The 144,179-nt window shown below is 39.2% G+C and overlaps 1 protein-coding gene across 1 annotated transcript; it reads right to left on the bottom strand.

Moving 5' to 3' along the window:
• Window positions 1-38,220: 38,220 nt before the first annotated feature.
• MCTP2 (multiple C2 and transmembrane domain containing 2) lies at window positions 38,221-142,268 on the bottom strand. Its single transcript, XM_032194522.1, has 22 exons — window positions 141,780-142,268; window positions 137,205-137,267; window positions 136,082-136,190; window positions 125,433-125,575; window positions 124,588-124,664; window positions 123,299-123,413; window positions 121,288-121,323; window positions 112,586-112,750; window positions 110,771-110,901; window positions 103,878-104,064; window positions 103,023-103,116; window positions 98,778-98,880; window positions 96,324-96,426; window positions 86,178-86,279; window positions 85,083-85,157; window positions 84,170-84,289; window positions 60,792-60,914; window positions 57,834-57,875; window positions 47,175-47,284; window positions 44,746-44,855; window positions 42,407-42,504; window positions 38,221-40,123 (listed from the first exon to the last, which is right to left on the bottom strand). Exons 1-22 carry the CDS (start codon window positions 142,251-142,253, stop codon window positions 40,055-40,057), a joined length of 2,649 nt encoding a protein of 882 aa, XP_032050413.1. The 5' UTR covers window positions 142,254-142,268; the 3' UTR covers window positions 38,221-40,054.
• Window positions 142,269-144,179: the final 1,911 nt, after the last annotated feature.

The following is a 144,179-nucleotide window of genomic DNA, read 5'->3' as shown; positions in this document are numbered from 1 at the left end:
AGGAGGGTGAACATGGTACATGCCTGACATTTTTGCCATTACTACTCTATCACATGAAGACTATCCATACTTGTAAAAGAAGGTATTACAAACTATATATCCAAGTTTTCCATGATGCCAGCAATTGTTTTAAGCCTGTTTCTTGTGCCTTTTATCTCTCTTACAAATCTTGAAGGGAATAGGATTCATCAGTACACAAATGGCCTTTATTTCTGGCTGTTAAAAACCTGATGATGAGCAACATTTCCAAGGAAGAAAAAGAAGTCAATTTCCGAAGCATGTGCAGAGTTAATGTCTACAGTAATTGCGACTAAGTACGGTAGAGCAGAGATGTACTGCCAGCTGGAGCCAGGGATTAAAAAGGAAACATCTGTGCTGAGATTATAGGAACAGAGGAAGCTGTGGGAAGGAAGGAAGCGAGAATGCCCATGTAGGTCCACCTACCTCATTTGAACTTCTCCTTTTCCCCATGAATTTTTGTTTTCCTCTAGCAAAATTCTACATATTTACCATCCTGTGTGAAAAAAAAAAAAAAAAAAAAAAAAGCCTGTCCTATTTCTCTGCTAATTGACCTTTGCCTTAGACTAACCTCATGACCACACATTAGCAAGATGAATCCTGAGCATTGAAATTTAGGTACACACTCACAACAGAGCAGGCTTTTAGGTAATTTGCTGAGCAAAGATGACTTCAAGTGTAATGACTTGAGGTGAAACTTTTGGCTTCAACCAACTTACACTGAGTCTAACTTTAGACATACAAGAAATTCCCTTAGTGGTACTATATGCAAACTTAAATTTACACATGTTGAATTATTTAGTTAGTCTAGGAGCAAAATAAACAAGATTGCAGACCAAAAGCAATATACTGCCCATTTTATCAGAACCTGAAAACATTTTAGATATTGATAACAGGATATATTCTACATTCAGCAAAATGTGCTGAAGATATGTGACCTTCAGATCTTTTTTTCTCCCCCCCCAAAAAATCAGAATCTTGTCCTTTCTTTATGAGCCCTCTTACCAAAGTTCCTACTAAAATAATTGTGCAAGTCCACAGGAGATGCATTCTAATAAAATAATTAAAACTTTATTTTTTATTTTTATTATTTTTTTTATCCCTCCCAGTCTTCCCAAACTGAAGTTTCAGAAGTGCATGTTAGATTTGCAGAAACTGACTGTTGCGCAAGACAGTTCAAAAAGAAATTAAAGATCTCTTTGCATTTGTGTTATTTATATATTTTCTTTTTCCTTTTTCCCTTCTCCTCCCTACTCCACTTGGCTTTGCACTCCTGTTCCTCAGGAGCTTTGGTGAGGTGAAAAGGCAGGGATGAATGCATTGAACATGGGGAGTAGCAGGGAGGAGAGGAGGGGAAAAAAAGCAAGAAGGAAATTACTCTTTTCAAAAATAAATAAATCAATACAAAAAAGCACAGAAGTATTACTTTAAAAAAAAAAAAAAATCCCAGAGCCGGCACACACACTCCATTTCTACTAATCGGATTGTGATGTGTTTGCCTTTAATATGTGCAGCCAGCCCCTATGCCCGGCCTTGTGCACATGTCATGTCCTTTTAACATCAGCAGCCACTGGCCTGATTCTCAGACCCTGATAACATGTTCCCAAGTAGTATCGTGTAACGGGGGAGGAGGGGGAGAAGCTGGGGAGAGGAGCCAAGGCTGGCACAAGCTATCAGCGGCTTTGTTGAAATGCTACAGACAATTCTCTTCTAATTGCCAAACCTTTCACTTAATTTCAATTCTTTTTGTTGTTATTGTTGTTGATACATCAAACAGAGGCTACGCTGACCATAAAACAAAAGCATGGATTTGAGGTAGTTCTTATCCTTAATCCTCTCTGCTCTTTGCTCACTTGTTCATCCTGCTTTCAGCAGATTTCCAATACCATCAGTTTCTCTGAGTGTGTGTAGTTTTCTGCTCCTTTTTGGAAAGGGAAGAGGTGACAGGCTCCAGAACATAAAAAGCTTTAATGGGTTTAGAACAGAGAATTTTGGAAAGTTGTGATGGTATAGGTCAAATCCTAAAAAAATGGTAGCAAGGCAAGGAAGCTTGGAATCAGCAGAGGGGACATCTGCTTGCTCCATCCTGTCCCAGGCCAAGTTCCCATTTAATACAAGACTTTTGAACTAAGTCTTTCCACTTATTTATTTTAAGTAATTTTTAAAATAACTTTTTTTTTTTTTTTTTAAGAATAATTATTTTAATAGTAGTGGCAAGCTAGCTGACGTGGATGAAACCCAAAGTATGTTCTACAGACCGTGCTCTTGTAGCATTCATTTGCTTTTTACAGACAAGAAGATACCCAAATACAGTCTATCTCTGAATTGTGACACAATCCTGATCATCCTCCAAGAAGCTCCACAAGGTTTGGGCTCCTTGGATACATGGTATGAAGTAACATGCCACAAAAAGAAATGAAACTTAAAAGAAGGGTGCAGTGGTCTTTAAAAAGTCTTCCTCTTCTCAAAAAATTCCAACCTCACTCTTAAATTACACATGAACAATATTCACCTTATTTTTAAACACGTAGATGCCTCTACGCAGGTTAAATATCAAACTAAAACATATATTGACTTCCTGAGTGGTGTATGAGCAGGAGTCAAACAAGACCTGGACACCACAGAACAGATTGCACACTTATTCTGGAGCCACCTCCAGCTGATCATTTTGCCTCTTTTTTTTTCCCCCTCTCCCATTTGATTTGTAGAAAGCGAGCAGAGAAGTTTGATTGGGATACATCAGCCTGCAAATTACACTGGACTTTGAGGTCTCACTGGTTGAATCTCCAGGGCTTATCTGAACTAAGTGCACATTGGGTTTGCTCTATGGAACTTTCTAAATGTAGTTTCTTACAGTGTTCCTGGTGTGTCCATATCAGTGTGAATAAGAGAAACCTTCTGGTTCAGTGAAGATACAAGTTTCACTGCAAAGTTACTCTGTCAAAATCCACAATGTTTCTGCTTAAAAATGAATGACAGGACTTGCTGGACTTTGACAAGTCAGAACCAATAAACTCACCAATGGTGGCTTTTCTTGAAATCTGTGCTCCTGAATGACGCTCAGAGATCAGTTCTTGAATGTCCTGAAAAACAGTGAATAAAACCACAGTTCCATCCAGAAGAGACCGAAGAGGAGATCAGATTCATGAATCCAAGCTAGAGAAGAGAGCTTATGATTTTCCTCATTTCAGTGATAACAAGCACCAATGCCTATTCCTTTCTCTTGTAGAAACCTTCATGGCACTTTTCTCTAATTCACAGGAGGAGGCACTTATGGAGGTAGCCTACATCTTTTGTTTTGGGTCCCCAAGGAGCCCGGATGACCAGTTAGGTGTCAGGCAGGCACCTACCTTTACCGTTTCTCATTGTGCTCCTGGTTAAAGACAATTTTAAAGACAAAGCAGCAGCTTTAAAGGTGCAAGAGGAAATATTTGACGGCTGGTCCTGCATTTTTGGGGCTGGTGTTGTAGCCTGCATAGCTTTTGTCATTTCATACACCTGAGACAACAGTTTTTAAACTGCTCTGACCATCTCGCAGGCAAAACAAGGTAATCCAATGCATACAACTAACTAGATAAGAGACACCACAGAGAATAGAAGTGCACCAGCATGAACTATTTCACAGACAACCCACAAATGTAAATTTATAAATATCCTTGGGAGTGGAGAAATCGACTAACACATGGGAGCTGAGCACTCAACTTGCTTTCCTCGGGAAAAGTACTAATAGCAATAAAAATATCAAACCACTGAGAACTACTGAAGAAGAAAAAAGAAAAAAAGAAAAAAAAAAGAAAAAAAAAAAAAGAAAAAAAAAAATCCTTAAAAGAGTAAGGACCCCTTGACTGATGCAACTTGAACCATCAATTAGGTCCACCCTTGACCCACGTGTGATTGGCAGATGTGCACATCCTGAATTCCTAAACCTCTTTTGCAGCCTACTTGTGTGGTGCTCACTGATACCCACAGGTTCTGCTGCTGTGAATTCGCATGGCATTGCCACCAGCCACCAATGCTCCCCAAATCTGTGAGCTGAGTCTCTGCAGCACCACATACCAGGCATAAGAACAGCTACCAGTGTGCTCCTGCCAGCAAAGCCCTGCAATTCCCTTGGCAAGGGAATAGTTTCCCTTTTATCTCTCATTAAAGGGGATCAGGTGTTTGCCCATGAGAAATGCACTCTGAGCTACAAGATTTTTTTTTTTTCTGCTGAAATATGCCCATAAACTAGATATGTGTCTGTTTAAATAAGCATAAAATTATGAGTATCCTGCAGCAAAATGAGACAGCAGCATTCAGGGTAGTGCAGATGAAAAAGCCCATTCTTCTCTCCTTCCCTGACTTTGCTGGTGAACTTTGGGCCTATTGAGACTTTTCAAGGATACACAAGAAGGGGCTCTACAGCTGCCAAAGACTTTTTAGAATAACCTTTTAGATGCATTTAGTCAGAAAGCAGCTGTGTAAGTGATGTGATTTGTATTTACATGCACACATAATGTCCCTAGCTACTGTGTGAAGGCAGAGCATTTCTCCCCAGGTCTGAGAATACGTCCTGCACTTTTCCAGACAACAGAAAGGACTTTGCTATTCTCTGAGACGAGGCTGAAGAGCATCATTATTGCACTGGCTGCAGGATCCTCCTGTTCTCCAGCCTTCTCATTTCAAAGCCTTTCATTTCCCGAGACAGCTGCAAGGTGTCCCTTCAAGGATTTTGCTTTTTTGATTTATGCTTTTATACGCTCGAATCTCAATTGAGATATCCCAGCCTCATTCCATTTCTGACCTTACACCATCAAACCGGACTGACCCTCCATCTCTCAGGCCTGGGCTGGCTTCCAGCCCAAGTTAGAGAAGAGCAGGGGCAGAGCTGCAATGCAACCCATCAGCCGGGTCCTGAGGAGGTGCTTCGCATAAAGCCACCGCAGAGCCCAACCGCTTGCTGCTGGCCACACGAGCTCTCCATCCTCCAAACTTCCGACATTTTGACACACTGCTTGCTTTGCATTCTTTTTGTTCTGAGAAAATCCTGTCCAGACCAAGCCAAACGCCCCAACGGATGGCATGGAAGTGGATGACATGGGATTGAGATCTGCAAACAATACTGAAAATTGCCTTTTAAAATAATAATAATTATTATTTCGGCTATAAGCAAGCTTTTTGGCAACAAATTAGAGTTCCTGAGGGCCAGGCACCTGCTTCTGGTCATTGTTCTGCCTCTACCACACCTGTAAGCACGTGAGCACGCAGTGAGGATATCCAGGTATTTGATCCCCTCCAAATGCAGCCAAGAACACCCAGACAGCAGTGAGACAACGCCCAGAGATTGCCACTTTTGTGCTGATGATTCTGCAAGTGAAACACACCCCAGTGGGATAAATAAATAAATAAACTCTCATTACAGCATCACTTCCTTTTCTTTTCTTTGTTCAAAAAAAAAAAAAAAAAAAAAAAAAGACCTTTACTGGAATAGCTTCACTGTCACACACTGATTAAAAAAAAAAAAAAAAAAAAAAAAAAAAAAAGACAAGAAAAGAAAAGAAAAAAACTTCCTAAAACTTCCTAACAAAAATCCTTTCACTGTCAGAGAACCCCTGTTCTGCTCTACATATGATGCTTCCATCAAACAGATACCTTTAAAAAATCAGCTGAAAGGAAAAGCAACTCTCATTCAGGAGAAACTGAGGCAATTTGAGACCATACACGCTGCATTAGCTTCCAGCTTTGAAGCCAGTTAAATACACCTCTAAACAGTCCTTAGTACTTGCTTAAATAATAAAGGAGAGAGGGGGGGAAAAAAAAGGTTTTGAAGCTGGAGGTCTATAAAATCTCTATTCCTGTCCTATTCAAGAGCCACCCTTAGCTGCTGATGATGAGAGCAAAATTGGGAGCAAATAATACTACCATCCTCCTTCTTCAGTAATGCCTTTAAAACATATAAGTGCCAGTTGAATTAGCCTATTTATAAGACTTCTTTTTTCCCCTGACTGTAAACTCCTAATGACTCTCCGTTACACAATGCAATTCAATATGACTCAAGCTTCCAGGGGTCTTGATCCCCTCTAGATAGTGTACCACAAAAGTGATTTATAAACTACAGTCTGAGAAAGTCAGAGACTGAAGTGATTTGAGAAAATAGTTCAGGCTTGTAAGTGAATACAAGTGCCATGAATTCCAATGACAGAATACACCCCCAACCCCCAAATCTTTTCCTATATTCTCATTTCATACAGCAGAGGGAAAGGTGGTGTTGAAGGAAAGGGGTGGGGGGCAGAATAAGAAAGCCCAAAGGGAATAAGAAAAATAAGAGCTGTATGGCAAGAGCTAAGTCATACACCAAAGTAAGCCTTTTTGGGTATGAAAAAGTGTAACAGGAGCCTTTGCATGGCAGATCATATCGATCTTATCTGTGAAGCTGAGCGGTTTTGAATGGGGCACTCTGTGGCTGAAGAAGTGTTAGAGAGGAGGTGGCAGGGAAGGAGGTAATAAAAGCAGAGACCACTGATAAGCTGAACTCAGATATCAGGCATATCACTAGAGAAGAAACAAATTTGTCATTCCTCCCCAATAAAAAAATGAGCAGTAAATCTATATGTGTGTGTGTGTATATATATATATATATATTTTATTTTTTTTTTGAGAAGGACCCTATGTCTCAAAAAGTTATTTTGGATGGAAATAATCCCAAAGGACAGTTTCTTCTTGCAAGACAGATTTTCCCATCCAAATTTCAGCATGGGTTTGTTATTTTGGAACCTGTTCCCTTCCCCCTCTCCCCTTATCGCCTCTCCCTGTCTTTCACACTGAGGCGCTTGGTCTAAAGACAGCCAGGGAGCTAAATATATATTAATTAGAACTCTTGAGGCTGCCATCAATGAGATACAATTATCCCAAACTGTTGCTATTACAGGCTCTGATAGCTTCATTTAAATTCCTGAATAAAACATGAAATATCTTTAATGAGAAATGAATATAGTTGTCAGGAGGGAGTAGTTGTGATATTGTTACTAGTTGAGATATAGAAGATGAAGACATAATATGAATACCTTCGATTTTATACAAAAATGACGGCTGTTAGGAAAAGACAGATCCCCCTTCAGAGATTTCATTTAGGCTGCATATCAAGAAAACATATAAAACAGCAAGATCTCTCTTGCAAGGAAACTCTGCTGTCCCAGAGGCAGCTGGCAGTCCTTCCTCTGTGCAAAGTGTAGCTGGTACAAGGTGTAGTGGCAGCAAAAAGAAATGCTCTACCATCAAAGTGAGATTAAACAAAGCATGCCATGCTCAGCAAAACACTCCTGTTGTTACCCAGTGGATAGGCAGGGTGCTCAGCATGGAAAACTCTCTCCCACACTCTCTCATGCACTCCCTTCTTTGTCTTTTTTCTCCCTCTTTTTTTTTTTTTTTTTTTTCCTTTCTCATTTTTATTATTTTTAAGACAAATGCCAGTGAGGGAGCAGAGACGTGGTTCTCTCTCCCTTTCAAGGCGACTGAAAGACACAAGGCCAGGCCAGTGAAGAGCAGTTCTTTAAATCACGCTGTCAGGCAGATGGGAGCTGCAGCACCTCCTAATTCCTCTGCAGTTGCTTGATGGACTGCACCACTCGCACTAAAAATTTACCCTTGAGCTGCAGCAGAGGTCTCCTCACCTGCTGTTTGACTGAATTTACTATGACTCCCCCCTTTCCGTGCAGTTCATTTATTTGTCCCTCCTTTGGTTAAAGTGAGCTCTTGGATTTTCCATCCAGAAGTGTTTCCAAAATAGCTCACAAACAAGGGGCAGCTGTGAGTCCCTGATGGAGCCCCAGGTCCCTGCTCCCATCAGACCGGGCATGCCAAAGCTCTCAGCTCTGGCACCGCCGCTGGAAAGCAGCTCTTTCCAGGGTGGAGCACAGCAGCTATGTAACAGTATGTACCATCACTTGCACTTGAGTTTAGGTCGCAAAGTGGAGATGATTATCATACTAATTGAAAGGGCATGGGAAATATTAAGGAGGCAGAACATAATTATCCAAACTGGAAATTGCCAGGTCATTCCCATTCTTGGAGGATCCTCTAGTGACCACAGAGTATGGTCAGGACCTCAATTTAAAGTCTCAGTACAAGTGGAAGTTTGCATCAAGCATTTTTACATTAAATCAATTAAAATGTATGTCCCGAATATTAGTTTTGAGATACTTGGAGTGTAGCAGCTCAGTTTCTTCTACAAGCATTGGCTTGCATTTATTCTCTAGACGCAGAGATAGAAAATTATCTCAGGGATACAATTCAATTTCTCTTAATCAACACCTCTTTGCTTCATCGAGTAAAGCATGTTTAATCCATTTAGAGTTAGTTGTCAAGGAATACACACTCTAATTAATATTTTCCTGAAGATGTTTATACATGACAGTATAATAAATTAAACAAAGAAATAACAAGAGTAAAGAGTTTAAGCATCCCTGCCAGACTGGACCAGAAGAGATACCTCTGTGGATTCAGTTTCTGTTCCACCTGACCATCCAGCAGCATTGTCAGCTTCAAGACAGAACTTATGAGAGGTAAAGGAAATACATACACCTAAACTGTCTCCTATTCTTGGCAGCTCATGGTAAGGACACTACAGTCAGAGCAATGAATTGCCATGTCTCAAAAGTTGCCCTTCAGAGAAGAAGTGAATCAAAACTTACTGGCTGGTGTCTAAGATGCAAAAAAAAATGTTGCCTAATGCACCTGAAAGCTTATTCTGTCAAAGAGCCTTTGCTCGCAAGCTGAAATACATGTATTATCCCCCCAGGATGTGAAAACAGTCACAACTCTCCAAAACCAGTCACAAAAGACCTCAGAAGATGTAGAGATGTGCAGTCACTGGGCCAAGAGAACAATACAACCTCAGCCACAGTGGAACCAGGAGTACAGAAGAATTACTCTTCAAGCAATACCTGAACATCAGCCTAAATATTTATGCCACAATCACATGCCTCGGATTTATATGAATAATAACACTTCCTGGGATCAAAAGCCAGCTTTAAGGTGAAATATCGCAGCTCAAAAGCAAAGAGGTTTTATTAACAAGCAAGTCCTTTTCTTTTAAAGCAATTTTGGGATTCCCTTGAGGTACTCAAAATTGCTGAAGCAAACACTCGCCCCTCACTGCATAAGTCATCTTTGAGGAACAGAATTAAAGACCTCAGAGCCTGACACTGGAAACATCAAGTGCAATTTACTGCCTTTGAATCAGTGTAACCAGAGCAATATCCAATTATACTCATTTTATTTATGTAGTTTATTCCCCACATCCCCCCCAAATTAATTTTATTTTCCTAAAAAAAATATACCGGATTAATAGCTCTAGAAACCAAATCCATCCATCATCAAAAAATATACCACACAAATAGTGACTCCGCAGATTTCTCTCTCTACCACTTGTTTTAATGCGGGACTCAAAGATAGCATGTCAGGAGAGTGATGAGATTCCCCAGAGCCCCCACGCAATATTTTTACCCTTTTCAGAGATGGCGTCTTTGGTGTCAGCTGGCCATGACCAGCAGTGGCAGGGATGCTCTGATGGGAGCAGGCATTTTTCCATGGGCAGTTGACAGAAGTGACTTTTTGACTGGCCCCTTCCAGCTGCTCGAATCTGAAACTGCATTTAAAGGGCAGAAAAGGGAAGAAAAAAAATACAATATTACCCAAAAGATGGATGTTTACTTCAAAATCATGAGTTTTCAGCTTTCACTAGGCTTGACCCAAACTCTTCCTTTTCCCCCTTGTGTCAACTCTTTTCCCAAGGAGGATGCCTCACAGCACTGCTGTGTTCAGACCCTGCTGGGTTTGGGGTATATTCTTGCTGTACCCTGGCAAGGCAGGAAAGTTTTGGGGAGATAGCTGCAACCACAGGCATGAAAAACTGACCCAGCTTCTTTCACTCCCCATGCAACTTTTCCCAAATTCATCCCTAACTCCTGATATGCTGGAATGAGAGGGATTTGGGCAGAGTAACCAACTTGTGCTCAGATAAAACTCTCACATTTTCCTCATTTCAACCAGATGCTGAATTTATTCTCTTTTACACTGCTTTCTTCATTATTTTTTTTTTTTTTTAGAAGGCCCTTCTGACTGAATATACTTGTTTGTTCCTATGTCCTGGGAAACCGAACAAAACACTTTGAATTACTTATTGTTATGGCTTGGGGACAAGATTGCATCTCTAGGTTTATAAATCAGCCACTACATTTGCACCACTAAATAAAAATGATTTTAATAATCAGTGTTGTATTTGCTTCTTTCAGCAGGGTGCCTTGTCATTACTTTAACAATAATAATACCTGCTTTTCATTTGCTAAATGTTATTATGATTATTATTCAGAAGCTTTACTATAATTAACTAACTGAGCCTCACAACACCCCTGTGAATCAGGTAAAGAATTACAACTCCCCTATTTTTCACCTGGAAACACAGTGATGGGAAAGCTAAGTATCATAACACATAGGGGGCTTGGATTAAACCCAAGTGCTTCAAGCTTCAAAATCCTATGAAGAAGCCCCACCTTGAGCTGTCTGCCTCCAACTCAGCACCTAGTGCTGCTGTCAGTTCAAATGCATTGAGATGACATTTTAGAAATTCAAAAATAATAATAGTAATACAAAGAAAGAAAAAAAAAAAAAAAGAAGAAAAAGAAGAGAGAAAGAGAGAGAGAGAAATTAGAAGAGAATGAAGAAAAGAGACACAGAAATACTTAATGCCAAGATGCCTTGCTCTCTGCAGTTTAACAACCTCTTTTGGCAGCTCCAACTCCCGACTGGTGTCGGTGCCTGAATCCTGAGCACTCACGTTCAGTGCCTGCATCGTGCACATCTGTATCTATACAGGCGACAGCTTCTGTCTATAATAGCCACCTGTGAGACCAGGGGAGAGGCATTAAAAATTAAAGAACTGCAGAGTAGATTGGAAGCCAATCTTGGGTTTATAGACAGGGAAGTGTTTGACAGGTGGTCTCAGCGAAAGAAGTGGCCTTAGAGACACATTTCTCTTGATTTTATTTTTTAATTAACTTTTATTCTCAATATTACCATGTACTTCCCCCCCCCCCCCCCCTTTTACTTTGTTCCTCACTTCCAACCTGGAACTCTGTTTAGCACACCGCTCTCACCACAGTGCTGTTATAGGTACATTTGGTATTACAGTCCAGCAGGTAGACTTCCATCTCTACCCTGATGCCAACCATCAACCCAACAAGTTTTTTCACAGAGCTTAACATAAACCACAGTCACAGCGTAGAGCTCATCATCGCTTCAGGTGGGTTATCATACACCCTAGGGAAGCATCCAGCAAAGCCTATATTCATGGGGGCCACTCGGTGGCGAGTAGCAGCCCAGGCCCTGGGTCAAGCATATCCTGCTAAGCTCTTCCTCATGTGCCATTCAGGCCCCTTCTGTCTGGGTTTCTTGTACCGGTTTTACACCCCTCGCCTCACATAAAAACAGATGGCCTTGGAGGGATGAGGAGGGTCATCTCCATCACTGTCTAAAGCCTAAGCTTCACCTCCTGCCATAAAAACGCTTCCTCACCTTCCCCTCCTGCTCACCCCTTGCATTCCCACTTTCAAGTTAATTGGAATAACACATCTGCAGCCAAACAACAGAAACCACTGCATCCCCTCCAGGCTCCCCTGCCCTCTTCCCACCCCCCGGCTCTGCTTCATTGACTCCTCCAAACCCACCGCGCTTGGACGGGAGCACTTAACCTTCTGCAGAATATCTTTATGCTCCATTTTCCTTTCCATTAGGAAGGAGATGAAAGCAAGAAGGGGATGCTTTTGTACAGCTGCTGCCAGCAGATGTGCTCTCCCAAGTTTATGTGTGTTTTAAGCATAGACTTGAACACTTCTGTGTGTGAGGGGTTTTGGTGCAGGAGGGACATATGGATGAAGCTTAAGTGATGCTGTGTTTAAGCATGATGCAATGGTTTATATCCAAATTGGAGCGATTCATTCTTGAGCTACCCTCCAGCTTCCACATGAAGACTGTGCTAACCAAACCTGCTGCACCTGTAATATTTTGAGTGCCATTTTCCAATTTCTTTATAGGCATAACAGTCAAAATTCAGCCTGAGTCTACCAGGTCTTCTTCACATGAGGAAAAGATCCATGATTGACTTAAGCTTTTTCATGGTACTCATTGCTTTTCTCACAGTTTGAAATTTATTTCTGTATTTTCCTAAGAAAAATCCCTTTGCAGTAAGGGTGGGGAAAATATATATATATTTATTAAATCCACTTTCTAAATGCATAATAATGAATGCATAAATAATAATAATGAGTAAAAAAAAAAAAAAAAAAAAAAAAAAACCTAGAAGTATCTATGTGAAGAGCAGAAGTTCGTGCCCAGGTAACTGATGAGTACCAGGAATTTGTCTGTCTGTGTATATTCCTTCAAGACCAGACTGTGTCCCAGTGACAGTCATTGCCAAAGCAAATCTTGTGAATCTCCAAGTGCACAAAAAATGACTCTAATAAAAGCTTTCTGCACTGTGACCTCCCAGGAGGCTTTTCACCCACCACAGAGACATAGACACATCTGGGGTAGGCAGCAGCTAAGCATAATAGAGAGGGAAATGAAGACTTTTCTGCAGCTGAGCAGCCGGATGTATTTTAGGTAGAAAGATCCTGTTTGGAAGCCATTCAGTCTCGTGATTACTCTTGCTTATATGCTGTGCTTTAAAGTGTGCCTGGTCATGACCTCTGTTTTCCATCTCAGGTCAGAGGAAGGAAAGTGGTGTTGGGACGGGACGGGACAAGCAGGGAGGATGGTGTTGGGGTTCCCAGGGTGCCCCCAGCTCAGCACCTGGCTCTGTGCTGACTTCTTGCATGACTCAAGGCAAGTCACTTAATCTCATTTTCCCATCACAAATACTGAAGGGGCAGGGAGGTGCTCAAGCCACATCAGTGCACGGCAAGGAGGAGTGCACCAGGACAGGAGTGGCAGGACATACCACCAGTTCTTAGCATAGAGAGAAAAGAGAGCTCCAGTCCCAAAAACTGAACCCCAAGAAGCTCAGGGTGATGTTAATGGAGCTGTAGCATATCAAGGCAATCACTCGTCCTTCCTTAGTGCCATCAGGACCACATCAAAGCTGCCTGCATCTTTCTCCCTCTCCCTTCCTTTATTGCACCAGGGGCTCAGAGATGCTGGCTCTGGCTCACCAGTCTCATTATATTAGCTTGATAAACCACCCATTTACCTATAATTCAACAGACTGTAAAAACCCTTGCGGCTATTGCATAATAACAAAAATAAATAATAATACGCCTTAACAAGCATCAGTCGAAATAGCCAGGATCTGATGGACCCGGCGATAAACAGCAGATTTGCTTTCCTGGGAACGCAGACAAACTAATCAGATTTAGTTGGCAGCTACAAAAACAAGGCCAATAGGAGGCTAAGTGCCGGCTCGCACAATCCCCCAGCCCTGCTCATGCAGGGAGGGGGACACAAAGAGAAGAAAGGGCATCCAAACGAGATGGTGTGTACGCATCCCTGTGCTGGATGCATTGCCCTGGCAGGCTGACAGCAGGCTGGCAGCTTTCCATCCCTTGGAAGGGGGCTCCTGGTCTGCGCAGCCCAGACAGCAGTTTAACCCGAGGGTCAGAGGGCAGTCAGGCGTTATCTACCGGCTGGGCGCATTTCCTCTGCATCTGCGACTCCGATATTCCCGAAAAGACACTGACAGGAGGGCGAGAGCTAATGGGAGCTCCTCTGGTATTTAGAAATGTAAAGGCCTGCATTCATTTTTAATGACATTGGGAACTCACTTTAAAAAAATAAAATAAAATAACAGCAACAAAAACAAAAGCAGTCAACAGCAATTTACATAGTGTGAGAGAAAGGAAAACACTTTTAACCTTCCCTACCTGATTTCTGGGGACTCGCAGCTAGCTGCTGGACAAGGAGAGGATTGTTGTGTGCTTTAACTACAATGCAGTATTCAGTATAACATTCTGACAATGGGCTGGCTTGTACAGTCATGCTTCGGATATACCATATTACATTTTTATTGTACAGGACTAAAATAATTCCTACCTTCAGGTAAAAGCCATCATTAACTCCTTCCCTATTGCTCAGCACAGATGGTGTTTGACAGACCCTTACCAGCTTGCATGAGACATAGGGCTGGCTTTTGAGCTAAGTGCTTATTTGGTGCATCCCTGAGATGCTTTAAAGCCACTTCTGGTTTCCAGCTGTCTTGGAGGTGCCAATGCCGACCAAACTGGAGCATCTCTAAATCCGACTGCATTGACGTTGTCTGCAAAACCAACGGGGGCTTCTGCAACACCCCATGGTCAGGCAGGCAGATGGGGGCCCTGATTACCTCCCATCTGCCAGAAACCAAGGAAGAAAGAGCATAAATGCCACTATGGGGCTCATTCGCTACAAGCAACTCTCTGCTGGTGGGTGAAGCCCCCAGGTGATCATCCTCCTCACCTGCATAGCTGCTCTACATCAAAAAGGGCTACTGAGATGCAATCATTGTTGCAAAACACAGGGCCAAGGTCTGCCATAAGGCAAAAGTAAAGCCAGGTGCAATTACCCTTGTACAGTTGAGCTTCTTTTATTGATTATGCTACAGCATTAATTCTGGGGTAATGCAGCCATGGATGGAGCCAGGATGACTGTCTCCAGCATAGGGCACTCCAACGTTTTTAGGTACTCTGCATTTTATTTTATTTTTTCTTTTGCTACATTTTGTTTATAATGATGAAATCTAACCATTCAGAATCCAAACACTAACTGGTTGGGCACTATTAACAGGCCAAACGGGTTTTCACATGTGCTAAGCTAATACAGACCTCACAAAAAAATAGTAACTAGAGGACACCTCCTAATGACTTTTTGCCAGTTCTTATGAGTCACGTTGGTATTTACTGATTCCTTTCTACCCATATCACAAAACCATCCCTATGATTAACATCTTCACTAGCATCCTCTGTGGAAGGGTTGCCAATACCAACAAAACCTCTGCATTTTAAAGGTGACAGAGATTGATGAAGTCATTTTCCCATGCCCCATGTCATTTCCCTCCCCAGCTACAAGGCAGGTCCTTAGGAGAATATCCTTGTGGGTTTTTGTCTAGACTACCCTCTAATTGACTTGAACGACAGGACTTCCGACATTTCTCCAGGGAGATCATCCCATAGCCTGACAGACCTTGCTGCCAGGAAACATTTCCTGATGTTCCCCCTACAGTGTCCTTGCCCACTGTCATCCCAAAGCTACACTCAGATAATGTCTTCTACCAAGAGAGATGTATATCCCAGGCTTCCCACCGATGACTTTGCACAGAGACAATGTTTTCACCAGTCCTGTTAACTTCCAACTGACAAGTGGTCAACTTTTCTTCTTTCAAAACCCTAGATGAATATAATTATTTTAATTTAACTTCCCTGCCTGCACATTAACTCGATTAGTTTACGGAGCTTACTAGTAAACTTACAGCTTATGGGAAACCATTAAAACCAATGAGTCATGTATTTTTTAATTTATTAAAAGGACAAAAAATACTTATGTTTTATCTTTAATAAAATCAAAATTCAGCATCTAGAAAAATGGCTTTGCCAAATTATTTTTTTTTTCCAAAAGAAATAATTTTACAATCATTTACTGTTAGGGTAATCTCATAGTGAACAACAAGTTAATAAGGTAGTAATAGATATATTAATAATGAGTAAATCAATTGTTATGGGCTGTTCAATAGTGTATTATTAGTCAGGTTTATTCATCTACACCACTAGAATTGATGTGCTTTTAATAATCTATAACATGTTATTTATGACTTGAGTATTCTTCTCTATTAATAATTTACTAATGCTTTATAAACTATTTATAATTGTGTTCTTTATATTAAAAATATGATCTTTGATCTAGAAGTGAATGATAACTTGGGACAGTCCCTACTGGACTAAGCTGATGATGCAGAGGAAACTACAATGGAGCTGCTGAAGCACCATCTGTGCAATCCACAGTTCCCAGCATTTGCTTTGACTGATTTTGTGGCTCTTCAGAAACCTGATAGGCAACATGAATTGATTTTTAATTTTGCACAACTCAGTTGCAAAAGGTTCTTTAGAGAACAACCAATACTCCCATTCAGTGTTTGAAAATATTTTTTTCATCTCTATATTTGAGAACACATTAGGAACACAGGCTAAGAGGGGATCACCTGGCATATTGTTACAGAATTAGTATGACAGAATTGTGACTTCTCTTTATCTTACCAGTCTCATCCAGGCACAGAGACATCCCTGCTTTGAGTACAAGTCATGATGAAAATGACCGGAGAGATGCCAAGAAGAAAAGAAGTAATATTTCATCAACAGTGTAGGGTCCTCTGGCTTCATTGAACTGAAGTTGCCACAGCTGTACTCTTCCCAAGATCCACCAAACCCTGGAAAAGGGAAAGTTACAGTCCTGAACAATTTAATCCATTAAGTGCCACAGAGGGGAAAAAAAAAAAAAAAAAAAAAAAAAAAAAAAAAAAAAAACTAGCAATTATTATTTTTTTTTTTTTACCTGAGGAGTGGTGGGAATACATTAGTAGAGGAGATTTTACTAAAAACATAAATAATGGTATCTGTGTTGAAAGGTAAAAACCTGTGCGAGTATTTCATTTAGTTCTGGTACCTGTATTTAATGACAAAGTTACTGTTACAAGTATAAAGAAGGGTACCAATACATTACAGGAATGCAATGGCTCACTTATGAAGAGATTAAGTGAGTTTGTCCTGTTTCACCAGCTGAAGATTAAAAGAGGTTATGATGACTCTTCTTAAATGTATTCAAGAGGGTGGGGCCAGGGGAACGGTGAAGAAAGAGATTATTTATGTTAAAGGACATTCTGGGTTCAGTTTTGGCCTTTCGTTGAGGTATTGCCATCAGCCATTGCTAGGAACAAGATGCAGAAAGATGCACTGACATATTTATAGATCCACATCCCAAGTTTAGATGGAGGCTGGAACTGATGGATGAACGCTTGGGAGCAGAATAAAGTTTGTTGAATATACCTAGATAACATAAACATGCTTTATTTCTTTAGATAACTCAATAGTACAATATATGAGTGATGGTGCAAAATAGAAAATGGAAAGAAAATTCTTCTGGGTATTTGTACTACCTAGATTTGATTTTGAACTCAATCCCCATATGCTTGCAAGATGGTCTGTCTTAGTTTGTGTCTGAATGACCTTTGAAGGCTTGAATATCCTGGACCTTTCTGAATCAAGTTTGGGGCTTCTATTCTCCCTCTCTGGAGGAAAAATTACTTCAGAAAGAGCTGGAACAGAAGAAGGATTTGTTATGGCTTATAGATTGGGTGATTTATCCAGTTCGGAAACAGTGATAAAAACCACTACCTCCTCTTCCCCCAGAATAAAGCTGAATGGTGTAGAAAATTAGTCAACTTTTTTCAATAAAGTTTTTTTCTTAATTACTATTATTGCCAGCTCAGCCCCATCATTCAACTACGCATAGGAGATTAACTTTGTTTTTCCCTGCAAAGTACTTTCTAACAATACTTATTAAATTTGCTGGAGGAGTGGCCCAAGTAACTGGAGTGTTCTCCTGTTCTGTCCTCCCACGCACAACTCAATCTTCCTCCACGCTCACACAGGAACAGCATCCTCCTCTTTCATGCATCTGTGCTATAAGTGGAAAGAGGATTTGGCTTAAAGGGACACTGACAACTGGTTTTAAATCTCTAGTTAATTTGTTGTGAAAGTCATTTTTTAACATAATTTGGGTGTTTCTTTCAAGTGATGAGAGAGCAAGGGATCTGTTAAATGAAGGAGAATTAATTATTCCCAGCCATTACTGAAAATACAAACACAACCAGGTTGTGATAGAGCAAATGAAATTGATTTTAAACAAAAGTGAACCTGACCGCTCGCATTTCATCGTTCCCTTTGTGGCGCTGATGGCAGCCCTTCTCCGAGGCGGGCTGCTTTCTCCAGGCTTCACTTCTTGTTCGACAGAATTAAGTATTAATCTGGCCACTCTTAGAGAGAGCTGCAAGATAACCCTATTTGCTCAGACCGTCTCAACTGATTAAGTCTTGTTTCCCAACTGATTGGGAAGATGTATGAGGGTGACAAGCATTTGTCTTACAGAGATCTTCATGTCTGAAGTCAGTAAATTTTCAGTTCTCTCTTACCCACCCCTGTTTCTCCCTGTAAGTGACACCAACACCAAATCTATGACTTAGAAGCTGAAGAGGAGGTTCCAGTGTTCCTCTTCCAAAAATTCTTTCTGGCTCCTTCCTCTTTCTGTTGCTTGACATCATTCCTTTCCTGCTAAAAGGTGTTAGGATGCAAGTTCTGTTGTGTTTGTTTGTTTTTAATGAAAAACATACTGTTAGATAAGCTTGCATTGAAAAAATAAATAAATAAACAACAACAACAAAGCAGTAAAGACAGGGTAGGGGGTTGCTAAATGCTGATAAGAGCTGAGATATATTAACCAGCTATAAATGTGCTGCTCTACTCTCTGGCTTTGAAATCCCAGCTAAAAGGCTTCAAACCCTTTCTCTTACGGCCTATAATGTACACAGAGCAGAGCAGAGGAACACAATTAACTCTTCCCTGCCTCTACAGCTGCATTAAAAAGGATTTCCCAAGATGGATTTAGAGTTGCACTATTAACAGAAACCTCTCCTGGTGTGTTTCCAGCTCCAGAGTGTCTTCAGATGACACCAAGACAACGGCCTTGCTCTTGGAGATCAGCTGAGGGCCATGGCCAATGCTGCAAGATGATGAGCTGGGAAGCAGTGGGGCATGAGCCAGCAGTGGAGTGGGACACACAGGGTACAAGCCCCTGGCTCGTTGGCCCTAGCAGCACATTAACCATCTCTCCCCAGCTTCCTCCTGCCTAAAAATAATTGGGAGAAAAGACAGAGCAGTCAAGAAAGATTACCCACAGCCACTGAAATAGCAGTGGAGCAATTTAGAAGAACTCTGGGGATGGTCTAATTAGGCCATTGCACATTAGCTCATGGCACACTGCTGGCATAACACCAAATTTGATGGCCATTGCATCAAAACATCTTAAAGCCATCTTGGAGCCTACCCTCCGGGCAGCATCAAGACCAGGCTTACCCCACAGACAGAAAGGGCAGCAAGGCTGCCCACGTACAACACTACTCACAAGCAGAAACAATCAGCTTTGATGGAGTATTTCATGAAAAGGTTTCCATCAGGCGCCAGCAGCTTTTTAAATATTAACCAGCAAGATCTGCTGGCTGCCACTCTGGGATTACTGTCTCTGACACTGGTGATCCCAGCGTGTCAGCATAATTTAGCAGCCAAATCCTGGCTCCTAGCAAGTGGCTTGCAGATGTGGATTTTAATTAAAAATATTTAATTTTCAGCTCCAAGTTCCATTTGCTCTACCTGGCAGTATGGTCGCTGGTGCTCATCATGCAAACCGCCGCAATGCTACTCTGAGGAAACCTCAAACAGCTTCCTCCGCCTGTGGCAGCTCCACCAAATGGCCCCACAGAGCCCCGTTCTGCATTCAGCCACAACAACTGAAACAGAGTTAAAAATAAATCATCTGTGGCTCAGAACCTACCTGATATCAGAGCAATTCACTCGGAGATTGGAAATATGGAAAGTGCACCTTTCTAGCTCCACCAAGATGCATCCCTTGAGAGTCTGTTTATCGTTATTCACCCACAGGAGACTGACGACTCTAGGTGTTGCTCAAATCTGGGGAAGAAAAGAAAAAAAATAAAAGCCAAGTTTAAATTGGCACCTCAGGGCTGTAAGCACGCACTGTTTGAAAGCTAGCTCCCAAGCCCAGCTGATACTGCACTCCATTTGGTTGGGATGAGAAGTTGTACTCCCAGAGCTCCTCCAGCCTCACGGGCTGGGATTTCACGTGGTCCAGTGGGACCTTACACAGCACTTTCAGTGTCTTGTTTTCCTACCTAAAAAGAGAATACAGCTCTCTAATGAAATCTTGCCATTTCAGTTTTTACTCACCATCATTTAAATTACCTTTTTTCAGTATTTATATCATGAGTAGCTTTATATAATAATTTTTCACTGATAGGTTTCTACATCTGCAGACATCTACTTAGTGAATCCCTAATTAAGCATGGCTGGAAATGTGTTTAGTGCAGGTCCTGTTCATAAACAAGGTTCTGCCTTTGTCTTCTGATTGCAGACTGCAAGCAGCATACAGAGCTTTTTTACAGACACTTATTTTGAATATGGCAGAGAATGTGAGTATTATGGAAGTTGTGTATTTACGTTGATAAATATCTGAAAAAATATATTGAGATTATCATTTAGGGCCCACATTTTTAGGGAGTAAGTGGGAAGAACATTTTCCTTATGTGAGAGAAGGGAGTAGACATGAAGAAAAGAAGCCAGGAACAAACAGAATTCACTATACTAATATCCAGACCATTCAATATTCAGATGTTGATAATTACTATGAATAGATGCAAATTTTAATTGTTGAAAATACTTCAAAATGTCAGTTGTTTGTTTTTATATATATATATATATTTATTATTATTATTTTTAAATCCCATTTTATTTCCAACAAGGACATTCATAACTCTTCATTGCTTTTGAGAAGAGAAGTAGTCCTAGATCCTCTAGCAAACTGCTGTTAAAGGGCATGCACAATTCAGTGCCAGCGAAAAGCTATCCACACAGAAATACTTTGTAAACTATTTGGGGGAAGGACAGTACATTGTTGTATAGTACCTGATGCAATGGAGGCATGACATATGACCCTTATCACAAACGGAAAAATAAACATCAAGAAGACAGATTGAAGAACACATCAGAAACAGTAAAAATAACGTTAGAAATAATCATTGCTAACATTTAGCCTGGAGTGCTTTTTGCTTTGTTATTTTATATTGACAATCCCACCTAGAAATGGGTCTCAGACTTTTTGACTTGTTGACAACCCATTTTGCTCTGCAGACCCCAGTGTATCCATTGTCACCCACGGGAGGGCCCCAGGCCCTCTGCTACACCGCGTCTTTGGGGACGGATCAAATGGCTCCTAGACGAGAACAGAACCAGACATTTTCCAACCAAATACATCTCAGGTCACTGAGCAATGGTCTGGTGGCTCTGCCTCTCCTGCAAATGCCCAATCTAAGGCATTTCAATAAATAGCTTTGCCTGAGGAACCTTCCTCCTCCAGGGTTTTCATGCTGCTGGCAAGAGGAAATGCATGCCCCTGCCTCAGCCAGTACCACGCATGGTCCAGCAAGCTGACCGAAGTCACTGACAGGGACTGGATGTGTTGATGATGTCCCTAACTTCAAATTAGGGTGCTGGAGATGTGCACATAGGCTGTGCTCCACCAGCACTGCTAGTGAGGAAGGTGGTGATGGCAGAGGCCTAGCTAACTAAGGGATAGAAACCCCTCCTTCTAATTGCCACGGCTCCATGTTCTCTGCTGCAAAGACAGCCAGGTACTGCCATAGGTGATTGCCACAGCAAGGACATTTGGGGAATCTCTCAAGATCACCTGGTGCATGCTGGCATAGGGTCCAGAGCACAGCTGCATCATCACGCCCTGCCTTGCTCTCACATGGAAGTATAGGGAAATCTCATGTATTTGTTCACACTCCATGAAGATAAGCTGTGTTAGCTGTACAGGGGGACAAATCTCTTCTGCAACTAAATCAACATGAACACATGTTGAGGAGCTCCTAGATCTCCTCAGGAAAGAACAGCCAGGTTTTACAGGCCTCTAAACCCTCACCTCAGGCCACCTCATCTGACATACTGGACAGTGGAAATTATGCCATTCTCAAGGTCTACACTACAGGATCCCAAATAGAAGCTCTAAGAACCACTGATGAGTTTTCTTTATGTGTGTCCTGGAAAATCCACCAATAGTGGCTGGTGGATTGAAATTGGTTATAGCATTGCCTTTCCCCTTCATAGCCCCACCACAGTTATTGATTTCAGCATCTCTTCTTCCTCCCTGTCCATGGCATGAGTAGCAGACAACCTAAACAGAAAGCTCGGAAAAAGGGCAGCTCCAAATCTTTGTCCAAAGCCAGGCAGTTTCTTCTTCCCAGTCAGAAATGGCACAACTTTAATATGGTAATGATGTTCCACATTAACTTGTTCTCCAAACAAGGACCAGTTTGTTGTCAGACAGAAATGGAAAAGGGTCAACCTTTTCTGCCCCTTCTACTTACAACAATTCCTCCTTTCAAGGGGGGAACAGCTTGAAAGTTCCAGTTATCTAAGTCTGTTTTCCACAAAGAGTGACACCTCCAAAACCAGACTCCTCCTCTCCCTTTTATAGGCTATGAACAAGTCCTTGGTGTTTTGGCCAGGCCACTTCTCCAATGCAGCTTCTGTCATTAGAAGGGAAAAAAGAAAAGGGGGAAAAAATAATTTAAAAAGTAATTTTAAAAAAGCTCTGCCTTTTTGGAAAGTTCCACAAATATTTTATGCCCCCTTTCTTTTTTTTCCTTGCTTTCCCCCCCCCCTTCTTACATTCGCACAAGCAAAACAACAAGAGGGTCCTCTGATGAATGTGGCGGATCGCCATGGTTACGGTTCAGAGATGCAGCAAAAAGCAATTATGGTGGGACATAGTGGAGGAAAAAAAAAAAAAAAAAAAGAGAAATGCACCTCTTTGTCAGAATTTCAGAACAGCTGTAATAACACTTCTGCACCCCAACCAGCGCAAAGTAACTGAAATATTGTGGCATGTTAAATGCCAACGCATTAAATACCGGGATTTCAATGTCACATTATTTAAAAAGACAGGAAGCATTAATTTCCAGCTGCACTTTCAGCTTGTTAAGTCATCTAGGGGGAATAGGGAAAAAGGAGCAAGTCCATGGCACAGGGGCTCACATTTTGAGGTGTGAAATAAAACACTGTTCAGCGAGGCAGTGGAATGCACTTGTAACAGATTTAATCTGACAGCTGCTGCGGTTTCCTATTTAAGGTTTTGTGTGATTTATTTTTCCCCTTGGTGTTGGAGCTCCTGAAAGAGACGGCGATGCTCTCCTGACCTTTCCCAGTCTGACGATCTCAAAGCACTTTACCCCTGCATGTTCATTCCCACAGCCTCCGATGGGTGAGGTAGGTGGGTCGTCACTGTTCTCACGCAGTAGGTGAGACTTGCTCAGGTCTGATCTTCCTAACCCAAGGGTCACAGACGGGATGTCTTTGACCTTGGTTTAGGCCTCTGCGAGGACTGAGAGAAGCAGGAAATTCTCATTTTACAAGTTGTTATTCTAAGATCATATTTAAAATAAAATCTGCATATTGCAGTCTGGGATTATCTGTGAAGTGCGTGTGTGCCCATAACACATTTATACCTCTGTGGCTAGCAAAAAAAAAAAAGAAAAAAATTTGGTTCTACTCTTTCTTATTTGTACTTACTCTTGAGGATTTCTACAGATCTATTTTTAGTGACAAGAGCAGCATAAAGCATTTCCCTTCCTTCTCATACCTGTTGCATATTGCAGCCCCCAACTGTGTTCTTCTCTTCCAGGCTATGAATCAAACCGGGAATGAGACCTTGCTGAATTTTAACCCAGGGAAAGAGGTGGGAGGTGTGAAATGATTGAAATGGATCTCTGATTCTGTTCACTAAGTAGTTCTGCAAAACGTAGTGCCAAAGGATGCAGAAACCCTGAAAGGTCCATGGCACATCTTGATCACAACAGAAAAGAAAGATGGGTGGAGTAACGCAAAGATGAGGAGACAAAACAGCCCAAATGGGATAAAGATTACCCACTTCAGAGATTCTTTACCTCTTTTCTGAGTGCTCCCCTCCAGTTACGTTCCCTGGCTCTTCACAGAGGAGACCATTCAAGATAACACACCTCAGCACCAACCTGGCTCCATCTGGTCACGAGAGTAAGCTCCTTCATCCATCCATCACTGACTCACTTGATAGACTAAGGGAAGGACTAGGTTCCCCAATCACAGCAGTGGCCCACTGTTTCTCTCTTCTTTTATCTTCTATTACGCCCAGCAAAAACAAAGCTCCAGAGTCCTTCCTCAAGCAAAAGAAATCCGAGAAAACCTGTATATGAAAAGATGATGCTAATTTTAAAGGAAAAATGATATATTGCCAAGTTCTTGTGGTTATATATTTCAAGATTTTTTTATTTTTTTAATATTTTTTTTTAGCACTGGTTTCTAAAAGCAAGAAACAGTACAAGCATCTCAGCAAGAGAACAGTGGAGAAATCATGAAAAATAGAAAGAAGGGACTGCTGCAAGTTCAGCAGTGAGAAGGAGCCTAAAAAAAAGCCTCAAAGAGCTTTAAATTTTTTTTGCTTTCTTAAAGCAATCCATGATTTAAACAAGCCTGTTGTGACTTCTGAGTACATGAGACACAACATTTTAGATGAGGTACTTGAAGAAGGACAAAATAGTGGGATTTTAGAAAAAAATGTCATAGTAACAAAGCTCTGTGTACTAGAACTGTGATCTAACATTGCAGGTTGTACTTTTATTGACAGAAGCAGCAGAAGTCTCAAGATCTAAACCAAGCTTCTCTGAAATGAAGTCTTGTCCAAATCCAATAGATGGATGCACAGGGAAGTTGTGGTATTGCAGAGTAGTCCCCTACTAGCACACCTTCAAGGTTTGTACTCTATCAACAATGGAAAAGTAAATTAGAAATTAAACAATAAAATTTACCTGCAGATTTACATTGTTATAGAAAAGATGAAAAGTCAGCCTCAGTTTCCCCCTAGGCAGCAGAATGAGGTTGGGTTAAAACACCTGAAAAAGTTTTCCTTTATGGCTGCATATCAAAAATTGAAAGATCAGCAAAATGTCATTCCCTAATGTTTTCCAATACCATTAAATTCTTGCCTGAAGCCACAGATTCTGATAAACTCCTAGAGGAAATATCAGCACCTCATATCCCAGGGAGGTGGTACTATTTCCTTTAACCTTTCTCTTAATATTTTATACCTTTGGAGATTTGGTTTCCACACCATTTCTCCCCTTTCTTCTGAGCAGTTCTCAATCGAAGATACCTAGCCTGATCATCAGTGGGGCAGGCTGGATGACTTTCTCTCCCAGAAAGAGGCTTCACTGAAAACATGGTACTTTGTCAGCAAACACTGGAGTCCAAGTCAGCTGCCAAGGTATCAAGCAAAAAGGGTGGCACAGTAGGTAGAAGAAACTGCTCCTCGGTGAGGCTCCAGCTGGGTGAAAGCACAGGTTATTTGCAAAACAGGATAAATACCAGAGAAAATGCTGAAGGTATAAACTGTTTTAAAGGTTTTAAAATCCAGCCCTTCTCCTGACTCAAGACACCACAAATAAGTAACTTAGGAATCTGTGGTTTTGAACATGGTTGTGCTTCAGCACAGACCCTGAACCAGCCATGCTGGGCTCCAAAGTGAAAGTACAATTAAACTGAATTAACTCCCAGTTGCATCAGGGTCCCAGCTAGGTGCTGACCTACCCCAAATCCCATGTAAATCAACAGGATCTGGAAGCACTCAGAGCCATTTCTGATCAAATGCTTGGTGTCCAAGTGTGTAACTCCCTAGAGAAGGGTCTGGAGATGGAAAGCAGATCAGAACAACCAAAAGTGCCACAAGCCTCTGCAGCCGCGGATACCATTGTCAAGGCATCCTTTGTGCTACAGGCACATGGCATTTATATGAGGGAGAGATAAAAGAAGGAATTTAAAACAAAGGTTTCATTGCAGATTTCTGGTTTCTCACTGCTTTATTATTTGCTCTTTGCACATGTCAGATAAGTAGACTTGCGAATAGCCTTAATTAGAAATGCAGATTACACAGGGCTAGAACACACTGGACACTGTTTCTCTCCATCAGTCCTGCTGGGAATACACACAGCTGATTTGCTAAGAAACAAAATGAAAGTCAAAGTTAGCTTCATTTTTAGGCTATACAGAGCATGCAGTTGCTGTGTCCAGTTCATAAATCCAGCAGCTGTGAATAATTCCTCATTCTTAAAAAACTCCATGGAAGAAAAGAACTGTTGCATTTCCAGCAGAAAGGCCTGCTAAGAGAGACATGCAGCTTCTGGTAGTTGTTTTATCTGCTGAAATAAGAAAAGCTCAGATACAATTGGTGATAAATTGCAACCAGAACACCAATGTGCCATCTCAGAGTGGACAACAGGCTTGAAAACATGAATGCCTTAACAAAGAGGCTGTAGAAATGGCGTATCTAAAACCAAAGGTTGCTTGGAATGACTGGCTGTAGATGCTGATTTGGGGGTATTTCTCTATTTGATATTTATTAATTGTTGTATTCAAAGAAACATATCCTTAAAGGCAAAAACAAATAGCAAACACCCAGTTCCAAATAAGCCATTAAGCATTTCAAACTGAATAGAATTGTATATGTGCATCCAAAAAGACTGCAAAGGTGGTTGTGAAAATCAAGCCCATTTTCAGAGGCTGATGTTTATACTGGAATCCTCCTCTTTGCTGGTGGTATTTTAGGGGTCCATAAGTGGAAGGGAAAGATCAGCAATCTGCTCAGAAGGATGATTACAGCACTGGACTGAATGTCTACGGCTCAATTCCCAGACACTGGCTACTTGGATAAACTCACGATACCAGGTTTCATCTAATTTGCGCTTGGGTCTATATAATTTTGCAATCATAAATCAGAGAACTCTTAAATTGTTAGATATAGAGGACTAAATTTCAGACCTAAACCTAGTCAACCCCAGTTTGCAAGCACTTCAACTTATACAACCTCTGTAAGCAGACCTGGCAAGTGCAGAGAAGATAAGAAGGGCTTTAGTGAATTATTTTAGAAAAAGCCAAAGTACTAACTTTTCAAAGTAGAAAGGAGAGCTGCTCAAGAGAGCTCAGTGGGTCATAACACTCTTCATGCTCCAAAATATATCTCTTTTACAAGGTTTGGAAGGAGATTTCTGGCTTTGACACTTTCCTCATTTATTTACTTACTACATTTTTGTCCAGGAAAGTCTGTTGAGAGGATGCATATGCTAGAAATGGGCATGAAAAGGAAACGGAGCAGGAGAAGAGAATGCAATGAGCACTGTAGATGCACAGACATGTTATTGAAATTCTGACCTTTCTGACAGCTCCTGGCTTCCCGTCGGCATTGTGTCAGGACCATGACTATCACTTTTCAGGCTGTGCATTGCCTGCAGCAGACTGTAGCAATTTCTTTATAATCATTGGACTTTTTTTTTTTTTTTTTTACATTGCATCATGATGACACCTTGACAGTGACTTTTCAGGGAATTGCAGGCAGAGAATGAGAACTTAAACTGGGTGAACTGGGATCACCTCAGTTTGGGTTAAGTGTAACCGGGCTTATTTGCAACAGCTATGGTTAAGTCCAAAATCCACTAACTATTGAACTGTTCCTCTCTGCTAATGCAAAAATTAAAGGGTTAAACTATGCTTCCCTTTAGGTCAATGATAAAACTCTCTTTGGCAGCAGTGGGAGTAAAATGCCATTAAACATTTCTAATAGGGCTTCTAAGAAAAGGTTTGGGTGGGAAGGATAATTGTTAAGATTTTTTTTTTTTCTGTAATAACTTTGGTTCCCTTATTATCAGAACTATTGCCTTGTTACAAAATATTTTCCCAAGGCTTGTAATGAAACATAGCTGGAAATTTAAATAAAATGTACAAAATGTGATTAGAAGTTTAAACTGTTTGCCACTTTCTGTTTTGGAAATGGAAAAAGTCTTGGAGTTTCAGAGCAACATTTACATTTCTATTTGTGGCACAGTACTTACTATCAGGTTATGAACTGATTTACTTCTCAGACATAACTGACTGGACATCTGCAAAGCTAACAGTAAAAGAAAAAAAAGAAAAAAAAAAAAAGGAGTTTTAAATAGGAGTTTTAAATAATGTTTTACAGATATTTAAATACAATTATGTTGCTTCACTGGATGCTTATTTTATTTATTTATTTATTTATTTATTTTTGGTAGGTCTAATGTTACAGAGAATTAATTTTATATGAAGTTTATGTGAAGTAAGGAAATTTATTGGAACAGACAATAAGTGAGCATAAGTGCAGACATAAGTGAACCTCAGCATCAGAAGCATGACTTCAAAAACATCCTTACCAAGCTCAAGAAGCTGAAAATTTCCTTAGGTGAGTCCACTGGAGATGATGTGATGTGCAGGTGGAACCAGCTATGACCTTCTGCAGAAGGTCATCATCTTGGAGCCCAGTGCCACAACCTTCGTGCAGGCTGCTAGAGGTCGCTGTGTGGCATCATGAAGCATTTTCAAATGTTCAACAATTTTTCCAAGCTTTATGAACAGAAAACGTAAAAGAGAAACTAAACTATATATCATTAGAACTAACCATTTCTATGGACCATGCGAGCAAATCTTCAGCATTCTGTCTCTCTTGACAGTAACACAACCTCTCCCCAAGCTGATGCTCAGCAATTCTATTGTCCTTCCATCTGTGAGCATCCAGTCCCCTCTCCTTTCATGGACCTGTTCATATCTCTGGGGTCTATCTCCGCTGCCATCCTCTGCTCACAATGTGACCTTGCAGATGAGCACCTAACTACCATGTGTGTTACTACTAATACCTAACTCCTGGATGTTTACTAGTTCTTTAAATGTCACATCATTTTAGACATCTAACTGTCTCTAACACATATTTTCTTCTATTCTGCGATTTTGGTGGTTCAATAGTTCAGGAGAAAACTTGCAGTAAATCTGAAGTTTTATTATTAACTTAATGATCTAAGTAAATATTTCTTTTGAGCTAGACAAACAAACATTTTTCCCCAGGTCTCATCTGCAAAGCAGGAAAGAGTGAGTTTATAATAATGAAACATTTCTATTTTAGTGGTGTTTTTGTCACTTTTCCAAAACTCCAACCCCTAATACAAGGCACATGGCTATGGACTGCCAAAGGTATTAAAATTTTACTTCTGAAAGATGCCATTAAACTTCAAAGCCACTCAAACAGGCAAGCTTTCTCTATTTTTCAGTTTAATCTTTTGACTCTAGAATTAAGAACCCAAACTTACATAGATTTGGTCCCTAAACATTAGGACCCCAACAGGTGTCCAGTTCTCTTTCTAGAAAGGTGGCCTCACTTGGGTGAGTGTGTGTTGAAGCATAATTCCAAGTTCATAATTCAAATATCCATGGACTAGCGCTTTGCTGTAAACTGTAGAGGCAAATGAACTTGAAAGTTTCATGTTCCTTTATGTTCCCCACCGTCACCACCACCCCCTCCCCCCAAAAAAAGGATAATTAATTAATTAATTAATTAAAATATTAATAATATCAGGCTCTGGTGTGGATCAGAAAATATCATTCTAACCCTATCACACAAGGCCAGGTATGAATGTATCATGGACTTGGCACAAGAAGCACTGGGTGACGACCTGCCTAGGTAGGAAGCTTGAATATTTCCCACTTGCAAAACTAGGGCAGAAAAATGGTTTGGATCTATTTTGGCAGCACCTCAGGACTCTGCCTTCCCAAAGTTTTCTGTCGCCAGCTCTGCACCTTCACAGAGGTTTTCACCTGCTTGGAAAGGAGAGGTAAAGCAAAGACCTCGATGCCGTGGGGTCCAGCAAACTGGTGACCATTTCAATGCAATCAGCTGCAGTTTGGTGGCAGTGCGTGTGGGGGGGAAACCATTGCAGCCCTCCCAAACCAAGTCACCTCCTTTCTCAAGTCCGAACCCTTTGATGCCCCAGCTCCAAAGGACAGAAGCTCTTTTCTCAGCAGTATCACTTGAGACAAAGTTTTGTCCCATGAGCTCAGTCGCAGGATTTCCAGATGTAGACTCCCACTAGGGGCTCAGCTGCTCTTTGCACCAGTGTTTTACCTTATGGAGGGTGGAAAACTTGCTAGTGGAGAGTTTGTTTTGGACCCACAATACAGGGCCAGTGGCGATCAGCACCCACCAGAAGATCGTTGTTCCAACAATGGAAAACAGAAGGGGGGAAGAGACGGACTCAGAGCACAGAAGCCAAAACACACATTGCAGGCATTTCTGCTACAGAGGGAAATGCAGAGTAAGCCAAGTCAACAGTCTGCAAGTCCAAAAACTCACACTTGGGCAAGCAGCAGCCTTCAACAGCCCCCAACAGAGCAAATACTTGCTTCCCTGGCAAAGCAACCAGGTCAGGGAAATCTTGAGGATTTTAACAAGTTGCTCCAAATAACCCTGAATATTATCTCATTCTCCGGTGTGCTCTATTCCTACAGCGTATTCCTAGAGGATTAAAGCAGAACAGGTGTTTTGTTGTTTTGTTTTGTATTTTATTTTTTTCCTTTTTAGTCTTCTAGGCAAAAAGCATGAACTGGGGTGGGCAGACAGAAACCCCTTCTCAAACACCGAGGACAGGTTTGTACATGTGCTTTAGTGTAGCATACCCTGCATTTTATACCACGCCCCCTTCTTTGCTTTTGTGATCACTCCACTTTCTTCACTGCCTTTGTCCCCCATGCTCTCCCCAAGCCCAATGCGATATCCCAGCTTCAGACAAATCTGAGCTAAAGCATTCAAGCACACCATTTTGGATGCAAACCTGAGCTGGGGAATTTTGCACATCCTCCATGCATTCAGCTTGTACAAACAGCGGTAGATATTTCTGTCCCTCCTACCCAAGCGCACACACGCTCCTGCTGCTCCCAATCCTACAGGCATTCCCCAAAAGCTATCTAAAGATTATTGTAAATGCAACACTGCATTATGCCTCCTAAAAAATAAAAATAAAATAAAATAGTCAAACCCTGGCGTATCTCCAGAGAGGAAAGCGTCAGATCTCAGCTAGTAAATAAGATGTTACTGTGAAGCTTGTAAAGCCAACGTTATTTCTCCTTTGTAAAGGTTCTACCTGCATAACATGAAAGGGGCTCAGTGACAGACACATTAAAACACCATTAAACTGTGAAATAGAACACAGTGTGAAAATAGATTTAACCTTCACAGCATATTGATCTCTACCCCGCGCCGTGCCTAAGTTCTTGGACAACTGTTTTATAATAGGTTTTACTTATTTTCCTGTTGCTATTCTGACTTCCTCAGAGGAGGGTGTTATTTCTAAAAGCTCCTGACAGCTAAGGGAAAAGTGGGCTTGTTTCTTAGTCATCGCTCAGCGCTCGAGCGGCGCTGCTGCCAGCTGCTCCATAAACAGAAATCAGTTTTGTGCGAGTGAAGGATGGGTCTGGGCAGCAGTGATTGTGGTGGGATGGGAGGAGGAGGAAGGGGAAGCGGAAAGGGAAGAGGAGACAGGCTGTTTGCAAGGACTCTGCTGAACAAAACCACGCAGGATGCAGACAACCAGGCTGAACCCAAAATGCCTTTTGAAAGGGACAGCGCCAAGATTTATTTAAGCGTGCAGGGACACGGACAGTGTTTGGGCAGATAGGTAAAATAATTGTGTGCACATCTGCATATTCAGACAGGAAATCCTTCTGGTGAGGTGACAGCAAAGGATCACACTGCTGCCAGCCAGCTCTGATACTTTCACTGCGAGACCATGACTCCTTGCAGCCGTGACTTATGCCACGGGACCTCTGAACCCCCGTAACCTCTTCCCTGACCGCTCATCCATCTTCCAAAGCCTTATGCTAAGAGTTCAAACCCTTCCAAACAGCCAGGTATTTTTCTTTTTTTACATCACTTCAACAACAACCACCACCAAAAAAAAAAAGTTCCACCTACCTCCACACTGGGATTTCCTTTCTGACCACCCCAAAATAAACCCAGGCAGAACACAGGACAGATAAGGTCCAGCCACGTCCTGTAGCCATGAAATAAGATTTTGCAACACCCGTGGATGAACGAGATAAATTTTGGGGGATGTGTGGGGTTCTTTTTACAGAAACCTCCCTGATACCTTGCCCACTACAGTCTTCTGGTAGATCCTGGGCTGGTTGGAGGCCTGTAGACATGCATGAAGGGGAGGCTAAGCCTTTCCTTCAGATATTGCCTTATGCATTGCATGGAAACTAAACCTCTACACCTAATTCCTAGAAGGAATTAAATTCCTAGAAGGAATTTAACTTTTCCCTGAGCCTTATAGAGAGGAAAAACTCTCTCCTCAGCAGAGCTGAAGAATGTTTCCATTTTTAATGATGCTGGATGAGAAGAAGATGGCATTGGCAAGGATGACAATCTCCACATTCCCTATACCTCATTCATGGGCAGCACCACTCTGCTTTTAGAAACTTCTGTCTCACTATACAACATCCTACACAGATGGTCCACAGTCTCCATTCACACACCCAGTCAATACTACATAATTTCAAACCTGTACTTCTAGTTTAGCTTGCTACCAGACAAACACTATAATTCATTCTACATCGTTTATCTTCTTTTTAAGAACCCTATAAAATAATCCATTACAACCCATCAGGACTTTTACCTGCTCTTACCTCTACAGAAAATGATGGGACTCAAGGGGCTTCCTTGGGGTCGGTACACACCACTTTCAGCAGAAATCCAGCATGGAGCTTGCTGCTAATCCTGGACTTCCCTGTGGATAGGAGAGGTCAGCAGGCATAGACAAGCAGCAGAAGGTCCTCGAGCTGCATCAATACCCCATGGAAGATGATGAAACCAGTTTGGCACATAAGCAGGAGAAAATTTAAAGACAAGGCTAAGGAAAGCAGATAGATGAGGATAGGAAAGCAGGAACCAAAGTAATCCAGTGTACTTGGCTGTTACTATTTTAGATGATGTACACGGTTTAGGCAACAAAACTAGATTTTTTAATATTTGCTTTGCAGGCAAACCATGCACAAGGAGCAGGTATTTTAAGTTGTAAAGGGTAGACAGAACACATTACATTCCAAAAGACATCAATCTTCCAAGGTAAAGCTGGTTTCAAATTTGGGGCTCTCTCCATTTCCCAGACACTAAGGATATAAGAATAACACAAATTTACAGAACTTCCCAATTCTAATACAATTTTGAAGAAAATTACAGCATTGCCATCCTTAAGTCAGTACATTTCCAGCACCCTGGAAATCCACAGACTCAAATCTGATCTTTCTCCACAATTTTCACTGGGCTACCCCTTGACACATACACAGAAGAAAAAAAAAAAATCAGAATTCATTTTTCTTCCAAAATCAGCTCCCAAATGTCTCAGCACAGTTATTTATCTATCTACACCAAATATATTTCTGTACAAACTCCTAAAAGACATTAAAAGAGCTAGTTCTACCCCAGAAAACAAGCTCCAGAACCATCTGAAAATGGGAGATCTCTGTGCTAGTCCTTTTTCTGCCAGCCGTGCTCTGTGACCTTGTGCAAATACTTCCTCAATAAACTGCCCAAGTCACTCTGCTTGTCCCCTTGTCTTGTCTGATCAAAATGCCAAATCTTCAGGAGAGGGCCTGAAGGTTGCAGATTGCATTTGGTTAAAGCCCACCACTTAATGAACCCATTTAATTGTAATCTCAGGTGCAAAGCCTGAGATGCAAATATCACATTCAGAAATGTATTTTGAAGCAATAGTCACATATGACTATGGAAAGATGATGATAATAGTGAGTGCTTACAGCAAATGGTATTGCCCCAATTGATATCATATCACATATTCAAAAGGTCTGAACAGAAGCATCTGGGCATCATGGTGGAGTTAAAAACAAGCCCATCGAAAATGGATAAACAATTAAAAATGTATTGAAAGAAGAAAGAAAAAGAGAAATCATTCCTAATTAATTCCAGTGCCCTGTACAACCCCAGACTATTTGTAATCCTACAGGGAACATCTTTATTGATCTGGGGGACGCTGCAGCAGACTTCTGATGCTTATCTCAGCATAAAAATAGGCTCTTGTGATGAGCAGTGATTTAATTACATGACAATCACCGCTAACAATGCATGGCGAATACCAAAAATATGCAGAGCAAGAGTGGCAGTGATAAATGCAAGGGAATGGCATTGACTTTCAGTAAAGTCGTCTAATGCCAGAGACAGAGGGAGACTTTTTTCCCCTTCCTCTTCTTCTAAGGTAGTGGCTGCTGTGCTCTGCAGAGCCCACCACAGGCAGACAGAAGGTGGAGGGAGAAATCAGCCAGCCATGATTAAACTAAAATTTAGCACACAAGTCCATGAAACTAAGTACTTTTTTTTTTTTTTTTTTTTTTTTTTCCTCCTCTGTAGGAACATATGTTCCTTCCACTGCTCAACTCCACCTGGAAATGAAGACAAGATATTTTACTCTACTTTGGGAGGTGGCCGTACTGAGCAAGTCAGCATTAAATGGTTTTGCTGTGCACAGACTTAGGCCTCAGAAGCAGTTGCCCTACAAGACAGGGAACAAAGGTCAGATCCCATCTTCCACATACAAATGCTAGAATAGAGGCAGCAGGAAGGGTTTGCTCAAAAAATAAAACTAATGCATTTTGCTTTGCTTCTTTTCAGGTGATCTCCTTAAAGAAGTATCCACGGCAGAAATAAAGGGGTAGCATCACTAAGACAAAACCCTTTTTATTCACTTGCTGCTGCTGAGAATGCAACTGTAGTACTTACCAGTTAACGTTGAAGTCACCATAGCAATACTGGGGAGCAGACTTTGGACTGAACATGTTTTGATCCAGCATTATTTTATCTTCATAACCCTTTTGGACTGAAGGGAAATCTAGGCCAACAGTGCATTTTAAAGTATAAGTCCCAAATCTTTAGGTTTTATAATCTCCACTTCATACATGACTGTTAAACATTATTTAAAATTCTTCTCGGTGATAGAAGCAACTTACCACAAATGCAGAGATCAAGAGCAGAATATTTTTTTTTTTGTCTGCTAGAAATCTGATCACAACAATGTGGTGTAGATGAGAAATCCCTAACTAAGGTGTCACCAGCGCACAGGTAACCCACTCATTCCCATCCATCTACCCATTATTTCACTGAAGCCCACTACTTCACTGAAGACCTATCTTTTCCATGGGCTGAAGGCCACTTTGTAAACATGCCAGCTGAGCAGAGGGCTTCAGATAGTCATTCCAGCAGTCAGTGATCAGTGATGTGAAGGACACCATCTAATCTGAACATGTTCCACCCTGGAAGACCCAGAACCAGATGCATGTACACGTAATCTAGGAGTTTCCTACCTCTTTGTATAAAGACATCCTCGAGATCTTAGAAGGCTTGTTGTGCTAGGAAATCAGCTTAAATGAAGTTTAAACCAGCATATCTTCCAGCTTTTACTTTTTTTCATCTATAAGAGGCATATCATCTTGTTCAGCCAAGAGGGAAATTGCAGGTGTTCAATCCAACACACAGGAACTGATTGGCAACGTTCCTCCACGTAAAATTTAACAAGAATCACCAGCCCTCAGGTTAGAGCCACGCTGAGAACTTGAACTTGTGCCCGCCCAGGTGCTGCTGCTGTTGCAGACACCGAGACCTGAACACCACCTCCTGCTTCCCTGTGCTCAATTTCATGATTCATGTCAGAAGAGCACATTATTTATTCAAACAAAATAACCTTCTACAGTCTTCTGAAATGCTGCTCTGTTTTAAGTCAAAGAAATACAGAGAAAAGTAGATTAAAAACTGTATAAACTTGAGAGGCAAGGTATTTTCACTCCATCATTGTTTCTACATGCTTGTGAATATTCACACTAAGCTAAACATCTTATCTTTGCATATACTTTCAAAGTATGTAATTGATGTTGCTGCTGATGGTCTTCCCCACTGATAATTGCCTGGCAGACATTTTGTCCAGAAATGCTGGAATTTCACCTGGCTTAACTTACCCCAGGTTTGAGAATGATTAAAACACTCAGTCTGCAGTACAGCAGATTAACAATCATTTGCAGTATCTCAGCTTCCTTCTGAGTTGGTAACTTTAAGGATGCTAAACAGCAGATATTCTTATCATGTCCCTGTGTGATTTGAAGGGATAGAGGCACCAGGGCACTGACACATGTAGCTTTACAGATAAAACACAAGTACAGTATTAAGTTAGAAGAGGATTCACTTCTAACACATGCCATGGTCTCTAAAGTCAAAGCTAACATTTCCCAAGTAGCCTATCAGTTTAGTTTAAAGGACAGAGAATCTAAAGGTTAAGGTTTGATTAGTGTGTATTTTGTCACTTTTTTCTTAACATGTCAGAACTACCAAATTCCTTCCTGGTGTGAACCTACTGGTCTGACGGGAAAATAACTCCTTTTCTACTTGCGGCAACGCCTGCAGGATCAGCCCCTCCAATAAATAAATAAATAAATAAAAATGTAGCCCTATGTAGAGTACAGGAAATTAAATGGCAACTCTCTGTTTTCTGGTGGGACAACCTAGTTCTGGGAAGCAGAAAAGGTGCTTGTGACATTTCCATCGACTTTGCTTTATTCAGTTGTTGCTTGCTTTCCATGATGTGTGTTTCAGTGACTGGGTTTTCCTGACTGATCCATAAGGGAGCTGGGTCCTCATTCCTGTTCATGATTAGTCAAGGAACCAACCTTCAGCAACAGCTTATGTTTGAGCAAACATGAGTACATATCGCATCTTCACATATATGTTAAATCCAGTTATTTACACATTATATGGGTAGTAGACACATTTAGTCATATTCTATCAACGAATTTCTGTGATTCCATAATCTACAGTCAGCCAAGAGACCCACAGATTTTCTAAATGCCTTCTGGTCTTAGAGACATTAGAATGCAAATGTACATATTGTTGCACAGAAATGACTACCTCATATAAAAAAAAATGTTCATAACTTCCATGCTATACACTGAACAGATTAACAATGTAAAAAATAGCAATTTCCATGCGTAAACGGACACATAGACATGTATCAGTTGATATTCTTGCTTCGAGAATCAAATGAAAATTCTGAATAAAGAGCTTGATTACTGGGGTGTACAGCAAATCCATATAACCCTCCTTTCCCTTACGCAGGGGCTAGGAAATCCTGCCAAAGAGTTTAAAGCAGGTGGACTACTACCCCTTTACCTCATTCTCCTACAGCCACACAGCCTCCATTTCAAGTGACCTCCAGTGTTAGCTCTAACACTGCACTGTCAAGTGATGTACTTGCTTACCTAGTCAAATACTTATTATAGCGCAGTAAGCATTTTGTAAGGAATGGGAAACATATATCCTAATCCAGATAAATTAAAAGCATCAGCTTAACCTCAAATGTTTATTGCATTTCAAACAGCATTTATCAAAACAAAGAGCTCATTACAACATACGTAACTACTGGACCATCCAAAACCCTTCATTTGGTGTGTCTCCAGCATAAGAATTCATACAAATTATTCTGAAACGCACATATCTACATTAAAAAACAACAACAACAAAAAAAAGGACTTCACCCTGTCTTCTGAACAGAAATCAGTTCAATGTGGAAAAATCTATAGAAAAAAATAACACTTAAAATATCAGTCTTAACTTCTGAATAAATAAACAACATTTCTGCAGTTGAATGTTTTCACTCAAATCAATGATCAGATCTCACATGCCTGCTTAAATATGTCTGACTTCGGTACTTACAAAATAACAAAGATTACAGGATGATAAGCTGGATGATAGTCTAAAGTGAGACAATGAGGCATTGTTTATACAGAAGACTGAGAAACTGGTTTAGCCAAAAGGATCCGTGGACATCTATTGTATGTACAAGAAGGAGATTTACTGGAGATTTTATAATTTCTACAAGGCTCTTTCCAACTGACTTCATTAACTTGAAGTAAATCAAATCATGCAGAGATCTGGCTCAGCCAGAGAGACATGCCGGGAAAGAAATAAAATGAAGAAGAACAGATGCAAGATAAGCTTTTGAATCTTTGGCATTTTTCATAAACATTTTCAAGGTTTTAAAATCTGTATATTCACCCAGTTTTCCCCACACATTCAACTATAAATACATTATACATGTACGCTTCTTTATATACAACTATGTACATGCATGGGTACACAAGCACACGCGCACACAAAGAGGCGTTTTTGTAGCATTTTAAATTGGGATACTCTTTTCCCTATCTTTTCACATGCAGCTGCACACAGCTTTACATGATCAAAACATGTTCTTTATCAAAGGGAGGCACCGATCTCTTCTCCTTGAGAGCCAATGATAGGACAAGCAGGAACGGCAAAAATCTGCACCAGGGATAGTTCAGATTGGATATTAGAAAAATTTTCTTTACCATGAGATTAGTCAAACACTGGAACAGGCTTCCTAGAGAAGCGTTTGATGTCCCATGCCTGTCAGTGCTCAGGAAGCATTTGGATAATGCCCTCAGTAACATGTTTTAACTTTTGGTTGGCCCTGAAGTGGTCACACAGTTAGACTTGATGACCTTTGAAGGCCCCTTCCAACTGAACTATTCTATTCTAAATCAAGTCTATGAAAATATGCCCCTCCTAATTCAAAGACACAGAGGGACTTGTTACTTTGTAAAATAAACTTTTTTAAAACTCACTGAATCTGGTTAATAATCCAGTGGAAGATAATCTGGTGTTAGTTCTCCCCCAGATTCATGCAACAGGCCCACAAGATTGCATTATTGAACAGCATGACTCCATTTGGATCACCAATCCATAAACAAGGCTTTACACGTTTTACCTTTAATTAATAAGACTTCCAAAGTCTTACTTTGTTAAAATGTAACCTGTCTCCCAGGATTCCCTATTTCTTTGTACTATGAACCACGCCAGTGGATGCTGGTGTAAACACCTGCCAGGGAACCAAGCTCCAGCTCTCGTGCTACCAATGACTCGTGGAGGCAAGTCAATCCCACCATGTCCTACAGCATCTGAAAGACCAAGGGCTACATTCTCAATAAAACTGAGCAGGTTTACACATCATTCTGCATCAGTGTCCTCAGTCAAACAATATGAATAATGCTGATTGTGTCATTTCTACAAAGCAAAAACACAAGAGCTAAAAGATCAGTAAGCAATAAATCATTCTCCCTGGAAGAGAAAACTCTGTCCTTTTTCCTGTCTCTTCATTGTTCATTTCCCATAGAGTTTCACTTTCTGATCCATTTCTTGTGAATTACCAGGAAGGACTCCAACGAGAATCAGTGGTGGAACAAAGCCTGCCCACTATTGCACAACCACGTCTTCGGGCACCATGCACTTTTTCTGCACAAGCACTTGTTTCTTTAAGGCTATAAAAGTGTTTTTCTCTTGTATCTGTAGTGTTGACCCCTCTGGATTTAGACAAAAAAACAAGAGCTACGCTGAAAATACCTGATGAGATGGAATTATAAAAGGCAAGTCAACAGAGTCTTTTCAGGTCAGTGAGTTAGGATTTTCTGAGGTCTTTTAATCCTTTCACAGCAGAAGGTTATCATGCATCCATTGCCAGCAATGGATCTCCGATGAATCCAGTGTCCAAACAGTTAAGCTTAGGGTCGACTTCTCTTCTTGGAGGAAAAAAAAATAGAAAAGGAAAAAAAAAAAAAGGAAAATCCCACAAGTGCCGAATGAAATATTGAGATACTACTGGAGCTCTTCACTCTTTCTGCTAATTATGATAAAAAACTTTTAAAAAATGTACACTGCTTGAACAGAAGATGGGTATCAAAGACTTGTTAATTCAGAGCTTAAACCTTTCTAGGCACAGTGATTTAACTCAGAAAAGAATAGCTTTCATATCTTAATGTAAATCTGTTGGATATGTTAAAAACTGGTTCAGAGCATCTCCTCACATCAGCTCAGCTGATCTGCAACACTAAGCAGAATTATTTCTTTCTACATAAAACAGGGAGTGCTACCACATCCAGCTTTGCCTCTGCAATCAAAGACACACACAAAAAAAAAAAGGGAACGCAGTGGCAATATTCCCTCCCATACTCTTCCCCATCCTATGAACTAATTCATATGTTCCATCCTGCACTTTTGGGGCTACATCTCAGTGCCTAAAAGGCAGCCCATAAAGACAACTCAAGATAGGTGTTTATCAAAAACCATGTCTTCCATGAAAAAAAAGTCTGTGCAGTGATTATAGTGTTGTTCCGAACCAAGAGGAGGAGAAGGGGGGAAGCGCGTGAGCACATGTGGGGGGTACGGAGGGAGATGCTGCATTCCAAAATCTCACTGCATCCTATAGCGCACTTCGTTTCTTCCTAATGGGACTGGAGCTGCTGTATGGTTTCAATTCAGCATGCTGCACCTGTAAAAACAAATAGACATGACGTTTGCAGTTAGGTAACTTTAGCTCACTACAGTGTGTGTTAATGGCTCCCCAAGGACAAACCAAGGGAAACTAAGGAAGGTTCAAAAGTAATGAATCATTTTCTAAACACAGGAACATGGGGGATTAATTGCAGGAAGGATTTGAGAAGTCATGCATCATTTCTTGAAACGAAAATATTAAAAGCAGATTTTTCTAATGAGATACATGGGGTTCTACCTGATTTCAGCAACATAGGATCGATCTTTGGGTTTGTTTTGGTTTGGGAGTTGTTTTTCTTCTTCTGAAATTAACCTATAAGTTTAATAAACTTCTCTCAGGAGTTACAACTCAAGTGGATCCCAATATGCAGTAAAATGACAATCGTCAAAATGTACACAGGCCTTGGGATGCTGGAATATTTAATCATTTCAAAAAGGAAAATATTTTCTCAAAGTAACCTGGACAAAGCTGCCTCCAGCTTTCAAAACAATTTCATTTACAATGTAATACTTAAAACATGTGTGATAAACTGATGAGGATCAGGTAATCCCAACAGCAAATTGTCTGTTGTGTTACAGAAAAGTATTCCCACTGGAACCACAGGAACGTTTTGCTGAACATGCCATCTTTTCCACTCCTCCTCTGTCTTTTGTCCAGCACATGTGGGTTGTAAATGGCTAACATACAGAGGTATTTTCCAACTCGTTGCAGTACCACAGTGAAATGATGATGCATCAACAGCACACAGGAGGAAACAGACAGAAGGGATTTGGAGCTGCCATGGATGACTTTTCGCTGGAGGAGTGCGTGGCTGTCACACAGGCTCGCTATTTTTAGCACTAGTGGAAAACTCCTCAGAGAAGGTCTGTCCCATTGTAGGAACTTTTATCAGTCCTCCCTCATAGCAAGTGATTATCATTTTCTTCAGAGAGCTCAAAGGTTTCCAAAATGATAGAAACCACTCAAGGAAATGTTATAAATGTAAATGTTAAATAAAGCATAAATAGAAAAGCAGCTTATCTTTAAACATAAACATTAAAAGGGCATATGCAAACCATCACTGTAAATCCAGTGCACTCTACAAGAGCAATGACCAAAAAAAAAAAAAATACACTCAAGCTTAATGTCTCTGTGATTATTCCTGTTTAGCTTTTTTCCTCCCACCAGTCTACAGAGAGATTTCTCTCAAGTTATTAGTGCTGCCATCAACCAATCTGGTGGCCTCTTGAGATAAATGTCACCACAAACCTTTCCAACCCTGTTTCTACCAGATGCCTCAACACTGCATGGAGGCAATTATTTTTCAGTCTCCAGCAGAGTAAAATCACTACAGGCGAGATTGTGATCCCCTTATTCACAGTAAGCAGCACCTCACTGTGAAAGTACCACAATTCACAGAGAAAGGTACAATGTCAGTGGGATCCAGGGCATCAGGATCATGGCCTGAGGACACAGATTCCAGTTGATTAAAACAAAAGAAAGAATTCTTTATGTCATGTGCTTCATTACCCAGCAAGACTATTTTCCTTCCTCCAAGAGAAATAAACAGATCTTGACATTCTAAAGGACTTATTGTTCAAATAATTTCCAGGAAGATAGGCAAGATTACTGAAGACAGTGTTGTTGTTTCAAAGAAATATGAAAAGAGACAACTGAAAATGAGGGAGGACAGATTCTGGCTAGATTAAAAGTTATAATTCCATAATGGTAGAAGATTGATCTCATCAACCACAGAGTATTTTAAACACATCTCAAGGCTTTCTCTAATGAAAAAGATGAGCTGAGCATTGTCCAAGGACAGCCTGGAGTTCAAGGTGGGTGGGGAGGAAGAATTCTGAGGGACGGCTGATGTGAAAAAGCGTAGCAAGCACAAAGTCATGGAAATAATGCTCCCCACACTCCATTTTGAGGAAAGGAAGAATTCAGCAAAGCCTTTTGGATGGTTATCTCTATCAAAGAGACTATTTTTCTCTTCCCTCCGTACAAATATCGGAGCAAAAAGGTGACGGAAACCATAGTTCAGTAACCACGCTGGGTGATTTTTCAGATCATTTTTAAGTAGGTCTTTTCAGGATAATTTTTCTGCAATCATGCTTCTGACAAAGGATTTTGGCTCCCCTCTCTTTTAACATCCCTCTCACCCCCCACCCTTTGTGGATTTTCCCAATTCCTTATCTCACTTATTCAAAAGTGCAGTGGCATTGTATTCCCCAAGCAGAGCACCCAGCCGCTCTCAGTACTGCTTGCTGCCTCTGTTGGTGCTGGCCATTCATTACGTACCTTTTGAACATCAGATGGTACCCTGGAGAGGAAATCTAGTAGCTCATTATTATCGATGGCATAGGGATTTCTAAGCTTCTTAGTAAATTTATTTATGCCTAGAAAAAGAAAAAAGCAAACAAAATAATGCAACTCCATTCTATTCCTTCCCTTCTAAACTGTTCAGGCAAGGTGAAAAAGGAAAGAAAAATTCACAAGTAAAAATTAGTGTGAAAACAGTGCCTCAGACTTCAAGTCATGCACACGTTGCCTGTCATGTGGAATCATTCACAAATGCTTTCTGGAGAAAATAAGGGGCATTATTTAAAAATACATTTCTCTATTTTGGAGGTGATCCATTGTCAATACTGGAGAAAAAAAATAAAAAAGATTGTAGCATGCATTTATTCCAGAGGATAACATGGGGAGAGTACACCAATTTGCAACTGAGACTACTGTTAAATCTGTTGTCCTACATGAGCAAAGACATTCCCTTCTGCTGATACCCAGGGAGCTAGAAGGCTCTGAAAAGAATTGGACAGGATAAGTTTTCTTTTCTTCTACTTCTAAAAATAAAAGTTTCCTTTGTCACCATGTCTCAGAGCTTATCCTCTCTTTTCAGAACCAAATTTGACAAGCTGACCATATTCTGATGCTGTGTCAAACTGTGAAAACTTATCATGAGATTTATTTCATTTTAATCTTAAGGTGAATAATTTGGCTTTTTAACTGCAGCAACAGCACTCCCAGTGTTCTCCATGGGGTTGGATATACTTCAGCTGTCAGAGGAGATCACCAGTCTGTAAAGAAGATCCACAGGAGTGTAATGTTCATTTTATTGTGGAGCTCATAAGGTTTTCCCTCTCCTCTCTATGAGGAAAGGGAGGGATGAGCTGCCTCCAGCCAGCATCACCTCCATTGCATGGACCAGGATGAAAAAATGATAAACCTGATCACCCTTCCCAGCACTCCCCCTGCACCAGTGCACACTTTTAACACCCTGCTGCCACCACTTCCCCACTGAGAGACTGCAGCTAGTAACGTGGCTACCTAAAGTTGCAGTAGAAGAACAAAGTATCATGAAGCAGAATAAAACAACTAGCCCACTTTAAAGAAAGAACACACACACGCAAAAAAAAACATACATCTGTTGCCTCTGAAAATCACAATAGAGCACTCAATCCTATCACACTCCTATCCAAAATCCCACACTAGTTTCCTTGAAAGTAGTTTAAAACGTGATGGCTGCTCCAGCCTTCTCCTCTCTCTGACATGTACCTGCTTCACATTTGAGATTCAGCTTTTAAGCCATATGCTTGTAGCAAAATGCCAACACAATTTTCTGTGTACCTGATTTTTAAAAAACAGAAAATACCATAAGGTCTTTTGAGGCCTTGCCACAGGGTAGTTGTTTAACACGTATCATATTTGAAGGCCCTGTCAGTCTAGATGATGTTGAACGGATGTAGAGTTCTCATGTACTCACCATGTCCTCCATACCAGAACAAATATATTTTGCTACTGAACTTTTTTACTCCCAGCAATTTTTCTCCTTTCCTTTTGCTCTTTTTGTTTGATTTAATCCTTCACTTAATCCCCTGCTCTCCCCCGCTCCAGTAGCTTTTCACACTGGCACCTTCTCATTCCCTTTTTCTGCATCCAGGAGAACCAAGACAGCAGCACATGGCTGAGTCCAGGAAGGTGATGGGAGCTCCCTACAGCCCAGCACTGTGCCAGGGCAGAGCTCCATGGTTCAGTGAGGATTACCTGCACTGTTTCTGCTGTTTGACCTCAAGTCTGAGATAAAACATATCACCATAAATGAGACAGAAGGCCATTTGGAGATAAGGAAGGATTTCAGCAGCTGAAATACCATCTTCTTTTGTGAAAGACCACCTTACCCTTCTTCAGAATGCTGCTAGGCATTTTTTCATATTTGAAAGCTCCTCTTTTACATCATCCCCAGAAGGTGATGAATTTTCGTACAATTCCTTTCTGTCCCCTGCTCCAGATTGATGTTCAGTGCCTCCTGCTGGACCACGGGCACACTGCTCCTCCTGACTGAAGGGGAATTAAGAACCAAAAGGCTGCATGATCAAGCCTCCATGGTGAAGCTCTTTAAATACTCCTTGCCCACTCCCTACCATTTCCTGTCTGTGTGCTCCAGCACCAGGAAGCTAATTACTTCCCTGCATAATAATAATAGCTATATTGCAAATAGCTTATCTACACTAACATGTCTCTTGTGGTGCTGCTGGAAAATTATAAAGAACCCTAAGAAAAGCTTAAAGCTTGCTTGATGTCATTCTGTAGATATATACTGCATTTATTGCATGCATGAGACACAGTGGAGTACTTACCCCAGATTAAAATAATGTACCTCAGTGGTATAAAGTACAAAATAACCGTTGCTGCTGCAAGGACCAAGCAGGCCAGAACAGAGAGGAAAGGCACCGTCCAGTTGAACGTGCTGTAAAGAACAACAATAATCTTACTCAATGTTTCTGCTCTGTACTCTGCTACCCAACAATAATTTAATGATTGCATTTCAGTGCTCAGCGTATTCAAATACACTGTACATTGCAGACCCTTCGGAAGGCAGATAAGCTGAGTCCTGCATCTGGGTGCTGTAATAGATTAAAGGTGGTATCTGAGAGGCAGGTATCATGATAAGGAGAGAGGATAGTCTCTGGAGGGCTCAGTGAAGTTGTTAGCCATGTAGCGAGTTGTTTTTCATTTCTTCTTATACACGTTGCACTTGGTTACACATCTCTGCTCACCGGTCAGCTCTCCATTATTCATGAGCAGATTATCTGATTTGGAGACAAAGCCATGCCACAGGTGCAAGTCATCTGAGCTGGCTCTGCTGGGCACAGTGGTGATGACATGAGATGTATGTCGATGCACAACTTGAGTGTAGCAGGTAGTCAGAATCAACCTCACTAATAATTTGAATGGTTTAATTACAACTGACAGTAAACCTTAAAAGAGCGGAGACATTTCTTTGCATAGCATTAGGAAATAATGTTCTATATAAATATATCTTAATAGTTATACATTTGCTTCCATTTCCTCACATCTTCATCAATTCCTTACTACACTGTCCGAAGGAGGCTGTCTTAGATTGGTGGTAGTGTGTTAGCATCAGTCTAAGCCTTTACACACCACCATTTCTCCCAACGGGAGCACTTTCCAAAGGCTCAGCCACCATGATCATTCAGACTTCTGAAGCACAAAACAAGATTTCTTTTCACCCAGACCATTCATATATAAGCCCAGAAGGTACTTTGTCAACTTGTTCCCTTGCAATATGCATCTCCATGGTACCACCAAACATTGAGATACCTGGACTACATGAATGCCAATTAGTTTGTAGGTGGATTTACAGATCTGGGCATCTGTTTCACGCAATCTGCCTGCTAACTTCACATCATGATGACGGGGAGTAGGAAGAAGAGAGAATGAATGTGGACCACTCATCAGGCTATAAAATAATATGAACTTCCCTTGACAGATAAAATTAATAGGACGGGAAAAAGAATTACTTTTAAGCTTCAATAGATGTATTAAATATTAAGTAAAGATAGGTGGGAGAGGACCCATCATTATCAATCAACGTAGCTTAAGTTAAAAAAAAAAAAAAAAAAGAAAAAGCAAAACAGCTCAATTCAGTTAAACTATTAAAACTCCCTATGATTGCATAACTAGAGTGACAGACGGAAACTGTAGCACAATTCAGTCTGTCACTTACAGAAAACTTTGGTGGCAATTTTTTAATGGTACATTACTGTTGAGTTACAATGGAATTCTTCTGAAATTACATCGGGCCTCCACATTAATACCCAATGTGTTCTCTAAGACCATTGTTACCAAAATGAATACAAGAATTAATAGTGCTTAAACACTCTGAGTCTTCCTGCCATGCAGCTGGATAGAACAGTGCCCTGTTCATAGACTGGAATACATCTCTGGGCCACTTCCACCCCAGCTGGGGTGCACGGAGTGGAATCACACCACATGGGTTTGCTGTATTTTTAGTCTGAACCCAGCTCCTCATTAAAGTGTCGTTCAATCACAAACCATCACTTTGTGTTCAAAACAGAAAACAATGTGGGTCAATTAAGTGCCAATAAAGATTGGGTTATAAAAGTTTGTGTGTGTTTGCATGCAGAGGTTTTTTTCTTTCTTTCTTTCTTTTTTTCTTTTTTGGCTCTTCACCCTCTTTCCCTTGCAGGGTCAGGAATACCCTATGTGCCTTCCATGGTGACAAGACCCAGAAAACTGCCTTTGGGCTTCCTCATGGCATCAGCAGGAAGTAGGGAGCAGACAAAGTGGTAGAAAAGAATATCGATGTACTAGAAAAGGAAATCAGTGACTAGTAACCTCTGTAACCAGGGCTGGGATGGCGTGGGAAAGGCAATGCCAAACATCAATGCCTACCTACTTTCTTTGGGGGAAATGCAAAGAAAAGCCTGATACTTTTGAGCCCACACCTTCAAGAAGTATTCTCCTAGCATGACTCTGAACCTTATCACAGATAGACAAGATCAAACATCTGGGCAAACGGGTGAAGGTGAGAGCTACACCAGCACAGCACATGGTTTCTTCTCTTTATGTTTTGGAAATGTTTTTGGAGTAAAAGACACCCTAAGAAGAAGAAATGATAGTACTGGCCAGGTTCTCCTGCTCTACCTTGGTCATTTTTGGATCAAGAAATTCACCCCACCTTAACTGTCCTCACTCTTCTTCATTGCAAATCATAGTTAAGCAAGAAAAATCCATCACTTACTTTTTAATCCTCTCTCCAAATGATGCAATTTCTTCTAGGATGCTTTGAACAGCTATGATGACCTTTTGGACCATTTGGATTCTTTCAATTAATCCTTTTTTTTCAGATTCCTTTTTAAAAAGGAAAAAAAAAAATTACTCAGTATATGCTAATTTGCTAATATGATCACAGACATGTGGGGAAAGTAAGAGATTCCCAGTATCATCGATGTATCCATGAACCCGATCGTGAAGGAGAGAAAACCTACCCTGGATTTGTTACATACAAAGAACATAGAGGCATACAGTTCCTCAGTACATGTGCTGAGGTTTCTTCATCTTCTAATACAAATCAAGAGCAAGATTTCAAACCAGGCTTTCAAAGAAGAACCCAGTTGCACATCAAACCAGAAGAGGTGCTGAGCACCCCTGAGTCCAGCCGACCTCAAGGGGGAGTGCTGGGTGCTGACTGGGTGCTTAGTGCTCCTTGAGAAAAAGGATATTCTTATGCAGAACTTTTGAATATCACTTTTCTGAGCTTTGTAGACTCCCAACAGCCATGCTGTTTTCTGTATATAAATTAACAGAAAGATACTGATACAACTTTTTTTTTTTTTTTTTTTTTTTTAAAATTCTGTATACACAGACATTCTTTTACTGGAAAAAGAAAAGAATCAAAGGGAAAAAATGACATTTTCCTTTTACAGCAACCATCTCACAACTTCATTTCTTACTGCTTATTTTAGGCAACAACATTACAGGACATTACTACACATGTGCAGAAATAAAAAGGAAGCACAGAATGAATTAAAAATCAAAATGACTTAAATCAGCCTTGGAAATCAGTATACAATTATCAGCATTCAGCATTTCTTTGCCAGCAATCTAACACACATACAGGCATGCAAATTGGTGTGGTTGCAGATATTCTAGCAAGAAATCAGCAAAACATTCACTTATTACAAAATGCAGAGCCCTGGACACTGATTTTACATCACTTTTAGACTCTACAAAACCAGCTCAATTTAGAAGAAAAGAAAAAAAGAGAGAGAAAGAAAATTTAAGTTGTGTTTTAACCCCTCAGTGTCCAGGGAGGGGAGATGCTGGTACAATGCAAGTCACACCCATGTTCTCCATGGTCCCCATTGGGCAGGGCAGAGGAAGGGGTGGGTGAGAGTAAAAAGGACCAGAGATGTTCAGATCAACACTGGCTGAAATTTTGCCTTTGCATTGTGAGCCCATGATATTTTGCTGTGCAGGAGAGAGGATCAGAGGCTAGTTACAGTTGCAACAGGCCACAGAGGTGAAGCCTCATAGCTACAGACTTTTTTGCATTACCATGCTGTGAGAGGGTCTACATGCATCTGAGACAGGGCACGGCACTATATCTATGTGTGCTAAAATAACATATGAACCATCCTTGGATGCTAAGAGCCAGACATGACAGCATGGCCCCTGTAACCCTTAAAAGCAAAGGTTTGAATTACTTACTGCACATTTATCTTCACAGTAATTTTTGAGCTTAAAAAGCCAGCCAAAACCACCATGGAGTTATCAAGCTCCAGACATTTGAATATTTGCCTTTAGGTTGTGAGTGCGTGCACAATGAATAGAAGCAAGATTTTTAAATAATCACACATTCGGGTGTGAAAATGAGTATTTTTACATTAATAAAACAACCAACAAAAATGAAACCCTTCGGGTGTGAAATAACCCCAGAACAAAATAAATAAATAAATAGTTAGTTTACGTGAAAATAGCACCAAAAAGTCATTTTCACACAACTCCAGTTATAACCTTGTTAGGCTTAAATGTAAATGACACATTAGGATTATTTTTAACTATTCCTTCACTAGAATGGTGCAACAGTCGCTTAGTCATAGTTGGCTTTTATGCAGCAAACTTGCAAGTAGAAGTTTAGAACAGTTCATGGAGAAGCAGCCAGTGGGAATTTCATTCTATCCAAATTCAGACAGAGGGGTAAAGGAACTGTTTCAGACAGTGATATTCCAGGGCAAGCCTACTCTTGCTACCCAGAGCTACAAGGAAGATCATCTAACAACTCTATCTGCATCATGCTGACTTCATTTACACGTCTTTGACTGAGCTTGGAAACATAGTGATAATGCACTTTAATCAATACAACATAACTTCTGCTGCAGCCACCAAGCTGACTAAAAAAAAAAAAAAAAAAAAAAAAAAAAACAGAAACCACCATTTCACAGGATACAACGACAATTGTATGCATATCTTTACCTAGCATGCACAATAAAATCACTTTTTTTTTTCTTCAAATTATAATAGAAAATATGCCTAACCAAGGAAAAGGCAGTCTAGGACTAGACAGTCTTATAACTGAAATCAGTAATTGGGCAATAAAATGGGCTACCACTGCCCATGCACTAAGCATAGCACTGTCTGTGCAAAATGATTTCAAAATTAGTCAATGTCTTTTCTTTGTTATTTTTGTTTTGTTCTGGAAGCCTGAAGTCTAAACACATCCACATGATGATTAGGTCACCAGTCAAGCAGTAGAGAAGCAGAGAAATGAAGTACGATTAATGGGATTTTCCAAATTATTTAGGTTTTTGGGTTTTTGAGTGCCGCAGATGCTTTCTGAAGTCAGTACCTCACACAACACTGTCAGAAGCAGTAAGAGTGTTCGTAGTCCACAAAAAAGTCATTGCTCCATTTATTACCAAATGGGCAATGCCACGCAGAAGTCTATTTTTGAGCATTACCATACTTGTGGAAGATGTAAAAAATAATCGTAAATTCATCTTCCACTAAAAACACTTTTCCTATCTGTGCAAGGTCCCCCTCAACCCAGACAATTTTTCTCCATCCTCCTGAGAAATCATTCTTTCCTGATTTCATTTGGACTCAAAATATTATGCTGCTTAAAAACAGGTTTTGGATACCCATGGTTCAAAACCACAGCTCAGTATATTTTCCTTGAATTAAAAATAAAATATCCTGCCTGTTTCTGGCATTTTTTTCTACAGCCAGTCATGAAACTTCCTTTCCTTCAAGGCCTTTTTCTTCTTTATTTCTTAGCTGATTACAGCACTGTGGGTGGACCAAAACTAGCCTGGAGCCTCTGGGAAAGAATTAACTCCATCAAAATGAACTTACAACTGAGAATTAATTATATAATCAGTGTGCTACTTCAAATCTTCCTTGCATATCCTGATTTAAGAAACCTTCATTTCTACATTAATTGCCTGAACAAAAACACAAAAGGGGTCTTACAAAAGATTAAGCTTGTCAGGAGAAGAAGGAAAAAAAAAAAAAAAGCCAAAAAGCAGCAAATTCAGAAATTAAGTCTTTTGTGTCCACTTAATGCACATCAGCTTGAACTTTTACATGAAGACACAAAATTGCTCTGCAAAAACTGCTTCTAGATTTTTCTTTCTGAAATACGTAACAGTTAACAAACAGAACATGTAAATGCACACAAAGAGTTACTACAGTTCTGTGATATCTTTTCCCTTTCCAACAATGCTGTCCTGCTCCCAGATGTTCAGGGACAGTTGCAAAGAAAACTCTCACATGAGTGCAAAATTGATGCACATTCAGTGATGGAGACTTTGAAAGTGTGTGATACGTGGCCAGGAGAGGACACCTCCAGCAATTCATGACTGGTGAGCTACAGACTACAAGACCTACAGAGGAAGAGACTGTATTTTAGTAAATTACCAATTATTTGCTCTGCCCTGCAACAGAGACCAAATAATGCTAGTTATTGAATCTACTCTGGGGTGAAGTATTCAGTACTGAATTAAAAACATGGATGGTGGAGCTCTACTACTTCTTGTGAACATTTGTTTCCAGGATTAATAGCTGTCATCTATACAAAAGCTAAAAGCTGTTCCCTTTTTTTTTTTTTTTAATTCATCCTCCAGATTTTCATTTTTTTATTCTGGATATATCCAGAACAGTAAGCAACAAATGCAAGAGAAAAAAAAATAAAATTGTCCTAAGTGCATTTTTGATGTATACTGCAAATATCATATGCACATAACTAACATTTCAGGTTTGAAGTTACGAAGTTACTTAAAACTTCTAAATACTTCACTTGGATTTCATATAAAACACTCTCACAAAAAGAAATCTAGCATGCAATTTTCAAACAAGTGGTATTCATCAGCAAATTTTTGGCATGCCAAGGGAAACTCAATATATAAAGTTGAAAAACACTGGGGGCAAGGACAAGGAATAAGGGGAGGAGAAAGAACAAACAAGGATACAGGGATTATTGTAAAAGGAGGAAGAAGGACACAGGCAAACAAATCAGGATTGAAAATTTAGAATATTTTCAGGAATAGGAAGAATTACTCCGCCTAGCTTGGGCTGGCCTAGCTTTCAGGATTAGCTCTTTTACAGTAGCTATTCCACTATGTTACCACTGCTAAAAGCACATTAGGGCAATGTTTTGCCAGGATTTATCCCTTGTACTGGATATGAACTCCTCAGTGTGTTACCAAGGAACAAGACTGACAGAAAGGGGAAAAGAAAAAAACTCAGGCGTGCATGCTTTTTTGCTCCACTATTCCTCTGGGTTTTGAAAACCATGCTGTAGTTATTTAGAGAAAAGGAGACCTAACTGAAATTGGATTTCACTTGCAACTTGCTCTGTGCTCGACTGCAGAACTCCAAACTTGCCACTGTCTGGCAAAACCCATGCCAAACATCTTAAGGCCAAAATACTTGTAGATGAAGAACTTCTGAAACCAGAAAGATTTTATTGGCTATAAACAGCAGACCACTGTCCTCTATTGTCTGCAGGGAACCGTTCACTAACAGCTTCAGTCTAGCAGCAGAATGAAGCTCTTGTGGGAGGTGGCAGCCATGGAGTGACAGACAGTCTCTTGGTAGCTAAAATGAATTCCAGGCAGAGCTTTGAAAATAGACACCACAGCAACCTTGAACTGGATCCTGCCTTCGGTGGGAGCCAAGGGTGGCTGAAACAATCCCAGCAATCTGCCTTGCTGAGTCACTGTCTTGCCCTGTGTTGTGATGTCTGCTGCGTGTCAAGGAGGGCTTCTCGGCTCCTACAGGGGGAACGGGCACACAGAGAGGATGGCTGCCAAACTCTGAGCGATTGCCTCGTGCAGTCCCAAAACTGTGCATCACAGGATCGTTTTGTTTATTAACACCATACTGCAAATGTGCCTGCCTGGCTGTGGAAATTTAGCGAATCTGAGTGTACTTGAAATAATTACCAAATAGAGGAAATGCAACACATACAGGTCAATTTATGCTCTCAGTTAAAAAGGTGTGAAATCTGGAATAATTCCACCAGAGCTAATAGAATTACTTCAGACTGATATGAAGGAGAGCACCATCAGCCTTAAAAGAACATATTCCAAATGCAGGGCACATCATCCTACAGCTCAGTCTGGGGGGCCACTGGCAAAACAGCCAAAGACAACCATCTCATGCCTTATTAACAAATGCTCATGGAAAACATAGCGCCACACTTCCTTTGCTCACGTTAAACAAATTTCATATATGTGCAAAGGACCAGAGAGTCTCCTAAGCCAAACAGAGTTTAAGATTCTGTGGAGAGGCTTAAATCATGGCTCTGTTGCTTTCCCACAAGACAGACGTGAAATACAGAGGGTTTAAGATGCATTTTCTGTACTCGTACACATTTGCATAGAGATATAAACCCAGAGTCTGGCGATACAAGTCTTAAAGCAATATCAACAGTCACAACAGAATAAAACACCATTTATGTGCACAATGACTAAAGAAAAAAGTCATCATTCACCGTTTATCTAAAAAAAAAAAAAAAAAAAAAAAAAAAAAAGGAAGAGGAAAAGAGAGGAAAAGAAAACAACTTTAAGGAAAATTTTTAAAAAAGTGCTTTCTCCTGGAAATACATGAGACATAAGAACAATCGCACAGTGGTTAGACTTAAACTACTGGATAATCATCTATAATCTAGGTAATGATCTTTAGCAATTTGGGGTACAAGAGGAAGATAGACCTATTCATACATCTGCCAATTCAAAAGAAATTTTAAAAACATTTTAAATAGTCAGAATTTTTAAGGGACAAGAACTCCCTAAAGCTTATGAGCTCAGCCCAGAAGCCTGATTGGTGCTATTTAATATTCCTCCAGAGATTTAGAGAAGTTAGAGTGTTAGTTTATCTACCTGCAGGGAAAGCAGAAGAATTTTAGACTGCCTAGGGCTGCTAAAGTTTATATTTGAGGAGAGCTATGCAACAGTGCCTAGGATATATGGAAATCTCCCTGGCCCCCTCCCTGCCTTGAATTTCTCTATCTTATCACTCCTATACCTATGGATGGTTTGACTGCTGGTGGGCCATGATGATGAGACAAGGATGTGCCAAGGTATAGGGTGCCTACAGATCACAAAAAACGCCACAATGTAAAAGAGAAATAACAGACCCTATTTCTCCCAGTTTCTGGTACAAAGGAGACTTTGCAAAGATGAAAGCATAACCAGAGCAATCCCTGCACTCTGGCGTAACCAGAAGTTGATTAGGTTAATAAGAAGCTTGGAGAAAGCTCACAGAAGCCATAATTGTGTCTTAAGTGATATCTGGGAACTTTAGCTGATATAGCTGCAAGACAGGACAATTGTGTGTGCTTAGAAGTGCGTCCTCCAGCGTACCTCATGCAAGCAGCAGAATCTGTCCCATAGCATTTATTATAGCTGATGGAGAAGCCTAACTTATTCATGGTCTGTACGATGACTTGTTAGGAAACAGTAAGAGAAGAACCACAAAGAGTCCACTGAACAGAAATCAGCAACTTAAGAGAATCCACACCTACACAAAAACACACCTTGTTTTGTTTTTTAATGATGCCATCTTGGCCACAATTTTGTGAAGAAGGTGGGTCAGCCTTGTTAGTCTGAATGTAACCTTTGTATTATGGGGTATTTTCAAGCCTTTACCATCATTTTTCTTCAGTAATCTCAATGGGAGATGTTGAAATATTATATTGCAATTGTGGTATTGAAGAGAAAAGAAAAAAAAACTAATGAAATTATTTATACTTTCAGGGAAGAAAACAATGAGATGATATTGTCTTGTATGACCTTTCCTAAGTATGGGGATATAGCATCTTACACAATAGACTCTTGGTTCATGTTTCAATTACTGACCTTTACTGTGGAGAAAATTAATGCAATTTTCATCGTAATCCACCCATGCAAATAAGATCCATACGGAAGGTTTCCACATGCTGAATCTAACACAAATGGAAAATGTCAGCTGTTTGCTACTGGATGAATTTGATTTTAATTTGTTCAGCTGGAGTCTTTTTGAACTGTGCTGATAAAAGTTTGTAAATTTTTGTACCTATTTTTGACAGAGAATTTCGTGTATTAAAAATACTGAGTTTTTCTTCTTTGGGGATCCCACACGCCAAAAAAATAGCCATGAGGTACTAAAAATTTCTTGTAAGTTGCCAGCTGACTTGGTTTGAAGTCACAGTGTCATCTAATCCTTCCCTATTACACCCCATTATACAAGCATGGCTCTTTTGGCTCATCACTGGATGGAGACCCTCCAAAACAAAACAGGAAGTGCTGTTGATTTATTTTTGTCTCTGATTTTCTTTTAAGTCAGTTACCAAATCTGGAAATAGTAGTAACTGTTCCACCACACTATCACCTCCTATTTCAGAGGAAATGCAAACTTTTATCAACAACTTAAGATCACAAGAAGACTCCAAAACTCCTTCCAGTCCGGTGCTATGCTACACTCATTCAACAAGGTGACCACCTGCTCTTGAAACTTTACAGTTGTTGTCAAAAAAAGAAACAACAACAATCAAAAAAAAGTAACATAAAGTAAATAAAGTAAAATAAATAGAAATGCTCTACAAACAGATGACTCACGATTTAAGCTGCAAGCAACTATACCTTTCTACTGGCGGGCAAAAGATATTTCAGTGATGTAATTTTAAAACAATCCTTATTCAGACAGTCTGACAGACCCCAGAGCTGACAGGACACAGCCTGAACTCTACATCCAAGATGGCACAAATCCGAGAAGGCATTCATCTATCCAGCAGCTTATGCCAAAGGGACACATCTCTCTTATCTTTTACAGTCCTCCATGATGGTATTCAGAAAGGACAGAGAGGGAACGAATGGAGGAGTAGGCAATTAAGCCTTGTCATTTAAGACAGATAGTTTAGGTGGAGGGAGTTAATCTGCTCTTGGGTTTTTTGAACTAAGCATCTGTGTATTTATAATTTGTAAACAGTTCGTCTCTTAGAGGGTGTGTTACAATTCCCAGAAGCATGGTCTGTTATGTCTAACTTGCAGCAGAACCCAGAAAGGCTATGTGTGCGACTATTTTCGTACAACACGATGATAGGAAACAGAAACAGTGACCTTGTATACTACAACCCAACTAACAGATTTCAACTTTAGGAGTTCTTGTATTAGGGAGGAAAAAAATACACAGACTTCTTTTTAAAGTATAGTTGTCTGTTTAAACGTTGTCATTGCAATGAGATAATGTCATAAAATTACATTTTTCTTACACTCCCTAGTGAGCATTGGCCACCCTCAGACTTGGAAAAGTCACTTAGAGTAACCTAACGTACTTAAAGATGCAAGTCAGAGTGCACACAGGGTCTAGCAGTGGTGCAAAGGGAACGTACCCAAGACAGTATGAAGACATTAAGGCAGTGCTACAAAGCGTATGACATGGGATACACATAATGGCTGGCAATTCTCTAATAATTCTATGTCTGAATCTCATAGACACATAACACTAGTACACAACAAATACAAGTTATGAATTATCATTGCTGTCATATTGGGATATAAAGCATTATCTTGATCAGAAAGCCTGATGGAGGTGTCCACTGTGAGTTGCTTTAATTAATTCTTTCAGCTCTCTATTTCTAAGGGCCTTTACTGCATGAAAGGGGCAATGTTGATTACAGCAAAAACGGCTGAGCCAAACCATCGACAGTTCAACATTGACTCTCAGGATTTTTCCCAGACTACAACACTTGGTCAAAATAAACTAAAAAAAAGAAAACGATAGTGGAGTTGTTTAGCAGGGGGCAAAAATGCAAAGTGATTAGATCCATACTTAAGTGTCCCAAATGAATTTATAGAGAGAACCAAAGTCACAAAAGTAATAGCCAGGGTAAATCTGACCTAGAATATTTTGGTTTACATCAATTAGTCTGTTGCACATCACAGGCAGAGGACTGTGTATGTTTTTAATACATTTTTACATGTTTTTCCACCTCAGCACTTGAAAGTAAAAATACTGGAAAACTAAAAAAGAAAAAATGTAAATAGGATTGGTTCCAGAGGATAAAGATTCACATTTAAGCATCACACAGAAAATACAGGCTCAATATATACTGGCATCTAACACTGAGTACCCACAAAATAGAAATTATCAAGTTTTAGAGGGATAACATTCCTTTGAAAATAATTCAACTTTCATTTATCAACTTCTGCTTAATTTCAGATATTGATCCATTTAGTTGACCAATTTTACAATGCAAAGAATTAAATATAAATAAGAGCATTTAAATCATTATTGTGCATTGCCAGAAACCTGTAATTTAACTGGCTTGTCTAAACTTCAGTTTATAACTTTGATGGGTTTCTGGTTGTTCATCAAAATATAACAACCGCAGAAGAGCAGGTTAAATTCAAATAACTATTTCCATCAATTAGTCTGCTGAGCTTCAATTCAAGCGTCTTTGACTGAGAGTTAAGGTGCACTTGCTAACTGTGGTATTGATTTCCTTCTCAACAATCAACAATTTCACTTTAACACTCTTAAAACAGAATATTCAAGAAGATTTTATTAACTTAGTATGCAATTTGAAAGTTTCACATTGCCTTGTGAACATTTTCTTCCTAACAGCTAATGTTTCTTTGCATGCTGTTGCTCGTTAAATAATTCCTCACCTTTTAGCTCTGAAGTATTTATAGATTATCAGATCCTCCTTCACTTACTTATGTTTTTTCAAGCTGTATACATTAAATTCTCTTAATCTTTCTTCATATGTCATGCCCTCTAATCCTTTTATCATTTGTCACTGTGGTTTGATAAGGTTGAAAAAAATCCAATGAATTTTTCATAGTGAGAAGAATGAGTAAGTATGCTCTAATAAAACGAGGAACAGGCCTTGCCAATTCCTATTCTTTCTACATTTCAGCCAACAAACTAAAACCATTTTTTCCCAGGCTTTAACAGAAATATTGAGAAAACTCTAAGCTGTCCTCCAGAAATCACAGCAATTCTGGCCTACAAGAATGGAAATACTAAATAATTTGCAGTAAGCCATCAGTGCAGACTGCATATCAAACACTCACAATGGAAGCGATGAGGGATTTTATGTACTTACCTTGTCCACCCATAAGCATACAGACACATACGTGAACATGTGTTTTATGATTTCAAGCACACAGCAGATTCAAATGCTCAGACTAAAATGAAGTTCACAGGTCTCATACAGCTAATGCCATTATTGAATGTTATACAAACCAACCAACCTTCTCAATCTTTAAAGTTTGCTCAGCAGCAAACTGGAAACAATTATTTTCCCAGTTAATACAGACAATGAATGGAGATCTCACAGAGATAGGGCGATGGGTTTGTGCTCTCCCACTTTCCTTCTGATTCTAGCTAACATACCATCATAAAATATGCTTACCTTATCATCCTCATCGTCATCTTCATCCAAGCCCATAAGATCCTGCAAAAGCAGATGCCCACATTAGAAAACATTACACTTAATTCTCAGTGGCAGGCAACATTCAAAAAGCTTATGATACTCCCACAACGTTTCATTACACAGTTTTCTCTCACTTCTATTACAAGTCATTAACAAACCCACCACTTTCACCTTTCAGAAATAATGTTTTGTATTCAAGGACTTTTTTTGTGATGGCTTGAACAAAGCATGCAATGCCCTATACAAATTTTAAGTCTACATAAAGCATTAGTGGTTGTGTCCAGTAGTTTGAAGGCAACAGGCTTTCAAATTCATTGCCAACTTTAACTATCTGTAAACAGCTTTGTTCTTAGTCTGACAAATGAACCAGTCGGCATGTCAAGGCTGAGGACTCTATACTCAACTTGTTCCATCCTCACTGCTACAATGACTGCTCCCTCTCTTTAGGGCCATTACTGAAGCATTAGATGGTAGAAAATACATTAGTATAAACATAATCAATCTCATGAATCACATTCAGATTTCTATGCCACATTATTTTCTCCCTTTAACTTCTGTGCTGACAGGTAGAGGAGAAAACAAAAGACTTGGCTATGGCTTGAAATTAGGAGCACTTGGCTTTCAATTCAGGTATTTTATAAGCTGAGCCTCCAGGTTTTTCTTAGTTATTTAATAGGTGTATTTGAATCAGCGTATTACAAGTTTAAATACAGATAACTATAAAAGAATGTGAAGAATCAGAATAAAAGATGTTTGGGATTTGGTTTTTATTCTTTTCCAGAAAAAGAGTTTCATCTAGTACACACAAGATACCAAGAACTCAGATATCCAGACTTACTCCTTGGCTCTCTCCAATACCCAGAGTAGTTGAATTAACAGTGATCATGGTTTACATTTCTATAGAAGCTCCCATCTGTAAATCATAAAGCATTTTTACCAATATTCATGACTTTAGCCTCCTGGCAATTGGATCATGCCTACAAGGTTAATACTGTTATCCCCGTTTTATAGCACAGAAATCAGGGAGAGAATATGATGTCCTCTTTTCCAAAAACTCTTGTTTTCTTTCTTCTATATACATAAAATGTGCATGCTGGCAAACAGAAAACAAAAGTAGTGCCAAGATCTGAAGAAGCAAAAAATAAATAAATGAATGTGCAAAAAAACATTGGTATTTTGAAGAAAACCTTTTGTCATCTGCAGGACAGATGTGACTAGAAGTAGCACCTGATTGTCTATTTTTGACCTACAGATGGTTAGAATCACAGGCACACATAAAAAAGAAATCAGGTAATATTAAAGGCACTTTGACTACTTGTTCCATATGATCCCAATCCTACAAAGCACTTAGGCAGATGTGTGATTTTGCTTATGCAAAATACACCCCTGAATTCCACAGTATCTCATTCCTTGCAGGATGTGTGTGACAGAAAAAGGGCAATCCTTTTGCTGGACCTTTCTTCAGTACTGCTACAATTAACTTGCATTTTCAGACACAAGCTTTTTGTAGCATCTATCCCAATGATATGCTCCTCAATCTTGCTGACTTATGTGAGACAACTCATTTGAATATGCAACAAATTCACCATAGGAAGAATAGTAGGTGCTGAGAGGTAGTGTTCATGTATTTTTTCCTGGGTAACCTAGCATTATTTTATATTGCCTTTTGTATAAAAAATAAAATAAAATAAAATAAAATAAAATAAAATAAAATAAAATAAAATAAAATAAAATAAAATAAAATAAAATAAAATAAAATAAAATAAAATAAAATAAAATAAAAGTTTGGCTGGGATTCTCCCACATGGGAAGTTCTCATTTTCTTGATGAAATAAAGTAGTCACTGGAGACACACAATATCTTTCTATGTTATTCTGGACTTAGATGGAATTGAAGAAAAGCACTTCTTTTACCATTTATCTTCAAATCAAGTCTACATCCTGGTCCCTATATGGAACACACTAGCCCTGTGTTCCAACAATCTTTCCATATGGGGACTGATCAAAACTGAACTAGAAGCAACTTTTGTTGCTAATACAATAGCAATTGACCTTTTTTAATCCTAGGATAGTATTTGTCTATTTAAAATCCGTGAAATCGATTTGTGTAAAGGTAGGCTTCAGGGGTACAAATGTCAATCATATTTTTATCAGAAATTAGAATATTTAGTTCAGCTTATATTTTGTTCTTGTACTTGTTACACATTCTAAAATGGAACATTATGGAAATCCCTGAATTTAATTTATCCTCTCCTTTAACTATAATTACTTTTGTTATGTAAAGACAGTGGGCAACAACAGTCTCATATCTCAACAGCTGTAATTTGCAGCATGTAAATATATGTGTGTTATAATCTTTTTTTTTTTTTTTTTTTTTTTTTTTTTTTTTTTCTCCTAGGTCAAGTTAAAGAACTGAAGGTTAACTTAAAAAAAAAAAAAAAAAAAAAGGAAAAAGAAAACATCATTTAAAATTGGGGGACAGGTAGGAGGAGTAAGTTTTTCTTCTTGAAGTCTCAGATAATCCAACAAGGTTTAAAATACAACTAACTTCACTTTCAGCCTGTATTGACTTTCCTCTTCTGTGAATCATGAATCATCAGAGTGATGCAAAGTGTAAGAGCAGTGGGGGCATGGATCTGGGGGTCTTGTCATTTTGTAAGTCTTTCTTAATTCAACTTAGTTACAAAATCACTGCAAACATTTTTAAGTGAAATCCCCCTCCTCCTACACACTCTTGTCTTCTTCCCCCTACTACACTGAATGGTTTATTGCCTGAATTGAATCAGAAAAAATGAGAGGGTGGAGGTTTCTTTTCAGTAACTTTGAAATAAAAATGTTTAGCTACACAACTAGCTTGATACCATTAAAATGTATGACAACTTGCTCAAGGGCAAATTCAAGCGGGGTCTGCCAGAAACGTTACTGCAATTTTACTTGCCTGGGCATCTTGGGTGTTGTTGACCTTCCCTGTTTTGACGAGGGAGAAGTTGTATGCAAAGAGCACAAGCAGAGCCAGGGGCACCATGTACAGTTCCACGCTCCACACGGTGACCACAAATACCTGGGAGAAATAAAGCAATAGAAGGGAGCATACAAGTATGTAAGTAGAAAGACGTACAAGAAGGCCTTTCAGTCATTATCCTGATGTGCATTCATCCTTGAATCTCTCTTAACCTCATTCATATTCTCATTTTGGCAAAGAAAATCTGCTTGCAAAGTGTACTCTCTTTCTATTCTGTTTGAATCCATTAGGCTGCTATTTGTTAGCTTCTCCCTCCCTGTTTTTGGTGAAGGCCATAACGTAAGTTTGGTCCAAAGGCATTATTCACTCCTTCCTGGGACTTCCTCAAGCCTGAACGGTCTTTGTCATTAATGCTAGAGCATAATAGACCTGCTGCACTTCATCAAACCCTAATTGCCAGCCCGTCTTTCACAGGCTAGAGGAGTTTCTTCTTGTGTAACAGGAGCCATCCACCTCTCTAGTTGCTCAATGAGGGATGCTTAGCAAATTCATTTTCACAATTAATCCACCTGTGTTCTTGGCATAGCAACACAGAGGAAAGACCATCACATTCCAGGAGGCAAGGCTCTAGGTTGCATGTGATGCATTATTTTGGGAAGGGATCCAGCAATCCTATTCTCCATTCCCATACATTTGCCATTTTCCAGTAAAGCATATTTTGATTTCAGTGGTTTCATGGGGTCTCATTACCTAGAAAGGGTACGAGTTTGTATCTTCAGAGTGGTATCTGACAAAATCCACTGATTGCAATAGCAGAAACAAAATTTTGAAGTTCTGTTCCGCAATTTGGATCAGCAAAACATGTAACCAATATGATGGGTAATTGAAAAAGCACTTAGTATTTTTCAAAAATATGATATCAAGCCAAACTGCAATCCCATCTTACAAGTACCATTGATACCTGAATAGACTCCAAACTTGGAGTGGTTGGAAAAACAAAGTTAATAAACTATATCCAGAACAGCCATAAAATGCATGTTGTGATCCCATTTCCTTTTCTACTCTCACATAGTGTTTTCAGAAGAGCGACCTAATGCCTGTAGTAACTTTAAGCTATTTTAAACAATCTCCTTTAAAAACTAGACACAAATACACTTATCATATTTTTCTTTCCCCAAAGGAATACCTAAAATTATCAGAAAAAAAAAAATAGAATAATACAGGTAAGTGAAAATGAGTCAGATCCTTCAGTTAATGCATCTCGAACTGCAATGAGAGGAAAACTCTGTGTGATTAGAAAGTTAAATCTCTATTTCCATTAATCCTTGGTCTGTCAGACACTATATATGAAGGCAAGTCTGGCTTTTTTAGAATGGGATATTTATGGCAACATATATTGTGTTATGGACCAAAAAGTCTAGCCACAGTGTACCAAAACACTACTTCCCACTGCATTCAGTGGGGTTAGAATTCATACACCTAAAAAACAACAGCTGTTGTAACTTTTAAACAAAAAGGCTTGCCTGACATCAGACAATTGGCCAGTTAATATCTACCAGGGCCAAACATAAACCAAGAAACAATGACTGTATATGTAGCCCTGCCCAAATAACAGTAGCATTTTCTAGAGCAAACCTGATTTTATGTTAGCTGTTGCTGTGCAAGGAATTAGACTGTCATCCTGTTCAAGGCATTTGTAGGCCAGTAAAACAATCTTTGAGATATATGCGTTCATAAAATGGGCTGACATCCAAAAAACATATCCCCATACTATTGATTTGCAGCTTAGGAACTTAGAAGAGGATTAGGTTTTGATTTCTTTTTGATCATGCTTTTCAACATACTAAAATATTAGAAGTGATAATGATTCCAACAGTCAAATTTCATACATAAGCAAGGCAACCAAAACACAAGAACGCTGGCAAGAAGGCATGATACTTGATCTCTCTTACAGGAGGCTTCAAAAATTGTGGTATCTCAAGCTAAAAAGAAAAAGTTCCATAAATAAAAAGTTTTAACCCAAACAAATTCTTCTGAAGCTATTCCAACTCTCCTGAATGAATGAATCTTTGTTTGCTTTGTAAGACAAAGTGAAGGTGATACCAGCTGCCATCCCACCTCAAGCATTATTCTAAAGAATGAGGATATGTTATTGCAAATATCTATACATACAACAATCTAGGGTATATATATTAATAGATAAAAATAGATGCATACACAGATACACACCTGATTCTTATGCAAACTCCTTTATATAAATTCACATTGCTAGATATGAATTCAAAAAATCAATTTCAGCCTGTTGGAGAAGGTTGCATGTACATAATGTCCCTGGGTTATATGTGAACTCAGTCTCATCTTAACGCAGCAAAAAGACTCCACTGGCAGTCAGCTATGCAAAGTCCTACAGAAGTCAATGAAGCTCTTGAAGAACCTCTCTTCATTCATTCAGTTGCAGGACTTGAACCAATTTTAGTGCATCTGTCATCATCCTATATGAACATCGCTCCGCTCAGTTGCAAGTATAATACAACCTTGTAATCACAGGTCATTTAGGCAAGATACAAAATCAAGACCTTGGTGATTTTAGATCCAACAGTATATTTTGTGTATTATTAAGTTTCAGACCTTAAATAAAACTTAAAATCTAATTACAAAATCCCAGTGTAGTCTCAACTGATAGCTGAGGCATCCTGTCGCTTCCTTTCTAATGCTGACTGGTTAATCAGCTGCTGAGTTATAGCTCAGACAGCAACACTTTGATAGAGCTCCCACATCTACTTAAGAAGAGTTGCTTTACTGCTACCATCGCAGCAGAGGAGCTTTCATTACTGTGACACAACACAGATACAAGACAAATTGATTTAGCTATTCAGAAATTATTTAGCCTCCGAGGTATGGGAAACGATTGCTGTGAACATACAGTACATCATAAAAGTTCAGAGGGTGTTTATAAACTGAATAGAAATATTTCTGCATTCTAACAGTCTTTTCACTAGTTCTGCAGCATCAGCCATCAAAGCAGTTCCCATATAAGCCCATGACCTATTTTTTTCAGCTCTCATGCAGCACCCGGGCACCAACAACAAAACCAAAAAGCCTGTGGTATAGACACCTACTCCCCAAATGGGCTTTCTGTTATGCATGTTTTTATTTTCTCCCCAGTGATACCTTATGTTTGGGAGAAGCTCCCGCATTATCCTCCTCAAATTATTTTCTAATGACATCTTTTATCAAAACTTGAGAATGGCTCCACTGCTAACATATAATAACTACTACAAGCTTCAGTATATTCCCAATTTCTTGTAGTCACTAGTCTGTCTTTTGCCTAATACAGAGGCTGGTAAAGGAAATCACTAACAGGTTCAGATCACTTGCTCATGATCACAGTAGCCAGGGACAGAATCCAAGAGCACCCCAATTTCAAATGATCTGTTTTTTAACAAACCATACTTTATTTTTTCATGTTTCACTTCATCATTAGACCAAATTCTGTCAGACATAATCCATTACATCATTGACACCTTTTTTGCTGGGCTTCATACTGTGCATGAGAAAAGTTAAAAGGACAGTAACCAGTTTCTAAAATAAAAGTCAAGCAAGCGAAAACTAGCTTTCTGCATTACATCTCTTAATGCAATTTGAGAGTATAAAAGCCCATTATAGAACTGAGCAATTTAATTCACAGCATTACAAAACAATGATCAAAATAGAAGCAGAAATGGGATAGACATATCTGGAGGAAGAAAAAGAACTATTGAAACTAATATTTAGACTATAGTTCTACCTAGAAGAGAACAGCAACAGAACAGCCTTGGAGAAAGGACCACTTGATTTCAGCTGATTAATGTGTTGCTATTTCAAAGGGCCTAATAACTACAAGTTAAAGCTCTGGAGGTTTGGAAGCCGTTTCATCTGAAAATCATTGAAGAGGGGTCCAACTGTTCCTGTCAAGAAGCATGGAGTTTGAACAACCATGAGAGTGGCCCTTTTGACAGCAGTACAAAAGATGAGAGAAGGCAGTCTCAACTGAAAGTAAAAACAAACCCTTAGAAACACGTTTCAAATCTGTTTTTTCTGCCCCTCTGGTTCTAATTTAGGATCTGACTATTAAGAACAGATTTTAGACGGGTGTCCACTAAAGTATGCCCATAAAACATTTGTCACCAGCAAACCCACAGTCATGGGATAGAACAGTTTTAAGATGTTTAGAAGCCTAGCATTAGATGGGACTTTCTGGGCAATTTTTCTGCACAGTAATTTTCCCAAATGACTTAGAATTTAAAAAAAAAAAAAAAAAAAAAAAAAAAAAGCTTTCATTGGCCTGGTAAGTCTTTCTAGAGAAGTAAAAGATGCTATGTGCTATGTTGTATAACAGAATAACTCTTGGAAAACAACAGTGATGGGGAAGAGAGGGATACATTCCATCAGATGGAAAAAATAAAAGTGAAAGGAGATTAAATGCATGCATGATGGAACCTATGGTAAAAGGTTATTTTCTCAGCCAACATAGGCTCCAATGCTAATGAAATGCCTCATCAGTGGAGCTGTGAAAAATATTATTTGAAACTTCAGGTTTCAAAACCACACACAATTTGACCGAAGTCTAAATGACTAACAGCTTTGTCAAAAGTTTCCTTGCAATTTATAAACACGGTCTACACAACTCATGAAGTCAGGAGAAAAAAACAAGCTAATACTACTCAAAGTTATCTGTTTTGAACTAACCCAAAACACTGATTTTGATTTGATGTTCCCCTCCATTTGCAGGGGAGAGGAACTGCATGTTTCTAACTTATTTTGAGGTTATGTAGTCTCAAGTTACCATGTATGCAAAAATTGACTGTTTAAAAAGAAGAGAAGTTTCTGCAGCTCGGTATTCAGGAACAAACTCTCTAGCATTTTTTTTTTTATTCTTTTTGAAGCCTTCTGTCCTTCTGCCCCAAACAAAATACAGGACATTAGCCAATAGTGTAAGACACTGGCTCTCCAAAAGGGCATTTAAATCCCTTGGAGGCAATAAGCTTGTTGACAACAAATTATTTTTGACAGATATTTATTCCTGTCCTTAGAAAGGGAGAGTAAAAGAGTCAGAGGAATAGTGGACACACCCACTTAAAACAGGAAACTCATGCATGTGTATGTACCTGCTTACACAGAAGCATCGCCTTCAGATAACAGGCAATATAGATGCACTAACATGGTGCTGCGATCAGGCTAACAGAAACCAGAGTATATCATGTGGGCCCATGTGAACACAGTAGCAGTCTTTGCAGTTCTGGGATGGCTTGTGTATTTGATGAGGAAGATATATTTAAAATAAATAAATAAATAAAGCCTGCAACAGAGGCTGCAAACAATTAGTTTAAAATAGCTCCACTACAAGGCAGAGCAAATAAAAGTTGAGACAGTTATAAAGAATGCATTTTCCAGTAATGTCCCCCTTCCAAATAATTTCTTCTTATAGTAGACCTTCTTCCAAAGAGATGCACTCCAGCATTCCTCCTTCCCATATCCATGGGATGCTTCATCACTGTGCCATGCTCAGCTGAGAGCTACCTAAACTCCAGGCACCAAGCTGGAGCTCGAGGAGGGGTCAGCGATGAGCAAAGTCACTCCCTCATTGCAATGCAGTAACAAAGAATGTGGCAGGAAGAGAAATTATACTTAAACAGACCAGCACTGTCAGAAGAAACCTCTGGATTCAGTCTGCTTTGTGCATCCAGGAAGAGAACACAGAACATCTCAAGAACGGTATGGTGTGTATGTTGTATTGAGTGGGGATGACCAAAATTAAAAATGACCTGAGGGAATGGAAGGTCTTAAATATTTATGCCATGCTATGAATTATCCCTGCATTTTTCCATACATACCATCTGTGTACAACCTGCTAATTTCATGGATATAAGACAGGAAAAAGTTTAGCTCTTCTACATAAGTGTTCTGTTGCAAGGGCAAACACTACTGGAATTTAAAAAGAAAGAGGAAAAAAAAAATCCACCTAAACACTCCAAATCCAAAACAGAACACCAAGCTGTGCCTCAGTATAGCTCAGTCTGGGCATTAGATGTACGTCACGGAATAGAACTGAGGATTAGGAGTAAGGGGGTTGCTTACATAGCACAATTTGCTACCATGTGGATCTCACTCTATTTTGCATATATCACCTTAGGTAACAAAAACTGCATGGTCACGTTTGCCCATCTCAGTAGTCTGTGTAAATCAAGCCAAGCAAGACAGCTACAAAGGCTTGTCCTGCTGCCACAGCCACACATCCCAGCTCTACTTGTCCCAGCTGCAGCATTCTGAGAAAGTGGCAGTGGATGAGGTTATCAGGGGAGAGAAACAGGAGGTGTCTGATCTGTGCTTGACAATTTATGTTGCATGTGGTGGTGCAAGAAAGAAAATGAGCAATGACTTCGAAGTAAGGAGGCAGGATTGGAACTACACTCACCAGGGTCACAATTTTAATGGCAGTTTGAACATTAAAAAAAATAATACTCCTTACTCATAACAAAATAAGACATGAAAATCAACAAACCAGCAAAAAAAAATCCCTTAAGAACACACAAGAAATCTCATACTGTTTAAGTCAGTATGTGTTAGGGCCATTTTTATCACTGTCTGGTTTAGACTCTTCAGGGGGATCTCATTTTTTTTTGCTGCTGCAAGGAAGTAGAAACTCATTTGTGTTTTAAATGAAAGCTGTGATTCATGTGCAATCACAGGACTCTAAGAAATGGAGCTCTAAGAAAAGCATGTTATTCTGCAAAAAGTCGCAGTGAAATCAGAAGAGTTGACAATATTACGATCTGTTCTCCACCATCCTCTTGGGACGCTGCTTTTGGCAACTCAATCAAGGAAGGCTGTGGTGCTACATTTAAGGGTACCTGACTGCAAACACTTACAGAACGTCCACACTTGGATACTGGATAACATTACAGAACAAGAACTAAACAAGAAACAAAAACCCTATCCCCCCCCACCAAAAAAAAAAAAAAAAGGGGGGTTCCTTTATTTTGATTATTTTCATTACATTAATGAGATTAGCCAGCCCAGGAAATTAAAAACAAGATCCTTAGAGATTTTTCTTTAATGAGGGGTCAGGGAAGAGCTGCCTGGTTCAAGTTTATTTCAATGAATGCATCACACCTCTTAAGTTTATATGTAAATTAAAATTTATATATTGCATTGCAGATATTTGAAGACTACCTGTCAAATGTTACCACAAACAATATTCAACACAAAAAGTTTTATCTGGAATAGGGTATCAACTTTTTCCTTTAGGACATACACATTTAAACCCCAAAGCAGAGCAGCCCACCACAAGTCTATTAGGATGCCTCCATACAGTTTTCTTGTGGCTGCACTTCCTCTTTTATCCCTAACCTCAAAATAAGTTAATCAAAACAAAAGCAACTACAACACCAGTAGTTTTGGGGTTCTATATTTATATATGCACAACGGTTTTACAATAAAAGACTTCACATCTTTTCAGACTGCAGACACTGAAGAAATAGCTGTTTGCTAGCATGCTGACTGGTCTAATTTTTCCCTTATGTTTTTATCTAATGTATTTTACATTTCCTGAGCCAAGTAAAATACAGTTAAAGACCCTCAAGCAATAAAGCTTAAAAATTAAGGGAAGAAAAATTGCAACAGTTTTCTATCTTTCGGGGTAATCCACTGGGAGTGGATCAGGGGAATAAATCTGCATGTTATTTCTAAAGGGGTAACTATGACAGACAAAGGCAATGGAGGAAGATCTTACAACAAAGGGGAGGAAGGCATTCCAAACAAAAATATGTTGCTTTATATTGTAGCTAAATTAAATGGTCATTTTTATCGCTAATATTTTGGTTATGTTTATCAGTAGGGTCATAGTTTCAGAATTGCTCTCATACAGAAGAAGTTATGATCTATTTTTAGGGAAGACAGGCACTATGCAAGTTAAAAGCCTGATCCTATAGTAAATAATTCTTCCAGTAAGTGTCAGAAAAAATATCCGTGCTATTTAAAAGGAGGAAAAAATGTAGGTTAATTTTATTTATTCTGGATAAGGTGAACACCTTAAAAGGGTCATGAAAAAAATTATCATTAGCTAAGCTGATAAATGTCCACTTAGTTTGGAGACATATTTGTTAACATTGTGAGAAACACTAGCAGTAAGGGTCAGATGATGACGTAACTATACAGTAAATGGAAAGAGTATTTGGTGGAAGTGTTCTTTAACTTTGGACAATCAACATTGGGTTACAATTGGTAGCAAATGGGACATTTAAGCAATATGCTTAAATTACTTTAATGACTTTCCTCCTTCATGTTCATAGATATGAACGAGTAAAGCAAAAAAGACTCTTAATAAAGCAAGCATATTTAATTAGACTTAATTCAGAATACAGTGGCAGGAGAATCACACATTTGTTCCCTGGCAATCTCCAGATATGGCACGGAAAAAAAAAAAAAATAGGTTGCAGTATACCCACATATAGAGGTACTTGTACTCAGAAATGTTTCATAACTGTCTGGCATGTGTTTCTCCAAAGCCTCCAGTCTTAGCAATGCTTCCAGACTAAAACAGAGCAGAAGGAGCAAAGCATTGGTTTGGGTTTCTTTGTTGTGTTTTTTACTTGTTTGTTTTTGTTTGGTTTTGGGGGGTGTTAAGTAGTTACCAAAAATATTCAAAAAAAATTAAAAATCCCACTAAGCCCATAGTAGAAAAACAGAAATCTAAAAACATCTATGAAGCAATGCAGCAAGATGGCATCCTTTCAGGCAAAGGATTTCAGACAATTCTCGTGTGCATACAGGGTTCCCCACCACAGCTTCCATCAGCCACCCTGTGCCAGAGCCCAGAAGTACCCTTCATCTACCCAAAACCAATTCTCCACAATCAAAAGTAGAGCAAAAATCATAATCGAATCCCAGTCTTCCCCATATCTCACAAGCGCACAATGAATGCTCAGAACAGTCAGAGTGATTCAATGCACTTAAATAATTTTAGCAGGTTCATAATCCGCTGAGAGACAAAATTGTTGCATTACAGAACAAATGCATGAAGATGACTGCTATACTCACTGTACTATATCCTAAATATGTTGCTATTGTAAGGTAGCAACAACTGCAAAGATCCAAAAAAAATATCCTAAGTATTGACAACATCACCATGTAATAGAGATTTTCCACTAACAGACCTATAGCATCTTGCTTTCCAAAACACAGAACAATAAAGGAAAAAAAAAAGTTGCAAGACTCTTGCAATTTCAGGCAGCTGTTCAGGTAAAACTAAAGCCAGAAGATTGTTTATTTTAATAAAGCTATTATATGTGCAGCTTCAAATTAGGAATGGCAGGAGACCAGGGGATGCCTAAACCATCACCACCTGTTTGCCCTGAAAATCAATTAAAGTCACACTATCACAGCAATCCCTTCTTAGCTAATAAAAGTTATACAGCTTCAACGTGTGACTTTAGGTGCTTTGTGGGAATGTGCCTGAAATCTAAAGCCTTAGTCTTGTGTTACTTTGATAGTAAACACAGCTATGAACTAACCACTGTAAAACCTGCCTTTTTGGGGTTAGAGAAGGTGTTAAGGGAAAAGAGATTCTGAACTGTTGTTTTGATGCAGTGGATTGAACTAATATTCAGTAAATTCTAACAATCCAGCCAAGAACATTATATAGAGTTTTAAATAAGAAAAAACTCAAGTCCTTTATGACACATGCCTGTTCAACATATTCTGTGCTACAGAACAGATCCAACTTTACAAGTTGCAAGCAAGGGCAGTAGAGACATCCCAAGTGTTTTAGTAATTAAACGAATATGCATAATGAACCATATGCCCAAAGGGCCTGTTCTTCTTGTGGGCCAGATTTTTGTTTGAATTTTTAATTTTTATATACAGATGAAACATTTCATGTAATATAGCAACAGTGCAAAGGAACATGCTATGCAGAAAAGGAAGGAGGAACTACCCATGTGAGAACGATCAGAATACACTTGATGAATTCTGCTCCTCAATTTCCGATTCAGAGCCAAGAGGGCTTTTTTTTAAAAAAAAAAATAAAATCATTTTCTCCTTTGAACAGCTGTATTAGTCATCTGCTCAGAGTCTAGAAAAGATGCATTAAAAATATATATTTATATAGGTCATATTTATACATTTTTGTGTGTGAAATGGATTATATATATCAACATATTTAGATGCTACAAAACTAGAAAACCACTGACACTGTCAAATTCTAAAGCCTCCAATCCACCAAAAAGAAAGAGAAGAAAAAAAAAAAAAAAGAAAAAAAAAAACACCCTACTGGGTGGTTTTCTGTTTGGCAGGTCCTGTGGTGTTATGTGAGCTGCGGTAAAATGGGACGCACTCACATCTGTCTGTGAAACAGGAATGGACATTTTTTAAAAGATGGGTCAAATTCCCCTCTTGTTACAACAGTGTTACCCTACTGTGAACATCAGGATACCATGGCCCTGCTGCAGAAATATTAAATGCTCCAAGTTCTCTCAGTGTTGAACCATGTTTCTCCTTCCCTAGTAACATTCACCCTTTTCCATCCCTAACTCATAAAGTGGTTCTCTAAGCAAGAGAACATAAACCACTGCAATAGATCAGTCCTTTAACCAGCAACAAAACTACCTGGTGCTTCCAGCTAATTTTCAAATAACTAGATTGCAGAATAATAAGAACTATAAACTGCCTCTTTTAAGTAGCTTTGATCCATCGGACAAATTTATATTCTGCTTTGTAAAACAAGTATTGGGGTCTTGTCACTGTGGACATGCTGGTTAAGGGGCAGAAAAGCTTTTCTGCAGGAGCTTTACTGCTTTACTTGTTATTTATTTATTTTATATGTGACTTGGGCTCTACAGACCAAGGGAAATCAGAACCCTTCTTAGATTTTGTTTGGGAAAGGAAAAGTTTTGGATAAATAGCAATGAGTGTCTCACAGTAGCTCAGATTATAGCGCTGTACATCATATAAACAAGCAGCATTACAGTGGCAGTTCCATGCGCCGGCTTGGTGCCATAGAGATAGAGTGAGGAAGCATCGACCATGCTGTAAGAAATACAGCTAGCCTGATCTGCTTTGGAATTAAAAGAGTGGATTTTCAACAAACTCAGGAAGTTAAACTTTTCATGGGACTTAGGAAGTTCCCACCACCAAATGAAAAAGTATGCCTGTAAAATCAATCCCGACCCTAATGTTAAAAGTATTCAAAAGCTGAAATAACAAAGTTGTAAATAGTTGCATTTGTAGGTCTCAGTCCTAATTCAGGGTTTAAGCTTTTGATACTGCTTGGTTTATGTGATCTAGTGGTCTCCGTGGAAAGACAGATAAACTTCAACGGCTGTCAGAAGACAAAAATTGACATGGAGCATCACCTTTCCCGACTGTTTAAATCCTTTAAGGAAGTGTTGGAGCAATTAGAGAGGGAGTCTAATCTTTGCAGAGTGCATTAACACTCTCCGACCTCCCAGACAATAGATCAGACCTCAGACACATAATGCTTCCCTAAGGCTTTTTAACCAGAGCATTTGATCTCATAGTCACTCCGTATGTGCTACTATAGGTATCGGTGTATAAGACAGTGTGCGTTAGGCACTAACAGACCACTAACCGTACCAGTATTCACACAAATTTTAAAATAGCAGGAAAGCCATTGCAGTGCATGCTGTTACAGAGCTATGACTTCCCAGGAAAAGAAAAAAAAAAGGAAAAAAAAAAAAAAAACAAAAAAAACAGAGTAGCTCTGCAAAATATCTTCATTTTTAATAATCTCATATTTCCTTTCTGTCAACACTGTTTACTTCCCAGTTTTGGAATATAAATCTATTTTTAAAAGGCATAGATTAGTTTGTTATTCATAGAAACATTATCTGATAATAATTTCAAAATACTTTATTTCTTAACCCCTATGGAGGGACGTGAGGGAAAGGGAATTAGGAAGACAGGTCTAGTTTATTAAGGAAATTGAAATACATCATTGCAAATAATTTTCCCAAATGTGCACAAGAAAGTATCTGGGGGAGTTTTCTTAACTGCTAGAATAAGTCACCATCTAATTCCTGATGGACATGTTCTCTGAAAAAAAAATGCTAATATTACTGTATCAATTATATATTTCTCATTTAATATTCTAAACATTGTAAGAAAAGTTGCTCAGTGTATTTTTTTAATGGAATTAGACTTCCTTGCCATTATGTTCTGACAGAGGCCATGTCTAAACACTCACATGGACAATTCATAATGGGATTTTAAGACCAGCTAGCTGGATTCCCACCCACTGCTAAATAATGAGCACTGCAGTCTCACTAAGCATTTCCCCCCACCCCCACGTGATGTATTTGGGGTACAATGCTAGCTAACAACACTTTATATGAATCTACTAATATTTTGCTTCAGGATTTTGTTTTACTTTTCTAGAAATACAAAAAGTGGCTTTTGTGAAGTACTTGCTTTGCAAATATTTGTTGCTGCTCTTTAAATGTGTATCTCAAATTTGTCAAACCAAGTGCATCAAAAATGACAAAAAGGTCACATATACCTAGTATATTTAAAAACAAATGAGCCTTCAAAGTCAAAGTGTAATGCAGTTATTTCTAATCTGAACAAACAATAGACTGCATCTAATGAAAGTTGACAATTGGCTCTGATACAAAGCTGTGCAGCTCCTCTATTCCATTAAAAGATGAAAGCTGAAGGAAAGTACAGAAGACAGCAACTTCTCTCAAAAAGCAAGTAGAAAGTTCTGAATCTCAACTAGCAGAGCACATGAAGGCTGCTTTGTTATTTTTATATATGTATTTTTTGTGGACACTTCTGCTCACATACCACACTCATCTCTCATTAAACGTGCTAGCTTTCCATGGGTAAAGTTAAGGCTCAAATAAATCAACAAATTAGACAAGTACAAAACACTACGTCTTACATATTTATTAACACTTCTCAATATCACAGTGCTGGCTTTTAAACAAAAAAGCACCTGAAACCAAGCTAAACTTGAATAAAATGTAGGTTGACAATTAAGACTAATATAGTTAATTTTAATGAAGCAGTGGAGAAAGAGATCAAATCTCAGGGATGCTACTGGTGCCAGTGTAATCCTTTACTGTGGCAGCAGTCAAATTTATTAACAATCAATAGAACAGACTTTTAAAATCAGATTTCTGGGATTTTTCAGTTAGACTAGTGCTCCAGCTTTATTCCCCAGTGAACGCTAAAAAATAGAAGAATTATTCTGTTGTGGGGTACTTTTATTACTACTGCTATCCTTAAACAACCTTATATCCAACACCCGAGAACTTCCCAGATGCTTAAGACTAACCTCTGAGTCAAATCAATTATTAGTTGCTAGTGCAGGAAAGTAAAACAAAGAACAGGCTTCTTTAAAAAAAAAAATAAAAATAAAAAATAAAAATAAGTCTTTGCTCTGTAGTTTCTATACTAATCCTCTTTTATTTCAGATCTTGCAAAGGATCCAACTCTTTCTCATTTAAAAGAAAAAAAAAAAAAAAAAAAAGAGTAGTAGAATGCTTTAAGAGAAACCCCTCAAGGTGCATCTGTCTCCATCATAAAAGCCAAAATGTTGTGTTACCTTCAAATATGAAATTTCTTCCAGTTGTCAACATTTCTGCAACTAGTGTTAGATTAGCGCTGAGAGAACTGGTGAATTAAATTAAAAATAAAATAGTTCAAGCAAGAAAAAGAAAACCTGCCAGAAAAATCTGACAAAAGCATGAAAGTCAGAGCTGGCTCATTCATGAGAGGCCATCGCCACCTACAGGATTTTTCTTCCTCTTCTGAAAACCTGCTAGTCGTATTCAAGCAGGATTTACTCCACAGAGGATAGAAATTTTTAACCAATGTTAAATAATATAGGTTTCCTGAAATAAATGGACTTGCAGTGACTTAAACCACCTACAGATATGTCTCTACTTATTCCATCACTTCAAAAGAATAAGAATTGCCTATTTCCAGAGAATGCACTGTTTTAAGTTAACATCTTATAAATAAAGGATTTGTCTTTTTTTGAAGAAAAAGATGAAGAAAAAACACAAAATATTGATAGGGTTGCTCCACTGATAACAGAGGAGATAATTGTCAATGCCTAAAATCTTTCTGTAAAACTAGGTGTTTTAAAATACTTTCTAAGAGATGCCAGCTCAAAGTAATGTGAATGAAACAAAACCAAGCAGATCTGGACCGAAGGAAAATCAGTACACCTAGGTTCTTGGAGGGGGCGGCACATTAAGAAAGAAAAAGAATTTTTACATCTAATGAAGATTTCACTTCCTAATAGGACTTCCTACTTTTTTTTTTTTTTCTCCTATAATTTTCTGACAAGAAACAAGAACAATACATGCTTGGACTGAACTGGATACTTTTTCCTTGTGCAGTTTTCATAGTGCACATCCCTACCAAACTCCGGGAATTTTACACAAAACCATCTGAAATTCTGTTATCTCCAGTAGCAGTGAGCAAGTAGTTTCTCTGTCTCTCTCAGTCCTGTTTAATGTGACTCTTGCACAGATATAGTCCTCAGTAAACTTGAAATACTAATCTCACTTTCATTTAAATAAAGTGAGCTTTCAGGAAAGGCAACAGATAAATTGGGAAAATAAGTGATGGGATCCTGATATGCAATATCATCTCTTTAGGACCAAATAAATTGGCAAATGATAACAAATTCCTGTTGTTTGTTAACCTATTAATTACTTGATAGGAATTAAAATTTACTGCTTTCTCACAAATTTGGAAGTTCCTCTAAAGAATCTAAAACAGGAAAAAAATAAAAAAAAAAAAAAAGCCAATTTTTAGGCATTGTGTATTTTAGACTTTGGCAGCTCTTTTGCAGCAAATTCTTAACATTGGGTGGGAGATTTGTAAGACAGCAATAAGAATCAGGACAAAAAAAAAAAAAAAAAAAAAACAACTTTGGACATGAAAGTTTTGCAAATCTGTTGGGAATAACAGAGCCCATGACACCTTTGTGGATAGCAAATCTGATCTTTATAAAATAGTGTTTTTGTTTTTGTTTTAAAGACAAAAAAAAAAAAAAAAAAGAGTAAAGACTAGACTCCTAAGCAGGAGAACACAATGTATCTGCTGATGTGAAGTTGAAAACAGGAGTTCAGCAATGCTGAATATACAAATAAAACTAATAACAAGCAAGAGTAAAATTTTACCCTGCCAGACAAAGCAAAATAAATACAAGACATACAAAAATACATACTAAATGTACAAAACAATATAAGAGCAACAAAAATCTAACAAAACTTCAAAAGACACAAAAAAAAACTTTAAAAGACACAAGACGTTATATATTAAAAAAGAAAGGGCTTCATAAATCAAACAGCTAAAGTACAATACAATATAGCAAACTCCAGCCAGACCACAAAGAGGGTTCTCTCTTCATAAACATCAGATCAGGCTGCTAAAATTATTACCAAAGCTCTCTTGTAACTGTCACCTGTGGTGGGTATAATTACAGGCTACTGCTGCAAGCACGCCCACGTCATATGGCAATAAAAGGACCTACAGCTTGCCAAGACCAGGCAGACAATGGAGAACATACACCACCTGACGAGAGCCCAAAAAGATCAGCCAGGGAGACTAATAAAAATGACAGCTTAGAAACAAATGACAAAGCTTCAGCCACAAAAAAGGCAATATCAAATTAGCTGGAAACGCAAGCGCTGAGCAGAGTTCTCCAACAGGTCACAACTCGAGCAGAAAGCCAGTCAGAATTGTTTTCAGATGCATTTAGTTCAGGTTTTAGCTATAAAGGGCCATTTTGCCTCTCTTTTTTTTTTTTTTTTTTCTTAAACAAAAATGTTTGCTCATTTGGGGTTGGCTTTGTGAGCTGCCATTAGCCAAACAGATTAAAACTATATATGTATATACACACTTTTACATAGATACACTATATATATGTTTGTATATATATATACACTTCTAATCCAGGTCTAGACAGATAGCTAGATATTTATATGTTAATACAGGCACCTTCTATGTGCCTCTTAAGGATATATCTGTACACCCCATAACAAAGCTGAATTTCTTACTCATTACCTTAATTCTTTATTGGATGCCTTCAAACAGTCTGCATTCCTGCTGACCAACCATACAAATGCTCTTCTTCTGGCAGAATTGGGCTTTTACCTGAACACTCTGTAACGTCTAGCACATGCAACTGACATATGCAAAGGCTTTATTCATCAAGTAAAAACAATGCAATGCAATTACAAAAAGAGTGAGAGACAGGGGCTTGGGGGTCTCATTACCCGGGCTGAGTGAATTGCTCCTATGTGATGCATGCTCAGCACAGAAGGCATTGCTATCGAAGCTCCTCAACCCCAAAAGCAAGGGACTCACTTTACAGCATGCCTTGTTAAGCAGGCCCAGAGGAAAAAAACTATTATTCCTCAGATGCAAAACTGTTGTTGTTTTTGTTTTGTTCTGGAATGTTTCACTGGTAAAAAGCAAATCCTTGAACTCTGAGCTAGAAACATAAGACCACCTAGTCTTTTTAGAGTGAAAAAAAGGATCGGGGTATCAGTCGCTGCTATGCTCTATCTCACTCTGGCTCCAATGCTTCAAACTTTGTTTTTTTCAGCTTTGTTTATAGTGTTGTCAAGCTTCTAAGTGGTTATTTCCCTATTAACTTTGTCCTTGTTTGTTCTTGCATTTTTTAAAGAGCTGGAAATAACATGTGTTTACTTTGCTGTGTGTCTCTCAGCATCATCAATATTACTGTTGCTATTCCAGGAATTTTAACTGCTGCAGCAAAGCAAAGCCCAGAGTCTCAAGCTTAAATCATATTCCCCTCAACCACAAAAGAATAATACTGGAAATGTAAAATTGCTGGGAGAAGGGCAAAACCATCTCCTTTAGTTGCCCAGAGAAGCCTGTTTCTCATCCAAGCAGTTACTTGCATGTGTCAGGTAACGTGCTCAGAACGGCTTTGCATGCACAATGTTGAATTTTCACAGGCAGTGGCATGAGCAACGTGGAGGAAGCAGGATGTAAACGTTTCCTCTGTCATTAGAAAAATGCTTTTACAGGGATATAATAGCTTGAAATAAAAACATACCTCTGATCCAGCCTTTTCACGGGAGTTCAAGACAATAATTTTTAAAGATGTGACTTTGCCAGGGATTTACAGAGGCAAAGAGCAGAGGAAATGTTAGGGACACTGAAGAACTAGTTACTAGACCAAATTCTCAAAACACTGCCTCTGACTGCTCTTCCAGTGCTAGCTCTAGTCTTAAATATGATTTTTTTATTATTATTTTTTCATCAGAGTGCTATTTCTCAGCTTTCCTATTTAAAAAGGGACGGCATTCATCTCTTTTCCAATTGCTTCTTTAAAACTGCAGCAAAGCATAAGCTACAAATGGGCTGAGAAAAGCCCTCAGCAAAAGCTCTACAGTAAAGCGGAAGTGAGGACCATCTCTTTTGCATTAATACTTTTTTTTCTTTTTTTTTTTTTTAAGCTTTTTCTTTTTCCAAGTTCCCTATTCAGTGTTTGAAGAATACTCATTCTTCTCTCTTTAGGAATACATCTATTCATTTTATTTAGCTTTTTAATGTGGAGGCATTTTAATCTACCATTACTTTAATGCTGTTCCCAACTAGTTTGGGAACAATGATTTATATTTCATCTTCAGCTATGAGGATAAAAAAAGGAGAAATAAAGACTATACCCTTCTCATCAGTTACACATGTAGTAATGGTGGGGTGGATTGTGCTTTGTATCAGAGAACTGCTTGTTCAAAATTCACAGGGCAAATAAGAAGAAATACAGGAGCTCATGTGAGAGAGCATCTTCCTCCCTCTCCCTGTAGGAGAAATGTTACCATCTACTGGTAATTCAGAAGTAAAGTTTCACTGAAACTTATCTTCTATCCTTCTGTTTGGTTGGCCAGAGGTCCAAGAGATGATTGGCGACTTGGTATCTATCCTAAATTGTTCAGATTTCATTGTTTTCATTTCTCCATAGATTTCACATGTTCCCTGTAAAACTTTTGCCCCAAACACTTCCTTTTATTGATCTAAAACTCCCTTCCCACCAAAAAATAAATAAATAAATAAATAAATAAATAAAAGATTAAATAAATAAAATACCACTGTGTTTCAAAACAACACGAGTTAAACTGGATGTTTTACCAGCATTTTTTTTGTCATGGCCAGTGTTGAATTACATTCAGTACAAACAGGGCTGGAACATTTTGCTTTGCTTAGAAAAGTCTAGGCAAAACATGAAGAAGATGCTTGTCCACATGCAGAATGAAAGACTTTTTCCATGTTAAGGCCAGAAGGCTTAGATTTTGAGTTAAACATCTTTCCAGGGCGGGGGGACGACACGACGACATTTCCCTCTTACTGATGTGTAATTAGTGATTTTAGAGGACATTGTCAACAAGGTAATGGCCTTTTGTCTTTAAATCGTCAGTATAAATATAGCCCAGCTCAACAGGGATTAAAAATTATTCACGTCTAGTGAAATAGTTGGTGTCTCCTCTATGAGATGAGTTCAGCTGGGCTCAGATCCAGCTCTCATATCACAAGCTTAAGTGGCTGCATATTAAATCCTGTAATAAGGAGAGATGCCCAGAAGTTCATGGGCTGCACAGTTCATGGGCTCAACTCTCTCTCCCTGCTGTCCTAGATTAGGACTGAAGCAAACCGGCAAAGGGCAGCTTCACCCAGTTCACCCCATGACTCCTCACAACTTCCAGTTCCCATGTTCCAAGAGCCCAGCAACAAAAAAAGTGGGCGTTCTCCAGCTCTTTCAGGATTTACAAAAAGCTTTGGAACTCTGAACCAGAGAAGGGTGCCAAAATCCCACCTCTGCAGCAAGGAGCTCAAAAGCTTAAGTTTGGGTTTGCTGCTGTATCCACAACTCCCAGCACCTCTGCTGAGTATCCAGAAACCCCAGGGCTTTTCTGCTTTTCCATCAGCTGGCTTTTTGAGAAGCCCAAGCAGCTCCAAAATAATCCCACACTTATCATTTTCCCTGCTGCCCAGTATTCAATAACTACAGGCATTTTGATCAGAAACTCCACATTTTGACTACATTAAGTTGCATCATCATGTCTTCCTCCTGGTACTAATCCATCTTAAAAGAATTATCAGCCCCCCTGCAATGTCACTGCAAAATAAAATAAATACTGCCCGTGCTGCGTTCGTTGTCTGGCTGCCAGCTAGGGCAGAGCCTGAAAAACTGCTCCCACCTGTACCCACCCTGGCAGCAGCCTTGCTTTGCAGAGACCTGAACCTGATGCAGGGGGACACGCTGCCAGTAAAAATGAGGGATGCTGGCATGGGTTTGTGTGCAGGGACCCTGAAGCACACCAGCAGCGAGAGCTGCCAGTCACGCTGGAGGTGCGATGGTGGCTGGTTTCCCATCATTTGCCTGATCCTGTCAATGTCTTGTGGCTATCATGCAAACTTTACAAAAAAAAATACGATAGTAAGAATTCCAGTCGATATATCCTTTTAATTTGCACCAGATTATAGATTTTTTTTAATGCAATTACTGTAATTTCATTAAATGACATAATTACCATTAATGCAGAGGAAAACTGTCAATAGAAGGTGTAATTATGTTGTATAAAATCACAAGCACAATGTGCAATGATGCATAATTCCTCATGAAAATCATTCTGTGACTAAAATTAACTTTTAAAATATTTTTAAAATACATATTGTGCAGTAGGAACGATTCAGTTCTTATTATGGATTTAACTTCCACAACTGATTTGGTGAGAGAGGGAGCAGGGGGGGCAGGGAGAGCATGCATGTGGAAGGGAGAAGTAGAAATTCAGCTTAAAAGCACACTAGAAAGGTAATACAAGTTTTCATATGCACGAGGGGGAAAAACAAACAGCTTATTATCAGATACACAAGACAACTTGTAAGCAAACGTTCCCTTAGGCACATTTCACCACGCAGCTTTCTGGACACCATTAGCATAACATGGAAGCAATGTCTCAATGAAGAAAGGTGTGACAAAAGGAAGGAGTGATGAGGATGAGGCTAAAACCACAATATTTGCTCTGGAAACTGGGAGCAAATTGTCCAGGGTAGAATATGGAAATTGTCAGGCACACAAGAACATCTATAAAGAGATATATTACAGGATGCTTTTGAGGATGTTCAAAATAAAGCCCTTTTCAAGGGGTATGTTCATAGACTAGAAGGAGAAGAGTACATGGACAAAGACTTAAGATCTCTCCCAGTATAACACTATAAGCAACAATTCCCACACATGCCAATATTCTCAGGTACACACAATGTCTATCAGTGTATTGTGGTTGTTTTTTTTCTATTATTATTATTTTTTTTTGTACCAGAGCAACAATAAAGTCTACAAGAAAAATAATCCAGGAAGCCTACATGTGACTTTCCTGACCCACCACGTTTATCCTAGCACTTGTGTAACACAACTCACACTAATCCCTTTGTGCACAGGGCAAGCCTCACTGAAAGTGAATTTTAGCTTTTCTCCTCACATCACTCAACCGTATTTCCAACACCTAAAACCTCTAAACCTGAAAATGCCGATGAAAAGTATGATTTCATTTCTATACCAGAGGAAAAAAACAACACATACTCAAGCTCTTTGACTGCCTGCTCTCACAAACTAAAAAAAGCTTGGGATGATGCATCTTGTAAGAAAAACATGGTGACAGCATTTTTCTCATTCACTTGTGTCCTGCCTGCACTGTCCTGTTTCCTCTGTCCTTTTTCTCTTGTGCACCCAGAAGTAGCAGCAAATGTCCTTGTCACACTTGCAAGCTGTCAGCATTAATGGGGAGGGAGGTACACTGTAATAAAGACTAAAACAGGAAGGTGTAAGAGTCTGCGTCCTTGCCTATTGCAATGCTCTGATGATCTCTTAAAAATATTTTCTTCCATCTGGTGGTGTTTTTAGTTTGATAGCTTAAGAAAATAAGGTTCACATGCGTGAGGAGCTTTGTGCATTTTCCCTGCCTCTAGTTTTGAATGTCAGATACAAGTGGGATGTTAGCAAGGACAAATATCAGACAGGTTAAGCTTTTTCAAAGCCAGGTACTGAAGGCATATAGATGTTATTTTCTGGGGAAAGATGATTTTAAAACAATACTATTTTAATACACCTTTTATTTAAACTGTTAACAGTGGAGTACAAGTGCAGGGCAGGGCAGTACAGATGCTGCACCTATCACGCTGTGTACATATTTTCACAATTATGAACACACATACTGGAAATAGTGAGAGATAGAGAATTAGCACTTCATTATAAATGCCTGAGTGGAATTATTTCCATGTGGAAAAAATCAAATACACTTCACTTTTGGTTCGTAGAAGAAATCTGCTCTTACTATTCTTAGTCATGTATTTTTATTCCTGTCCCACTACTGACTTTCTGTAGCAAACCGGGAGCATTATGTTACCCAGTAAAAATGTTAACATCTGTAATTTGTAACCTTCCGTTTTTTTGTTCATCTTAGTTTTCACCTGGAAACAATTCCTTTTTCTATGGACTCACTTGCCCACCTTTTCTTTTTTTTTATGCCTCTCTACCACTTACAAACTTTTCCCAAGTTTAGAAAACTGAACTTCAGAGCTATAACTTCACAAGTATTTTGTTTCCTAATTGAGCAAATCTCTTAAGCACGTGCTTAGATTCCTGCTTAATGGTGATGGCAGGATGTTGGCGCTGGGATTTTACTTCCCTGCCTCTTTCCAGCACAGTGTGCACAACCGTACAATTCCCTTGTGCACAACCATACAGCTCCCTTGAACAGCCCCATACCTGCTTTAGTGATGTACCAGGGACTCCACTCTCCTACATGCCATACAAAGAGGATTTGAGAGCTGCCAATATTGCAAACAAATATGCATGCATAGCAACTCCATCTGTTTCAAGAAAAACACCATCTTAAAGGCCTAAAGGGCAAGGTGAAGTTGATTTAGGTTTTTTTCCTCTTAGCACTTTCAGTATGCATCCTACAGTGTATCAGTTAGCATCTTTAGCGTGCATCCTACAGCATATCAGTTAGCATCTCTGTTCTTCAGTAGAGAAAACACTTCAAGGTACTAGTCAGCAGCTCTTGAACCATTAATGCTAGATATGATCTAAATAAGCTTTGAACAAAAGCAGGAAAAAAAATACACAGAAAAGACGCTCTCATCCTACCTACTCTTACGTGCACATCATCCCTCTAATCTGCAGGGTGAAAGACAGCTTCTCCATCTTTGCTCTGATTTTCTTTCAATCACTTTACTTATCTGTAGCAAATACACTGTGAAGTGTTTTCCTCAAAAGAGCCTTTAAGTGACTTATAATTCACAGACAGTAAAAGGAGGAGAAATCTTGAAGATGTGGCTGCTATTTTGCTTAATCAACACTAAAAAACAAAACAAAACAAACAAACCAAAAAACACCTTTCTTTTTGCATGCTGGACCACCACAAAATGATTTTGCAACCTTTAATGGCATGCCAAACATTTCAAGCATGAAGAAAATGTCACACCGCGGAATAAAAACCAGGCAAAACCTTTTTGTGCTTGAGTGGATTATGAGAAAACTGCAAATGGGGTATTTACTATCAAGAGGAAAAAGGAGAAGACTGAAAAGTGGGACAGGCAGGTGAAGAACTTGGGTTTTTGTTTGCAGAGGGGAGATCACGCTGACCAGGCTTTCCTTTTTTTTTTTTTTTTTTTTTTTTTTTTTTTTTTTTTAAAAGCAATGTATTGTGATGGTCAGGGGAATAAATTTGTAACTGGTGACGTCAGGAGTGCTTCTTCTGTGCCACAAGGACATGTAGCGTACTCTGGGGTGGCAGCATGCAAAGCAGACACTGATAACCTGTAGCTAAATACCTCCCCATTGCAAGGGAAGATGGATGGGAAAGCAACCATCAGCTCGGTGCATCATGCAAATCAAAGATATCTCCCTGCAGTTGGTATCCACCCTCTTTGCTACAACCTCCCTCCTTTCCTAACATCCAATTTCCAAGCTCTAAAAAGGTCCAGAATAGTCACATGGTCAAACCTTCACAGGGTGGTGTCACCAAGCACACTGACTCAGGTGTCCTGAGCACAGGTCAGCAAAAGCCTCTGAACCAAGCCAAAAAAAAAAAAAAAGACCATTTCTGAAGGTCTAATTTCCATGTCCAGCAGGCCAAACACTGGCCTGGCTGCCGTTGAAATCTGTACACCCTGCAGCCGTGTAGCTACAAAATACCAATAACAGTAAACGATAAATGGCTTTACGCTGGTGGAAAGGAAGGCACGGTAACACTCGATATCTTATATCACTTAGCCTCATGCAATAAAAGAAGAAATCCACTTACCACAAATGCTATCATGCTCTTTACTGTGGACTCCCAGAGAAAGCAGCTCTGAAGGAATTGTATTGTATTCCATATTGCCATAGTGATTTTTTTCACACGATCAACATTTCTTGATAAGATCTGATAAATATTGAGTGGGAGGAGGGGAGGAGAAGAGGTGTTTAATCAAACACTCTAATATCCTACAATTGCTTCAGAAACAGGGATAATTTAAGCTACAAATGCATGCCAGGGCACATATTACAAATAAAGCTTCTATTTCAGAGACACTCTCCAGCTCCTGTCTGCTTTCTGATTACACCCATACCTTCCAGATTTTCCTTATCCCTCAGGAAAAAAAAAAAAAAAAAAAAAACACTCTTGATGCCAAAACTAAATAGAACAGTAACAGAAACCTATCTTTGCTCCCTTTCAATTTTCATAGTATAACAGTGTCTGAGGAGAAGGGCTCAAAATAATTTAATCCAAACACAGAACCTCTTCGCTATGTGTTTTGGATTAGTCCATAGAAATAAATGAGAATTTTAGCCTTATTATCGATCACCTTTATTTTAAAAAGGATAATAGCTATCATTCTAGAATCCTATGGATATTTTAACTAGCTAATTTAGACCTAAATTCTCGTTCCCAAAGAAAGGAATACAGCTTATGTTTTACTTTAGGTGCTGTGAACTGTGCAACATCTACAACAATCATTTTCCCTATTCTGAAGCACAAAGCAAAACTACTGATGCAAACTAGATCAGAAAGCAATTCTGCGTTAACACAAACAAGCCTTTAAACATACGCAGAAATACACAGAATTTACATGTGTTGTGTTTTATGCTTAAATAGGTTTTGTTCTTGCAACCATACTACAGCAACTCAAAACTTTCCAAAACAAACAAGAGCTTAGCCCAGAGACAATCTTTACCTTCTTAGAAAATTTGCAGTTCTCTTCAGTGAAACGCTTTTCTCGGGGCTTGAATGTTCTAATACTTGCTTTTACCTTAAAAAAAAAAAAAAATAAAATAAAATAAATCATGCTTTTTAATTCATTATTTCAGGATCTTTCTCTTTTCATCCCGTGCATGATTTATGAGGAGCTGCCAGGTATACACAGTGATACCCTCTGCAACTCTGGCACATATCTGTTGACCTGAAGAGCAGTGACAACACAAACAGTACCCCCAAACCTGTGATTCCGCTTGATCCAGGGGCCTACTCCATCATGCACATGCAATCCTTAACCCACGGGAGTCTGCAAGAGTTAAACTGGGCAAGGCTGAACTCACTTAAGGGACATTCAGAAGCGCAGTGAAAGAAACCAAGGGGACATCTTACAGAAGAATTGAAATATTGAAATATTTTAAATCCTACACATTCACTGTAGGTGTAAGAACCTTGAACTTCTTCTGTTCTTGAACTTGGCAGCAGCCCTGCTCCCCAGATTTTGGTTGACCAACCTCACCGCACCACAGGGCCAGCAAAAGCAGAGCTGCAGTACAGCCCACAATGGCCTTAATAAATAGGATTCTATTCAGTAAAGGCTGGAGGGCAAAAGCAATTGAGACTGACTCAGCCACCTAAAAAACTAAGTGCAGCATGTATATGCCTCATTAATTTTCCTGTCAACACCCTGGGAAGAGAACATTGTGGGTCAGCTTTTTGGGGAGGAAGTAGGTGTTAAAAGTAACGTATAATAATCTAAACATTAAGCCCTTTTTTGGCTGCTGCAAATGAAGCCCTGGTGCACAGTAATTGACACCTCCTTCCTAAGACGCCTGTGGTCACTCTAAGTCCTAACATGCCTCTGAATTGTCCCATCCACCTAGATGGGCTGTCACAGTATGATGTGCCAATACCTCCTCACCCATGGTATGAAACAGGCCTCCGTGACCCCAATGCAGTTAGGACGGAAATTTTCTTGCTTGGCTACTGGTTTTAAAGGATCAATTACCCCCCTCCCATACTTTCCCCCCCCATTCCTTACACAAATGATAAGCAAAGAGAAAATATTTTAACTTACAGGATTAAATAGGACATCCAGCTCCAAGTAAATTACTCCTTTTGAAGCACGTTCCAAGTCTTTATTCTTCAGCGTGTAACAACTTTGTTTACCGTTTCTGATCTATAGTTTGGGGGGAGAAAAAGCATCAATATTTTCCCAGCTGTAATTCACAATTTTAAAAGACACTACTAAAAAAAAAAAAAAAAAAAAGAAAAACACTCAGGCGCAAAAATCCTCCCCAAACCCTGATAATATACTCAGAGTCTGAAATACAAAATGACCATTGGATTAGAGACCTATAAAATTGCAGATTAAATCTCTTATGGTCCAACTTTAATTTACAGACCTTATACTTTATAGTAGAGCAGTGCACGCAATAACCAGTTTGAAAATTCTGCCCTGGAAGCCAGTGAGTTGATGGGAAGTAATCAGCCTCCGTTATTACAGGTTGAAAATGGAATTTTTCTTCCAAAGTTCAGAAAGAGACACAACAACTTGCCTACCTACTGCACGCTCCAGTACATGAACCCACTTCTTAATGCTTAGTTTATTGCAAGGTTGTCAAATGATTACCCAGGAAACGAATATAATCCAAAGAAATTAATCAGCTTAAGTGGAGTGAATGTTTATGTAACAAATGTTCAAAATTAACAAATTCATGTAAAAGACTTCTCCCCCCACCCCACTCCTGAATTTCAATACAATTTCTATGCTCTAATCTGCCGGTTGGCCCTATCACATTAAATGTCTATAAAAACAACACCACCACCAAAAAAACTCCCTAACCATTTTGTAAACTATTTGGCTCAAATCAAAAGCATTCTCTCTTCAAAAAGTGATGGCAGAAATGTATTTATTATACACAGTAGGATATGTATTGATTAAACATTTGGCTTTTTAGGAAGCAGACCAGTTAATTCTAAACAGCAGTAACATAAAAAACTGCAGCTTACCAAAAAGCTACATTCAGGGACTGTAATGATCAAAGATTAAAGATAACGGAGGAAATTTGGGGGCATGAAATTGCAACCATATTTAAAACGGCTATTGCTGCTCTGGCATTTAGAAGAGGTACTCATATAAACCATGGCAGAAATGAGTAAGGGGAAAAAAAAAAAAAAGCTATAATGGGAACCAAGTGATTTCACATGACAAGGGAAAGGTCACTTTCCTTCCCTATGTTGCTCCACCCTTTCTGTACCAATTAGCTAGTCAAAGCATAGATGGCTTTCCTGGCTAACAGTTGAAAGGGAAGAGGGCTCTCATAAAGACCAAGTTTGCATCCTCAGAGGTGTCCAAACAGGAACTCCAGCTTTTACTGTGTTCTCATCCAAATCTTTGCTTAACTGGATGCTGGGAGTTACCCAGCCATTTGCGAGGTCTATTTAATAATAGCAATAATAACAGGTATTGTATTAAACTGATCGTGAATCTCCTCTGCTTTCACTGCAAGAGAACACAAAGGGTTGGAGGCAAAGGATGCTGCCAAGAAAGTAGCAGGCAAAAAATTATTCAGATGACCTGCAGTCTCAAAGCAGAAAATCTGCTGAAGTGCCTAGCCCCATTTTTAGGATAGACTGACATCAGAAGGTTCTCGGACTACCACATAAAATAGTCCGCCTGCCAGAAAGGATTCTAGTTTTCTACTTCTTCAACAATTCCCCCTACCATCCATCATCCATCCCCCTACCAAATCCATCCCTACCCCAAGCAAGTGCAAAAATAGTTTTAAAAGAAAAAAAAAATTGTTTCTAAATTGAAGACTTCATTTAATTTTCCAAACTGAAAATTGCTGTGAGTTGTACCCAGCCGTGTTTCTGCAGAGATGCAAGAGTCCAGGCACATATCATAACATCATAATTCTGGATTCTCCACACTTACAAATTTGGTGACTGAATTTCTGTGTCTTTTGGTTACAAACATTTCTCACAAGCTTTCATCCTTTTGATGAACTCCTTTCATACTTTGGTGGTAAGAACATGTTTTAATTTGAATATATTTTTTACCTACATCTTTCAAGAGCACAGCCAACCAGGAAAGACATCTCAGAAATGCTGTCACTACTGAGAAGGTCTAACAACACGGCATTCGGCATTCAAAAAAAATGTTTCTCAATTTGGATATTTTTAATTTGCCCAACTGGACCTGAATCAAACATTTTGGGCGTGTCTATAGATGTGTACATACAGTAACTTTCAAATCAGCAACAAAATTTCCATTTCCAAATTTCCATTTGAAAATAGACGTTTGCTTGGATTTTTTTTTTTTAAATGGTGTCGTTATTGTTGCTGCTATTTTTAAATTGGACAGGGCAGAAAATATAGCAGTGCAGATCCACTTTTGCAGTCAGCTCCATTTGGCATCCTTATTTCAAAATGTTTGACTTGTCTAGTAAAAGATGTGCAATTATAACTCAGTCTGAGACTAAACATTCATACAGATCTAGCTTTTGACCTTCAGGATTAAAAAAAAAAAAAAAAAAAAAAAAGGCACGAGGAAACATTTCTTTGTTTCTTTCTCATGGCATTTCTCCACTGCATTTTCATTTGGACAAAAAGAAAAGACCTTGAAAAAATGAAACAAAAGTCTCTCTCAGAGTTTTGGCAACATGCTAAACCAGTGTGGTTCAGCAAGGTGTAGGGCAATACTAACATCCATGACTGCATGGAAATTAGATCGGTGGCATGTCTCAACTGTGCCCAGAAGAAAATATCCAAAATAGCTTTTCATATACTACATTTTCATTGTATTCTGTTCTTAGTCCAGAGTTCAGATTCTGTTCAACATTTTCCTCTATCTCAAAAGAGAGACAGTCATACTGATTTCATCTGCTTGAGGGTAGGAAAGCTCTGCAGGAGGATCTGGATAGGCTGCACCGATGGGCTGAGGTCAACTGCCTGAAGTTCAACAAGGCCAAGTGCCGGGTCCTGCACCTGGGGCGCAATAACCCCAAGCAGAGCTACAGGCTGGGAGAGGAATGGTTGGAAAGCTGCCAGGCAGAGAAGGACCTGGGAGTGATGGTGGACAGTCGGCTGAATATGAGCCAGCAGTGTGCTCAGGTGGCCAAGAAGGCCAACGGCATCCTGGCTTGTATTAGGAACAGTGTGGCCAGCAGGGCTAGGGAGGTGATCGTCCCCCTGTACTCAGCTCTGGTGAGGCCGCACCTCGAGTACTGTGTTCAGTTTTGGGCCCCTCGCTACAAGAAGGACATCGAGGTGCTTGAGCGGGTGCAGAGAAGGGCGACGAAGCTGGTGAGGGGCCTGGAGAACAAGTCCTACGAGGAGCGGCTGAGGGAGCTGGGCTTGTTCAGCCTGGAGAAGAGGAGGCTCAGGGGCGACCTTATCGCTCTCTATAGGTACCTCAAGGGAGGCTGTAGCGAGGTGGGGGTTGGCCTGTTCTCCCACGTGCCTGGTGACAGGACGAGGGGGAATGGGTTTAAGTTGAGCCAGGGGAGTTTTAGGCTAGATGTTAGGAAGAACTTCTTCACTGAAAGGGTTGTGAGGCATTGGAACAGGCTGCCCAGGGAAGTGGTGGAGTCACCATCCTTGGAAGTCTTCAAAAGACGTTTAGATGTAGAGCTTAGGGATATGGTTTAGTGGAGGGCTGTTAGAGTTAGGTTGGAGGTTGGACTCGATGACCTTGAGGTCTCTTCCAACCTAGAAAATTCTGTGTGAAATTTTGGATCCATTTCTTTCTCCTCTCTGGGTACTTTTCCCCTGTCTCTGCTATTTGCAAAGACTGCTTAAATGTTCTCTCCAACTGTAGAAAAGGTGAGCAAATGTTGCAGCTTGGGCTAGGGTCCTAGAACGAACCTAAATTCAGAAAGATCAAGTTTCTTCTATCACCCAAACATCTTTCACTATGTAACTGATCTCACTCAAACTTCACCCAACGAATAGTCCTGATAGTTGTGTCTAAAATAAGTTACCTTTTTACTGTTAATATTTACCTATACTTATCTAAAAAGATAAACCATGGAATGCAAAAGAATATTAAAAGTGAAAATACCTACAGTTTAGATCCTTGAAGAAACATTATCAATATAATTCCTTTATTAATGATTATATATACAAATTCAAGGAATACTGATGACTGCATTCTATGAAAGCTTATTAATAGCACACAACATACAGGGACTCAATCAACAACCAAGACTGTCCATAACCACTTGACTAACATGAGGACACCAGCACCCACCCCACATGCTTCATTGTGCAAGGTTGCTATCAGAAAAAGTCACAATTTTTATCGCATGGGAATTTTTGATGTTTGGAGCATTTTCATATTAAGAAGCAACTCAGAAAGACAAAATATCAATCTTTTAACAAAGCAATTCACACTTCCTTCGGTACCACAGTCTATACAGGACCATGTGAAGGAAATCATCAGCTGGAAGCTAAATTCTTTGTGTACTTCAGATGGAGGCAACCTCTGGCAGTGCTTCAACTTGTCTTGCCTTCCTTCCAGCTGGAAGGAAATGTTCAGGTGCATGGGACTGCAGCACAGTCAAGGCCCAAAGTGCACCGGGTTCCTTTCAAGTGAATGAATATATTTGCTAAACTCTTCCCACAGATGTCTCCAGTAAAACAAATGTGACTAAACACAGTATTGATGTAGCCAGCCAATGCTAAATCTATTAAGCAACAACCTTCTGACCGCTTGGGAATTTTAATGAAATAGCGAAAGCTGAGATTGATATGACACAAAACACTGAGAAGACAGGACCCTTACGCAGCAAAGGGTGTTTTTTCATTGCTCTTGTCTCAAAGAAATATGGTTTAGTGGCTTTTTTTTTTCACATTGATTTTAAGAAAACTTCACTCTGTATCCAGCTTTGATGCAGATTCAGTGTCATATATTGATGACCTGACAGAACAATGCTGGGTTAAACCTCTGTACATCAACACCCGTGACGTGCGGAAAGGGTAATGGCTACTCTCCAAGGGTAATTCATCTGAAGCATTTGGGACCCCTGATATTCCTGCTTGAGCTCATTGCTGATGCACAATGTCATACCATTCACCCTGAATAACATAAAGCTGTCTTGTAATAGACACACACCTACTCTTATCAAAGGACATATTTCCCCAAGAAAAGATGAAAGCAAAGCACATATTTGATCCACCTGGACAAGAAGAAAGAGTTTTTTGTTTCTCTTCAGGCTTGTAATGTATGTTGATTAGATTTTTATATGAAAAATCTATTCATTCATCCCAAACTCTTTGCCCTAAACACTTCACTTTTAATAACCTTCTGTAGGATCCAAAGTAAAATGGAAATGTGGAATCTTGGCATAGGGTTGATGTCCAAAGACTAAATGTGTACAGAGCTGATTATTTGAAAGCAGACAGTCACGGGCTTTCAGGCAGCGTGAAGAGATGTTGAAAGCCCCAGGAGCACAAGCCACTGAGGCCAGGATCTCAAGTGGTACTCAAAAAAAGACATTCCCCTGTCAATACAATTTTCAATGAGAAGTGCATGGTCAAAGCAGAATATTTCATTCCAGAAACATGGTGTCCTTTTCTCTGGAAGAGGTGTTTTTTTTGTTGTTTGTTTGTTTGTTTGTTTACCAGCATTCTAAAATTTCTGGTTCATGAGAGGGGTAAAAATCAGAACAGACAACCCCCTCCATAACTACCTGTGTGATAGAAGTGCAGCATTTTCACTGTTCTCTCAAAGTCTAAAGCTTTCTCCTGCAAAAGGCTGTACACTTATGGTCAAGTGCTAAGTAATCACAACTGGCAGGTGCCTGTTCTCTAAGTCCAGGCCATGTTTTAGATAATTTAGCTTGCAAAAGTCATGCTAGTTGTTTTCACTGTATCATTGGTTGCCAACCTTGCTTGGCACTTGAAAACATTTCAGAGACCTCTTCCTGTTTGCTGAAAAAAAGGGTTATGGCTGAAGTCTAATCTGAGCTGATAATTCAGCAGATAAAAACATTCCAGTCTGCAATACAACTCTTCACTCAAAGGTCTACATAAAGATATTTGATACACCCTGCTTTCAAAATTATTGAAGCACATAAGCTCCCATGCCTCCACTAACTTGCAGCCTTCTAGGAGACAGGTGTCTCCTGAAGTAAAACAAAAAAGATGGAGCCTTAAAAAGGGAAAACATGGTTGCTTTCAATAAAATCTAGAGCACAAATGAACACAGAGATGGAAAGGACTTATTTGATAATTAGTTCAAGTCCCCTAAAACCTACAAGATCTCTAAACCTACCAAACCCCTTTCCTGAAGCAATGAAGTTTTTGCCTTTCTTCCCCATTTCCCAGTATCATCCTCAGTTTCTAACACAGAGGGCTGATCAGTTCAGTGGTGTATGTAGTCTTCCCTCTCGTCACCCATTTTCTGAGAAAGCAACCTCTCTTGCCCAAAACTTAGGCAAGCCTGACTCTACAGGTGTCCTTTGGCAAGACAGTGCTGCACTTTGTTGAAATGAGGTCTCTTATACATGCTTTAGAGGAGTATAGTAGTTTGACAAAGAAAGGCAGAAGAAAAAAATGCAACAGGTTGATTAACATGGAAAAGTAAGATGCAGTCCCTGGATTTGTAATTCATCTTCCTGAAATAGCAAAAGGCAAATCACTACTTCACTCTCTCTGTCCCCCACCTACCTGCAAATAGAGAAAATTCCAAATTCTGGGTAATGTTATCAAAATCAATGTGTCTGCAGCATATATTAATAGAGCTGTATGAGAAGCAAAGCAAATCATGCAGTCATCCAATATTGTTTCATCATGCCAGTTAAAAGAATATTAAGTTTTATTCATCACCTGACACTTTAAAGTTTTTCTTGTGTTGCCTAGTCTTTTTACATTTATTACTTGTTGCATGCCATAAACCTAGATCACAGTCAAGGGTGAATAGAAAGATGAACCTAATGTCACCATCCAAGATTTTTTGTGCATTAATATTATCTATGTCTTAATGTTAATGTAATGATGAAGGTGTGTGCATGTTTGCAAAATGCCAGTGCAAGACTTCTGGACACATTTAAAGCAAAGTTCTCCATCAAATTAAACTCTTCATATCCCTTCAACATATAATCTACTCGAGGCTATTTTTTATTAAGAAAATGTAGTCATCCATGAACAATTCCTGAAGTAAACTTGCTTCATGTGCCGACAGCTTACAACTCAAACTGATGCATTTTTTAGCTATATCAGGAGGGTGGGGGAAAATGAACTTCTATTTTCAAAAGAGAATTTAGCCAAATATTTCACCTGACTACCAAAGAGGAATTAAACCAGTATGATTTGTGAGGCTTCTTTGAGTCTTTAACTATTGTTCTCTTTCAGTATATTTATCTAAATGGTTCAAAAGGATACATTCAAATTTATAGTGAAAATCACAACATACATTGAAATACCCATTTCAAGAAAAAGAGCTGAGAAAATTGCAATTCTCTGTCTGAGCAGAGTAAGTTAATAGGTGCAAAATGTTTTTAATCAGAAGCAGAGATATTTACACTAGATTTGACTGAAATAGAAGGCAGAGAAGTTTGGATGGGAAGGAAGAAAATCAGTTGGCAAGGGAAAGCATAAACAATTTTTATTTTTTTTTTTTGTCTCAAACTTTGGACAAAAAACCTATGCTGAATAGAGTTTGGACGTTACCACACACATGCACTCCCCTCCTCTGCCTTGTTACATGCTTCCTAAGGGATACTTGACAAATGCCTATAAAATCAACAGAAAATCCAAATCTAACATCTTCTCACTGTGAGCCCACACAGCCTGCTGCCGATCATGCAGACCATTTGGCAAGCACTGGATCTGCAGGAGAGCAGCTGCTCCAGCCACTCTCTTCCAGTAACATCAGAGATATGAGGACTTTGGGAAAAATTAACAAAGTGATCAAAAATGGAATAAAAGATGTTAAGAGTTTTCCTCCCTGTAAACATCAAATCATCCTTCATGCCAAACTGACTTTAATATTGTTCTAAAACTGGAGATATTGACAACTGAAGCCACTAAAATAGATAAACAGTCTAAAATATCCCCAGCCTCAAAAAAAAAAAAAAAAAAAAAAAAAAACTTGCAGTACAAGGCACGGAGAGGAGTACTGCAGAGCACATGGCAGCTTAAACGCAGGTATGTTCATATCAAATGCACACGTGTACCACACTGAACTGCCTTCTCCCCCATTGGAGACTCAGGCTGTTTTATAAAGTCCTAAAACAGAGGTTTTATTTTATTTTTAATTATTATTATTATTATTTTTAAATTTACAGTGACTCCAGTCAGGCCACCATGCAGGTGTACTGGTGGGGTTAGAAGCTCTGCCTGGGACTGCTTTTCAAGTGTGGCACTGAGGCAACAAAATCTCAGTATTTATCCCACAGCCTCTCCTGCAGTTTACACATATCTTATCCCCAAATCCCAGGGTGCCCACATTCTGGACTCCAGAATTGCTCGGAAAGAGCACATGGTGGATGAAAATAAACACACTTTCCTGAGGAGACTCAGAAGCCACACTGCTTTTAACTTGCATGCACAAGATATATACATATTTAAACAAAATAATAACAAAACTGGAGCACATTACCTTATTTCTTTACCACTATAAAGCATTCTTTAATGTGGTATCATATTCTCTAAAACGGTTTAAGAGCTTTCTGGGCAGTTCATTATTTGTTTGGAAACATCAAATATTTGTAGTTCAACTTCCCCTCTCTGATCTTGATTGGCCTTACCTAAGCTGTGCCCATTTATTTCTCAGCTGACCCTGAGGGGCTTATATGGTCCACTTTGATTTAATGGGACTTTGCTTTCTCTCTAGAAATCTCCCATTTCTCCAGACACTGCAAGGATGGACCCCCACTAACCTGTTACCACAATACAGCCTTTGCTGCAGCCGCCCACCTTTAAGACTCAAAAACTCTTGTCTTAAATATGAGATGTATACCAGCCTTTCTGCAGAGGTGAATATGCTTTCACAGGGATGCTTCTAAACAATACTGCAATTTTGTGCTCTATAATTTCAATCAGGATTCACCGGCAGCCTATTCAAGAGAGCTATTACCCACAGCATCACACTGTGCATTACCAAAAGGTTCACACTACTACATGCATCACTCACATCATGTTATACATTGCAAGCGTGAATGTTCGTACAGGGCTCGACACAGTACTCGCTGCATAAATACCTGTCACACCGTCTCCTCCCCATTGCGAACCGTCTACAAAACGCTGATTCCTCAAAACTCAAGGGAAACCCCATGCTTGAAGTTAAACATGTGCTTACACAACAACTGGAATGATATGAACACAAGGGTCCCGTGAGGCCTTTCACCCCACCTAATTGATTTAACAAAAGCCAGAGTCTAGAAAGTTATTCCCAAACTTTACTGCAAAATTTACCAGAATCTTCTGTGATACTGCAAATACACACACAGACTTGTTTACATCCTCTTGATCTGGTTTACTTACTCTATTATTACCAGCCTTGTTCCAAATTAAATCAGTCTTACCGAACACAAAGCTGCTTTTCCCCATTTTTCTATTAATGTCTTTTAATGACCCTTTCATGTTCCCTTCTCTTTAGCTTGGCCTTTTTTGGCCATTTCTGAAAAAGCTTTAACTCTCCTTAATCTCCAGAGCAACCACTTTCCCCTGAGCTTGCTTTGTTTCCAGTTTTGATTTTATACTCCCATGGTAGCGTTCACTCTTCACATATTTGTTTACAGAACAAAAGCCACCAGTCTTTAAAAGCACTGTGGAGTAGAAAACACCCCTTTTAGGTAATTTTATTCAGCTGTGCCAATAACAACAGCTATCTCTAGTCAATCCTACTGTGATGTGCAATTACTTTCTTGGAGCAAAAAGAAGCAAGACAGAACAAAGGCATGCATAAAACGTTACCTTCGGAAGATGATGTGGAAACATACAGAACAACTCAATTATGTTTTCAGACCTATACAGCATATAGCACTGATGAAGTACAGACACTTCAGCAATTTTCTTTCCAATCAACCGAATTTCTACTAAAATGGGTTGGCAATGATTGTTACGTTAGGAAGGACTATAAACACTGCCAACTAAGGCACATATAGATCACAAAACCTGTTTATCCCCAAATCTGTGTTGCTTTGTACAGAGGGGAAAAGAAATGCAAGTTGCTCCCAACATTTGAGAGATATACATGGCAAAAGTAACTTACAGACAGCAAAGGGATGGCAACTTTTCCAAGAAAATCAGGGGGTTTATCTCCATCTTCATCAAATACTGTCACTTCCAGAACATCATGAATATCTTTAATAGGGCTGTAATGAAAAGCACAGATGAAAAATGATATTCGATATACATGCACAGTCTTCCCCACAAAGATCTGAGAACACTGTTTTACTAATTAAGTTTGTATTACCTTGGAGTATAAAACTAGCATTTAATTAAATTCCAAAAAATTGAATCAAATGATGGGTATTCCCCAAGCTTTCCCCTTGTGTTGTAGTCACATAACTAGGTGAAGAAAATAACAACTACCAGTGACATTTTCTGTGCACTGATGTAGATTTTAAGAGTGTAGAACTCCACTCTCAAACAGAAAAAACTGGTCACAAAGATATCCAGGGCTGAATTCAAAACTAGGCTTCAGGACAGTAAGTATACAAGAAAAATAATTCATGAAACAAACCTTATATAATTTCATTTGACTTGGGCTATTATTTTCCTCTTAACATACTAGCAAAACCAATTACTTTAAAAAAAAAAATCTAACAACCCTAATTAAAGGCCAAACGTACAATATTTGTGTTCCATTCAGTGCAAACGCTTGACCAATGTGGCGGCAGGCACTCAATCCTGACCATTTATCAGATTGTTAATAAATCAGAGCCTCATTTGAGAAAAGTTATATGCATGTCTGAAAAATCCTGGGTAACCAGAGATGACTTATGAGATGCATTCATTATCTCTTTTCCTTTTCCCATGTGCTAGAATTAAAGAAAAAGGCACTTGGTATATAGTGCGTCTGTTATTTAACAGAGTGCAACCACTCTATCCAGAAGGCTATTTCAGAGCAGTTTTGCTCCTGGGCCCTCCGCTTGTGACACCATGTTGTGGGTTATCGTGAAGCACAGTTAGGACCTAAAAGCCACCTGGTTGTCCCTCTGGCTAGCAGCCACAGCATGGTCTTCAATGTGACCCGCTGGTGGCAGCCAAACTACCATGATATGTGCTATTTATGAGACACTGTCATTAAATTACATCAAAAACCCCTTGCTTCAGCAACTGTCCATATTCTTCTACAAGCCATTACAATTTTCCACACAATATAGCTACCAGTGATATAAAATATTTCTTAAGATGTGCCATACAGGTAAGTGTGTTGCAGAAAATCTGAATACAGTGGGAAGGGCTCTCTGGTAGTACTGAATGCTCAAGCTGAAATGGATTCAGAACAATCCACTCTGCTCCAAAAGAAATCTAGATCATCAACAGCTTTTAAGGTGTTTGATCTCAATTAAAGAAAAGCCAAAAATCTGAAGAGAGTTCTGAGCGCCTGACTGGCTCTGTGGATTTAGTGCTTAGAGTAGCTGTGCAACAGCAGTAAGAAAGTTAGTGAAAGTCCACAGCTGACATTTCTGGGACCCTCAGGAAATACAGAAACAAATTGTTTCTTAAAAAAATTATTTTGGATTCTTAATAGGTTTATTTTGTTGGCTGAACATCCAAAAAGACTCATCTGTTGGCACAACCTCAGAATAAACAATGATGAGTGGAAGCTTCTTGAGAACAGACAGAGAAAGAAAAGGACTCCAAGAGACATGCATTCAGCTGCATGCATGAATTAAACAGAAATCCAGCAAAGTACTTCTATCAAAGGGATCAGATATTTTTTATTGCGTTCACATTCAGCTAAGTGTTTTGGAATGTTGTTTTTGCAAGAAGTCTGTGATTCTCAAACTGTTCTTCCAACAGACAGGTGTAAATGTCATAAATGCTCAACTGCTAGCCCTCACATTTGCCTTCTTTTCCACAGACTACTATAATCTTGGAGACATTTATCCCACTCAGTTATTCACAAAAATCTTTGTCAGCATAAGAGAAGACAAATTTCACTGCCAATAACTGTCACTTTTTGTTACTAATGAAGTCACCCTAAAAATGCACCCTTTAATTATCTTTAAAATCTAAGCTTCTTATTTGGGTTAAGCAATCTTTGACTAGTTTAAATTCATAAGATATAACAGGAACAACGTGAGCTCTAATTTTCTGCTTGCTTACAAATTAAATGAGGTATTTTACCATGGTTCAATGAAACATTTTATTTTAAATTATGGAAAATGTAGGCGTGAGTATCTGGTCTCCACTTTCTGTTATATTATCTCTTAGATCCAGATATGACTCCATTATGTCTAGTCATGATTCTTCCTATAAATATCACAGTAATTCTTCTTTTAATGACTTCTATTAATAAACTCCATGCAAGAACTAGTAAAAGGCAAATGCTTTAATTGAGTTATATTTGATATTTCTCCAACATCCTCTTCTGACTATGAAAAAATGACATATCTTAAACTTGACCTTTGTATTTTTCCAAAGTCAATAGCTTTTGTAGATAAACTGCTAACTGTTTGGCATTTCAGCATGTTTTCAAAAGCAATCTACTTACAATGTGAAAACTTTGTTCCACTCTGGGTTGAGGTTCTTGTAAACAGTGTGCGTTTGAAGACTGTCATTTCCCAGCTCCAATACACAGAAAGGATCACTTTTACCTAAGGAAAGATCACAGTGAAATTAATAAATAAATAAATAAATAAATAAAAAGTGGACCAGTTACTATAGTTAGCATGCATACTCTTTCTTTGCAGTACAGCTGTGGAAGTGACTGACCAAATACGAGTAAGACCCATTACTACAATTGGAAACTGTCTCCCACTGTTGGAATGACTTGCTAAACAATATCACCAATGCATCTTCAGTCCTGGAAACAGTAACATTTACCTTATAATTCATTCAGGTAACTTCACTTGAATACTTGAAATATGAAGCTTACAGTGAATAATCTCTAAATCTTTATAGCAAGAAAAATCTGCTCTAGTTGACAACTACTCAGACAACATTATGAAAGCAGCACTGTCATCCTCACCCAGGTAAGTGCCAGGGCTTCAGTTACAGTTGTTTAATCCTCTGCTTAGAGTTTGCGGCCTTCTCCCATTGAACAGAGGATTAAGTACCCACACCATGAAAAAAGAAGCACAGCATTGTGTCTGTATCAGCAGCATTTCTCAAATCAGTTCAACATGAGCAAATTCTTGAAGCTATGCATACCCTACACAGCATCACAGCTTAAATAAAACCCATCTACTGAAGAACCAACTGGAGAATTCAGGTGTGAACCAGGTAAAGAACTTAAAAAAAATAAAATAAAATAAAATAAAAACAAACTAGTTCTCAAAAGGAGAATGCTAGCGTGGATGGAACCTGTTGTGATGAAGACATGTTTGCTAATGTGTTTTTTTTTTTTTTTTTTTTTTGATAACTCGTTACATGAATTTGTAGCTTTCACAACTTAACACAGCTCAGTAGTTTCCAGCATGAACAGAGTTCCTTTTATCAGTGTGTCTGGCTCAATATCTGACTTAATCTCAACTTCAGTGTTCATGCATAACTCAGACACAGACACTCCAGCCTAACTTTCATGTGTGCAACTAAGTATGTCAGCAATGCAGGGATTTCGACAGCAGACAAAAAACAATATTTAAGCAAAAGCTTTCGTTTTCTTCATCTTTACTTTTGGTATTATTAATGCAGACATTTTAAGGTTCTTACAATAATAAGAAGTTTATAGAATAAAATGGAATCTTTTCAGTATGTAAACAGTGGATATTAACTAGTCAATATTGGTAAACTTTAAAAACCATGTATATTAGTAGAATCTATTTGTCTTCTCCCTTTCAGCTTACGTGCCCATTCCCCAATAAGCAGCCCTTCAGAGAAACTGCTTGAAATGCAAACTGGTATATGCCAAAAACAATCCCACTGTATAATTTGGTATTCTGAATGCTATTTTTTGGTCAGTGAGCAAATGCAGTGTTTGAGAAGAACTCTCATGCGTACACAGCAAACATCCAACAAAGCAGAAAAAGTCATTTTCATGTCAACAAAACTATTATCTAGGAATATAAAAGTATGGAAGGCTCAGCCTGGGCTAGCTGTTGCTGAAGAGCTTCTACATATCTGCTATATCTCTGCATGGAATATCACCTAAAATTTACATCAAATGTTAAAGTATGGATTTTCAGAATCACTGTTCAGAATCAAAGCAGAAACTATGATTTTTTTCTGATAACTATTATAACAGTAGGATAAGAACTTGCAATTAAAATCTGTAGTGCCAATATGTATTAACTGACAACAGAAACCCTAATCGCACCAAAGTCTGATATTTATTATGGGAGTAAATAACAAGCTATAAGGTGGAATAACACTTCTCGTGAGATGACTGGTCTGCAGTTTACGTACCCTAGACCTGTGACCACTGTGGGACAGGACAAGGAGGGAACTCCACCTGCTCAAATGGCTCCCGTATTAACCCTTGGAAATCTTCACACCCCTTGTCATCTCCACAATTATTCCTTTATCAGATTTTTAGCTGGACTTTGAATTTACTTTTATCAATAACAATAAATCTGAGCAGTCTCCCTGGCAATGCAGGAAATATGGCACTGCTCTAGGAGGGCTCTATTATGGAAACCCATAATTGCTGCACTAATCATTTATGAATGGCTCAGAACAGATAATTAATCTTTATGTCTCTCATTTCACGATCAGAAATTATGCTATTTTTACCTAAAATGGCTGCATCCTTTTGCAATTTGGTGGGTCTATTACAGCATAATACTAGGATATTTTCAGCACTGCCATTGAAAAACAATTTGTCATTTGCTTCATGAATCAGGCTCAAAGCCTGGGTTATTTTGAATATAATGACAGACTGAGTAACCTTTTACTTAAGCAGAATTTCATTCTCTGCTATGCACAAGGAATGTATGTCACATACTCCATATGAAAAGTCTTCAAATTGCAGAATCAGGAACCTGTGTATGTCTTCCAATGTTCATTATCCACCCACATGCTCCTGTTGAAGTACTGAGGGAAAGGGGGCCAAATCCATCAACCGCATTGACTGCAACTGCATTAGCATCAGTCAAGTTTTCCAAACTCCCAGGCTCTGTTCTTTCCCTCAACGCTGTCTGGATTGAAAATGCACCTACTTCTAGATGTCCCTAGCCTTGTCATTTGACAAAAGTTCTGCTTTGCTGTGATACAACATCTGCACAAGCCACCTTTACTTATTGGCAGGATTTTTTTTGTTTTCAAATCAAGTTCTTCAGTTTTTAAAAATACTAGTATCTGCAGTAGCCTTTTCTTCATATACAGGGCTAAGCAGTGAATTGAAACTGAAATAGTATCATGGTTAATAGTATCTTTGCTCCTTATTCTAGGAGCAATGCTCTCCTATGTTACACGGTCTGCATGAATACCAGAGCATTTTCTCTCTAGCATCTTCCCTGCCTTTTTCAACAAGTTATCTTAAAAAAATAAATAAATAAATAAATAAATAAAATAAAATAAAATAAAAAAGACTATGTCAGCAAATACACAACACACAATGTTGTGTCTGTGAATTATACGCTGCTGCAAAATACAGAGGGGAATTAAAAGGTCTCCAGAATCCTGGAGAAGATGATAAAAATAATAATATCAGGCAGTTACTGCAGAGAAATAACAATTCTCTATCTCTTCCCCAGAGAAACAATATAAAATTGTATTTTTAAATGGTGTTAGTGTCCATTGCTGTCAGAACTAGGCACAATGTGAGGTAAAGCACAGTGGAAGTTCTACCCTTTTCACGGAGTAAAAGCTGTGAAGATCATTCCAAACTGAAGCTTCAAACAAGCTCTAGGAGAAACCATCACGCTCTTCCCCATTAATAGGGATCTCTCTCTATTCCCCCCAGCCCCCCAGGTGACAGCCTGCAGTGCCACCCAAACCCACACAGTCAGCATTGCGTCAGATGCCCCCAAAATCCTTCCTCTTATTCACAAACTCACAAGACACCCAACAAAACGTAAGGATGGTCCCGTGCAGGCATCATCACTTTACATAGTCACTTAGTTTACATATTGTCATTTGAAAATACAGAAGTGACCAATGCAACATTGGCATTTCCCATAGCACAGTTATCACGGATAAAACCACAGGAAAGTTCATGCTCACGCAAGCACTTTTTCTAGAGCTGGACTTGACAACCTGTATCAAGCTTTCCTTTTCCTGCTGCAAAGACTAAATGTGTTTTTGTTTCATTTGACACCATATTATTCCTACTGCAGCATACACAAGCTGGTGACATGCTGTGCCCACCAGCCACCGAGTCTCCTTGAACAAACAGTAGAAAACAGATGGCAGTATTCGATATACACCTCCTTAGGTGTAAATACAGGCAGCCTGAAACTTGCTGAGCTTCTGCAATGAGGCTTATAGGAAGTAAATCAAACCTCACAGCATCTACAGAGGAACATTTACTTCTGTTCCAACTATCTCATTTTGTATTTCAGAAAGTAGGCACACAGATGAGCCACTGTGTAATACAAATTTGATCAAGACATCCTAAGTTACTGGCCATGTCAATCAGATCCAAAGGGGAACCAGAATGCCAACCAGTGGACATTTCCCACATATTTGGGGAGTTAAAGTCAAAACCACTTGGTATCCCAGTTTTTTGGGGTTTCACACTGCAGAGAAGTGATCAGAAAATTTACTTTTCTACATTCAACTTACAGTACTGCACGAAGTGTAAATAACACTTAGGACACATTATTGCATCATATGCTGAAAAACAGAAATGGAATACCTGCAAAATCTGCTGCCAACAGGTCAACTGCCTTTAACACTTTAACTTGTAAGAAGCCAACGTCCTTTATGTCCCGAAAGGAGTTCTTTATACACTGTTAAGAGGAAAGAATTTAGTTTAGGATGTGTATTTTTAACTCAGTAAGAAACAAATTGAAGAACTACTGAGAAACTTATATTTTTGTATTTATTGATATTTCTACATCATTTCTCACTGCAGAGCAACCATGTGTATCATGACAACCTAAGATAGCATCTCCTAAGGATATTCATAGTTCACTTAAATTACACATTAATTTTATAATGGAGATGGGAATGAGCCCTGCTTATTTATGGAAGTTTTATGGAATTGGATTTGATGATCCTTATGGGTCCCTTCTAACTCAGGAAATTCTATGATTACATGATTCTATTATCTGTCCATTAAAAAAAAAAAAATAGACATAGATCTGAAGAACTAGTAGAGGTTGAGAAGGTAGCATGCCCAATCAGGAGTTCTCAAAAGTATTATCAACTTGTTTAAATTCATCATGCTCTTCTCTTTTCATGATATTCAGTCTCTCATTCCCCATGATAATCTCTTAATACAATTAAAGTTTTTACAATTCAAGTTTTCAAAGGAAAGCTTTAGTTTAAAACTCAACAAATACAAGCAGCCAAATTGCTCGTCTATCTGCCCTGCCAATCTCCTTGTCATTCTAAACATAACTACTCCATGTAACAGTTTTCTCTGGTAGGAGACATTATTATGACTGGACAATTTTTTCCCCCCTCTCTTTTTTTGGCTGCAGTTTTAACTACTTTCAAGTATAAAGGGAAAAAAAAAAAAAAAAAAGACAAAAAAATGGAAACTCACGTAACGCTGTGAAATCTGTTTTCTTTCACTGGGGTCTTCCAAAGGGCAGACACAGAGATCAGAGATGGACACTCCCGTGCATGGGGCAACAGCAATCAGCATTAGCAGGGACCCCGGATGTTTTTCCAGAGGCAGCTCTAAGCAATTGGTCTGCTTTATTGGCAGGGCAGTAATATCAACTTTGCACCTAGAACAACATTCCCAAAGGTTAATGAGTAAGAAAAGATAGGAAAAAATAAATTTAAATTAAAGATATAAAAAACATTTGATATTGATTTCAGTAGCAAGCAGGCATTAAAATCTTTGTGGTGCTAAGCAGCATTTTAAATATTGATGTGTGTATATAAAATTTGAATTGCTTGTTCAAGATCAAGAGAACGCAAGAAAAATAAAACTCAAAATTAGACATGGGAAACAAATCAGCCAGTTTTCATTGCATTTACTGTCAGTTGTGCTTTCTGGTTCATCTGGTGGTAAACCTGAGGTAAAAGGTTTGGGCTGCAAGCTGTACAGTAGGAAAACTTAACTCTGGCCTGCCTCACTTCCCCTCTAAAATACCCTAGTGCTTTGTGATGAATTCAAAATGCAATTTTATTTCACCTGGGGGAAAAGAAAAGGGGCAAACACAAAATTTAAAACATTAGCCTAAAATAGATTAGTTTCTTTAAAGTCACATACTCCATTTTATGCTACATTATACTGTATGCCCCAATCTCTTTTACAAGCCTTACTAGAGCTACGTATTCAGTGTACTGTTATATTTCCCAAAGGGAAGGATGGTCTTAAAAGTCTTCCCCCACCCCTAGCACACAGCATGCATCATTAGCCTGATACTAAAAACAAACAAAAAAACATTTATGAAGAGACAATAATAAAAGATAAGGATGGGCTAAAGATGGGCTAAAGGAGACATCAGCAGACAACCAGTTATACGTGAAGAGAGCAGTTAAATGCCACAAAGTCTAATCACTTTGCTCGGCTAAATGCCTTCTATTTAGAAGTCCAGTAAATGGAGTGGAACTTTTTTGAACCTCTGTGGGGCTTGGTTTTTAAGAACGAGCTGAACAAAAGTTACAGATGAAAAGAAAAAAAAAAAGAAGGAAGGAGAAGCTTTGTTGCCACAGTGCAAACGGAGTCACATTTCTCAAAGGGACAGCAAGCAGATGATGGAGAGAGAGAGTTTTCGCTCCGCTTAATGCCTGCCGACAAGTTTTTATTTAAACTAAACTTGTTAAGGTGTTGTCTTAATAGGCTAAAATTCCACAGGGTTCCCCCAGGTGGGTTTCTTCTGGGTAAATGGTGCATGTAGTGTTCCTGATTGATCCCATTCCAGTAGTAGAGCTGGAGCAGTTTATACCCATCTGCTATAAATTGCATGCTTTCCGCTTCTTAACAGCCTATTTTCTGTGAATGCTAAGGGGGGTGAAAAAAAAAAAAATCCCCAAACATTTCAGCCTTAAAACCCAACAAGCTATGTTATGAAGCAAAAGTCATTGCTCTGATGAGTTTGTAAGTCATCCAGGAGCTCTGTGTATTAAAACCCAGTTCTTTGTGTAAGCTGCTTCTGACCAGAATCAACAGGGATGGCTTTGCCTAAAATATGCTCTTCTCTCTTCACTGTGCTGAGCGCACAACAGGTTGGAAGTTTACCCTTATTAACTGCTTTCAAGTGCTTTGAAAGAGAAACAAACCAGGGAGAGTACCAACACTGCTCAGCACGTAGGCTGCCTCTCAACACGGTTTCCAAGAATGAGAGGTTGCATTTAAAGCTCATTGCTATGCCTAGACACTTCAGAAAGATATGACAAGAAAAGAACCATCAGAAAGGAAAACAACAAACAAAAAAAGGCAAGCATTTAAGAAAGACCTTATCACTTTCACAACGCAGGTCAGCATCACCTTGGCTGCATTAACACAGTTGCTCCTCTGACTGCAGCAGTTTTACTGATACTTGAAGTATCAGTGTAAAAGGGGGAATGCATCATTATCTCATTTTTTTTTATTTTTATTTTTACAGATGAAGACACAGAATCAAGGAGAGGGGAAAACTCAGGGTCACCCAGCTGGTCTGTGGTTCAGCTGGCAACACTGGCCACATCTCCCACATCGGCATTTCATACGCCACCCACTCAACAAAGCGTAGAACTGGGAAAAGCTGCATTTGCTTTTTATGTTAAGAACTTTCCACGGGGGAAAGAGAGAGGAAAAGACAGCTCTTTTAAACAACTGTGCATTTCTCACCATAAGATAACCTCAGAAATTTCCCGTATCTCAAAGGCAAAGTTAAATATGATTCTAGTTTGTTTTGGCAAATTGGAATTGTTTCACTTATTCAAAGAATTTCATTAGCCAAAGGTCAAAGAAAAGATTGAGTATAAGGGTGTGGAGGTAGGAGGGATGCACATGTGGAGGGGAAAGCAGCAGGAGATGGAGTATAAGCATTTCTTCCTCAAATCATGTCTGATTTCCGTGCAAACTAACTTCCTTAAAACATCTGTGTTCACTCAAGGTATGTCTCCGTATTTTCTTTTGAGGAACTGAAAAGAAAATCCACATTTGCACTTGCAAATGGCTTAAGAAAAAAGAATCTGTTTCATGTAGGTTAAACAAGGTAATTGATCACACTGTAAAGGATGCATCTTGGTTAAACAATTAGATATTCAATTTGCTATATAAATTCATCACTTTACACACAAGCACTTCTACACTACTAAACAGAGTCTAATGATTTCAAAACTATTTCCCTCATCCTCCTGAAAGAGAAACTCTTCCTTTCCCTTTTTCTCAGCTTTATATCTGAAAGACTATGTTTCAGATAACTTTTTCCACAGGAAAACGGCAAGAAATTATGATGACGGGCACAGAATAAAACTAATGGAGACTATCCTTATTTTTTGCTCAGAAGCAGCCTGATCTAAATCCAAGGGGCCAAACTATCAGATTATTTGCACCTGAGGTGACGCAAATGATCTCCTGAGTTAAATTCTGAACATAGCAATCCCATCGCAGAATAGGACGGCTCTGCTTGCTGACAACTTTCCCTGAATTACATATTAGATTCAATAATCTTTCAGACACAGCCATATGCATGATCTACAGGGGATACAGGTCTGTAAGCTAAGAGCACATTGTGAAAACAAATGTACCACCTTTCTTACCACGATTAATTAAATGCTTTCCTCCCTTTTCTTGATCAATATAGAGGTCTAAGCCTCTATATTGACCTCTAGTCCTGTAGAGGATTACACCACCACTTTAGTTTTCATTTATGATTGTTCTTTAGACTTTCTGACTTACAGCCTTCATCTTTACTGAGAAACCCATTCTCCCCCCACCCACCCCTTTCCCCCTTTTTGGAATCAATTTTGAAGAGATGCAAATTTTACTTCAGAACAGTATGTACTAAGTTCAGAGTGAGCTGTTTAACTTTATCAAGGAAGGAAATGTTAAAATTTCACTAAAAGGTGCTGGGCTTAGCCACTTATCAGTAGTCATGGAGTTACATTTTATTACCCAATCCATAGTTCATCAAATTATCATGAGCACATGTCTTTAAATATATATATGATATCGTATACAAGTATATATCATAACACCTACACAAAACATTACCTTTTTTTTCCCTCCCGAATTCTTGGAGCCCTTCACGAAAGAGGTCAGCATTACTACCACAATAGACAGTAACTTGTGTCCAAGATTAATATTTGGAAGGGGGATTTCAAATGCCACAGGTGTCAGAAAGGCAATTAATATGGTCCCATTCTGACTGATTCTAGACATAAATTTGGTGAAATTTAAATGAAAGGTTTGCACCCAGCCACCAAAGATTTTACTGCTGAATGCCAACTGCATGGCCTTTAGAACAGATTTTTTCCAGGTCACAAAAACACCCTTTACCAGAGGCATACCTCAAAGATATCAGACACGCTCCCACCTCATATCTCATCGTCTTAAGGCTTGTGATTTTTGTAAAAGCTCTTTCTTGATGTAAATTTGTGGAGAAAAGAACCACATTCTGTAGTATAATTTTTTTCAAAACATATTTCTTAATGCAGAAACACTCCCTAACAACTTGGCATAAACAATTTAACTCAGCCTCGACAAATTCTGCACACGTTAACACCTTTGTTTATTAATATACATTAACATCATCTCCTGTTTATAGCTTGCCTCTTATCCCAAAGGACACAAAAAACATTCCGCAACTGTTACTAGCAGTTCTGTGCAGACTAAATAGAGGGATTATTTCATCCAGCACCAAAATACAGCCACCCCTCAGTGTCAGACTGGCAGCTGAACCACTCAGTGCTGCAGTATATTAAGTAAGGAAGAAAAATTGGATCCCGTTGGAAATATAGGGACAAAGTAGGTAGGCTGAATGTAATAATTTAGATTGCATTGCGCACTGACAATGAGGGTTCATTTCATGATCGGAGAAGGGTGACATGAAATCGCACTGAATGCTTTCTCACTAATTCAGAAGTAGACAAATGCCCCAGGTGTTAGTCTTTAGTATCAAAGGTCCAATACATTTCTTATTCTATATATTCCATAGGCTTCAGGTCTTATTTCAAGAACAATATTTTACCTTAAAAACAAATTATGCCTGGGAAAAAAAAGACATGTTCCAAAGGGTTTAAAGCATCCATCCTACACGAAATCCCAGGTCTAATGGAACTAACAGGAGTCTTTATTCCACAGAAGTTCCGCAACACGGATCATCAGAAATGACTCCACCTTGTGAATCTCTTCATTTTAATATTAAAATATATATGCTTTTTTATTATTTTATTTTTATTTAAAGAAGGTTTAACCAACAATGTCCTGCCTACACAACCCTGGGAGAGCATAATGAATTTTACTCTATCCATAAGTTAACCACAGAATTATTAGTTAACACACAGCAAATTTTGCCTTTTCCTTAAAAATATGTGAATATTATTTTGGGACATACTGTTGTATGTAATGACTGAATATAGCACACAGCCATTTTACTAAATCTTTCTCATAGGGAAGTTGTGCAATCCAGAAATTTCAAGACTCAACTTGGAAGTCATGGAGACAAACACGGCACCTCAATTCTGTTTTTCCTACAGAATCATTTTCCAGACTACTGCATCTGAACCACTCATAAAAACATCATTTATTGGGTATCAAAAGTTTCTGCATTGTGCAAACATGGCTGGTTATGATGCATTTCTTACTTGTATTTGCAATTGCTCTTTAAAATCTAGTAAACTTTTTTCCTGATGTGATGCTACAGTGAAGTCTACTGTGCTTAAGGCAGCAACAGCAATATTTTCTCTTTGCTGACAGTAAAAATAACTTAAAGATAGATCTAATACACGGAGGGTTTCCCATTGCTGAAACCTTTAATAACACCACTGTTCATAGAATAAGCAGTTTGCTGATCATTTTTTGCCACCCTGAACATCACCTGCCTGAAACTAGTAGGAAAAAAAGAGGAAAAAAAATAAGGAAATTCCTCCACTGTCAGGGAGACAAAACTGAGGCAAGCCACAAATGTTGCTATGTTTCTTAACTCCAAACAGAAAATATCAGAAGTAATACAAGTAACTGTGAGAATGGAAGGAACAGATTCATCTCCAGCCACTTCTCCATGTGATGAACAACAGCATTCAGCCAGAAAGCATTTCCTGCTCTGCAAAACCACAAACATTTGTAGAGCCAAAGGGCATTGTTCTTTTCAGTGAATAGTTTCAAACTATTTGAATACTTAAAGCAAGAGAGTGTTCTTATTAGTTGCTTCTATTTGGTCAGCAAGTTGTGAAATACTCGCCAGGTGAGAATGCAAACAACTGCAGACAACATCCGTGCTGCTAAGAATTTAGAGGTTGGGGCAGTGATCCTGCAAGTGCATAAAGCACAAACAGACCCAAGCAGGGCTCTGGTAAATTAAATGGCTCTCAGTGCTGTAGTATGTAGCCAGCAGCATAGTTTGGGGAGATTGGTCTAGATGCCTACATTGCAAGCCAAAAGAAGGGAGGACAGCAATAGGAGGAAAGATAGAGTTACTCTAGAAAACCAAGACTGTATTTCTACTGTACAAATAGGATGTAGTCAGAGTGGACAAGAATAATCAGGATTTAACAGTAGGAACCATATTCTATTCCCATTAAAAAATTAAAATTAAATGTTTAACTATAAGCTGCTGATGTGACATAATATATAGAATTTGAAATTACAAGGTGATAATTCAGTGGGACAAAATCAGGTATAAATTATGAGAGAGAGATCATCTGTGAGGTCACCCCTGAGAACGATGCTTTAAAACAGCAGGAGCTTGTGCAACAGTGCAAGGCACCAGCCCCACACAAAGGTCACATTTTGTGGTTCGGGCAAGAGATTACCCAAACAAAGCAGACCTAAGTAATAGGACCCATATGCAAACAAGGCTACACCACCAAGGTGCAAACAGAGAAAAGGCACACCAGCTCAACTCAACAGGAGCACAAAGGTCCCTAAGCTGGAACCAACCTGAAGCAGCAAAGCAGCCCTGCAGAGAGCAACAGTAGCTGGAACAATATCAGACATGTACAGATGAACACTGCCTCCTCGATGCCACCAGCTCTCCCAGAAACAGCTGCCACTGTGCTCCCACAGTATTTTGGAGTTTACAGTCTGCATGTGCAAAGTCAGCTTGGGTGTGTATGCATTCAGGTCATGGCTAATCAGTTAGCCAGTAGCAGGTTTTAATAAACATACCTTTACAGACGAATACACACATGACCAGAATAAAGAGAGAAAAATAAAATATTATGCTGGTAATGAAAATAAACTGTTCAATTTAAAATAATAAAAATCACATTGCCTTTTACATTTAACCCTCCCTCAGAGAATAAAAAAAAAAAAAAGAAAGAAAAACAACTTACGTTCCCAAAAGCTCCTCATGCTTTTTGTTATCCTTTCTCCAGACCTCAATGTCCAACATATCCTTCCTGTCAGAGAAGTAGTGAAAATCAAACTGTTCCCTCCACTGAGGATTTGCACTCTTACACAGTGTCTAGAAAACATGCAGTTATAATATTTACTTTTCTTAAATGGTACTTTTTTCCACAGTAAAGCACATATCAATTCTTCTACAACAACAAGGCCAGATATTAGGGCATCAAATACTAAAAAGGCCATTCAAACCAAAGCTCCATAGCCCACTACACAAAGCCTCGTATTTCCTACAAGCTCTTTCCCCTCCTCCAATAATGATAAATATTCAAATGTGATCTCAGTGAATGGCTGGAGAAATGCTGAAATGCAAGATGGATCCACCAGTTCCACTTTCAGTGGACCACAGTCATCATTCGATATCACTCATATTGGAAGAAATCAAGAATAAACCTTTTGAAGACTATCATCTTAAAACTGGTTTAAATGAATTCAAGAAATCAAACAAGTATTTTTCCTGTTTGGTGTTAAGATATAGGCAAAGTAGCAACAGCCATGAAAAATTTTAACATCCAGTGAATTCAGTATCTGTAAATTGTCCTTCTGAGTTCAGTGAGACCTTTCACGTGTTCAGGTTACTCTGAGAACACAAGTATTTACCAGACTAGGACTTAAATCACTTGCAATCACTTGTATCACACTCACCATGATCAGCAAGGCCACTAAGGGAATGTGCAACAGGATTAACTGGACCATGACAGATTCACCCCACCTTGTCTGCTTTTCTTGACCATGAGATTGTACTTCATAAATTAAACTCCAGGAAAGAACGTGAAGTACTGCCAATTAGAAATCTTACTACAGTGTTAAAGCTGCAGTCCCCAACTTTTTTTGGACTCCAGACAAAAATGCTAAGCAACTAGATCACTGCAGGCAACATTGTCCTGGACTCCCCCTCTTAAACTATTTAATTTTTTGTGACTGCAAACATTGCAGAGTCTTGCAAATTCATGACACGGCCTATGGACCATAAGGAGAAACATAAAAAGGAATCTTTACTGGAGTAACATATATTTATTCTAAAATAACTAACCCATTTGTTATTTTTGAAAGTTGCTTTTCTGAATAAAAAACATTATATCATGACCTTGGTTTGAGGTCTTTTGTGGGGGACAGAGTACAGGTTTCAGATGAGTCTACATCTGAATGTTATGTTCTGTGAACTTGCTCTGGACGTTTTGTACGGGAGGGGTTTTGTTTGTTTCCTCCTCCTCCCTCCACACTTCTAGTTCATGACACGCAGAGCTTTTGCTTTCTCAACAGAATATTTTTTATTATTATTTTTTTAAACTACAGCTTCTCTCCTTCTCTCCTTATTAGACTTCAGAGATGAAATGCAGAGCTTTGGAAACACCACGCAATGAGCTTCCTTCTCCCTTCTCCCTCCCCCCTCTTCCCCCCCCCCCCCCCTTTTTTTTAAAAAAGGTAACATTTTTCAAGAAAAACACAGGTCTGCTTTCCCAGCATACCTAACATTGCAAACCTGACTTCTGTATTGGCAGAGAACAAAAAACACGTGTGATGTATGTTGCCTTGTTTCATTTCATATTAACATCAAACATCCATCAATACGAGTATGTTAAATGCACAAAAACAGATACACACACAATTCCCAACTTCCTATTTCTATATTGCCATGTATAACATTAGTAAAATGTTAGTGTCCCTGGCATGGTCTCCTGGTTTTGATCTCACAAAAAAGATTCAAGAATAGTTCCAAACTTAAGGAAATCCTTAGTACTTACCTTACTCTTATATCTTTGATCTCCCAGTTTCAGGAGAATAAAAACCTCTGCCAAGCCCCCACCGGGGATGTTCTTCCCTTCCAAGAGTGTGATGGTGACCAGCCCATTCCACAACTGGTTCTTCCGCAAAGAGTCAGAGAGTCGCATACTCCTCATGAAACTCGACTGAAAAGCAAATCAGGGACACAAAACATTTACATACAAACCCAATTTTTATGCACACATAAATAGTGTGATGTGAAAAAGTGATATGAAATCATCAGAACTGAGAGAGGTATAACCATTCCCTAGTAGTAAGGAACTGAGGGCACAAAAATGCTAAGAATTTTCTGCCCGTTCCACGCTATACTTGGCCCTGTGAACAGGCTGCATTCAGCATCAGAGCCATATCAGCACATTGGCTTAAACCAGCAGAGAAGTCAACCTCACCTGAGCTGTCTGAACTTCGATGAGAGCAGAGCTTGAGCATTTTGAGCAAACTCTTACCTTGGCTCAGGGCAAGACACAGGAGAGTGCTAGGGAGGAGAGGGAAGAAACAAAAGGGGGAAGAGGGGAGAAACAAAAGTAAACTTAAACGTCTCCAGCTACATCCACAAAACTTGGGCCTGTCCTTTCCTGTAAGACAGCCCAGATGTACAAAAGTCTACAGCCAGGTGAAAAACTGAAGTCACGTCTTCCACCACTCAACTGTCTGTCCTCTGCATTAGCTCTTTCCCTGCAGACCTCTGGAGCTGCCACTTCCAGAAACTGAGCTCACGAATCAAAAGTCCTGATGCTTGCTGAAAAAACTGACACGACTGGGATCTTTATCAGGAGTTATGGTTAACTGGTAGCCACATTTGTTACCTTCATGATTTCCTCCAACATAGGATGGCTGTGCTAACAGTTTGCTAACTGGCAATATTTTATTGGACAGAGGATGATTAAATAGGCCTTTATTTGGGGGGAGTAAGAGCTGGAAACATTAAAACTCAAGGCTATACTTTTCTTCTTGCAGTAAAAGCCCTGCCATATTTTACTCTTGTGAAGCAACTTTTAACTCGCCACACTTCAGAGCTTCAATCATGTCATATACAGGTGGGAGAAAGACGGAGGAGAAGATTTCACAAGTCACTTTAAAACAGGACGTGTTAGCTTTAAAAGCAAGTAAGAAATGTTGTTGCTAAATAAAATGATTGCAAAAGCACCTGATGTCTGAAGATTACTTTTTATGGATCAATTACCCAGCAACAAAATTCTTAAATCATGGGTGGTGAACTCACAAATTTTTTACTCGCTTTTTACTGGTTAAAATACCCAACTCTTTGAATCCCACAAGCATATTAATATACTTCTATTTAAACACCCCGTTTGGCTTTCCTGGCACACTGGAGAAAAATTCCTACCTTTAAAAAGAAAATGAGATTTTGATTCATAAATCCAGCTGCAATGTAATTTTTTTTTTTTTTTTTAAAGTTCGTCTTTTAGGCCAAAAAGCTAAAGCATGACTGTTCCCATGGACATACTTCAAAGTCCCGGCAGATATATTCCTCCCTAAACACTGCAACTATTTCAAAATCCTTTTTATAAAAAAGGGAGTAATGTCCACATGGGATCAAAGGGCATTCTGCAGTCTGGCAATCGCCTTAGAAAAATGGCAGTGCTTCCATGAAATATGCCCTAAAATAATTTTGCAGCTTGGTATGTCCTAATTTCGAATTGGATGTTTATCTTGGAAAGGCTTCTATCTAACTTGTCCATAAAACAGCTCCACTTAGCTCTATGAGCCCTGTGAAAATGGAATCCAAAGCTGGCTATTAAAGGGGCCTGGAGATTGCTTCCATATGGCATAACAGCATGGGAGTGGAGGGCTAAGGCCTACAGCAGGCGCTGCTTGGCTTGAGCTCCCGATCTATCCATGGACACTCGTTGCATTACACCGTAACATCTGGATTATTGCTTGTAATGTCCCTGGGAAATATCCACTTCCCATCAAAGCCTTTATCTATCTCAGTTGTACTTTGAACATTTTAGTATTTAACATAGTCATGTTTGATGTGATGTACTTGCTGCTTTAGGACCAAGGATTTTCCCTCCCCCCACCCTTCCTCAGAGGAGGAAGAGGTATTTGATGTTAGTTCACAAAAAAAAAAAAAAAAAACAGACAAAGTTTATAATCTGTGTTACAATTTCTTTTAAAAACAAAACATCCAGTTCTCTTCAAAGCTTCCAGGCTGAACACAAAAGAGAGTTCTTATCACTCGGTTTTCAAATCAAGTTTGGATTCCTTTCATTTCATACCCAGTCCAGTATTGTAAGGAGTCACGCAGTGGTGGTGGGGTCTTCCTATACAAATTTTGTCCGATACATAACCCTACCCTATTAGCCAAAAACTTGACAGTTCAAAGGAGTGTTGAGAGGTACCCAAACCATTCCCGGGAAACATCAGCACCTGCAGCTCGGTATTACTAGAGCACATTGCAATGCATCAACTCTGACCTCCCAAAACAGGTGGCCCGAAGCAAACAGCTTTGTGCACACACACACACACCTCTTCTGGATGGCTGCACATCTGCAAAAGCACTCTGTGCTGGGGTGCTGAGTCCATCTCAGAAGAGGAGCGTGTTGGCCTCCAGCTATGTTAACAGGACCTGGCTTCTCCATGGATAATATCTAGCATCGCTTTAGAGCATCACAACGGGTAAAGGAGCCAAAATGTTTTCAACTGGTTTAGGGCATGGTGCTGATCTATACCACCTCCACACAGGCTCGATGATGCAGCCTGCTCCCAACCTTCCCCAGCCCAGCTCTCCCACCTCCTCAACCCTCTCTCTAAATGGAGCAGCATGAAGCCCCAGGAAAGCTGTTTCACTTGAGTCCCCGCAAGACAGCCGATCAGATTAAGAATGCTTTGGATTTCCTTAATGTGCCCGGGTCATTCATGCTCAGCAGGTCTGACACATCTCCTGTGCCTCGTATTGTCTACGTGCACACCAAAGACCTGATCTGTGTGTGCTCTGCAGCCACCTCCCCAGCATTCCCACATATTTTGCAGGCTATTCTTTTGACCACCCTGATGGAAACCCCAGCCAAACAGGCACTGTCTCAGTTTCCACTCAGTTTCTGGAAGGAAATATGTCTGGGGAAACCCAGATATGTGGTAGGCCCATGGACCTGGGCCCTCAATGAGTCAACTTTAGTGTTGCCTGGGGAAGGTTTTACTACAGAAAATGCCTCCCAGGTGAAAAGAAATTAATAGCACATTATTTATTTCAGAAGTCTCAACTCCTCTCTGATATCCTGCACCTACTTATTTCAAACAGATTTACACAGAGTTAATTGATTAAACTTCACTGCCTCCCTCTGAGTTTGCAAAACTATTAGAGAGCAGAGCACACAGTAGTGCAGTCATTAGTCTGACAAAGTCAGTCCGTGGTAAAACAAGCACTAAAAAAATTCCTCCAGCCATCACTATACTAACCTGCCTTCACACCAGAAAAGTCAAAACCCCTCTCTATGCCAGAGAGAAAAAGAAGATGTTACCACTTAATTAGCAATAATTTTAAACGATTTTTATCTATTCAGCTCTTCCCTTCCCCTGTTACCACCCAAGCTACAGACTGCTCTGTGCTTGGGTACTTCAGCTCCTCCCGTCTCCGAACCCTAGCTCTTTCCAGCTGTGCTCCCAAACTAGATGCCAGGTCCCTCAGGCCTTTCTTGCTGTATTTTTCTGCAAACCCTCTGCAGTCAGCCAGCTCACACTCTGGCTGCATCCCAGATAAAGGTGCCTTGCAGAGGTACAGAAAAGTTGGCTGAAGCTCGGATCAGGCTATAGGGCTGGAAATTAGGAAACACATGCTTCATGATGGAAGTTGGCATATGTCCTGAGCACAAGACATTGGACAAGTTTACTTATTCCCCACCACCATCCATCACTTCTGAAATTAAGCTTCTGGCCCTGAGACCAGAATTTGAGGGGTTGTTTCCAGACAGAGCTCTGACTTCAGGGCTCTGCGTGCACTGAAGAATTTTCACACATGCATCTGGTGTGGGTGTTACTCTGCAAATAACCAGCAATACCATAAAGGTCATCCTTATGAGCAGTTCAATGCTGTAAAATGGATAACAACTTGAACAAAAAGCATCCCTCGCACAAGCCAGACAGAAAGAAAATAGTGAGCACAAGAATATACAGAAAGCTTTATTCTGAAAAACAACTAAATGCTTTGAAAGTTTAAGAGATCATGTTTACTGCAGATTTAGGGATAGCAAAACATCAGGTAAGTAGTGAAATATCTTTTCTGAAGCAAAAGAATAGTGCTTTCATGAAGCAGGACCCTGTCACAAGAGGAATAGAAGTTTTTTTTTTTTGTTTTGTTTCCTCTCCATAATACTTAGAAAGGACATTTCCCTGGAAAATAGCACACATCTCTGAAGTGAAAAGAAAAAAAAAAAAAAATCAGTGCTGACAATATAATTTTCAGAATCTAGTTTCTGGTTTCAGAAATGAATATAAAAGCTTCTCACATGAATTTTCCATTTTCCACTACTTTCTGGTTTTGGTTTAAAGAAGAAAGCTGGACAAAAATGAGCAGGTGGGCCATATTCCACCTTCACAGAGACAAATACAAGAGATGAGCAAGAACGTTTGAGCTTTGGAGGAGAAAGAACCAGCTCATTGACCCAGCTTCACAAAATCCTTTAGGAGCTCAAGTCTCCCTGATAGCACCATTTGGATATAATCTCCCTCTGTAGGCACCCTGTGAATGCCCTCTGGTGCATCAGTACTGCTTTCAAATCTGTCTCTTTTCCTGATGCACACATACATGCCCCAAGTTCAAACTTGTTTTTGAAGCAATAAAGAGATGCAGAAAAATTGTACATTTAAATGACACAGTGAGGTGGCCAAGTGTGAAGTGAGCCCATCTCTCACATCTTTCATTTAAAAGGATGAGACAGGACATCAGAAAGCCTGCTGCAATCCCTGTGAAGAGGTCAAACACAGAAACTGGGCCACGTAATTTGCCATTTGAGAAAACAACAACACGCAAATATGAAGACTCTTTGGACCTCTCCTCATTAGGCAGGGAAACCATTTTGCAGAGGCAGTCTCCCCCTGGGAAAGAGGAGAGGGCAGCGAGAAAGGCAAGTGAACCAACACGAGATTGCCGCCACGATGCGTGACCCCGTGGCAACTGAGTCCCTACGCTCCGCGAAACGCTCCGAGCACACTGCTGCCCACAGGGTATTGTGGGAGAAAGCCAAATACAATGAGGCAGGCAAAAACGAAACAGAACAGCCCACGCAGAAAAAGGAGAGCGAGGGATTTTCCCCTGTGAGGAGATGCCAAGGAGCACTTGGGTCTGGTCAGCCGTTCAGCCAATTTATTCAATCAGCTTAGGCTATCAAGGTGGCAATTGTGTCGCTTTTGTTTCAGGACTGAACTGCTACAGGTCAATCCACCCCAAGCAAACCTGCTTATTTGCTTCATAGATGTTCAACACTTAAAGGTTACTCAGCTGTACAAATGCTGGAAATAGCATGACGGGCACTCACGGCGAGATTCAAGCCACCCGGGACAAACAAGGCTACTGAGCATCAGGACACTGGGTTCCAGCAGATATAGTTACCAACTCCTTCTGTGCCCCAGATAGCTCCAGAAAAAAATATTAAAAAAAAAAAAAAAATAGAAAAGAGGGGAGAGCTTGCAAATACACAGATATCAGCTCACATATTAATACTACTTAACAGTATCCCCCTCCCTTTTCTCATGGAGAGCGGCATTACAAAGAAGAAAGCTGTGCTCTTGGAGACAGCTCCTGCAGAGGACAATGCTGCTCTCAGCTCCCATGAAAAATGAGGGCTCTGGATGTGCTGCCCATGTCTTGGGATACAGCCCAAATGTGAGATGATTCCCTTCTAGCAGCAGCGAAAGATATATACTGTGTAATCAACAGATAGCTAAATCATCCCGTTTAACAGCTCAAACCAAAATGATTTAAAAGACAATATTCGGCGGCTGAAATTCTTCCTGCATAATATTTGTAACGACTGAGACAGCCATAGTTAGACTGGATATCTCGTACTGCTGCTATTCTCATTGTTGTCTTAAACAAAGCTTTTCCTTCAAAAAGCAAAGGAGCTTGGAGAAAACACGTGAAAAGTACATGGTATCCACCACAGGCCATGTGAATCCCTTCAGCAATCTGACATATGGTTGCATCGGGCATTAATAGCAGCAGAGGTACTAACCATTTGGGGAGAATTTCAGAATCCAGAAAGAATCCTGTGACTAACATGACAGGACTCATTTAGGATACTGATATTCCAAATCTGTCAACCTCAGATAACATGGTCAAATTAGAGTGTAACAGATTTCTTTTACATAGGTAAGAAAGAAAAAAAAAAAAATGTAAAAAACAAGTTTATTTTGTCCATCCTTAGAGTAAGTCATTTCCCCTATATTTTTTTTTTTTTTGAAAAAAAAAAAAAAAAGCTAAATATTATAATATAGGTCAGCTAGAGTTCAGTGGAAAAAGAAAAATATCAGGAAAACCATTCCTAATAGAATATTTTTATTTATTTAAACCCGAAGAGAGGAAATTTAGATCTGTCTCAGTTTAGCTGCTCAAATGGAAAGTATATGGCCTTTTTTTCCTGCAACAACCAACCACTGTCAGCTCAGGAGCCAAAAAGGGTATGAGTTTGTGCATCTATTACAAAGCTCTTCCCATTTCCCCTGCCTCCCTTATTCCTATATCTTTATCTCGTCCAGCAACATTGTTTTCTACCCCATCATACTCTCTGGCCATTCTTCCATAACCTCTTGTGCCTTCCCTAGACACCTATATTCCCCATGCACACAATTTTTCTTTCTAGCCTTTATGTTCTGCCACAAACTGCTAGTACTGCTTCCACAGACCAGAGTTTCCTAACTAAAGATGGTTATTGATGTACAGTACTAGTGTTTTAGTGCAGTAGCAGAATCAATAAACTAGGAAATACTGCTTTGTCAGATTTTTCCGGCGCATGCTGGGAAATACTTTTACTGCCTTTGGATGGTCACAGTGCTTTTCTTTAGAGATCACACTGGAGCATGAACTGTGTCTTCCCTGGGAAGAACTGAAGCTCTCCTACCCTCTAGTGACTGTAACAGAATAGAGCACAGGGTTGCAGCTCTGTTTGTCTTTTTTTTTTTTTTTTCCCCTCCTCTTTTAAACAATACTTTAATTTCTCCTAATTCAGTACCGTGCCTTAGCATCTCAATTTTATTTAAAGATGCGAAGGCACAAACCAGAGTCTTGAGAACTGAGAGACCTGCCAATATGGCTTATAGCTAAAGGTCTAAAAACTGCATATATAAAAATTTATTTAAAATGTAATGAGATATAGTGTACAGCTGAAAAAAAAAAAAAAAAAATCAAATGACAGCAACTAAGACAGAAGTTTGGCTATTCTGGACAAAAAGGACCAGAGTTTAAAAACCTGGCTCCCTTTTCTGGAACCCAAAGCCAACCAGCATCAAGAGACAGCTGTGTGTGCTTGCGTGAGAAAGAGGGGGATCAAGCTACACTGATTGAGTGAGGGCATAGTAATTTCCAGAGCTTTAGTTAAAAACTAAAGCACTGAGCTCTTCAATTATTCCATCACTTTCTGTCATACTGCATTCAGGGATGTCTGGCGGCTCTTTGCAAGCGCAGCGGTAAGGGTCTGTGTTATCTCCCTGGAACCAGGGCTCGCCAAGCAGCCAGCCAGCTCCAAGAGCTGTTCTTTGCACTTCTTCTATTTACAAAAATATACTTGCTGGCACAATACCTGCGAGGGTTGGCTCCTCTACTTACCACACCAGAGTTATGAGGAATAAAACAAGAGGAGGTTAATTATTCAATTTATTTACGCACAAACCAATAGTTATATAGGGAAAATATCAAGATGCATACGTGTTCTCATAAGAGCCAAATTTTGCTTTTCAGAAAGTTAGACTGTATGGCTCTCAAGCTGGGTACTAGGCCTTGCAGTTTCTATATCATTGTTATTTACTCAATAGCAAATTAAAGCTTTACAGAACAAATAAAAAGCCACAGTCTGTTTCCCGAACAAGATTAAAAACTAATGCAAAAATGGGACAATGCAATGATATAAAAGTAATGGCAGTCTGCAGGGCTACTACGGAAGACCAAGGAAAGCAAATTCTGTAGATATGTAGCAACACAAATCCTTGAAATCATGTTACATTGCTCATAATGAAAACTGCCTACTTGTTCTCCATCCCAAAAACAAAAGGGATTTCAAAACCCACAGGAACAACTAGAAAAAATGCTGTCTCACAAATTTCTCCAGTGGCAAGAGACAGCCTAAACAATTCAGCTAAGAATCAGAAGACCCATTGTCAACACCAATATCTACCTATCCATAAATCAATTTACAGTTTTTGTTATTGCTGAATTTATACGGACGTTTTCTTAGTACAGACTGTGTCTTTCTACAACTCTTTACTGAATGAGGTCTCACTCTTGATCACTGATAGATGCTACCATAGGACATGGTAAGAAAGCAGTGGCAATTTCTCAACACATTCAAAAATCAAAAATCTAAAGATAATCACAACTCCTGCACTTAGGTAGAATCTACACTTCAAATTTTTTATACTTTTGCAGCTTTTTTCAGAGGAGGGCACAAAGACTTGGGAGTGGACTTTTTGAAGAGAAAAAATTATGAATTACCTTGGACGAAGATCGTTTCTTCCGATTTGACCATCTCTGTTCAGGAGTCCCCACCATTGTAACATAGAGAACCCACGAAGGGGAAAGCAGAGGAGGAATAAAATAGGGAAAGTTATTTAGCAAAATAATTCAAACATTAGCTTATAAAATGAGTTAGAAAAGCTTAGAAGGGAGTTGGATCTACTACTGCATTCATTTAACTCCCTCCCTCATGGCACATGACACAAAAAAAAAAAAAAAAAAAAAAAAAAAAAAAAAAAAAAATCAGAGGGACCCAGAACCATTAGGAAGAAACATGGATTATAGTTCTGGTGCCATCTGGTTCTACAGTAAGCTAGTTTAAAAAAATCATCTTGCTGTTAAGTGCTAATGTGGACAGAGACATTTCACTATTCTGATTCCACTGGAAATGGCTGAGCAATTTGCATTTAAAATACAAGGGCTTAAAACATCATCTTTAAAAAAATTACAGTGTGCACCAACTCTTCTATCAACTGCATTCTGAATGTTAAGCAAGCACCCAAGAGTACCAAAAGCCACTACTTTAAACCCATTTATTTTCTGTCTCATTGGTTAAGTCCACTTTAGCCCATGCCTTCCTAAAAATCCCAGAAGAATTCCTGAGGTTCTTTTGGCTAACATAAAGATACCATCTTTGTTTCACCCCTTCCAGCAATCTGATAGCATTTGCCAACAGCATTGTCCTGTAAAAGTTAGCTGGTGAATTCATATCCAAGATTGAAGCCATCTCATAACATAGTGATATAACTATAACAACTGTGTTTTGATGTCTTTAAGTTTTTTAATAATCACAGACTAAGGTAGAAGTAACTTTACAATTATCTTTAAATTAATGCAGTGGATAATTTTACAGTTTTCAGAAGAGACAATTTGAAAAATAAATACTGAACAGCAGACATCCCATGTTAACTTTACCACCTTTAAACATTTACATTTCTAGAAATAAACCTATTCAGACAAATTCCATACCTATAATTCAATAATGTGTTGTAAACAGCAACTTTCACAGTAGACTATACAGAAGACTGCAGAAAGATTTTCTCTTTACATATTTATGTCACATATTTAAAATTGGTCTGGCTTGAAAAACAGATCTAAGAAAATGCCTACTCTTGGCTTTTCCCCATGCCTTGTAAAGCTGCTGCATGGACAGTAGCAGGATGGGCTGACCAGGCTTGCTCCACACTGTTTAGAACAGTGGTAGCAATCTTAGAAAATTATAACAAAAACAAATAAAAACAAAACTAACAAAAACAACACATGCACAACTTAATTTAAAAACTATCAGCCTTGTGTTGTTCAGAGTCTCCAACCAACTGTTGTTTGTTTGTTTGTTTTTTTTTGGTGTTTCTAGCATCACCAAAAGTTGCACCGTATTTCTGCATCAGGAGTGAAGTTCAGCTGAACTCAGTAGCAAAATTCGGGTTTTTACAAGAAATCTCTTCCTCAGCCAGTGTGCTTCTCTGCAGGACTGTTAGAGTTTAAATCTTAACATTAAATCAGTGTTTTAAGATTTCACAAAAATGTATGTTTCATCAGCATGATAAGAAAAAAATTAAGAATCACATTCAAATTATTGGGTTCTTTGTAGGTTATAAAATCTAAGTGTCTGGGTGAAAATCAGAAAACAGTATGCCCTGAAATGGCAATTAAAGCAGGTACAGTTCACACATTCACTTTAGCAACTTGCCTATTGCAGTCAAAGTTAACATGTACACGATACATGGAAAGCATTGCCACAGAGCACTTTGCAACTACAAGACAAAAGCATTCAGCTACAGATGTCTAAGCACCTTTTACCCAGTTAAATATGTGTTTTTAAGAAAAAAAAAAAAAAAAAAAAAAAGCTATGATCTGTCTCGATTTCAGTATAGAGTCTCTGAAGATGAAAATAAAGGTGGCATTTCCCAGTAAATCAGATTATTCCAGCTCTTTTTTTTTTTCACCTCAACACATTTCAGCTATAAATTTGATTTCCTAAGCCACTTACATTATTTCTCTTGAAGTCTCCTTGCTTTACTGCTAGACTCAAGTTTAATACAATCACTCCCATGTCATCTTCTAAACTGTTGGGATCTTCCAATTTTAAAACCTGTTCAGTAGTTCTAAAAAAAAAAAAGAGAGAGAAAAAGCATTTGTTGACTTCAGTTAACTCGAGTTCATTACTAAAGGTCACACTGAGCTGTGCAAATTTCAGCCTCTTGTCTGAAATTCCCAACACTGAGTTTAAATATTAAAGGGAGAAGTCTGGAGGGTTTCCCCCTTAGTTCTGATAAAATACACAACCTTTTAAATAACACAGCCTATCATGTTATTATGTTATTATCTGCATTTCTCCAGATGTGGATACATGCTGAATTAAGTTACTGCTTCCTCTACTTCACGGGGAAAAAGAATGACAGGGAAACTCATCCAAGTGAATTTTCTAGCTGGGATTTGACTCACAAGATCTGTATTCTGCTTTACTGCCACATGCATTTCGTCTCCCTCCGTGACTCAGTTACCTCACTGAAAAGAGGCTGGTATTTACCTGGTGGCACTGTCTCACAGACAAATTCATTAATGTTTCTGGAAACTCGGATACAACAGCCGTGGGAGCTATAATATATCCGCACAGGGAGAACTCATTTTCCCCCACCAAAAAAGTCACACAGTGAGTGAGTATAAAAGAGAGAAATAAAACTTGAATTCCTGGCTTCCAGCTCCACATTCAGACCAAGCAGCAGTAGACAAAAGGCGAAGGGTTTGCCTCTGCACTAAATCAGGGCCAGATGCCGCTGCAGCAGGGATGGATGGAGGGGGGGGGGGGTGTTGGAAATGGGGGAGCTCACAGGCAGCAAGGCAAAGCATTCCCCTGTTGAATTATCTGCAGAAAAAACACACCCCACCCTACCTGGGGCTAATAGGGGGTCTCAGCTTTCTTCTCCCCTTCTTCTGCCATAAATCCACCTCTGTAGATAATTCTAGTGCAGCTTTCCATAAACAATATTGTATATACAAACACTTGTCCTTATTACTAGATACGAAAAGAAAAGTGTGCCTTCTTCTGAGCTGGGCTCCATCCAGTTTGGGTTGGATTCCGTACATAATGCCGGATAAAAGCATGCCTATGTGGGATTTATCTGAAGCTATTTCTCATGTTTTAAATGTGCTCCCCACCCTTCAGTCAGAATAAGTTTTCATGAATAGATGAATTCCAAGCTATAGCAAAAGCATTTCATTTCTTTGTTATGCTTCTCAATTAAGCTGCAATAACATTTAACTAAATAAACATATTACCTATTGAGTTCAAGTTCAGTGAGTGCTACGAATGCCGAACCCATGAAGTCAGAAGATGTTAAGTCTCGATCATACACCTGGTGGCAAAATAAAATATTTATAATTTTCACATCATAAGCCAGTTTTAGCCTGGATGATAAAAGAACAGATATTTTAAGGCCTTTATGATCAAAGCTTAAATATAATTCAGGGATAATTTTCCATCTCCCTGCTTTAATTTGTATTTTTAACTAAATATTTAAACAGTGTTTTGAAAGTGTCTTCTTAATATTATGTAAACAGAGACGTGTGCTGCTACAGATTGTGCCTGTTCCTTTATGCTCTCTGCAACAGAATGATGAAATGCTGCACAAAATCAGGTACTTCTTGCTACAGATGTTTTAGCAATTAGTGCTCACAACTGGTAGCTTGCAGTTCTGGTAACTGTAACGTTACTCATAATGAGAAAAGGCTTTGCTACTTGTCACGGCTGCATCCCAGGTAATAATTCTGTTCAACCCTGCCAAATTACACTCCTAAAACGTGCTTATGAAACCACTATTGATTTCACTAAGCTCGCACAAGCACAGTAAGTTAGAGCAGAATTTAGCTCTATAGTCTTAAACATATCCAGGCAAGGAATTTTATTTCAACTTGGGTTTTCATAGAATGAAAGCAAAACATGCAAGTAAAATCTGGAAAAGACATATGTGCATTTTAATTTGAAATTGCTCAAACTCTTCAACTGGATCGTGTTTTATGTTATCCTACTACAGTGAATAAAAAATCATTATGGTTTTAAAGTAGAAAACAATTGCTTAAAAGAGTACTTACCTATCTTTCAAAAATTTAAAACCCAAACTTACCTTGATCCAGAGTTTTTGATCAAGGGTCTGTACAGGCAGCACTACAGTCTCATCCCAAACTGGGTTTAGGTTCTTGTAGACTACCTTACTTTTGTATAGAGTTTTCCCATTTAATTTAAATTTCACATATGGGTCACTTGTACCTGTGATAATTAATAAGAAATAGATTAGCACTGCCCCCATGTAAACCCATAATCGTAAAATATAATTTAATAAAACCATAAACAACAATAAATTACAGTGAGTTTTTAATATACATGTGTATGCATAATTACATATATAAAAATTTCTAGTTCATACGGAAACCAATTGAACATAACCAAAAGGCTGTTTGAGAGGGGGTAACAAAATCTTCAGTTTACTCGATCTATGCCGTGTTACTCTTAAAGAATGTTAATTATTCTTTAGTAACTTAGTTAACATTTTAATTTGGGTACAAAGCAAACAAGGATGAAGAAATATTTACAGGGCAACTAGCAGAAGAGTGAAAGAGAAAATGTGATCCTGTGACTACAAACATATGAATAGACCAACACTAAAAAGCATTGTAACTTTGGATAGGAGCTCCAAGGAAATCAGCAACAATAGCTAAAATGCTCATCAGGATTTCATCACTGGTGTCATTTGCCAATTTACTTAAATCTGAATTGGAAGTTTCACTGAAAAAATACTGGCATTGTTCGGTAAAACCATACACAGAACAGACTCCGTAAAGAAAACAAATAACATTCAGGTAACATTTAAAAATCCAAACAACACATTTTGCCATGGCAATAGCATTCAATATTTTTATGGAACAGATGCCCACAGACAGACCATGGGGCTCAAGCCACTCTGCAGCAATAGACAGACTTGCAGCTGTCAAAGGAAAACAGAAGAGGGAATCAACTTTTTATTATTATTATTATTATACCAATGGCATCTGCACTAACACCAATCACTGCATAAGACTCCAAAAAAAAAAAAAAAAAAAAAAAAAAGGAATGAGGTACACAAAGCATTTCACTAGATAGTTGGTTTAGACTTCACAGAAGTCTCAGACTGCCACTAACTGAAAAAGTAAAATTGAGGTCTAGCAGCACATACAATTAACTGATCCCAGGTGCTTCTTATCTGTCACATTCAGTATTGCCGGTACTGTAACTTACATTCAAAATTCTACTTCCCTGTTAACAGTTCAATTTCATTAGAAGAATCACAGCTAACCCAACAGATATATCCAGACCAGGCACTGCATGCTTCCAACATGGCCATCACTGCAAGTAGCACATTTTAAGGTGCTTATGGCAGAAGAAAAACTCCTCCACCAGACTTCACAAGTTCAGAAATAAACTGATTGTGTCCCCCCACAGGTACCCATGGAGCTACTGGTGACAAATGGGCAGCAGTTTGGAATGACCCAGTGCAAGACTAATACTCAGTCTTGTCGGTAATTTGGTGAAACAGTGAAAACACAAAAACTCCACATTCAAATATTCAAGGCTCTGATCAGTGCTATGTAAAGAAAAACTTGAGAAAAAATAGCTATGTGTTAGCATCTATTTGGAATTGAACAGTACTGTGAAGAATTATGTGCCTGGGACATATGGAGTTATTTTTAAGAACTGCAGAAAGTTTTATTCTACTTTCTTTTCAGAAGTGTTTCATTCACAGAAGGAAAATATTGATTGGATTTCAATTACTAACTACATCTGATCCTTTTTTAAATAGTTATTGCCAAAATCAACCTCTTTATTAATGTGAAAAATGCTGCAAACTTTAAAGAAATTTCTTTCCTGTCTTCTCTTAAAGATGAAAACAATAAATCCAAGGAAGTCAGAGATCGGTTTCTTAATGGTTTTTTAATGGGTTAGGACTAGACCTTTCAGTAGAATACTTATCTAAACTATGATTACGCTTTTGCATAAAACACACCACTTGAAAACAGCACATTTTACACAATGAATGGGAACAGAAAGGTAAGACATATTCCCACGATAGGGGCAGTAGCCCTCAGATGATGCAGAAGCTGAGAAATGACAGCATTGAGATCTTTGATGTTCTCCCAGCTCCAAAGATCCCAGCTCCCTTCTCCTTTAAAAAGGGAAGAGGACTGACTATTATTTACAGGACAAGCAGGAGCAAACTGAATGTTCAGAAATAACACCAGCAATAATAATGTCCAGAACAGAATCTATTCTGTGCATTAAATGGTAACCAGCCCAGATATGGAAAGCAGGTGTAGGAACTAAAAAATGAAGATGGTGCTGGAGGCAGGCAGTCTGTGGCCATAACAGACTGTGTTTTGGCACAGAAAACCCATAAGCAAGGACAAAACCTGAAAAGATAGAGAGAGAAAGAAAACAACCAACAAGTTCACTATTTGCAAGTACAAAACTCTGAGCCCTTTCTCTGAGGATGGGAAGCAAGAGGACCATATCTGAGTAAGCATCCCAATCGCATTATTGCCCTGAAAGCTATCCAGGTTGTTAATAAAGGGAAAAATAAGAAGAGGGGGAAAGGCTCCCTAGAACTGTTTGTGTGAATCAGGCTTTAGCAATTTTCCTTTTTCTTTTTTTTATAAATACATACAGATATATATATATATATATATATATATATATATATATATATAAAGCAAAAGAATATATATATCTATATAACAGTGGGGAAAAAGCTATAATAAAAAGAGGCCTTTAATTAAATAAGATTGCCACTGTGGGATCAGGCCTTCATGCTTGTCAGCTTACTCTCAAAATAAACATCTCAAAGCCAGGCCTCAGTGGTGTCACTTACTTGGGCAAGGCACGACGGGTAATCCCTCGCGATCTTGACAGCTACATAATGTTCAAACTCCTTCACGGGTGAACGGCGGCACTCGCGCGAAAGAAAATATTAATGCCGGGAATTAATAGAAAAAGGGATGATGGTTTACAAAAGCCAAACAAGGAAGAAGTGTCAAGTTAGTACCACGTTAATTGTTAGGGAAAATAATTGCGAGCGGGCGCGGGTTGCGGCGGTGCTCGGCTGTCGGGCTGTCAGAGGGGTAACATCTCAACTAGGCAGGCAGGGGAACGGGGCCGGCGGCATGGGAGTGCAGCTCCGACATCCTACAAATGATGGGCTGACACCTCCGCACTGGCAGACAGATGGACTTTAACCTCTGAGGCAGCAGCTGGGAGCAAACCAGGGCTCAGCAGCGTTTGCTCAGGTGGACCCGGGTGGCAAGGAGAGAAAAAGCGAGCTGGGCACTGGGGCTGGATAGAGAAGGGACACAGCACTGAAGCCCCTTTTCAGGCTTTCAAGGTTTCTCCCACACTGCATTGACAAAGTTCCTGTACCTCCTGGTGTCGCTGCACCCATCTCTTAGATGCCCCAGATTGCTTTCAGGTGATCAGAGTAGGTTAAAAGGAGACAGGGAATGAGAAATAAGGCAGGTGGACCAGCCCCACCTGGCAGGATGAACAGCACAGATTGCAAATTATTATTAACAGTATTTGAGTTCAAGGCTTGAAGCTATTAGATGGTTTAAATACTATTTATTAGGGACAATCTACAGTGTAACCAAAACAGAATAGCTTTTCCAAAGTGACTAGAGATTTTAGATATTAATTAGTCTGAAAAAGGACGTGTTTCATTTTCTTTTAGACACTGCAGGTGCTTGAGAATTTTCTGAAGCCAGACCATTAGGAAAAATTTCAGCAGCACCCTCCTAGCAAAAGCAACCAAGTCAACAACTTGTAAGCACTCGCACCCAGGGGTGCGCTGCAATGCAGGTTCTGAACCTGCCCATCTCAACCACCTCAGCTGCAGTCACAAGTCAGGGGGGTAACATGAGAACAATCCTGCTTGGAAGCAGTTGACAATTTAGACCCAGACAAACATTCTTCTGGTGCATAAAGCAAGGTGAGATGTTTTGAGGTGAACTCAAATATTATGCAACAACAAGAAGGTTGTTAAACAGTTAACTATATATGCATGTGTTAGATGATCTGCTTTTTAATCTAAAATCCAGTAAGAGTAAAAAAAAAAATCCTTTCATCAGCTGAATCAGTTTTCTCATTGGAGAATTGGAGAAACATGCATCTCAACAGTGATACTCCCCTGAATTAATTTCCATAATATCTATTTTGCCTCTTTTTTTTCTTCCACTAACACTTACAAGCTATGAGTGCAGGCAGACCAAGCCTCAGCTAAAATCTGAGCAAGCTTCAGTGACCAAAAGTTGCTGAGACACAGCATCAGGACAGGTCTTAGCAGCCCAAGAAACTGTTAATGGTGTTTTTAAATGGATACTGCTGCCCTCTAGCAGCAACCAAGAGATGTACCACATCAGCAGTGTTTAATAATACTGCACACTTGCTTCATAATTACAAGAAAAACACCAGACCCGATATGATTTCAAACCACACTCCATTTTATAGGAGTAAACTTACTGGAAATACAGCATATGAAACAAGTCCTGTTACATAAATAAAAAAATTACCACCTAGTCGCCTTAAAATCCTGAAAGCTCAAAGCAAGGGCAGTATGAAACATAACCTAGACCATCTTAAGTTTCAGTTAAAATCCTGTATTTGAATCTGAAAAAGGAAATGAAGGATTTATTTTATATGCACATAAAGAATGTATTTCTTAAAATCTTCCTAGAAATAGAATTACTGGAGTTATTTACAACGAGAAGTAAAAGACATTTTATAATGGAACACACACTTTTCTTCTTAAGTGGAAAACCACTATCCTTGCAAAGATCAAGGCTTAAAGAGGAAACCAGAAAAAAAGTAATCTGATGGCAGGAAATCCAGGTAATTTTGGAAAGTTTTGTGCACAGCAAGATTACGCAACCAGATGGAAATGAAACATTTCTTGGAAACAAGCATCACCAATAGGCTCCTAGGGAAAATAAACCAAAAAAACTTGACCAAAGACATATGAGGAACACACACAAACCCTCAGCTGAGGAGAAAAAAATAAGAAAAAGTGCCAGACATTTCAGAAATGGTGACTGAAATTAAACCAACAAAACAAACAAGATCCTAACAAAACGACATTTGGGACACAATGACAGCAAGAATAGATAGCTTATGACAAAGGGTAGATCAAACATGGAGCACAGGAGGGTGCAAGGACACAGCAGAAGCCACTTTTACATTACTAGTGAGCACCAAGGGCCTTTGGCATAAGTAGTTGCATCTTCTTGTATTTGTATTCTATGGCTTTATAAAAGCTCCTTGTAGGAGCCCCAAGACCCAGCGTGAGCTGTCAGGGAAGGCAGCTGCCCCTGAGAGTCAGCTTTCATGACAGAGATATTGTCATGACACAGAGATTGAACCATTTAAGAAATCTGTTATCTAAATTAGATACCTACCAAATAAAAGACCTGGTCTCTGGGCTTTACCTATTCTTTACCAGTGCTACCATCCTTATGTTTCTTAATCTAACGTTTATGTTACCAAAGGTGAGGGGCACATTTTGGAATCATTGCTTTTGTTCTAACTTGACCCATTTTCTTGAGGTTCCCCCATCTTTGCGCTTTCCTTTCCCAAGGGCAGTTGAGGAGGGAGGCTTGCAAGGACTGCCATGCAGAGGCAAAGTTTCAGCCACCCGCTGTATTCAAAGAAACTGAATTTGGAGCAGAGCAACAACTGCAGCACAAGCTGTTGTACACAGAGCTATACAGAATCCAGAAAACATCAAAATAAGTACCCAAAACCATCCAAATTCTTCGCATTTGTAAATTAGTCATGATTATGCCTTTCAAAAAGAAGTGTGAAAAGTTGCCTAATACATCTGAATAATTAATAAATCTGAAGAGCTAATGATCTAATTGCAGATACCCTGAAAACAGAGAAAGTCTAAATTAATCAGCATGTTTGCAGGGAGCGATTCAGCCTAATTGCTCTGAGCATTTGCTTTCCAAACAATGGATTTATTCTGTGTAAGCTGACAAATGCCCAGCCCAGTGCAAACCCATCCTCGCCTCCGGCACTTTGCTACCACTGTGGACCAAGGCAGGAGACAGTCCAGAGATACAGAGGGTGCAGGTCTACAGCAGGATGTTGGTGCTTGCTGTTCTGTCCCCTTTCTTTCCATTTAATTTGCCCTAGGGAGACTGCATTTTTGCATAGTTCCCAGTGGTGGTAAATGCTGCCCATGTAGCAGAGCAGCACAGCCTCTGCTGGCTCGGGGAGTCTTACAGAACCCACTGACTATCAAGTGGTTGGTGTTAGAAGTGAGAGCAGCTGCTGACATGCTCTGACTGGGGGTGATGGGATACATCCAGCCAGGAGACAGCTCCTTCTGAGCTCCTGCAACTCACCCTGCTCCTCACATGCATGTTTTCCATGTTCTGCTGCCTGGATCATGAGAGAAAGAAAAAAGAGCAAAACCCAAGTGCAGCAGCAGGAGGTGACAAGGGAATCCTTGTCGATAGGAAGAAATAGAAAAGGACAGAGACAGGGTACAAAGAACTTGTAAAAAAAAAGAAAAAAGAAAAAAATCTAGGAAACGCAAGCGTATGAATACATATATATATCTCAGGTTGGAGCAATACAGCCAAAGAAAAAAAAAATAAGAACCACAAACACTCACAAGCTGACATCACATCCAAGAAATCTATTTCTCATAACCACAGTGGCTAACAGAGCAAAACATGCACTCAATACTTCAGAGGAGCAGGATTTAGAAACATGAGGAGCTTCTCACCCTTAAAGGCCCCCAGAACAGTTTGTTTTCTTATACCAGCAGTATAGCTGGGTTTGCCAACTGAAGGAAGGTAACACCTCTGTGCGACTGTGGCATCACACTCCTGCTTAGTGTCACTGTCACTGTTCTGGAAAGGTGATTCTTACAGGCAGCAGCAGGCACAGTCAGAGCATCTTGTGGCCATAAGGGACCAGGACATTTCAGGTTTCATTAGACTGACTCATACAAACTGACATCACTGTGTCCAAGGAAAGTGAACCAGCAAGTAGAATTGTGCTCCATCCACTCCCAGTTCAAAGCACGTAGAGCTGGAAGTTGTGAGCTTCATTAAAAAGACTCAAAAATGGCAGGAAACCACAAAGGGCATAACAAAATGGCATCACTTAACACTGGTGACTATGAATGTTTCACATTTCCTTGAGGCCAAATAAGATACACAATTTTTCTCTCTCCTGCAGAACTACCAGTGTTCCACAGATGGACGGTTCACTAAAAAACATTTCTGCTTTCTATCCACGGTATTAAAACTGCAGAGGTCAGAAACTCCTCAACAACCATGTTGTTCCGTGTTATCTAATAACAGTAATACTATACAAAGTATACAGAAAGCTAAATGTTGGGTTTGGGTTGGTACACACAGACAGAACCACAACCTTCAGTGTTTTGTTCATCAGTTATAAATATGGGAGGACCCACACACCACCTAACATTAGGCACCCAATGTACATGCAGGCGATGTGACTGCCACTTGCTAATTGTCTGCTTTGGCAGTTTTAATGTATGAACTGTATCCCAAAAAGCACCAGAAAGAAGCAAATAAACCAGACTCCAAGCAAGCTTGAGTCCAATGACCCATGGGTAACACCTCTGCCACCCTGCATCCCCAAGAGGGGGCACAGCAATGTTGACCTGGGGAGGGATTTTTTTTTTTTTTTTGGAGCCTCTCCCATGTCAGTAGAACAGAGATGCTGTTCTACAGCACTACGCTTCCTTGGCTTGGGTACAGACAGACAGACAAAAAAAAAAATAATAAAAAAAAAAATAGAAAAGACAAAAGGTGAAGAAAAAAAAAGTAGTAAAAATTAGGTTAACAGATAATAAAGGTAAAGAGTAAGAATAATATGGTAAAGCAAAGGAGAAATTTGAACTATACCAAAAAGAACACGTCCCAGAAAGAGCAGTACATAGTGGGTGAAAATTCAGAAGAATATCTGGAAGGCTTGGGAAAAGTGAAGTCACCTGCTAAGTCTTACAGTCAGTCTGGGGTTATCAGAACTATTCATCTTTACAGAGAAATGTAATTAAAGCCTGTTTAATAACTTAAGTGTATAACGAGTAAATTTAGCCATGTGGATTTGCTGATTAGAACCAAGACGACTTTCCAGCAACTATACTGGTGGCCGAAATATTTCCCCTCTGTTAAACACCACAGATTGATAGATACATACACGCACGTACGTATATAAACACAAATGCACAATGCAACTGAAGCTGGAAATTGCCACCAGAGGGCAGCAAGGACCCGCTGTGCTGGGCTTTTCTTCCCTTAGAGCTCTCCAGCATTCCCCAACAGCCCTCAGCCAGGGAGATTGAAAGGAACTGGCAGTAAATTAAAATTAAGGGGAAAAGTGCATGCATGAGAAATGGGTAGGGCACCACGTAAGTGTTTTTTTTGTTTTGTTTTGGTTTGGTTTTTTTTTGTTTGTTTGTTTTGTTTTGTTTTTTTGAGTAAATACAGAGCTTCCCCAGAATGCAAACTGATGGTTCTGATGACTTCTTTGAGACATCTTTTTTTGGAGAAAATGCTGTTAATCATTAATAAATATTAAAATTTAGGAAATTTAGAAAACTTATGGTAAATCTGATTTAAACCAGCAATACTGGTATACACTCTTCACTCAGGCTCTGTGTTTTAAATTTGATCTTTTTGTTATTTAGGGTGTAACATACTCCACAGAGACAGAAGATTTGAAGTTAGCGTCCATCACTGACCAGACAAGCAGTTACCACCAGTATGACCACCGTATGTGGATAAAAACAGCACAGTGCTACTGTACTCCTACATATGAATGTTGAGACTCTACTGCCACTGCGACCTACCTAAGCATCTTTGCAGCTACTCACACGAGGCTAACCAGTGGATGCTTACCCCTCCAATATGCACAATAAAACACAGGACCAGGAACTCGACATTTACCCCCTGCATAGTTCCAGAGCAGCTCATTACACAAAATAAATAAATAAATAAATAGATAAATAAATAGATAAATAAATAGATAAATAAATGGGGAAGAGGGTTTGAAGCCCACTCCCAGCTGTGTCAGACAGCATTGCCTGGTTAGCTCTGGGGGTTTCCTGTTCCCAGAACATGAATGAGCACGACTTGGCCTCTGGCCCTAGCCACAGCCAGACTCCTAGGATACACTGGCTGCAGCCAATATGTTCCTGTATTCAAATTATTTGGAGTAGGCTAGTACACTCCAGAGCAGCGGCTGTATCTGGTGTCACAGCGGGTGAGAGGAGGGAAGTTGCATTTGCCTGACCCACAAGCTTTCTGTGAGGTTCTCATACTGACTTTGCTCATCTCTCCAACTTCCCACTTCTAAAAGCACGATGCAAAAACCACAGTGGCTGCAGTTCAGGCTTACGTGTCTCACAAAGACCTTATGTAACCAGCAGGACAAAGACCTATAAGGATGCCATCAGGGCATCACCACTATGCTTTTCTGAAGGTACTACCACCACAACACAACTGTGCCTGAAGAATTATCATTAAAAAACTATTTTCCCACTTCACCACAAAGTCTTTGAAAAAAAGCAGGAATTTTATTGAATGATTTACCACCTCACATACTCAGTCTTCTAAATGAACAGTCATTTGCCACAGAAAGTGACAGACCCATCAAACTGATTTTTTCCCCTTATGCTGTTTCACTTTGTTGCACAATGCTTCATTAAGACAAGCATTTGCTTTCTTATGCAAGAAAACACAGCCTAGAGCAAACTATGTGTTCTGTCCTCTATAGAAATACTGCTCTGCTGGAATCACTCATTTATAACATCTCTTCCATGGAAGCAGCTGGATATGTCCTGGCTTGTGCAGCTTGCTAGGATATCTGATGAACTGCTACGCTGTCAGGAAGTACATGCTTCTGTTTAAAGAGTGATGATCTTAATCTAAGTATTCATTCACTACTTCCAAAAGCTAGGAAGAAAAAGCAGCATATGCTTGGCCAAGAGTTACTGTTTGGTGAAGACATGAAAAACCAACATGGAAAAAGTTAACTGAGATAATAAAAGATGGAAATCCCCAAAACAAGCACCGCATGTGAAGGCTTATAAATCCATACAGGTCCTTCCAGATGCAAACCTTGAATGCAAGGCTAATTCAAGCTGATTTTCTTTAAACTGTAGTTATTTTTCAGTATGGCTTTATTCTCTTATTCTCTTCTTTTTTTGATACACTTTTTTTTCCTTTTGAATTCTGTCCTCTTAAGTTTTATTAAGTTGTGTTTGAAATTCATGAAAGGGGCCTTGACTTACACCCACTCTTCCCACAGTTTCCCTTTTATTAAATTTTTTTACCGATAACCTAAAGCTCTCCTAGAACAGCTATTTTATTTATCACATTTCAAATTATTCCTTTTTTTAAAAAAAAAAAATAGATTAGAATCTCTGAAGATTAATGACTGCAGTTCTTGAATAGATACAGATGCTAAGTACAATAAGGGAGGGGTTTTGCAGCTGTGCAATCAGGAAGGAGCAGCAAACACAGGGCAGCTCCCTCCCCTGTGTATCTAAGGTGGATAAACCCAGGTGTTGATTGCTCTGACCTGGACACAAGTCAATGACTTATTGCATCAGAGATAAGAAAAGATGTTGATGGCACAAAGTGCTGCCAAACTCCCGTCAGTGAAAGCAGAGTCCTGCAACCCAAAGGGAAGCAGCTGAAAGGTGTGGCTCACCACAACGATCTCTGATAACCAGGTTCCGGCCTTCTTTCAGGTGAATGGTCAGGAGGTAAGCAAAGGGGCTAGGCAAGTCATTCAAACAATCACTTCCTTCTTCTACAGCCTAAGGAGAACAAAGAAATCAGTCACCACTACATGCCTCCCCAAGCAGACACGTGAACAGAGCAGGTGTTTTCTTGGTACTGCAGAGGTGAAGTTCACAGGCCTTTTTTCTTTGGGCAATCTTTTACAGTGCACTTGTCAGAAAAAAGAAAAGAAGATGTCTGAGACTGCTTCCTTACATAAATAACTAATCATCATTGTCAGATAAACTCACAAAACCAAGGGTAACAAAAGGAGGGCTACAACTGATAATCAGTTATAATAGTAAAGGTCATAAATGCACAGACAGGCTTTCTAAATCCTAGCATTTCTTTTTTTTTTTCTTTTTTTTCTAGCTGCTTATTCCTTGTGCATTCACATTTATCTGCTGAAATCATGAAAAATACAAATTTCATAAAATTACTGAGTGGAATATTTCTTTATACAGGTTTAGAAGACATGAAAGCAGCATTAGACAAAGCATTCTTGTTCAGAGTTTCTGCCAGGGTTACCTCCCACATCACCACCATCCAGATGGCATATTTGGTGAGGGCAAAGGTAATGAAGTTTGCCTAGAATAAGCAAATACACTTTACATGAGGATTGCATGTCAATAACTGCCAATGCCTTTTTGCACTGTTGTAAAACTGGATTGTTGTCATGTTAGTTAAACCCTACATTCATAGTAAGGTAGTTGCAGTCTCTATTTTAATTCAATTTATTCCTGAGATACTGAGTATTTGTGCTGATGTTTTCATCAGTTAGCACTGCCAACAGAAATTATAGAATACTTTACAAAAGCAGGACATGCCAATCTATTTAAAATATTCAAACCTGCCTTGCATGACCGCCAAAAAAATGCCCCAAAAATACCATGCCGGAAAAACCTATAGGAAGCTTCACATGCTTTTTTTTTTTTTTTTTTTTTTTAAACCTGTAAGGAGCAAATCAGCAAAGAACCCAAACCTAAAATTAATTGTGCTTCCCCTAAACAGTCTGACAAAGATTCAAAATACTTTAAAGTAATAGGACGTACCATCTGATCATCGAAAAATTGAGACGATATGGAAGAGTCTAAATCTATTCCTCCACAAGAGTCCTATCAAAAAAATAGAAAGAGTTAGACAATAGTAATAAAAGTAACATAGTAATAGGTAATAGTAATAATATAGTAATAGGTAACAGTAACATAGTAATACACGGTGCCTTCATTGCTGAAGGTCCTTTCCAAAACTCCCCTGATGCCCAATGGTTATTCCATCTGGTGACTTATCAGTTGCAATGCTGACCCTTACTCCTGGGCAGAATTACAGTTGTTGAATCTCCAAGTTTCCTCGCTACAATTAAAATAAATAAATAAATAAATAAAAATCCAGAAGTGGTGGCAGCAGCAGCAACAACCTGAGTTTGGAGAGTGGGTGGCACTCTCACATCACTGCAATTTCTCCTTCGTTGCCCGAAAGTTAAGGCCCAAGAGAAGGTTGTTGTTTTTTGTTTTTTGTTTTGTTTTGTTTTGCAAAACCTTGTTTTGTGTTTTAATTCAGATCTCTTAAACTTTCAGTGGGGAGAGAAGGTTTCATGCTAATATTTTAGTGTAAGTTATGCTCCAGTAACTCATACAAACGTACACACAATGTGTGTAATTCCATGGGGCACATTTGCAAAGTTCAGAGGGAAAAAAAAAAAAAAATTAGAACCAAATGTCAAAGGGAAAAAGGAGGGAAAAAAAGGATAGTGGACATTTACTTCCCTACATTCTGTAGTAACTGGAAAGACCAAAAATTGTTATCAAGTCTCTAGCACATCAGAGGAAGTCAAACATTTCTTCCTAAAGACTAACTCATTCAAAAACTTGAGGCTATAGTGACGCAGTGTCTAGACTGTCTGGACACACAGAAGGGATTCATTCAGTGGCCAGGACACTGCTGCTGACGCTATTTTGACTGCCAGGACAGTCTATGATGATCACTTACACTGAAGAGGACCTATGTGCACATGCAACTCTTTGGTCTAATGCAGGACAATCACAGCCTATTCAAATACCAAGATTTATTCTAATAACAACCTCACTCTACAGAAATGCACACAAGGTGAAATTTGATCCCCATGTGAAAATGTTATTTCGTGCAGTGTGGTAACATCCAAATCTCTTAGATGAGAGCTGCATTGTGTTGAGCACCATACAAACAACAACAAAAAAATAAATAAATAAAAAGAAGCAGTTCCTGCATCACAGATCATAAATCTTAGAGATATTGATATGCTGAAATAAATATAAATAAGCTTCTGTGTAATTATTCTTCCCCTCCTCTTCCCATATACATATATTACATATCAGGAAATACAGTAATCCAGCACTGCAAGTAAAATTTTACTTGCATGACAGACAAAATTTAACATTATGGTTCCCACAGTAATCGTAACTTGGCCACCTTGCAAAAACACATTAAAAGTAGAAATATTATTATCATAAAGAGCAGCAGAAGAGTTTCCTTGCACAACAGAACTGAGTTATAGCTGCTAGGGGAACCCTAACTTTGAATTTCCTGACTAGCATGCATAAAATCTCACTTGTGTGCATTAAACCTAGCATTTCTACAGTAGTCTCTGGCTTCACAGGAATGTCTTTCAGGCACCGTTATTGGCACTGATAATAGTTTCTCTTGTTCTGCATGGCAAAACATGGAATCAAAGAACTGTATTGAAAAGCACAATTAGAATAATAAGAAGTACTAAACTACCCTAATATCTTTTACAATAAAAAATCCATCCTCAAAGTTATGCATTCGTATTTGTTGTTTGTTCTTTCTTTACTTGTATTATATGGATAGAAATTGAATAAAAATAGCTTGTTTTTCATGTTATCTCCATATAAAGTGAAGCACTATTACTCTATGTAGCTGATTGCAATGAGATCATTGAATATACATAAAAGTCTAGCCAAAAATACTGTCCTGAAATCTTGATTTTATCTAACTACAGTAATATTTCTGAACTTAATACAAGCAAACAGCACCACATTCATCAACAGGGTCATAGCTGCAAATCTGTGTGCAAAAAAATAAAACGTTAGCATATGCATGAATATATACAAATGAATAAAACTTTCCTCCTGGCAGGGTTTACAACCTCTACCTCCTCTTCTTATTTGTTCAAGGCCAAGAATGATTCAAAATACAAGTGCACTGAGTATATCATCAACCAGACGGGCCTTTGGGTTGCTACTGACTCACAGCAAGGTGTTAGATGAAGAAATGGTGTTAGTGCACTTCAGTAATGACGCGTGACCACGGACAAAAAGCAACAGCAAAAAGTGACATCAACAGTGTCCTTTGCAATCTGAACAAATCAGGCAGGGGTTCAACACAACTTCAGTTACTCCTCTGCTCTTTCAATCTGCATACCGCGACTACAGAGGACAAATAAAGTTAATCTTTTGGCAAATGGAAATGCAATGTGAGCAGTGAGAACTTCTACTGAAGATGGAATGCTCCCAGCACCAACGGCTCTGTGTTGAGCATTCAGAACAGTGTAAAAACCACAACCCCACACTGAGCTTAGGTATGAGGCTCAGAAAGTATCTCATGGTACTGGGTGACCAAAGAAAACCAGGAAATGAGTAGGTGGCATGTGACAGGCAATTCAGGGGGAAAAAAGCTCAACCTACATCTTTTCTTTTTTTAGTTTATTTTGTTCCATGGATCTGCCTGCCTTCCTTCTGATTTACCTCACTAATCAGTGAATGATGTTCACAAAAGAATGATGCAAGTAATTGTCATGCTGTGCTCTCTGCAACAACCCCACCTAGTATTAGAACACCAATAACATGCACAACAAGCTGTCCCCATCAGAGGGGCTCAGACTAAAGATTTCATGGCTGTTCAATGAAGAATAAGAACCAAACTTTGAAAATAATTGAGTTTAATATTCCTTATCTATTTCTACTTTCATTTGCTTCATTCTGCTACAAGATATTTAGAAAAATCTTTCTGCATTTAAAAGTTATTGGAGGCAGATTACAGGAATGGAGGTAAGATCTTCACACAGAGATAGGGTTTGGCATGAAAGTAAATATTAAATGATTTAGATGCACAAACACATTTTGGGAATGATATAAATGCTACAGAGAATAAGACAGACAGATTGCTATGCGTCTGGAGGAAACTTGAAATTAATCTATTCCATCATTATACAGTTACCACTTTCTGCTGAAGTGCTTAGCTTGCCCAAAGTCAAGCAGAATTTGGGATTAATTTTGGTGCTGCTGCAAATACAGTTGCTAAATTTTAGGTTGGAATTTGTTGGTCTACAACAGCAGAAAAGAACTGCTGATATAATTAAAAAAACCTGGAAGCAAGCTCCTAAAATAATGATTATCCAACCTACTTTATGCTGATTAACCTGAGTTGATATAAATTTTAAGCTAACGTTTAAAATTTAGCAACAGAAGTGATGTTCACTAGCTAACACTGTGATCTGTTGCTTCACAGGGGAGATAACATTGCTTTGATAAGAATGCACAGAGATAGAGAACAAGTTTTATATCATAAAAGACCATTTTCCTTATAGTAGCACTGATCATAATTTTGTTAAAGATGTTAATTCACCTGTGAAAGCCACTTCCAAAGGAGAGCTTTAAACCTAAGTGTCTGTTTTCCATTTTTACATCTTGGATGACTCAGAAAATCAGCTGCCATACCTGCAACACTTAATTTATGGGAAAACAACCTCAAAACTTAGCTCAAAACCTAACTTTCCTAGTGAAAACTCAACTCAGAAGGAAACAGATTTCCACAAACAAAAAAAATTTTGCCTACAATGTTTCAGACAGCCACAACCTTCACCTGTTTGTCTTATAAAGCTACCATGTGACTCCATAGATTTGCCACTTTGCTCTGGCCAGGCAGGATTTACTGTTTCATGTCAAATTCAAAGCATGTTGGACTTGGATCCTCCTGTTCTTGGGACATTATGTCCAGCCACAGAAGCACTGACCACAAAAGTGGTAAGAAAGGAAAGAAGGGGAACAAGATGGGGAATTCAGACCAAGTATTTTGATTTTACACCTCCTCTAATTAATCACAAACCAAACCCAAAGGACAGCCCTGAGCATGTTCCACACACCCACTGCATTCCACCACACATTCATTTTGACTAATTCCAGGTGTTGGCAGAGTTCGCTTCACCCTTCATCTTTCACCTCTTGCCTTCAGCTGGACCTTGAGTGGGCAGTAAGTTGGTTTTGCTACAGCAGTCCTAGTAAGTTATATTAATTAAAAAGAATTCTACAAGTGCATCAGACAGCAGTATGTTTCAGAGCTCAGAAAGCTACAGCTACTTTTGACCTAAGTAAGCAATTCCAACGTCTCTGAACAATCTGAAGTATCATAGATTTGCCAAAAAAAAAAAAAAAATCGAAGTGTGGTTAATTTTGCAGCTCCACAATGACAGAAAGGATATCTGAATTTGGCCTCAAAAATATATATAACACATTGGGTTTATGCTATTTTTTAACCCTTATACCTCGCAAGTGGTCCCTCTTCTCCACCCCTTCATAACCCAGTCTGGCTCAAGAGGGCCACTCAGCTTGGCCATCACCCAAGCCCCTCACCTCCATCATCTCATCTGCCAGGTCATTGCTCAGTCGGGCTCTCTGCAGCAGCTCAAGAAGGTCATCACTGGATGGCCGTTTCCCCTCAGGTGTGGGGCCTTCTGCCACACGTGCAACCGAGCAGGCCACATCCCCCTCCGTGCGTGCAGTCGACTGCCTTGGCCATGGCCAGTCCCCTCCTGCTGGCCTCACCGATGCATTTCTGCTTTTCAGAGACACCACAGGCCTGGGGAGGTTGCTGGGGGAGTCTCCTGACAGGACCTGAGTGCTCGAATACGTCGTTTCTTCTTCTGTGATAGTCTCCACCTCCAGCATGTCAGGCACTGACACACTGAGGCGTCGGTCCAGCGAGCGGACCTTGCTCACCACCATCTTGCTGGATCTCTTCTTCGTCTTCCTTGTGCTTAAGTTTTGCAGGAACGGCCTCGTTCTCTGCTTCAGGGATCCCCAGACGGATGGCTTATCCAAGTCCATTGCTGCACACGGGACCTCAGCAATGCCTCTGGTACAAAACAGCATCAGCGATTCCTGGGGTGACTAAAAGGAATGTAGGAAGAAAGCAAGTCAGTCAGGAAAACTAACAACCGCTGAAGGTTATGATTCACATTGCCTCATCTTAAAACTTTCAGTCATTTTTCTCAACAGTAAAAGCAAAGCATTAGTAAGTGCTTCCCAATACAATCTGGTAGGTAGTTTTGATTGTTTACAAGGAAAACAGCCAGAACAAGTATTTAATCCTACACTAAAATGCAATGTCTGTCCACTGCTTTATGATTGCTATGAGAACATTTTATATCACTTCTGCCAAGTCCCGGTTTGAAAAAAAAAAAAAAAAAAAAAAAAAAAATTATCTCGTTTGAAACTGCTTCTGAAAAAAACTTACTGACGGAATTTAAATCATAATTCTAGCACACAAAAAAAATGCTGGCAAAGCTGTCACTGTGATTTCTGATGATGATTTTTCAGTCTACGTACATTTTCTTTGTTCTTTCTTAGACTGTGAGGATTTTTCCATAACTTACCAGAGGACAAGCACACAAAAATCAGCTCCACAAACTAAATGAAGAAGGCAGAAGAGATCACCTATAGCATTAGAAATCCCAACTAAGACACCCCAAAATACACCCTCATGTTACCCACTATCAGCAGTAGTCACCTCTGAAGAATTAATTTACCTCATAAAGAAGGCAGTTCAGAGAAAATGAGGACAAAAATGACATAAGAAATCACAGATTTTGAAAACCTGGCTGGTGGAGTTTTGTCTTTAAATTGATTCATGCTGAACACTTCTACAATAGTGAAGGGCACGAAGAAAAGTTCCAAAATCACCTACTGAATCTGCATTGTAAGACAATGGTTGAATGGACGCATCTGTGCACAGGAATATCCTCACAGACTGTGTTTTTTGGAGTTAGCATCTGAGCAACCATCCTTATTCTGTAAAGCAAAGACAGTCAAACCATCATCCACAGTTGTTAAGAAAAAAAAAAAAAATGAAACTTGCAGATTTACTCTTACTGTCAACAAAGACACAGAGCTTATAGCACATACCTATATCATTAGCAATGGATACCTGTTAAATTCTATATTTCTGCTTCCAAAAATCAGAGCGCATTTAAATGCACACAGTTGACCAAATCACTTAGCTGACCAAAAATAACTCATCCCATTATTACCCTATATTGATGGAAAATACCAGAGTAGACAACAGAAATACAACTGATGCATAAACCCAGATAGAGAAATCACTGTCTGCTCTCCAAGACATCTACTCTTATATTTCATTAGTTTGAATGAGGTTGCCCAGGCAGTTTCTTAACAACTTATTTAAATTTATGACTATCCCCACCACATTTGCAGTGTTCAGGCATCTACAAAAGTCTTTAACTGTATTACTGCATAACTAAAGCTACACAATCCCTCCTACCCTCATTTATATTGCAATATAAATGCTTGCTATCATAATAGTTACAGTCAATTCGAAAAATAATAAGCAATTTTGGCACTACATGCATTCAACAAAGCAATATCAAATTTTGCCCACATAGGAATGTGTGCTAGTATAGACACATCAGCTAAACACAGGATTTTCACCCCTAGCTCCTATAGACAGACCTAATATCAAAGTGCACATGGACAACTAGAATTATTTTTTCTTCACATCACGAAGAAGCAAAAACGTTTCTGAACCAAATGTACCAGGGAGAGAAGAAATAAATGCAAACCTGAACACATTTGACCAGATATACAGGGATGCCCATGGTGAAGAAGCACCTGATGCCCTGTGCGAGCCGTGCTCACCTTGGCTGATAGCCTTGACCTAGGCTCTTCGTTCTTTAAATAAAAATTTGACAAGGAAGCTGCAGGCCTTCTTGGTAGCATTGTACCTCAAGAGAAATT

This window comes from Aythya fuligula, chromosome 11 (genome assembly GCF_009819795.1).
Source record: "Aythya fuligula isolate bAytFul2 chromosome 11, bAytFul2.pri, whole genome shotgun sequence".
Taxonomy (NCBI): Eukaryota; Metazoa; Chordata; class Aves; order Anseriformes; family Anatidae; genus Aythya; species Aythya fuligula.
Note: the sequence above shows the minus strand (reverse complement) of the source record. Positions and strands in the feature narration are given on the sequence as shown.

Coding starts and splice junctions, on each gene's coding strand:
- MCTP2 (XM_032194522.1), bottom strand. CDS start 142,253: ATGGACTTGGATAAGCCATCCGTCTGGGGATCCCTGAAGCAGAGAACG. Junction 110,902..112,585: donor ATCAAAGATATAAGAGTAAG/GTAAGTACTAAG, acceptor CATGTTTTCTAG/ACACTGTGTAAGAGTGCAAA. Junction 40,124..42,406: donor TACCATCTGATGTTCAAAAG/GTACGTAATGAA, acceptor TTGTTTTTACAG/GTGCAGCATGCTGAATTGAA.